The sequence below is a fragment of the Gallinula chloropus genome, assembly GCF_964237585.1.
Source record: "Gallinula chloropus genome assembly, chromosome: 28".
NCBI classification, from domain to species: domain Eukaryota; kingdom Metazoa; phylum Chordata; class Aves; order Gruiformes; family Rallidae; genus Gallinula; species Gallinula chloropus.
In genome coordinates, this window is record NC_140113.1 from 1007862 (window position 1) to 1129757 (window position 121896).

General features: G+C 52.3%; 7 protein-coding genes and 1 long non-coding RNA gene across 10 annotated transcripts; 4 read left to right on the forward strand and 4 right to left on the reverse strand.

Moving 5' to 3' along the window:
• Positions 1 to 1667: 1667 nt before the first annotated feature.
• On the reverse strand, positions 1668 to 2591 carry LOC311201702 (olfactory receptor 14A16-like; the record flags this gene model as incomplete). Its single annotated transcript, XM_084276130.1, has 1 exon — positions 1668 to 2591. The coding sequence occupies one exon, from the start codon at positions 2589 to 2591 to the stop codon at positions 1668 to 1670; it is 924 nt and encodes a 307-aa protein (XP_084132256.1).
• An 18702-nt stretch (positions 2592 to 21293) lies between these two features.
• Positions 21294 to 22097, forward strand: LOC311201703 (olfactory receptor 14J1-like; the record flags this gene model as incomplete). The annotated part of the gene is made up of 1 exon (XM_084276131.1): positions 21294 to 22097. The coding sequence occupies exon 1, from the start codon at positions 21342 to 21344 to the stop codon at positions 22095 to 22097; it is 756 nt and encodes a 251-aa protein (XP_084132257.1). The 5' UTR covers positions 21294 to 21341.
• Positions 22098 to 34941: 12844 nt separating this feature from the next.
• On the forward strand, positions 34942 to 35877 carry LOC311201704 (olfactory receptor 14A16-like; the record flags this gene model as incomplete). Its single annotated transcript, XM_084276132.1, has 1 exon — positions 34942 to 35877. The coding sequence occupies one exon, from the start codon at positions 34942 to 34944 to the stop codon at positions 35875 to 35877; it is 936 nt and encodes a 311-aa protein (XP_084132258.1).
• Positions 35878 to 46967: 11090 nt separating this feature from the next.
• LOC311201836 lies at positions 46968 to 56932 on the reverse strand. The gene is made up of 5 exons (XR_014617887.1): positions 56640 to 56932; positions 54809 to 54870; positions 54517 to 54648; positions 54189 to 54345; positions 46968 to 47266 (listed from the first exon to the last, which is right to left on the reverse strand). It is a non-coding gene; the product is annotated as an uncharacterized lncRNA (long non-coding RNA).
• A 159-nt stretch (positions 56933 to 57091) lies between these two features.
• Positions 57092 to 63788, forward strand: LOC311201795 (UBX domain-containing protein 6-like). Its single transcript, XM_084276243.1, has 11 exons — positions 57092 to 57207; positions 57513 to 57667; positions 57924 to 57985; positions 58146 to 58277; positions 59531 to 59628; positions 60586 to 60661; positions 60749 to 60833; positions 61019 to 61238; positions 61319 to 61449; positions 62552 to 62697; positions 63182 to 63788. Exons 1-11 carry the CDS (start codon positions 57125 to 57127, stop codon positions 63308 to 63310), a joined length of 1317 nt encoding a protein of 438 aa, XP_084132369.1. The 5' UTR covers positions 57092 to 57124; the 3' UTR covers positions 63311 to 63788.
• A 790-nt stretch (positions 63789 to 64578) lies between these two features.
• Positions 64579 to 81944, reverse strand: CHAF1A (chromatin assembly factor 1 subunit A). Its single transcript, XM_084276373.1, has 14 exons — positions 81866 to 81944; positions 80803 to 81626; positions 77622 to 77678; positions 74903 to 75144; positions 74293 to 74353; positions 73697 to 73765; positions 72840 to 73063; positions 72198 to 72369; positions 71939 to 72019; positions 71765 to 71854; positions 71284 to 71545; positions 70227 to 70714; positions 67434 to 67527; positions 64579 to 64919 (listed from the first exon to the last, which is right to left on the reverse strand). Exons 1-14 carry the CDS (start codon positions 81912 to 81914, stop codon positions 64822 to 64824), a joined length of 2811 nt encoding a protein of 936 aa, XP_084132499.1. The 5' UTR covers positions 81915 to 81944; the 3' UTR covers positions 64579 to 64821.
• A 1796-nt stretch (positions 81945 to 83740) lies between these two features.
• Positions 83741 to 115439, forward strand: SH3GL1 (SH3 domain containing GRB2 like 1, endophilin A2; the record flags this gene model as incomplete). 3 transcript variants are annotated; one of them, XM_084276454.1, is made up of 10 exons in its annotated part: positions 83741 to 83785; positions 107036 to 107104; positions 107214 to 107286; positions 107917 to 108060; positions 109175 to 109308; positions 110320 to 110478; positions 111035 to 111138; positions 112969 to 113093; positions 113557 to 113610; positions 115165 to 115439. In XM_084276454.1, 10 exons carry the CDS (start codon positions 83741 to 83743, stop codon positions 115359 to 115361), a joined length of 1104 nt encoding a protein of 367 aa, XP_084132580.1. In that variant the 3' UTR covers positions 115362 to 115439. The 3 variants fall into 3 exon arrangements, with proteins under 3 accessions (XP_084132580.1, XP_084132582.1, XP_084132581.1); XM_084276456.1 differs by having other exon boundaries at positions 107917 to 107969; positions 109276 to 109308; XM_084276455.1 differs by lacking the exon at positions 107917 to 108060.
• Positions 115440 to 117321: 1882 nt separating this feature from the next.
• On the reverse strand, positions 117322 to 121359 carry MPND (MPN domain containing). The gene is made up of 12 exons (XM_084276290.1): positions 121336 to 121359; positions 120028 to 120254; positions 119726 to 119956; positions 119298 to 119617; positions 119071 to 119167; positions 118862 to 118934; positions 118691 to 118767; positions 118440 to 118608; positions 118282 to 118352; positions 118099 to 118188; positions 117795 to 117887; positions 117322 to 117723 (listed from the first exon to the last, which is right to left on the reverse strand). The coding sequence occupies exons 1-12, from the start codon at positions 121340 to 121342 to the stop codon at positions 117637 to 117639; spliced, it is 1542 nt and encodes a 513-aa protein (XP_084132416.1). The 5' UTR covers positions 121343 to 121359; the 3' UTR covers positions 117322 to 117636.
• Between the last annotated feature and the right edge of the window lie 537 nt (positions 121360 to 121896).

Consider the following 121896-nt stretch of genomic DNA (forward strand, 5'->3'; position numbering starts at 1 on the left):
TCAGGTAGTTGTAGGTGGTGATAAGGTCTCCCCTCAGCCTCCTCTTCTCCATGCTAAACAGCCCCAGCTCCCTAAGCTGCTCCTCATATGATTTGCCCTCCAGCCCCTTCACCAGCCTGGTTGCCCTTCTCTGGACACGCTCCAGGACCTCAATGTCCTTCTTATGGTGAGGAGCCCAGAACTGGACACAGTACTTGAGATCATGATAAGGAAATGTCATTCTGAAGGTAGTGCTGTGGTGCAAAACACCACTCAGAGGAAGTGTGGATGGGCTTTGTTTCTGGGAACAGCCGGTGAGGAGGAAGAGACAGCAGAAGAGAGAGGAAAATCCTGGGGTGAGAATAAGGTGGGGAAGAGGACTGGGTGCCTGCAGGGAAATGGGCACAGGCGTGGGGCATTGTGGGATGGACTGTGGTGCAGACGTCAAAGGCTGTGGCCAGGCTAAAAAGGCCTGATAGAAATGAGGTCTTTGACCCCTTGGCTACAGCTGATATCCCTGACAAAGGGGCTTCAGAGGACACTCATGGCCATGGAGCATCATTGGCTCCTTGCACCCACCCCAGGGGACATCACCATGTGGCCTAACCCTGTCCTTTCCTTGGTGTCATACTCCCCAACTCCCATGGAAGAGCCTTGGGGCACACGTGAGGGTCAGGATCTCCCTGCCAAGGGGCTGCGGGGCAGCGCTTGGCATTTCTGCTTCATCAGACCAAGCCAGGGTGTCCTCAGCATCAGAGCTGCCTACACTGTGCCTGTGTATGTCCTCATGGCCTCCAGTTGTCTGCTCTAAGCAGCCCATGGGGGGGCTTTGTCAGTAATGGCTCCCAGTGGGGTCTGGTAATGCTTCAAGGTACTTTGGCCATTACTCCTGACTTGGACTTCTTCAGAGGTTTCTTGATATCTGGTATCTGAGGTCTCTGGACTCAGAAGAAAACACACCATGGGGCTCATTACTCAAACAGAAAGCCCTAACAAGCATGGCTCTTCCAGTCAATTTATTTAAGAAAAAAAAAAAAAGACTTGTATAACTAATTAGAGTGATGGAAATTTCAAAGGACTTTCACAATGGAGGATTTTTTCAAAGGAAAAAATGTTTCTGTCATATCTCAGATCATGGAAGAAAGTTCAGCAGCATGCTGCAATGAGTGCTGGTCCAGAGGTCTCCTAAGGAGATCTGGACAGGCAGGAAAAGCAGTCTCTTGAGATCCAACCCTGCATGGAGAACCTTGCTCTTCCCCAAGACCAGCAGGTCCCTCACTGGCCTCCTGGGACTCACAAGACTTTTCCTGGCATCATCTGTGCTCACAGGCACAGACAGATTTCTCTGACAACAAACAGCAGTTAAACATGACACAGTTTAATAACCATGAAATCTCTCTCCTCAGCTGCCTGCTATGGTCAAGCAGCGTGTGAAGGGGGTCAGCTCTCAGAGGAGATTCTCTCCCAGAACAGTTTTAATCAGATACATAGAAAGGTCACTTATCAACACACTGAACCTGTGACAGAACAGTTCATTAGACTGCTGAAAGATGGCACGTTTCCAACTCTGAATCTCAAAGGAGAAACCAGAGGGCTGAGCAGCATCTGAATGACCAAAGACCAAGTGGAGGTGGGAACCTGTGATCAAAACAAAAGCCAGTGGTATGCAGAAGATGAGCAGTTGCTACTTAGGAACATCCAGTCATCAGTTTCAACATGGAATCCTTGAGCTCCTGATTCCTCATGCTGTAGATGAGGGGGTTCACTGCTGGTGGAACCACTGAGTAAAGACATGCCACTACCGGGTCCAGAAAAAGTGAGGAGATGGAGGGGGGCTTCAGGTTGGAGAACACACCAGTGCTGAGAAATAGGGAGACCACGGCCAGGTGAGGGAGGCAGGTGGCAAAGGCTTTGTGTCGTCCCTGCTGCGAGGGGATCCTCAGCACAGCCCTGAAGATCTGCACATAGGACACCACAATGAACACAAAACAGCCAAAAGCTAAACAGACACTGACCATGATGACTCCAGTTTCCCTGAGGTAGGCATCTGAGCAGGAGAGCTTGAGGATCTGGGGGATTTCACAGAAGAACTGGTCAACAGCATTGCCCTTGCACAGGGGGAGTGAAAATGTACTGGTTGTGTGAAGCACAGCATTGAGAAACCCACAGCCCCAGGCAGCTGCTGCCATGTGGACACAAGCTCTGCTGCCCAGGAGGGTCCCGTAGTGCAGGGGGTGGCAGATGGCAACGTAGCGGTCATAGGCCATGACAGTGAGAACACAGAGCTCTGTGGAGATCAAAAACAGAAAGAAAAAGAGTTGAGCCACACATCCTGTATAGGAAATGGCCCTGGTGTCCCACAAGGAATTGGCCATGGATTTGGGAACAGTGATAGATATGCAGCCAATGTCAGTAACAGAGAGGTTGAGGAGGAAGAAGTACATGGGGGTGTGGAGGTGGTGGTCACAGGCTATGGTGATGATGATGAGGACATTGCCCAAGAGAGCAGCCAGGTAGATGCCCAAGAAGAGGCAGAAGTGCAGGAGCTGCAGCTCCCGTGTGTCTGCAAAGGACAGGAGGAGGAACTCAGTGATGGAGCTACTGTTGGACATCTGCTGCCATTAAGTGTGGAGACCTGTTCAAGGAGGAAAATGCAGTGAGCAGTTAGGGAACTCATCTTTCAGGAAAACCTCTTCCAATTAACATTGACTCTCTGTATTCAGTACTTTCGGCAGGTCCCTTTGGGGAGCTCTGCTTTGTGCTGGCTTGAGTGTGCCACTGCTGGGAGGAGGGTCAGCTGTGGGCTCTCAAGAGCTTGGTCCTGCCTGGCAGCAGTAAGTAAATAGAAGGATGGTGTGATCTCAGACTAAATCCCCGTGGGTAGGAATGAGCTTTGCAGCACTGTCACTCCAGTTTCACTTGAGGGCAGAGATGATCTTTGAAACTACAGAAGTGAGGGTCAGCTCAGTGCCAGCCCCACCACTGGATATGCCCAGAGCCCCAGGCAACAGTGGGACAAAGGCAGCAAGAACATGAGGGGAAACAGCGAGAAATGCTCCTGCCAAGGCTGGAAGGAGAGGGACAGACAGACAGGCACTCAGGAGTTTCTCCTCACTGGGTGTTAGGCTGCCAAGGACAAGACTCAGCTTAAAATCATGGAACTCTATGTGCAGAGTCTGAGCCAGATGGCAGAAACCTGGGGATCACTGTGGTAAACTGTCTGCACTTCAGGGAATGTCAGGGAGGTACCAAATCCCCACTGCCAGGGCATTTCAGGGAATAGCTCCTTCTCCTTCCCTGACAATGTCCCTGCTGACTGGAGCTGTCCCTGCAGCTGCTTCTCTTTGCCCATGTCACCTCCTGCTCTGTTCTCGCAGACCTCATCCCACCTGCCCTGTGCTCAGCTCTGCTCTGCAGACCTCTCCTGGCATCAGGGCACTGCCCCAGGGAACCTCTGTGTGTGCAGGGCTCAGGTGAAGCTCCTATGGCTTAATGCGAATCGGGTTTTCACTGGATATTCTTGTGAGGAGAAGTTCTCATCCACCACAGTCAGCACAGCCCACAGCAGAGGAAAGGTCAAGGCAGAGACTCTACCTACAGGAAAATGTTTCCTTGATGTTGTTCTTCAAAGTCCCTTTGGAATTTGTCAGGGATCAGCTGGAGCTGGGAGAAGACAAGACCCATGCAGCACATCATTACTGCAGAACGACCTTATGCTCCTTCCCTGGGTCACTCCTTGAACCCACAGCTGCTGTCGCTGTCCCTGTGGAAAGCTCACCAGGCAGGCTGAGTGCTGACCCTGGCAGCAGCAGAGTCCCTGCCCCAGTACACAGGGACCTTGCTCACAAGGTCAGCCCTGGGCACCCCTGGGTACACACGCTGCTTCACACCTCTGCAGCCATGCCCAGGAGAAGACAGCTGTCCTGCCCTGTCCCTCTGATTCGGCAGAAGGCCATTTCTTTCCATGCAGCACCTTCTGGTCCTATAGAGAACCTGTCCTCCTGACAGACCCCACATACAGTCCCAAGTCCCAGCTTTAGGAGATCCCTCCAGGAACAGAACCTGCATTGCCCTGCACCCACAGACATACCAGGCAGGGTGCTGTGGAGATTTCTCCTCCAGTGAGCTCTCAGCATCCATCAGCTCTCTCAGCCTCACAGGTCTCCCCTTGGTGCCTACAGGCAGTGTCCCCAGCCCTGTGTTCTGTCTCTCTGCAGTGCTGCAGTGTTTTATGAGCTCCCACTGTCCCAGGAGCCCAGCTCAGCTCATAGTAGAGGAGCACATGAAGGCTTCATGTGCTCCATCCTCTCTGGGCTCCTTCAAGGTGTCCCTGGAGCTCCAAGGAACTAACTTGGAAAGATAATGAAGTCCTATCTGACGTTCCCTCCCTTGTCTGGGGAGAAATCCTTCTGTCCACCATAGTCCTTTCTCCTGCTCAAACAAGAACTGTTAAGAAGAGTTAACTTTCCTTGTCTTCCCATGAAACAGGACCCCCAGGCAGGGACAGGGAGAGGTCTCTTTCTCCCTGTGAAAGGAAGAGAGTCAGACACATCACTCCAGACCCCTCCTCCTTGCACTCCAGCCCTGGGGATTGAAGGGGATGAAGCTCTGGCCTCCATCTGTCTCAAACCCACCGATGCTGGTCTCTTACTCCAGTCCTGGTGGGCACAAATAGACACCTTCTGTCTGGGAGCTGCTCTTGCCAGCTTCCATGGGAAATTACTGGGGGTTTAGAAAAGTTTGTAAGATCCCCTTCTCCATGAGAGTAGACTTCATCTGACTGAAAATGTATGTCACCCCCATTTGAGCATAACCAAATCTGAAGACCAGGAATGACTCTTTGGGAGCCCATGAGAAGGACTTCTCATAAACACTTTGGAGTTTGTGAGACAAAACAAGCATTTTCATTTTCCTTGTCATAAATCTCTCCTCACTCCTGTCTTTTACTTCTGAAAACACTTTTCCATACCCAGAGGCAGCAGATGTCCAATAGCAGCTCCATCAACCAGTTCCTTCTCCTGCCCTTTGCAGACACATGGGAGCTGCAGTTCTTGCACTTCTGGATCTTCCTGGGCACACCCCCCTGGAACTTCTTCCCCATTTCCTCCAAACAGGGAGGATCCAGAGACAGACACACATGCCTACATGAGGGCACAGCAGGGCTGAGTCCAGGGAAATGAGTACTGAAGTTCTCCGCATAGGCACCTCCTTCCTAATGCAGCCCTATGTGCAGCTGGCCTTCTTCATGGTGAGAAGGCACCATTGGTGTGCCATATGGTGTCTTGTCTAGTGTCTGGACCCTTCTTGTGACATATGGAAGACACAGACTCTGGTGGGTGCAAGCATAGAATCAGCTTTATTTCATACACCACTGCTGCTGAAATAGCTTCCTCTAAAGGGAGGCTCCATTCATTCCCCAATGGTCACTCGAGTCTCTAAACAGCACAAAGCCAAACCCTTCTCTTTTCCCAGGCCAGTGTTCAACTGTCTCCTCCAGCTCTCATTCACTCCTGGATTCATGCATATCTTGCTGTTCCAGATTCTTCCTCAACACACACTCCCAGGTTCTTTGTTTACCCCTCGCTTCTGCTCCTTGGCACATCACCTGGACCAGTCTTATCAAATATGTTTCCATTCTCCACACCTTCTCATCCACAGTCAGTGGGACACCAGCCTGAACTGACTGATGTATGGGATATTCTTCCCTGCAAGGCAGGACTAGAAATGTTTCCTTGAAAACTTCAAGGGGATTCTATTTGGGTGAAATGTTGGAGGAAAGGGATGCTATCCAGAGGGACCTTGACAAGCTGGAAAGGTAAGCCCACGGGAACTACTCAAAGATCCACATGGCCAAAGGAAAGTTCCTGCACATGGGTTAGTACATTCTCAAGAACAAACACAGGCTGAAAGGACAATGGATTGAGAGCAACTGTTTGCACATGGACTTGGGGGCATTGATTTAATAAAACTCAACATGAGCTGGCAATGAGTGCTTGCCAAAAAGCCAACTGTGTCCTGGGCTGCATCAAGCCAGCATGGTCAGCAGGTGGAGGGAGGTGATTCTGTCTCTCTGCTCTGCTCTGGAGAGACCCCATCTGGAGAACTCTCTCCAACTGTGGGGTCCCCAGTACAATAAAGATACCGAGCTGCTGCAGTGAGTCCAGAGGAGTGCCACAAAGGTGATCAGAGGGCTGGAGCACCTCTTCTAAGAAGACAGGTTGTCACAGTGGCTCTTGTTCCTCCTATAGAAGAGAAGCTTCTGAAGAGATATTATTGCAGACTTCCAGTACCTAAAGGGGCCTACAGGAAATCTGGAGAGGGCTGTTCACCAGGAAGTGAGATATTTGCTTCAAACTAAAAGATGGGAGATTTAGATTAGACATTAAGAGAAAAATTCTTGACTGTGTGTGTCGTGAGGCACATGTTTCTCAGAGGAGTTGTGGATCCCTGTCCCTGGAGGTGTTCAATGCCAGGGTTGATGATGCTTTGGGCAACCTAGTCTAGTGGAGGGTGTCACTGCCTATGGCAGTAGGGTAGGAACTAGATGATCTTTGTGTTCCCCAGGGCTTGGTGTTGGGTCCAGTCCTGTTTAATATCTTCATTGATGACCTTGATGAGGGAATAGCATCCACCCTCAGCAAGTACCCTATGATACAGAGCTGAGAGGAGTGACTGACATGCAGGACACTGCGCTGCCATCCAGAGACACCTGGACAGGCTGGAGAGCTGGGCAGGGAGAAACCAGAGGAGATTCAACAAAAGCAAGTGTAGAGTCTTGCACCTGGGAAGGAATCAATACAAGCTGGGGGATGACCTGCTGGAGAAGAAAGAGCTCTGTGGAGAAGGACCTGGGGGTCCTGGTAGATGACAGGTTGGCCATGAGCCAGCAGTGTGCCTTGGTGGCTAAGAGAGCCAATGGGATCCTGGGGGGTATCAGGAGAAGTGTGGCCAGCAGGTCACAGGAGGTGATCCTCCCCCTCTCCTCTGCCCTGATCAGGCCCCACCTGGAGTATTGTGCCCAGTTTTAGGCTCCTCAGGACAAAAAAGACAGGGATCTCCTGGAGAGAGTCCAGTGGAGGCTATGAAGGTGATTAAAGGCCTGGAGTATCTGTGCTACAAGGATAGGCAGAGCGAGCTGGGACTATTCAACCTTGAGAAAAGAAGGTTTATATTGTTTATAAATATCTTAAGCATGGGGGGGGGGAAATGGCCATTCTCTTCTCAGTGGTCTGTGGGGACAGGATAAGGAGCAATGGCTGCAAGTTGGAGCACAGGAAGTGCTGCACCAACATGTGGAGTGGGGGTGGACTCGATGATCTCTCGAGGTCCCTTCCATTCCCTATGATTCTGTGATTCTGTGATTAGGGATTGATTAAACTTCAGGCATCTGGGGAGTGTTTCAGCTTTGACATTGGCATTTAAAGTAAGGTGGTAGATGAGAGCTCACGGTCAGACATTAGTCTTGGGGCACAGGAAAAGGTCAAGGGTTAGCTGGGCAGTACTAGGTTGGAGGGGACAGGGTGTGTAGGCACTCTGCGAGCTTCCACCTCCGTGGTGACCAGAGAGTAACTTCAGTTGGTGATGACCAAAAGCCTCCCCATTTCACTGTGATGGGTATTAGCACTGGGACCTGTGGCACGACAGGGCACATCTAAGTGGCTCCATGACACAGGATCTCTGAATCTTTTCTCTTTGTAATCTTGAAATTGCTCCCTCTGATTCCCTGCTCTAATCAGCGTTCAGGGAAGCACACATCAATGTTCTGAAGGAGTTTCATCACCCACATCCCTTAGCAGCTTCTACTAAACCTCCAGGAATCTTCATTCCTCCCATGGCCCTCCACACTCAGGGACTTTCAGCTGAGAGCTTGTTAGTGTGCAGCCACTATAATCAGTTTATTCTTGCCTCTCAACTCCTGGACAGTCTTATATTATTCTTTTCAAAATGAGGCAGAATTCTGTTCCTCTTTACAGCCAGTCCTCAGAGTAAACAGGGTGGGAATTGCAGCAAAGAGGCTGTAACATTCAGCTGCAGGCTCAGTGCAGAAGCCTGATGGAGGAAAAGAGTGCAACTCCCAAGCAATCCCTGGAGACATGGTGGAGCTGGGGAGATGTAGAGGAAGGTTGTGTAGGTAGTGTGGGAACTCATGGACACAGCTGTTGTGACTTTTCCACACCTCCTTAGGAGATCCTCTGGTTCAGTATCAATTGGAGAGAGAAAGCTCCTGTCGCTTCTGTAAATTGAAAACTTAAAAACTCTGAAAATATTACAATCTCTATTTTTTTTTTTTTTTAATTAAGTGCTCCTTGAAATCTGCCACTTTATGTAGAGTCCTGAAACCTCTCCAATTAACTGTACAAGTCCTGGCACCCTGAAGAAAATGATGGGAAGACACAAAGCTCGTTAGGGCTTTTTCAACTTTAATGAGCCCCATGGTGTATTTGGTGCTGATTCCATGAACTGCAGATACTGTGAGGAGATTGAAGCATCTCTCAAAGAGTTATGGTCAGAAGCTCAAGTGCCTTAGAGTGTTAATTGGCCCCACTGTGGCCCATTACTGACAAAGTCTGCTCATGGATGGGTTAGAGCAGAAAATTGGAGGCTGTGATTAAAGGTGGACTGAGGCACTGTGCAGGTGGATCTGATGCTGAGTAAAGCCTTGATGTATTTTATCCAGCAGAACAGCCAGACCCACAGAAGTGGGATTCTGCCCCCTGCACTGCCCCAGGGTTCTTCCTGGGCCAGTGTCACATGAGGTGTGTGATGCAGGGTGTGGTACAGGGGTACCACAGCTCCCAGTATCCTGAGGGAGTGCAAGGAAGCAATGAGGCCCCAGTTCCATGAGATGAGTATGTCTCCTTTCAGGCTTTGGGGGCAGAGACAACTGCCATAGCCAAGTGTGGTGGGTTGACCCTGGCTGGAGCAGATGCCCACCAAAGCCACTCTGCCAGCCCCCTTCTTCAGCTTGACAGGAGACACAAAATCTAACCAGAGGCTCATGGGGCAAGGTAAGGGCAGGGAGAGATCATTCAGCAATTATCATCACAGGCAAAAGAGACTCAATGAGGAATAAAATTCATCTCATTTATTACCCCGTCAAGAAAGAGGAGGATGAGAAATAAAACCAAATGTTAAAACCCTTCCCCCAACCCATTCCTTCTTCCCTGGCCCAACTTTATTTCCAATTTCTCTTCCTCCTGCCCTGGACCGACACAGGGGTACATGGAATGGGGGTTGTGGTCCATTAATCAGATGTTGTCTCTGCTGCTCCTTCTTCCTCAAGGGGAGGAGCCCTCACACTCTTCCCCTGCTCCAGTGTGGGATCCCTCTTAAAAGAGACAGTCTTCTATGAACTTCTCCAATATGAGTTCCTCCATGAGCTACACTTCTTCACCAAATTCCCAAGCGTTGCAGTTTTGCATAGCTGGGTGCTGTTAGAGAATGGTGGCCTGCAAAGATGGCTGCTGCAAGAAGCAGCCTGAAGCTCTCTGCAGGCCTCAGAGAGTAAACACCAGCCAGCTCAAGGCCAGAGTCGCTGCTGACAAAGTCTGAGCCCATCAGTGATGGTCACAGCACCTCTGGGAATCACATTTAGGAGAAAAATAAAAATGCAGGCAGGCTCTTTTTGCCTCCAGAGAAGGGAGTGAGAAGGTGTAAGAAACTGTTCAGACACCAAGGCCAGGGAGGAAGGAGTGGGGGGGCTCCAGATGCCTAAGAGAGAGATTCCTCTGCAGCCCAAGGAGAAGACCATGGTGGAGCCTGTGTCCTCTCACAGCCCATGGATGAGGACAGGAAGCAAACACATCTACAGCCTGTGAAGAGATTGATCCAAGTCAGAGCAGGTTTGCCAGGGGACTTGTGACTCTGGGGGGGACCAGGCTGGAGCAGTCTGGGCCCAAAGGTCAGCACCCCATGGAAGGAGCTGCGCTGAGGGAATTGGTAAAGAGATGACACCCCAATAGAAAGAACTCATGTTGGAGAAGTTGTGAAGGACTGTCTGCCGTGGGTGGGACCCCATGGTGCTGCAGGGGAAGGATGTGAGGTATGCCCCCCCACAGCTAAGAAGGAAAACAGCTCATGAGGAACTGATCAAAGCCCCATTCCCACAGTGCCTCCCCCTACCCCTGCCACAATGTGAGGGGGAAGAAGGGAGCAAAATCATGTCCAAAGTGAAGCCTGCAAAGAGGGGAGGGATGGGGGGGAAGGTGCTTTAAGATCTGGTTGTGCTTCTCATTATCCAACTCTGGTGTCACTGTGTGTGCAGTGTAATAAATTAGAGAGTTTTCTTTCCTTCACTCTGTGCTGAGTCTGTTTTGCCCATGACACTGTGTCCTGGTTTTGGTCAGGATGGAGTTAACTTCATTTGTAACAGCAGATGAATGCTGTGTTTGAGAGTAAAATGGGAGTAGTGCTGATAACACATTGATGTTTCTAGTTGCTGTCAGACAGTCAAGGATTTTCTCAGCTCTTCATGAGAAAGGAGGGGCGAAGCCAGGACAGGTGGCCCAACTGACCAAAGAGAGTATTCCACGCCAGTTACGTCCTGCCCAGGATATCGGGGGCTGACGGGAGGAAGGCCTGGGGCGGCTCCAGGACGCGCGGTTCTTGGGGGATGGTCGGGTTCTGGGACGGCTCTGGGTGGCACGGCCTGAGTTGTGTGGTTTGGTGAGAAACTGCATTGTGTAGCAACAGCTTCATATATTTTTGGTCTAAAGTCCTGTTAGCAATGTTATATTGTATCTTTCTGTTATCTTAGTAAACTATCCTTATCCCAACCCATGGGCCTCTTAATTTCTTGGTTTTGCGGTTATTTGCCCCTTCCTTTTCCCTTCTTTACCTCTCGAACCCCCACTCCCCCCTTCGCTTTTCCCTGCTCTTTTCCTTTATGGAGCAGGCAGCTGCGTGGATCTTGGCCCTCAGCCGGGTGAAACCACGACAGTCTTTTTGGCGCCCAACGTGGAGCACGAAAGGTTGGGATAATGGTAGATTTGACCCTGACCCGATTGCAATTAAGTCAAAGTTGTGATAAGCACTTTGATTTAAGCAGTCTCTGGTCACGATGCTCTGGTATTTACTTACAAGGCTGTGCTCACAGCTGTGGCAGCAAAAGCACCGTCTGTTGTATGCAATTCTGGCAGGATTTTTTAACATCTTGGGGCTGCGGCTCCTGTTTTCGTTCCCTTACCTCATTTTGGTGTACTTTATGACAACAGTGATATCGATGATCATGAACTTGTGCTTGTATTTGTATGAGATTTTGCTGCCCTGTCCATTCTTTAGACAGGGAGGAGTTAATAACGGCAGCTGGTATGGTGGGAGTACAGAAAGAAATATCTACGCTGCTTTCTCTTCCTTTGGGCTCAATACAACAGCTCTGATAACAGTTTTTGAAAATTTCCAATATCCCTGGGATATTCAAACTAGCATTTTGCTGTTGGTAGGTTTGGTGAACATGGTTCAGTTTTCATTATATATTAAGCAAAGGTTTATGAATACCACTCAAGAGTTTTCTGCAAGGCCAGATAATCACGAGTGGCAGGGCATGTGGCAGAGTATGGGCAACTACCTAGGCACTTTCTCACGTCCGATGTTTTGGAGTTTCACTCCTGAACAGTTACAGGACCCTGATAAAGTGGCTGCATATCTGAAAAGAAATTGCCGTAAGTTTCCCAGAGATGCACAGCTTACTGCACTGTGCTGGGCCCTGGCCACTATTTACCAAACACTGCTTGATAGCAGGCAGCACTGTCAGTACTGTCAGCACTGTCAGAGGGAAAGGAAAGAAAACAGACCAGCAGAGACTGCAGCTGCTGCAACCCCTATGAATTGCACTGCAGCTACTGTAACCACTGTGACTAGCACTGAGGCCACTGTAACTTCTGTGACTAGCACTGTGGCTACTGCAACCTGCCCAACCGATGCTGCAGCTACTGCTGCCCCTACAGCAGATACTGCCGGTAAAACAAAAAATCAACCCACATCAGTGTCTGTTGCTCCCGTACGAAAGAGGAAATACAAAAAAAAAGTTGTTCCTGTAGTGAAGGAGGATGAGGATGAAGATGAGTCGGGGCCATCTGATGAATGTCAGGATAAAGCAGGGCCATCTCAACCATCTCAGGATAAGGCAAAGCCATCTCAACCATCTTGGGATAAGGCAGGGCCATCTCAACCATCTCAGGATGAGGTTGTTGTCACACGATCTCTGACCCTTAGTGAGCTGCGTGAGATTCGAAAAGATTTCAGCCGCCACCCAGGTGAGCACATCATCACTTGGCTGCTCCGATGCTGGGATCACGGGGCCAGTAGTCTGGAATTAGATGGCATGGAGGCCAAGCAGTTGGGATCCCTAGCTAGAGAAGGAGGCACTGATAAGGCAATTGGGGAAAAGCCTGAAATCCTCAGCCTCTGGAGACGACTACTGTCAAGTGTGAGGGAAAGGTATCCCATGAAGGAATACAGTACATGTCAATCACCCAAGTGTAACAACATTGAAGCAGTTATCCAGCACCTGAGAGAATTAGCTGTACGGGAGGTAATTTATTATGATCTGGACAACTCACAGCTTCCCTCTGATCCTGATGATGTCCTATGCACTCCAGATATGTGGCGTAAGGTTGTACGAAGTGCACCAGCAGGGCACACCAATTCATTGGCAACAATGGACTGGAGTGATGTATATCCACCAACCGTATCTGAGGTGTCTGGCCATCTCCGGAGATATCAGGACAATGTTTCTCTCTCTGTGATCGCAGCAGTAGAGAAACTGGTCAAGCGACTTGACGAAAATGTGTCCATCTCCCAACCCGTATGCAGCCATGTTGCAGCTATTGGGAGAAAGCGTCCATCGTCCCAGAAGGGAGGATACGGAAGGTACACACCGCGAGAGACGCTGTGGTTTTACCTGCGTGACCATGGTGAGGACATGAGGAAGTGGGGTATGCAGCCCACCTCAGCCCTTCAAGCACGAGTAAATGAGCTGCGAGGTAAAAGAATCGCACAATGAGATTCTGCCAGGAAGAACGCTGCGCCAGTGAACAGCCAATACAGTCAGCAACAATAGAGGTGCCCTGCCTCCAGCCAGGTGGAGGAGAGGGATAACCATGTTTATTGGACTGTGTGGATCCGATGGCCTGGCACGTCAGACCCACAAGAGTACAAGGCTCTGGTGGATACTGGTGCCCAGTGTACGATAATGCCATCGAATCATGTTGGGACTGAACCTGTCAGCATTTTTGGAGTGACAGGGGGATCCCAACAATTGACTGTGTTAGAGGCTGAAGTGAGCTTGACTGGGAGAAACACCCCATTGTGACTGGCCCAGAAGCTCCGTGCATTTTAGGTATGGATTATCTCCATAGAGGATATTTTAAAGACCCAAAAGGGTACCGATGGGCTTTTGGAATAGCTGCTTTGGAGACAGAAGAAATTGAACAATTGCATGCCTTGCCAGGACTCTCGGAGGATTCAAGACACACTGATTGCAGAATGATCTCTCCCTGTCCTTATCTCGACTCCTAAGCCTCCCAATATATATTTTCTCCCCTATCCCGCTGAAAAGGGGAGTGTGGGTCCTCCACAGCCCTGCCAGCAAACCTGCTCCAGCACAGGCTTCCTATGAGGTCACAGCCTCCTTCAGGTGTCTGCACCTGCTTGATCGTGGAGACATCTACAGGCTGCAGATAGAATCACTGTTCCACATCATCCAGCATGGGCTACGTGGGAAACAGCCTCATTCACCATGGTCTTCTCCACGGGCTGCAGGAGAATCTCCCCCTGCTTCACTGACCTTGTTGTCTGCAAAGTTCCTTACACTTTCTCACTCCTTTCTCTGACAGCAAAAAGCAGCAGTTAATTTTTATTTCCTTCTTAAATATATTGTCACGACCAATACATTTTCACTCCCCCTCTGCCATGGCAATGCTGCTGACCAGTTCTTCCATGAAATCTCCCGGATCCTCGAGCTCTCTCACTTATGGGCCTCACTCAGGGAAATAGTGGTCTGAGCTTGTTTAGTTTTTGGGTGTTTTGTGTTCATTGTGATGTCCTATGTGCAGATCTTCAGGGCCATGCTGAGGAGTAGGGATGGCACAGAGCCTTTTCCACATGCCTTCCTTACCTGGGAGTGGACTCCTTGTTTGCCAGCACTGTGATGTTTGCCTACCTGAAGCCCCTCTCAATCTCCTTCTTATTTACAGATTCACTGATTCACAGAAGTCTAGGGGTTGGAAGGGACCTCCAGAGATTATTGAGTCCAACACCCTTGCCAAAGCAGTTTCCCTAGGACAGATTGCACAGGTTAGTGTCCAGACAGGTCTTGGATATCTCCAGAGAAGGAGACTCCACAACCCTCCTTGAAGCCTGTCCCAGGGCTCTGTCATCCTCACTGTGAAAATTTCTTCTGCGTTTTGGTGAGCAACTTCCTGTGCTCCAACTTGAAGCCATTGCCCTTTGTCCTGTCCCCATAGACAACTTAACCTGGTAGAGGTATTTCTTTAATTGGTGGTTCCACCAGCAGTGAACCCTCTCATCTATAACATGAGGAGCCAGGAGCTCAAGGATGCTGTGTGGAAAATGATGACTGGATGTTTCTAAGTGACCAACTGATCATCTTCATTGTATTGCTGGCCCTGTTGCTTCAATGAAATGTAATCATGCTGAATAGATTGATGGAGATGTCGCTTAAGAGACAATTAATATAACTTTAATATAAGAATTTTCATGTTTTTAAGAATAGATTTGTTTTGGATTTTAGTAGATGTGGTTTTACCCCAGCTGAGAGCCGAGCACCATGCAGTCTCTTGTTCTTTAAAAGGGGAACAAGTTGGGAGGGAAGGGAGAGGGAAAGGAAAGGGAAAAAACCCCGAATCCAAGGAAACAAAATATTGCTGGTTGGGTAAGGATAGTTTACTAGAATAGCAGAAAGAGAGATATAACAATGATAACAGTACTTTATACCAAAATATATGAAACTGGTGATATACAATGTAGTTTCTCACTGAACCACACAACTCAGGCCATGCAGCCCAGAGCCATCCCGAAAACAGGACCATCCCCAAAACTGCCTGTCCTGGAGCTGCCTCCTTCTCCTCCCACCAGCCCCCATTTTGTGCTGAGCATGATGTAATTGGCATGGAATACCCCCTTTGGCCAGGTCAGGTCACCTGTCCTTGCTGCGTCCCCTCCCTTCTTATTAGTAGGGAAGTATGAACAACTGAAAAAGTCCTTGATTGCTTGGCAACAATTAGAAACATCGGGGTGCTATCAGCACTGCTCTCATCCCAACTCCCAAACATGGCATTCCATCCACTATTAGAAATTAACTCCATCCTAGCCAAAACCAGGACAGCCTCTTTAGCTTGGAAGAGACTGAGGAGTGACTTTATTCATGTTTATAAATATATAAAGGGTGAGAGTTGGGAGGATGGAGCCAGGCTCTTCTCAGTGATGGCCAGTGACAGGACAAGGGGAAATATGTGCAAGTTGGAGCATAGGAAGTTCCATGTAAATGAAAGGAGGAACTTTTTCACTGTGAGGCTGACGGAGCACTGGAACAAACTGCCCAGAGAGGCTGTGAAGTCTCCTTCTCCAGAGACACTCAATCACATTGGATGTGTGTAGGTAGTTACGGCCTGGCGGTCGGAAGATGTCGTGCTGTACGGAAAGGTAGGACCCCCTCCAGGTAGCCAATAGCATTAAGCCTATGATGTAAGTGGACGGAAGTGATGTCACAAATCTAAGCTATGTAATGCTGTTGCAGTCACCATTAAACGCCATTTGCCATCCACCACATTGGTGTCTGTGTGCTGATGGACTGAGCAGCCAGAGGGTGGCTGCCGTGCCGTTCCTGAACCAGGTCACCACGCCTTGAAAGACAACAGATGTGTTCCTGTGAGATTTATTCTAAGTGATCCTGCTCTGGCAGAGGAGGTTGAACTAGAAGATCTTTCATGGTCCCATCCAAGTCCTAACATTATGTGATTCTATGATCCTGTGATTCCTACCCAAGGGAACAATTCTAAAAGCTCCTGACATCAATTTCAGGAAGTACCAACATCCACCTTAGAAAATATAAATGTCCAGGTACAGCTCCAAAAGAAATGCTTATAGTGCTGAAAGATGTTCCTGGCCCAAAACCTTCCTAGCAGGCCACTAGCAGCCCCAGTAACCTTTGGGCTCAGGGTTTTCTTTGGCAGGGGAATGGTCCTAACAATGCCCAGTCCTTGGGGCTAACGGCTTTCCAAGACAAAAGAATGGTCCTAACAGTATCTGACCTCATTTTTGGGCTCATCCAGCATCCAGCTGCAAAATATCTAGCACTAAATCTGCCCCCAAGATATCAAAGGCTGAAGGATGTTCTTGCCCTGAAACCTCACTAGGTAGCCCACTAGCAGCTCTAGTAACTTTTGGACTAAGGTCTGTCCTTACCAAGATAAGATCTAAGAGTGGTTGCTGTGATTTTCAGGCTCTACCAGCATCCAACTTCTGAACTCCTAAATGTCCAGCAATATCTCCCAAACAAAAAGTGAGAGAGATGAAAAAAGTTCCTTGGAATGATACCTCCCCAGGTAGCCAACTAGCAGCTTCAGTAACCTTGAAGTCTCAGGGATTTGCTTGCTGGGAGAACAGTCCTAAGAGTGCCTGATGTCGTTTTCAGGCTCTGCCATTGTCCATCTTTGAAATTGCTAAAGCAATAGCTTTAAATTGAAAGGTTCGAAGGCTGAATGATGTTCCTGGCCTGAAATCTGCCTCCATAGCACACAGGCAGCCCAAGTAAGCTTGGGGCTCAGGGCTTTCCTTTCCTAGGGAGTGATCCTAATGGAGCCTCATATCATTTTCAGACCACCAGCATCCACCTTCAATCCTGCTCAACATCCATCAATAGCTCCCAAACAACAGTTGTGAGGGCCTAGTAAACTTCCTGGCCTGGAACCTGCCCAGGTAGCCCACTAGCAAACCCAGTAGCCTTGGGGCTCATGGCTTCCAAAATCAATGAAATGGTGCTAACAGTGCCTAATGTCATTTTCTAGCTCTACAGGCATCCAGCTTCGAAACTGCTAAACCTCCAGCAATAAATCCCCCTCAAAAAAACAAAAATATCTGAGCTCTGAAAGTAGTTTCTGCCATGAAAGCTCAGTACGTAGCCCACTAGCAGCCCCAGTACCCTTGGTGATCAGGGCTTTCCTTGCTCTGACATCATTTTCTTGCTCTAACAGAGTCCACCTTCAGAAATGCTGAACATCTAGCTATAGTTGCCAATCAAAAGGTAAAGGGCCTTAAGATATTCTTGGGCAGAAACCTCCCCAGGTAGCACAAAAGACCCAGTGACAATGGAATGCTCATAACAGTGCAAGACATCAGGCTTTAGCTCTACCAGCTTCTAGGTTTGAAACTTCTGAACATCCAGCAATGGCCCCAAAGTAAAGTTTCAAGGGCCCAGTAATCTTCCTGGCCTGAAACCTCCACAGGTAGCACACATATGAGGCCCAGCTCAGGGCTGTCGTAGACAATGAAATCATCCTAACAGTGCCTGACCTAATTTTCCGGCTCTACCAGAGACCACTTTTGACCTTGCTAAACGTACAGAAATATATCCCAAACAAAAGGTGGGAACGGTGAAAAAAGTTTGTGGCTTTAAACCTCTCCCCATAGCAGACCAATTAACTTGGGGGCAGGGCTTTCGTAGCCATGGGAGTGGATATATTTCTGCCTGATGTCATTTTCCAGCTTTAAGAGTGTCCAACTTTGAAACTGCTAAATATCCAGCAATATAACCCAAACAAAAGGTGTGAGGGCAGAAAAACATTCCCGGCCTGACACCTCTCCAGGAAGCACACTAGCAGCCCCAGTAACTTTGCCCCTCAGGGCTTTCCTTGACAAGGGTTGGCCCAAAAAGTACCTGACATCATATTTGGACTCTGCCAGCATCCAACTTCAAACATGCTAAATCTAGAGTAATAAAATGAAAACAAAAGTTGCAAAAGATGAAAGATGTTCCTGGACGGAAACCTCATGAGACAGTGGACAAGAAGACCCAGTAACCTTGGGGGTAAGGACTGTCCTTTCCAAAGGAACAGGCCTAAAATTGCCTGATATAATTCTCTGGCTCTACCAGCATCCACCTTTGAACATTCTTAACGTCCAGCAATATCCCCCAAACAAAAGATGTGAGGGCTGAAAGATGTTCCTGACCAGAAATTTAAGCAGGTAGCCCACTACCAGCCCAAATAACCTTGGGGCTCAAGTATTACAATGAAAGGGGATGGTCCTAACTGTGCCTGATGTCATTTTTGGGGTTACAAGCGTCCATCTTCAAAACTGATAAACGTCCTGTAATTACTCCCTAAAGACTGCTTAAAGAAGATGCTGGTCATAAACATCCACAGGTAGACCACTATCAGCCCTTGAAACCTTGGGATCAGGGCATTCCTAGTCACAGGAATGGTCCTAACAGTGCCTGGTGTCATCTTCGTGCTCTACCAGTGTCTTACTTCAAAACTCCAAAACATACAGCAATATCTCCCAAACAAAAGATGGAGAAATGAAAGATGTTCCTGGCCTGAATCCTCCTCCTGTAGACGACATCCAACAGGAATGTCCACCAATAGCTCCCAAACAAAAGGTGCGAGGGCCAAAGATGTTCCTGGCCTGAAACCTCCCCAGGTATCCCATAAAACACCCCAAAACTAAACAGGTACTGAATACAGGAAGACCAATCTCCCTGGGGTAGGCATCTGAGCAGGTGAGGCTGAGGATCTAGGGGATTGCAGAGAAGAACTGGTCAACAGCATTGCCCTTGCAGAGGGGTAGGGAACATGTACTGGCTGTGTGCAGCACAGCACTGGGAAACCCACTGCAGCTCCTGTGAGTCTGCAAAGGGCAGGAGGAGGAAGTGAGGAATGAAGCTGTCCTTGGACATTTTCTGCCTCTTTGCATGAAGCCCTGTGCAAGGAGAACAAGGCAGTGAGAACTTGGGGCACTCTTCACTGAGCAAAACGTTCTCATTGCAGACCCAAGGACTGCCTCTCCCTGTTCTATTAGATATTGGAAAGGTCCTTTTTGGGAGGTGCATTTCCTGCTGGCTGAGGGTGCCACTGGCTGTATGGGGCTCTGATGGGAGCTCTCCAGGTGTCAGTTTGTCCTGGCAGCAGCAGGTCTATTTTATTTTATATATAGGATCTTTTCTGTATTGTGGTTCCCACTTCCCCCATCTGCAGAGCAGAGCTTGGCAGATTTGTTTTTCCTGATTTTGTTCTTGGGAAACACCAAGAAATGCCCCAATGCTCACCAAAATCCCTTCCTTTCACAGGAGTAAAGTGAGCCCTCCCTGAGCCTGCCTGGGGGTCCTGTCTCATGCAGAGACAAGGAAAGGTGATTCTCCTGCCCAGCTCTGGTTTGATTAGGAGAAAGGACTCTGCTGGATGGAAGGATTTCTCCCCAGCTGAGGGAGAGAAAGTCAGAGATGAGATCATAGAGCGATCCCCATGAGGCCTGAGACACCAGGAGGGAGCTTACAAGAACTGGTCTTCTCCTGCTGAGCTGGGCCAGGCTTTTGAGATAGAGGGAGCTCATGGCAAACCAGCAGCGCTGCAGAGAAACAACTGTGCCCAGGAGCAGCCCCTCTGCCCAGCACACAGGGCTGGGGACACTGCCTGTGGGCACCAAGGGGAGACCTGTGAGGCTGAGAGAGCTGACAAGTTCTGAGAACTCACTGGAGGAGAAATCTCCACAGCCTCTCCCTGGTATGTCTGTGGGTGCAGGGCAATGCAGGTTCTGTTCCTGGAGGGATCTCCTAAAGCTGGGACTTGGGACTGTATGTGGGGTCTGTCAGGAGGACAGGTTCTCTATAGGACCAGAAGGTGCTGCATGGAAAGAAATGGCCTTCTGCCAAATCAGAGGGACAGGGCAGGACAGCTGTCTTCTCCTGGGCATGGCTGCAGAAGTGTGAAGCAGCGTGTGTACCCAGGGGTGCCCAGGGCTGTCCTTGTGAGCAAGGTCCCCGTGTACTGGGGCAGGGACTCTGCTGCTGCCAGGGTCAGCACTCAGCCTGCCTGGTGAGCTTTCCACAGAGATAGAGACAGCAGCTGTGGGTTCAAGGAGTGACCCAGGGAAGGACAGCGTAGGGTGCTTCTGCTGTCAAAGTGTGCTGTGTACAACACATTTGCTCCCAGCTCCAGCTGATCCCTGAGAATTTCCCAAGGACTTTTGAAGAACACAAAGGATGAATTTTACAGTCTAGGGAAAGAGACTTTGCTTTGAATTTTGTGCTCTTGTGGACTGGGTGGGAAGTGGGAGCTGAGCTTTTCTTGATAACTTTGCAGAAGGCAGTGCAAACTCATTGGTCATTAGGACTTGTCAGAGCATCTCGTGAGCCCTGCACACACAGAGAGGTTCCCTGGGGCAGTACCCTGATGCCAGGAGAGGTCTACAGTGCAGAGCTGAGCACAGGGCAGGTGGGATGAGGTCTGAGAGCACAAAGCAGGAGGTGACATGGGCAAAGAGAAGCAGCTGCAGGGACAGCTCCAGGCAGCAGAGACATTGGCAGGGAGTTAGAAGGAGCTGCTACCAGAAATGCCTTGGCAGTGGGGATTTGGCACCTCCCTGACATCCCCCTCAGTGCTGACACTTTCCAACAGTGACCCCCTGTTTTCTGACACCCAGCACAGAGGCTGACCCTAGAATTCCAGGGTTTCAGTCTGAGTCTTGTCCTTGGCATCCCAACCCCCAGTGGGGAGAAACCCCTGAGTTTCTTTCTGCATGCCCCTGTCCATCCAGCCTTGGCTGGAGCATTTTTTGCTGTTTCCCCTCCTGTCCTTGCTGCCTTTTTCCCACAATTTCCAAAGCTCCAAAGCCCTGCTCTGCCCTCAGATAAAATTGGAGTGACAGTGCTGAAATTTCATTCCTATCCACAGGGGATTTAGTCTCAGATCATGCCATCCTTCTGTTTACTTACTGCTTCCATGCAGGACTGAGTTCTCGAGAGCCCACAGCTGACAGTGCTCCTAGCAGTGGCACACTCAAGCCAGCTCAAAACAGACCACTCAAAAGGGACCTGCCAGAGTTTTCCTGAATCCAGACAGTCAATCTAAAGGCATTCAATAAGAAGAATGGAATTTTCTTTTTCCCTCAGAAAAGAATTCCCTAACTTCTCACTGCCTTTTCCTCCTCGGACAGGTCTCCACACTTGACAGCAGCAGATGTCCAACAGTAGCTCCATCACTGAGTTCCTCCTCCTGGCCTTTGCAGACACAGGGGAGCTGCAGCTCCTGCACTTCTGGCTCTTCTTGGGCATCTACCTGGCTGGTCTCCTGGGCAATGGCCTCATCATCATCACCATAGCCTGTGACCACCACCTCCACACCCCCATGTACTTCTTCCTCCTCAATCTCTCTGTTACTGACCTTGCCTACATATCCACCACTGTTCCCAAATCCATGGCCAATTCCTTGTGGGACACCAGGGCCATTTCCTACACAGGATGTGCGGCTCAAATCTTTTTCTTTGTATTTCTGTTCTCATCAGAGTACTCCCTTCTGACTGTCATGGCCTATGACCGCTATGTTGCCATCTGCCACCCCCTGCACTATGGGACCCTCCTGGGCAGCAGAGCTTGTGTCTACATGGCTGCAGCTGCCTGGGGCTGTGGGTTTCTCAATGCTGTGCTGCACACAGCCAGTACGTTTTCACTCCCCCTGTGCAAGGGCAATGTTGTTGACCAGTTCTTCTGTGAAATCCCCCAGATCCTTAAGCTCTCCTGCTCAGATGCCTACCTCAGGGAAACTGGAGCCATTGTGTTCAATGTGTATTTAATTTTTGGCTGTTTTGTGTTCATCGTGGTGTCCTATGTGCAGATCTTCAGGGCTGTGCTGAGGATCCCCTCACAGCAGGGACGGCACAAAGCCTTTTCCACCTGCCTCCCTCACCTGGCCGTGGTCTCACTGTTTGTCAGCACTGCAGTGTTTTCCTACCTGAAGCCCCCCTCCGTCTCCTCCCTATTTTTGGACCTGGTACTGGTATTTTTTTATTCAGTGGTTCCACCAGCAGTGAACCCCCTCATCTACAGCATGAGGAACCAGGAGCTCAAGGATGCTGTGTGGAAACTGATGACTTGTTGTTTCTAAGCAGCAATAAACCACTCATCTTTTTCTGCATATCACTGGCCATGTCACTCACAGTAGGACCAATCTGTATTTAAATGGTTTTTTAGTTGCTGGGGACACATTTAGCTTATTCCTAATCATGTATTGCCAGGTCTTACGTGACCCAGACAATGGGTAATGTGTCAGAATTTTTCACAACTTTTCCTTCTTTTTTTTGTTTCCCTTTACATTTATAAAAATTTTAGAAGCGCATTTTATTTAGCTGGATCACTGTACTATTTGTCTGAAATGGCAATGCTTTCCTACCAGGAAAGAATGGGAATTTCCAGGATTGGTACCCATGGCAGCAGCAGAAATATTCACTTTCCCCTGTACCTGCATCACCACTAGTCTGTCTCTGTCATCTCCCTCATCATTCAGGTGTTTCCACCTCTCCTGATGATACGGCCACGCCTAAGGACATCTTTTCAGAAGACTGGTGGGACATATGCACTTCACTGCTCACAGAAGTCCACCTTCACTTGCTCTTTGGTCATTCTGTTGCTGCTCATCCCAAGATATTTCTGCTTTGATCTTCAGAGAGCTGGAAAACATCCAATCGTTCAGAATTCTAATGAACTGTTCTGTCAGAAGGTCAGTGTGTTGATAAGTGACCTTTCTATGTATCTGATTAAAACTATTCTGGGAGAGAATCTCCTCTGAAAGCTGACCCCCTTCACATGCTGCTTGGCCATAGCAGGCAGCTGAGGAGAGAGATTTCATGGTTATTAAACTGCATCATGTTTAACTGCTGTTTGTTGTCAGAGAAATCTCTCCGTGCCTGTGAGCACAGATGATGCCAGGAAAAGTGTGGAACAAAGAGGGATTCCCTTGGCCTCCCGTTCCCAAGGATAAAGACCTTACAGCTCAGAGCTGTCCTGAAGCTGGACAGTCCCCAAAACCTTGCGTACCCCCCATATGTCACCAAAACACCACCCTAAAGACCTCCTATGCTTCCCTTTGGCAATCCTGGGTGCCCCCCTATGCCTTAACCCCCCCTACAGCCTACACTTAACCTTTCAAAGCAACCCTGGTGTTGCCCTACCCCCCCATATCACCCTTGAACCACCTTTACCCCACATACCCCCCCATTACTTCTATTGCTGCCCCCAGGGTCCCTCACACATGCATGGGTACACCCCCCTCCCTCCCCAGCCCTACCTTAATCTCCCAGCCCCCCTAGGTGTCCCCCAACACCCCCATACACTCCATGAAATGTGAATGCTAATATAGCTGGAAAGTACAGCACCATATTACACCCCTAAACCTCCCCTTTTCCCCATCAAATCCCCCCATATCCACCCCCAGTTCCCCCCTACAAAATCCCCACACACCTTCCCAACACCCATGGGTGCGCCCCTCAACCCCTCAAACCCTCCCCCAGCCCATTCCTAAACATCTCATCACCCCTGGCTGCCAGCCAACATTGCCCATAATGCCCACAGACCACCCCTTCCCCCCCAAAATCCTCCAATATGTTCCTCCAGCGCCCCCCTATGCCATCCAATGCCCCCTCCCCCAAATGCCAATGGATTCCCTCACAACCTCTTCAGCCCCCAAAGCCCAACCTTACCCACCCCATACCCTCTATACCCCCCATTTTACTCTCCCAAACCCATGCCTTTTCCCTTCCAAATACCAACATATCTCCCCAGAGCACACCCCTACACCCCCAGAGCTTCCCCCAGCAAGCGTAAGTGCCACCCTTCACTCCCCAGCCCCTTTGTAATCCCCCCAGCACATTTTATATCCCTCAAATAGCATATTACCCCTCCAAACACTTGCTGGGGGGGGGGGGGGGGGATGACACATAAGGTGATGTTGAGAGGGTATGCAAGTAAGTGCTTGGCAGCAAAAAGGTCTCTTTTATGCCAGTGCTGAGATTAGACATGTTTAATCTCGTATCAGCCATCTCGCTCTGCCTCATCCTGTTCATCTGCAGACAGTGAAAAGACTGGCATAAGATGTTTTTGGATGGAATTATGATGTTGGGGTGTGTAACAGGTAAACTAGGAGGGTTAAAGGGGGACTGGGGATGTTGGGCACCCATTGGTTCTGGGAAGAAGTGTGAGGGGGTGCTGGGGAGATTTGGAGAAGTTTAGTGGTGAAAAGGAGGGGTTGGGGGGCAATGGGGTGCTAAGGGGGTCAAGAGTGGGCTGGGATAGGGTTTAATTGGTGTGGGGGAACCCATGGGTGCTGGGAGAGGGGCACGGGAATGTTGTAAGGGGGTGGATATGGGTGGACATGGGCTGAAAAGTGGAGGTTTAGAGGACAAACAAGGTTCTATCAGCTATAGATAGAACCATGATACAGATTTCCAGCTATACCAGTATCCGCCTTCCAACCTGCTACACATCCAGCAGTGCGTCCCAAGCAAAAGGTGTGAGGCATGACAGATGTTCCTGGCCTGAAACCTCCACAGGTAGCACACTAGGAGCACTAGTAAGCTTCAGACTCAGGGCATTCCTAGCCATGAGAAAGGTCTTAGCAGTGCCTGATGTCATTTTCTGGGTTTTCCATAGTCCAGCATTGGACATGCTGAATGTCCAGCAATAGAGTTCCAGGTTCTTTAACACCTCTTGCTGTGAATTTGTTAGAGGCACCACAAGTTGGAGAGACATAGGCAAGCACATGTGAATGGTTAACAAGATGGAACTTCCCTTCAAACAGACCTTGAGAAGATTTGATGAACAGGAACATCAAGAATGTTTCCAACCAGAAGAGATCTTCTTCTCCTGACCTTATTTTGGTTGGGCTGGAATTAATTTTCATAGTGGTGTCCCCCATATTTTGTGGTTTGGATTTGTAAGCCAAAAAGTCTAAATAAATGTGTTTGTTCCTTGCTGAGCAGGGTTTGCACAGCATCAAGGGCTTTTGTCTAATTCTGCTCCAGCAATGAGTCAACTGGGAGTGCACAAGTGCCTGGAAGGGACAGAACAGGCCCAGCTGACCAAAACTTACCAACAGGATTATCCATACTGTATGACTACAGGAGTGAGCCCACTGTTCTCTTGCACTTCTGTCTACAAAGGTGACATAGTTTTGGTTAGGATAGAGTGAATTTTCTTTCTAGCAGCAGGTGGAATGCCATGTTTGGGAGTGAGGATGAGAGCAGTGCTGGTAACACAGGGATAGTTTAGCTGTTGCCAAGCAGTCAAGGATTTTTCAGTTGTTCATGCTGCCCTGCTAATGAGAAGACGGGGGGCACCCAGGGAGCTGGGAGGGGACACAGCCAGGACAGGTGGCCCAAACTGGCCAAAGAGCATATTCCATGCCAATTGCATCACGCTCAGCATAAAGGGAAGCTGATGGGGGGAAGATCATAGATCTCCTGGACATGCAGTTTTGGGGACTGTCCAGGTTCAGGACAGCTCTGAGCTGTAGGGTCTGGGCTGTGAGGTTCAGTAAGAACCTGCATTGTGCATCACCAATTTTGTATATTTTGCTACAAAGTCCTATTGTTGTTTCTCCCTCTCTGCTGTCCCAGTGAACTGTCCTTATCCCGACCCATGAGATTTGGGTTTCTTTGGTTTCCTTTTCCCTCCCTTCCCTCAGTCCCAAATTCCCCCCACATAACACCCACTTAGAGACAGAGCAGCTGCATGGTGCTCAGCTTTCAGCTGGAACATGACAATGGGTTCCAGCACAACACCCGCACATCAAGGCAGCTCAGATGTGACAGGTGGAGAACCATCTGCACAGAAAAGAATCTGGGCATTGCAGGGGATGCCGTAGCAGTCAGAGGTGCTGAACAGGAATCTGGCCATAAGCACGTTGGGCTGCACTGGGAGGAGTGTGGCCATACAGAAAAGAGCCCTTCTTGTCCATCTGGACTCAGCACTGGTGAGGCCACCTCTGGAGCAGTCAGTTCCAGTGTGGGGCTCCATAGTCTGAAGGAATGGAGAGGAACTGTCAAGTGGGAAGAGAAATTCTGCCAAAATACGATTAGGGTTCTTGTGTGGAGAGGCTGAGAGACCTGGGCTTCATTAGCCAGGGCAAGGGGAGGCTGAGGGCAGCCCTCTTTGTGCTACAGGGAAAAAACATAAGAAAGGAAGTCAATGTGAAACTGCAGCTTTGAAGGTCAGAGTGGACATGAGGATAATGATCTGTCATTCTGAGGGTAGTGGTTCAAAAAGTCACTCAGGGAAAGTGTAGATGAGCTGGTAAGTTTGTGTTTCCAGGAAGTGCTGGCGAGGTAGGAGAGACAGCAGTACAGGCAGAGACATCATGAGGTGAGAACAAGGGTGGGAAGAGTGTTGGGTGCCTGCAGGCTGTAGGGAAACAGGCACAGGCATGGGGCAGTGTAGGATGGGCTGTGGTGCAGATCACCAAGGGTGCTGGACAGGCTGAAAGGGCCTGATAGAAACAAGGTCTTTACCCCCTTGGCTATGGCTGATGTCCCTGCCACAGAGGCCTCAGAGGAGACACATTGTCCTGACAGCATTGTTGCCTCCTTGCACCCACCACAGAGGAGGCCACCATGTGTATTACCCCTGTTCTTCCAGGGTAATACACATTCCATGGAAGATCCCTGAGACACAGGTGAGGGTCAGGATGTCCCTTCTCAGGGACTGGGGGTCAGTGCTTGGCATTTCTGCTTCATCAGACCAAGCCAGGGTGTCCTTAGCATCAGAGCTGCCTGTGCTTTGCCTGTGTTTGTCTACAGTTGTTTACTCTAACAAGCCCATGGGGAGGCTCTGTCAGCAAGGGCTCCCAGCGGGGCCTCTTAATGCTTCAAGGTGCTTTGGGCATTACTCCTGACTTTAACTTCTGGAGATATTCCTTCACTCTCCTCTTGGTATCTGAGGTGTGTGGACTCAGAAAAAAAGACACCATGGGGCTCATTAATATCTAGAAAGCCCTTACAAGCATGGCTCTTCAAATCATTTTCATTCAAAAACTCAAGACTTCTACAACTACTTGGATTTCAGGTAGGTCCTTAGTGATGAAGATTCCAAAGGAATTTTCCAATGGAGGACCTTTTTTCAGCCTGTCCAGGTCTCTCTGCAGAACCTTCCTGCCTTCCAGCAGATCAACACTCACACAATTTGGTGTCATCTGCAAATTTACTAAGGGTCTGATTGATCCCTTCATCCAGATCATTAATAAAGGTATTAAATAGAACTGGCCCCAGCACTGAGCCCTGGGGAACACCAGTTATGACCTGCTGCCAGCTGGATTGAACTCCGCTCAGCACAACCCTTTGGGCCCAGCCTTCAGCACGTTTCTAACCCAGCAAAGAGTACACCTATCTATACACCTATACATGAGCAGCTAATTTCTCCAGCAGGATGGTGTGGGAAACAACGTTGAAGGTTTCGCTGAAGTCTAGGTAGACCACATCTACAGCCTTACCCACATCCACTAAGCAGCAGGTCACTTTTTCATAGACAGAATCACAAGGTTGGAAAAGACCTTTGAAGATCATCAAGTCCAACCATTCCTGTCCTATGCTAAACCATATCCCTAAGTACCTCAACTACCCTTTTTTTGAACACATCCAGGGATGGTGACTCAACCACCTCCCTGGGCAGCCTGTTAAAGGCCCCAACAACTCTTTCAGTAAAAAATTTTTTTCTAATATCCAATCTAACCCTGCCCTGGCCCAGCTTCATGTCATTTCCCCTTGTTCTATCTTCTGTCACCTGGCTGAAGAGACCATCGCCCACCTCTCTACAACCTCCCTTCAGGTAGTTGTAGGTGGTGATAAGGTCTCCCCTCGGCCTCCTCTTCTCCAAGCTAAACACCCCCAGCTCCCTCAGCTGCTCCTCAGAGGATTTGCCCTCCACCCCTTCCACAGCCTGGTTGCCCTTCTCTGCACTCGCTTGAGGACCTCAATGTCCTTCTCATGGTGGGGAGCCCAGAACTGGACACAGTACTCGAGGTGTGGCCTCACCAATGCAGATTACAGGGGAACAATCACTTCCCTAGACCTACTGGCCACCCTGGTTTTGATACAAGCCAGGATGCTGTTGGCCTTCCTGGCTGCCTGGGCACACTGCTGGCTCATATTCAGCCTGCAGTCAACCAACACCCACAGGTCCTGTTCTGCCTGGCAGCTCTCCAGCCAGTCTCCCCCAAGCCTGTAGGGCTGCATGGGGTTGTAATGTCCCATGTGCAGCACTCTACACTTGGCCATGTTAAACTTCATCCCGTTGGTCTCAGCCCATCGGTCCAGTCTGTTCAGATCTCTCTGAAGAGCCTCCCTACCCTCAGGCAGATCAACACTTCCTCCTCATTTAGTGTCCTCTGCAAACTTACTGAGGGAGCATCCAATCCCTTCGTCCAGGTCATTGATAAAGATGTTGAACAAGACTGGACCCAGGACTGAGCCCTGGGGGACGCCACTCGTGACCGGCCTCCAGCTGGATTTGGTTCCATTCACCACCACAATTTGGGCCTGGCCATCCAGCCAGTTTTGAACCCAGCTGAGGGTCCACCTGTCCAGGCCAGTGGCAGCCAGTTTCTCAGTCAGAATGCTGTGAGAAAACGTGCCAAAGGCTTTACTAAAGTCCAGATAGACACATCCACAGCCTTCCCCTTGTCCGTTAAGCGAGTCACCTTGTCATAGAAGGTGATCAGGTTAGTTTGACAGGATCTACCTTCTGTAAACTCATGTTGACTAGGCCTGATCCCCTGGGCATCACGCATGTGCTGCATGATAGCTCCCAAGATGACCCTCTCCATGATCTTCCCCGGGACTGAGGTCAGACTGACAGGCCTGTAGTTCCCTGGATCCTCCTTCCAGCCGTTCTTATATATGGGGGTAACATCTGCCAGCCTCCAGTCGAGTGGAAGTTCCCCAGTCTGCCATTCCTAAGCCCATGCTGACTGGGCCTGATCGTCTGAGCGTCCTGCAAGTGTTGCATGATGGAACTCAATATGATTTGTTCCAGCCCTTCCCCAGCACCGAGGTCAGGCTGACAGGCCTGTAGTTCCCTGGTTCCTCCTTCTGGCCCTTCTTGTAGATGAGTGTCAGATGTGCCAGCATCCAGTCAGGCGGAACCACCCCAGTTAGCTAACACTGCTGGTGAATAAGGGAAAGTGGCTTGGTGAACACTTCCACCAGCTCTCTCAGTGCCTCGGGTGTATCCCATCTGGACCCAGTGACTTGTGCACATCAAAGTGGCCGAGCAGGTCACTAACCAATTCCCCTGGGATTATGGCAGCTTTGGTCCATTTCATGTCTCCATCTTTCCTTTCAGTGCTCTGCGTATCAGGAGACAACTGGTCTTACTATTAAAGACTGAGGCAAAAAAGGCATTAAGTACATCAGCCTTTTCTTCATCCTCTGTCAAAATGGTTCCCCCAGGTCGAATAAAGGTGGGAGATTCTCCCTCCCCCTCCTTTTGTTATTACTATATTTATATAATTATTATTAATTATTAATAACATTTAACATTATTTTTTCTGTTAACATAATTAATATTTCTAAAACTAATATTAAAAGCAATAATATTGTTAGTACTGTATTTATAGAATTATTAATAAGAGGAGGGGTAGGGAGAGTCTACCGCCTTTATTGTAGGTCACAAAAAATATTTGCAAGGGCCAAAAAACTTTCTTAGCCAGAAACCTCCCCAGGTAGCCCACTAGCAGCCCCAGTAACCTTGGGGGTCAGTGCTTTCCTAGCCACAGGAATAGTCCTAAAATTCCCTGATGTCATTTTGGGGCTCTACTAGTGTCCTCCTTCCCAAATAAATCTATGAAGGATTAATAATATTCCTGGTCTGAAACCTTCTCGGATAATCTGTAAATAGCCCTGGTAATCTTGGGCCAAAGGGCATTCCTAGCAAAGGGAATGGTCCTATAATAACAGACATCCTTTTGGGGCTCTAGCAGCATTCACATTCAAAAATGCTAAATGTCCAGCAGTAGCTCCCAAACCAAAGGTTTGAGAGCTGAAATATCTTGGGAGCCTGAAACTTCCCCAGGCAGGGGGAGCAGCCCCAGTGACTTTGGGGCTCAGAGCTTTTGTAGCTGAATAAACAGTCCTAAGAATGCCTGACCTCATTTTTGAGTATACCAGCTTCCACCTTTGAAACTGTTAAATGTAGAACAACACCTCCCAAGCAAAAGGTGTGTGAGCTGAAAAAGGTTCGTGGCATTAAACCTCCCCAGGATGCGCACTAGAAGATCCAGTAACCTTGGGGCTCAAAGCTTTTGTATGCAAGGGAACGGTCCTAACACTGCCTGACATCATTTTCTTGCTCTATCAGCATCAAGTTTCAAAAATGCTAAATATCCAGCAATAGCACCCAAACAAAAGTTGTGAGAGATGAAGGATCTTACTGGCCAGAAACCTCCCCAGCTTGCACACCAGGAGCACCAGTAACCTTGGGGCTCAGGGCTTTCCTAGCCAAGGGAACAGTCGTAACTCTGCCTGATGTCATTTTCGAGCTCTAGCAGCGCCCACTTTCAGAAGCGATGAACGCCCAGTAATTGCTCCCAAACTAAAGATGAGAATGCTCAAAAATGTTCCTGACCTGAAACCTCCCAAAGTAGCACACTAGCAGGGCCAGTAACTTTGGGCTCAGGTGTTCCTTTTAAGGGAATGGTCTTAACAGTGCCTGACATCACTTTCTGCCTCTACCTGTGTTCACCTTACACCTTGCTAAATATACAGGAAGAGCTGCCAGACAAAAGGTGCGAGGGAGTAATGATATTCCTGGCCTGAAACCTCGCCAGGTAGTACACAGGCAGCCCCACTAGCCCTGGAGCACTGGGCTTTCAATGCCAAGGGAATGGTCCTAACAGTGCCTGATGTCACTTTCCAGCTCTACTAGCATCTACCTTCAAACATGCTAATTGTCCAGCAATATCTCCCAAACAAAAGATGCGAGGGCTGAAAGATGTTCCTGACCTGAAATTTAAGCAGGTAGCCCACTACCAGACAAAGTAACCTTGGGGTTCAAGGAGTTTAATGCAAAGGGAATGGTCCTAACAATGCCTGACGTCATTTTTGGGCTGTACCAGTGTCCATCTTCAGAACTGATAAATGTCCCATGATAACTCCCTAAAGAAAAATGCAGGAGCTGAAAGATGATCCAAGTCAGAAACATCCCAAGGTAGTCCACTATCAGCCCTTGAAACCTTGGGATCAGGGCATTTCTAGTAATGTCAGTGCCTGACCTAAGTTTTGGGCTCTACCAGCATCCAAATTTGAAACTCCAAATTGTACAGCCATAGCTCCCAAACAAAAAGTGGAGGGATGAAAGATATTCCTGACCTAAAACCTCCCCAGTAGCCCAGTAGCAGCACCAGTAACGTTGGGGATCAGGGATTTCCTTTCCAAAGGATCAGTCCTAGCACTGCCTGACATAATTTTCAGGTTACACCAACATCTGCCTTCAAAGGTGAAAACATTCAACAATAGTTCCAAACAAACTGTGTAAAGGTTTGAAATATGATATTGGCCTGAAAGCTCCCAGGGTAGCCCACTATCCCAGGTTGCCTTGGGCTCAGGGCATTGCTAGCCACAGGAATGGTCCTAAAATTGACTAACATCTAATTCTGTCTCTACCAGCATCAACCCTTGAAACTGCTAAATGTCCAGCAGTAGTTCCTCAAATAAAACCTTTTGAGGGCCTAAAGAGTTTCCTGGCCTGAAACCTCCCCATGTAGACTATGAACAGGACCACTGACCTTGGGACTCAGGGCTTCCCTTGCCGAGGGATCAGTCCTAACAGTGCATGACTTCATTTTCAGGCTCTACCAGCATCTGCATTTGAATATGCTAACCATCCACCAATTGCATTGAAACAAAAGGTGTGAGGATTGAAAAATGTTCCTGAAATGAAACCTCCATAGGGGTCAGATGAGAAGCACCAGTAACCTTGGGGCTCAGGGCGTTCCTTGCCAAGGGAACAGTCCTAATATTGCCTGATGCAATTTTCGGGCTCTACCAGCGTCCATCTAGGAAACTGCTAAATGCCCAGCTGTAGCTCCCAAGCAAAAGGTGCGAGGGCCAAAAGATGTTCCTGGCCTGAAACATCCACAGTTATCCCACAAAACACCCCAAAACTAAACAGATACTATATAAAAGAAGACCAGTATCACTGGGGTAGGCATCTGAGCATGCAAGGCTGAGGATCTGGGGGATTGCAGAGAAGAACTGGTCAACAGCATTGCCCTTGCAGAGGGGTAGGGAACATGTACTGGCTGTGTGCAGCACAGCACTGGGAAACCCACTGCAGCTCCTGTGAGTCTGCAAAGGGCAGGAGGAGGAAGTGAGGAATGAAGCTGCCCTTGGACATTTTCTGCCTCTTTGCATGAAGCCCTCTGCAAGGAGAACAAGGCAGTGAGAACTTGGGGCACTCTTCACTGAGCAAAACGTTCTCATTGCAGACCCAAGGACTGCCTCTCCCTGTTCTATTAGACATTGGAAAGGTCCTTTTTGGGAGGTGCATTTCCTGCTGGCTGAGGGTGCCACTGGCTGTATGGGGCTCTGATGTGAACTCTCCAGGTGTCAGTTTGTCCTGGCAGCAGCAGGTCTATCTTTTTTGATATCTAGGATCTTTTCTGTATTGTGGTTCCCATTTCCCCCAACTGCAGAGCAGATCTTTTTAGATTTGTTTTTCCTGATTTTGTCCTTGGGAAACACCAAGAAATGCCCCAATGCTCACCAAAATCCCTTCCTTTCACAGGAGTAAAGTGAGCCCTCCCTGAGCCTGCCTGGGGGTCCTGTCTCATGCGGAGACAAGGAAAGGTGATTCTCCTGTCCAGCTCTGGTTTGATTAGGAGAAAGGACTCTGCTGGACGGAAGGATTTCTCCCCAGCTGAGGGAGAGAAAGTCAGAGATGTGATCATAGAACAATCCCCATGAGGCCTGAGACACCAGGAGGGAGCTTACAAGAACTGGTCTTCTGCTGAGCAGGAAGAATGGACCTCATGGCAACCCAACAGCACTGCAGAGAGACAGCTCTGCCCAGAAGCAGCTCCTCTGCCAAGCGCACAGGGCTGGGGACACTGCCTGTGGGCACCAAGGGGAGACCTGTGAGGCTGAGAGAGCTGACAAATGCTGAGAGCTCACTGGAGGAGAAATCTCCACAGCCTCTGCCTGGTATGTCTGTGGGTGGAGGGCAGTACAGGTTCTGTTCCTGGAAGGATCTCCTAAAGGTGGGACATGGGACAGTATGTGGGGTCTGTCAGGAGGACAGGTTCTCTATAGGACCAGAAAGTGCTATATGGAAGGGATGCCCTTCTGCCGAATCAGAGGGACAGGGCAGGACAGCTGTCTTCTTCTGGGCATGGCTGCAGAAGTGTGAAGCAGCGTGTGCACCCAGCGGTGCCCAGGGCTGTCTGTGCAAGCAGGGTCCCTGCACCCCAGGGGGCTGTGAAGTGGGGCAGGGACTCTGCTGCTGCCAGGGTCAGCACTCAGCCTGCCTGGTGAGCTTTCCACAGGGATAGAGGCAGCAGCTGTGGGTTGAAAGAGGAAGGACAGCGTAGGGTGCTTCTGCTGTCGAAGTGTGCTGTGTACAACACATTTGCTCCCAGCTCCAGCTGATCCCTGAGAACTTCCCAGGGACTTTTGAAGAACACCAAGGATACATTTTACACTCCAGGGAAAGAGACTTTGCTTTGAATTTTGTGCTCTTGTGGTCTGGGTGGGAAGATGAGCTTTTCTTGATACATTTGCAGAAGGCAGTGCAAACTCATTGGTCATTAGGACTTGTCAGAGCATCTCGTGAGCCCTGCACACACAGAGAGGTTCCCTGGGGCAGTACCCTGATGCCAGGAGGGGTCTGCAGAGCAGAGCTGAGCACAGGGCAGGTGGGATGAGGTCTGAGAGCACAAAGCAGAAGGTGACATGGGCAAAGAGAAGCAGCTGCAAGGACAGCTCCAGGCAGCAGAGACATTGGCAGGGAGTTAGAAGGAGCTGCTCCCAGAAATGCCTTGGCAGTGGGGATTTGGTACCTCCCTGACATCCCCACAGTGCTGACACTTTCCCACAGTGACCCCCTGGTTTCTGCCACCCAGCACAGACTCTGAACCCAGAGTCAGAGTGTTTCAGTCTGAGTCTTCTCCTTGACTACCTAACCCTCACGAGGAGAAACCCCTGAGTGCCTGTCTATCTGTCCCTGTCCTTCCAGCCTTGGATGCAGCATTTCTCACTGTTTCGTCTCCTGTTCTTGCTGCCTTTGTCTCACCTTGACCTGGGGTCTAGGCACTGCAGTGAGCCCTGTGTGTCCCTGGCTGGGAGCGGGGAGCTGAGATCCTCCTTGGTTAGGATGAGACTGCAGGAGGGCTTTGGAGCTCTGCCCTGCGAGACTGGATTCCTCAGCAGGGTCCAGTTTCTTCTATGGGGAACAGCAGGGTGTGATCACAGAGCGTCCAGCACAGGACAGCTGAGCCCAGGGCTGACGGACAGAGCAACTCTCACTCTGCACTCAGGGGAAGATTTCACTGGCACTGCAGCAGCAATGTCAGGGAGTTCTGGCAGAAGAATCACTCCTCAGGTACAGGCAGGTGAAAGACCAAAGCTCCAAAGCTCTGCTCTGCCCTCGGGTGAAACTGGAATGACAGTGCTGAAAAGCTCATTCCTATCCAGAGGGGATTTAGATCACACCATCCTTCTATTTACTGACTGCTGCCAGGCAGGACTGAGTTCTCAAGAGCCCACAGCTGACCCTCCTCCCAGCAGTGGCACACTCAAGCCAGCACAAAACAGACCTCCTAAACGGGACCTGCCAAAAGTCCTCCGCAATACAGAGGGTCAATCTGAGTGTGTTCCCTAAGAACTGGAAGAGGTTTTCCTCAAAAAGAGTTCCCAATCTTCTCACTGCCTTTTCCTCCTTGGACAGATCTCTACACTTGACAGCAGCAGATGTCCAACAGCAGCTCCATCACTGAGTTCCTCCTCCTGGCCTTTGTAGACACAGGGGAGCTGCAGCTCCTGCACTTCTGGCTCTTCCTCAGCATCTACCTGGCTGCCCTCCTGGGCAATGGCCTCATCATCATCTCCATAGCCTGTGACCACCACCTCCACAGCCCCATGTACTTCTTCCTCCTCAACCTTTCATTGCTCGACATGGGATGCATGTCAACCACTCTACCAAAATCCATGGCCAATTCCTTGTTGGACACCAGGGCAATCTCATTCTTGGGATGTGCTGCACAGGTCTTCCTGGTTTTCTTCATGGCTAGTGCAGAGTTGTCTCTTCTGACTGTCATGGCCTATGACCGCTACGTTGCAATCTGCCACCCCCTGCACTACGGGACCCTCCTGGGCAGCAGAGCTTGTGTCCACATGGCTGCAGCTGCCTGGGCCAGTGGGTTTCTCAATTCTTTGCTGCACACAGCCAACACATTTTCACTCCCCCTGTGCCATGGCAATGCTGTTGACCAGTTCTTCTGTGAAATCCCCCAAATCCTCAAGCTCTCCTGCTCAGACACCTACCTCAGGGAAATTGGAGTCCTTGTGGTCAGTGCCTTTTTAGGTTTTGGCTGTTTTGTGTTCATTGTGGTGTCCTATGTGCAGATCTTCAGGGCCGTGCTGAGGATCCCCTCAGAGCAGGGACGACACAAAGCCTTTTCCACCTGCCTCCCTCACCTGGCTGTGGTCTCCCTGTTTGTCAGCACTGGTGTGTTTGCCAACCTGAAGCCCCCCTCCATCTCCTCCCTATATGTGGACCTTGTAGTAACATTTCTTTACTCAGTGGTCCCTCCAGTATTGAACCCCCTCATCTACAGCATGAGGAACCAGGAGCTCCAAGATGCACTGAAGAAAGTTCTACAATCGATGTATTATTGGAATTTATAAGCTTCCTGTATCATTTTTGTAAGTTGCAGTTTTAATTAATGGAATTTTCTTTTTCTAATTTAGCCTTTTTTTTTTTTTCCACAATAGTCCTCTTTTCTTTTGAGGGTCTGCATCTTCTGCACTTCTCCAATGTCTTGAATGCCTTTTGAATACAAAGCAAGTGATATATTTTAGGTATGTGTCGCACTACCCTCAGAATGACATTTCTTTATCCTTATAACCACTCTGACCTCCAAAGCTGTAGTTCTGGTGGATTTCCTTTCTTATGTTCTTTTGCTGTAGCACAAAGAGGGCTTCCCTCAGCCTCCCCTTCCCCAGGCTAAAGCAGCCTGGGTCTCAGCATCTCCACACAAGACCCCTCACCGATTCTTCACACTTTCTCTGCCCAGGTGACATTTCCTCCCTATTCTTCCAGTCCTAGGAGCCCCACACTGGGACTGACTGCTCCAGAGGTGGCCACATCAATGCTGACTCCAGATGGACCAGTAGGGCCCTTGTCTGTGTGGCTACCCTTCTCCCATTGCAGCCTAATGTGCTCATGGCCAGATTCCAGTTCAGCACCTCTGACTGCTACAGCATCCCCTGCAATGCCCAAATTCTTTCCAAGCAGCCTGTTCTCCACCCCTCATGTCTGAGCTGCCTTGATGTGTGGGTGTTGTGCTGGAACCTTTTGTTGTGGTTTCACCCCAGCCAAGAGCTGAGCACCATGCAGCCACTCTCAATAAGAGGGCATGGGGGTTAGGAAGGATGTGTGATTGAGGTGGGGAAAAGGGAGGGAAAAGAAAACTGGAAAAAAACCCAAAACCTCATGTGTTGGGCTAAGGACAGTTTACAGGGACATCAGAGAGAGAATAACAATAAAAGGACTTTATAGTAAAATATAAAAAAGTGGTGATGCCAATTCAGTTTCTCACTGAACAGCTCAGAGCTGTCCTGAAATGGGACCGTCCCCAAAACCATGTGTCCTGGAGTCGTGCACCCCTTCCCTCCACCAGCCCCACTTGATCCTGAGCAAGAGTTCATTGGCATGGAATAACCCTCTTTGGGCAGTTTGGGTCACCTGTCCTGGCTGTGTCCCCTCCCAGCTCCCTGAGTGCCCCCCATCTTCTCGTTAGCAGGGCAGCATGAACAACTGAAAAATCCTTGACTGCTTGGCAACAGCTAAACTATCCCTGTGTTACCAGCACTGCTCTCATCCCAACTCCCAAATATGGCATTCCACCAGTTGTTAGAAGGAAAATTAACTCTATCCTGGCAAAAACTAGCCCATTTTGTGGACAAAAAGTGCAACACAATGTTGGGCTCGCTCCTGTGGTCATACAGTATGGATAATCCCCTTGGTCAGTTACGGTCAGCTGGGCCTGTTCTGTCCCTTTCCAGGCACTTGTGCACTCAGAGGTGACTCATTTCTGGAGCAGAATCAGACAAAAGCCCTTGATGCTGTGCAAACCCTGCTCAGCAAGGAACACACACGTGTAGTTAGACTTTTTTGCTTACAAATCCAAACCACAGAACTATGGGGGCTGCCAACATGAAAATTAATTCCAGCCCTGCCAAAATAAGATCAGGAGGAGAAGAACTCTTGTGGTTGGAAATCTTCTTGATGTTCCTGTTCAAAAAATCCCAGAGTTTCTAAAGGTCCGTTTGAAGGGAAACTCCATTTTGTTAACAGTTCATGCGTGCAGATGGCTCTCCAACTTGTGGTGCCTCTAAGAAAATGATAGCAATAGGAGTTAAAGAAGGTAAGAAATAAGAAATAAAACCAAGAGGCAACTGGAAGGAGCCTCATTTCCTCACAGCCTGCTCCTTCCACATCTTGGAACAGAACCACTGTTGTAGCTGTCTGAGGGTCAATATAGGAGGGTTCAACCACTCCAGAAGGCTTCTTGAGGACAGTGATGATATTAATAGAATCACACAGTCATGGATTGCAAGGTTGGAACTGAAGAATCATTTGGTCCAACCATTTTTGGCAAGTTTTCGGTCTCAAGAAAAGCACCACATAGACCAGGTGGCCCTGTACCCCATCCCGCTGAATCTTATAACCATCTGATACTGGGAAATCCATCACTTCTCATGGAAGATGATGCCAATGGCTACTTGTTCTCAGGGTCAAAGATTTTCCCTGTGCCCTGTGGGAATCTCTCCAGGAGGAACTTGCATGTGACTCCTTCTAAAAACAGGAGTCTCTCCCTCCATAGAATCATAGAATCACACACTGGTCTAGGTTGGAAGGAACCCCAAGGATCACACAGCTCTAAACCCCCTGCCACAGACAGGGTCCCCAACTCCAGGCCTGGATTTACCCAAGGTTGCCCAGGGCCCCATCCAACCTGGCCTTGAACACCTCCAGGGATGGGGCATCCAGACCCTCTCCGGGCAGCCCATTCCAGCCCCTCTCTGGGCAACAACTTTCTCTGGGCAACAGTCTTTTCTGGGTAACAACCTTCTCTTGGCAAAAACCTTCTCTTGGCAAAAATCTTCTCTGGGGCAATCTTCTCTGGGCAGCAACCTTCTCTGGACAACAACCTTCTCTGGGCAAGCCTCTCTGGGCAACCTTCTTCCTGGTACTGGAAGCTGCAATAGGTTTCCCCAGAGTCTTCTCTTCTGCAAGCTGAACAAGCCCCATTCTCTCAGCCTGTCCTTGCAGTAGAGGTTCTTCAGCCCTCAGATCATCTTTGTGGCCTTCCTCAGGACTCAATCCCACAGCTCCATGTCCTTCTTCTGTTGTGGCTCCAGATGTCAATCCATTAGATGACAATTAAATCAAATTAATTTTCATTTAGACCCCTGGAATTCAGATGGATGGGGGCTGAAGAAGTGGCCTTGACCTGCTTGCTCCTTCTTCTTCCCATCACTTGGTCAGGTTTGAGAGGAGACCAAAGCCAAGGGGATGTTCTTTTTGGGATCCTCTCTCTGAAGGCTTGAATCTGGAGCTGAGAACCTGCATTTAAGCTGGTAAATTGAGATTCCACCAATTCTCAAGGCTTTGCTTTGATTCTCTTGGCACACAAAACTCCTGAGTGGCTCAGGAGAACATGCCATGACAGAGGAAGAAGAGCCATGCTTCTCCAAACCTTGGGTGAACCTTGGGTGATGCTTAGGGCAGTTCACTTTCTCCTCCTTTCTCATTCTTTTCCATCTTCTTGATGAGCATGACATTGTGTGGTACAGGATATCCCTTGGATCAGATGTCTTGGCTGTGTCCCCCTCCCTACCTCTTGCCCACCACCAGGTCTCACTGGTGGAGCAGAGTGAGAAACAGAAAGAACTATCCCAATGGAAACCAGTGCTGGTCCAAATGGTGAGGTCTTCCAAGTGGTGAGGTCTTCCCAGTGCTTGTCTTCTAGAGCTGAGACCTGGAAACCTCCCTGGATGGGCATCACAGAGACCAGCTGCCGTGACCTCTGATTCCCAGCAGTACTCCTACTCATGCGATCCCTCCTGAAGGTTCCCACACACTACCCTGTCCCTTACAATGGCTCCATTACATCTCTCAGTCACCTGCATGTGCCTTTGACCACTTGTGTACCTCAAAGGTCACCAGGTGTTTCACCTAAAAGACCAGCTCCTGGCCTCCATCTCCTTTCACTAGAATGGCAGCTGAGCCAAAGAGCTCTGGGACTGTCAGAATTGAAGGAGCATCTGGAAAGTGCTCTTAGTCCTATGATTTAGTTTTAGGTAGCCCTGCAGAGAGCCAGGAGTTGGACTCTATGATCCTTGTGAGTCCCTTCCAACTTGAGATCTTCTGAGATGTTCTCTGATTTTGTGCATGCTGAGATGAGGCAAGAGGAATCCCACCTCCTGTGGGTCTGTGGGGTGCACTGGAGAAGCTCAATCCCCCTACAGCCTCAGGGTCACAAATGAGAGCCAAGATGCCTGCACAGCTGTCTGCCTGACAGCTGGACAGGCATAGAAGTTTCCTGAGGGAAGCACTGAAACCTCGCATAGACGCTGAAAGAGGGACTTTCAGGGGAGACTTCAGCAGGCTTCAGATCATTTTCCCCATACGGAACCCTGCTGCCTTTTCAGATTTGTCAGCCTTGGAGAGCCAGGGACATCTCCAGGGAGTGGTGGGTGCAGAGAAAGGGCTGCCCTGGGCTCTGTCCTGGTTTCAGTCAGGATGGAGTTAACTTCCTTTGTATCAGCGGATGGAATGCTGTGTCTGAGAGTTAAAATGAAAGCAGTGCTGATAACACCCTGATGTTTTTAGTTGCTGTCAGACAGTCAAGGACTTTCTCAGCTCTTCATATTTCTCTATTCATGAGAAAGGAGGGGCGAAGCCAGGACAGGTGACCCAAACTGGCCAAAGAGAGTATACCATGCCAATTACATCCTGCCCAGTACAACAGGGGGGGGCTGATGGGAGGAAGAGCAGGGACGGCTCTGGGACACGCAGTTTTTGGGGGACAGTCGGGTTCCGGTACGGCTCTGGGTGGCACGGCCTGAGTTGTGTGGTTCAGTGAGAAACTGCATTGTGTATCAACAGCTTCATATATTTTTGTTCTAAAGTCCTGTTAGCATTGTTATATTTTATCTTTCTGTTATCTTAGTAAACTATCCTTATCCCAACCAACGGGCCTTTTAGTTTCTTGAGTTTGGGGTTGTTATTTGCCCCTTCCTTTTCCCTTCCCTTGCCTCTCACCACCCCACCAACCCCCCCCTTCCCTCTTCCCCTGCTCTTTTCCTTTAAGGAGCAGGCAGCTGTGTGGATCTCGGCTCTCAGCTGGGGTAAAACCACGACAGTCTATTTTTGGTGCCCAACGTGGAGTACGAAAGGTTGGGATAACAGTAGATCTGACCCTGACCCGATTATAATTAAGACAAAGTTGTGATAAGCACTGTTGTTTAAGCAGTCTCTGGTCACGATGCTGGGATATTTATTCAGAAGGCTGTGGTCATACCTGTGGCAGCAAAACCACTGCATGCTGTATGCAATCCTGGCAGGATTTTTTACCATCTCGGGGCTGCGGCTCCTGTTTTGTTCCCATACTTCATTTTAGTGTATTTTATGATATCAGTCTGTGATACAGTAATATCGATGACCATGAGCTTGTGCTGGTACTTGTATGAGATTTTGCTGCCCTGTCTATTCTTTGGACAGGAAGGGGTTAATAACAGCAGCTGGTATGGTGGGGGTACAGAAGGAAATAACTACACTGCTTTCTTTTCCTTTGGGCTAAATACAACAGGTCTTATAACAGTTTTTGAAAATCTTCAATATCCCTGGGATATTCAAACTAGCATTTTGCTGTTGGTAGGTTTGGTGAACATGGTTCAGTTTTCATTATATATTAAGCAAAGGTTTATGAATACCACTCAAGAGCTTTCTCCAAGGCTGGATAATCACGAGTGGCAGGGCATGTGGCAGAGTATGGGCAAGTACGTAGGCACTTTCTCACGCCCGATGGTTTGGAGTCTGACTCCTGAACAGCTACAGGACCCTGATAAAGTGACTGCATATCTGAAAGGAAATTGCTGTAGGTTTCCCAGAGATGCACACCTTACTGCACTGTGCTGGGCCCTGGCCACTATTTACCAAACACTGCTTGATAGCAGGCAGCACTGTCAGTACTGGCAGCACTGTCAGAGGGAAAGGAAAGAAAACAGTCCAGCAGAGACTGCTGCTGCTGCAACCCCTATGACTGGCACTGCGGCTACTGCAACAACTGCGACTAGCACTGAGGCTACTGCAATTCCTGTGACTGGAAATGTGGCTATTGCAACCTGTCCAACTGATGCTGCAGCTACTGCAATCCCTACAGCAGATACTGCCAATGATCCAAAAAACTGACCCACACCAGTGTCTGTTGCTCCTGTACAGAAGAGGAAACACACAAAGAAATCAGTTTGCATAGTGAAGGATGATGACGACGATGATGAATCGGAGCCATTTGAACCATCTCAGGATGAGGCAGGGCCATCTCGAGCATCTCAGGATGACGCAGTACCAGAGGTTGTTGTCACACGATCCCTGACCCTGAGAGAGCTGCGTGAGGTTCAAAAAGATTTCAGCCGCCACCCAAGTGAGCACATCATCACTTGGTTCTCCGATGCTGGGATCACGGGGACAGTAGTCTGGAATTAGATGGCAGGGAGGCCAAGCAGTTGGGATCCCTAGCTATGGAAGGAGGCATTGACAAGGCAATTGGGAAGAAGGCGGAAATCCTCAGCCTCTGGAGGCGACTACTGTCAAGTGTGAAGGAAAGGTATCCCATAAAGGAATACATTACATGTCAAACACCCAAGTGTAACAGCATAGAGGCAGTTATCCAGCACCTGAGAGAATGAGCTGTATGGGAGGTAGTTTGTTATGATCTGGACAACTCACAGCTTCCCTCTGATCCTGATGAGGTCCTATGCACCCCAGATATGTGGTGTAAGGTTGTACGAAGTGCACCAGCAGGGCACACCAATTCACTGGCAGCAATGGACTGGAATGATACAGATCCACCAACCGTATATGACGTGTCCTGCCGACTCCGGAAATATCAAGACAAGACAATGTTTCCCTCTCTGTCACCACAGCAGTAGAGAAACTGGTCAAATGACTTGACAACGTGTCCAACTCCCAACCTGTATGAGGCAATGTTGCAGCTACTGGGAGAAAGCGTCCATCGTCCCAGAAGGGAGGATACGGAAGGTACACACCGCGAGAGACGCTGTGGTTTTACCTGCGTGACCATGGTGAGGACATGAGTAAGTGGGGTATGCAGCCCACCTCAGCCCTTCAAGCACGAGTAAATGAGCTGTGAGGTAAAAGAATCGCACAATGAGATTCTGCCAGGAAGAAAGCTGCACCAGTGAACAGTCAACACAGTCAGGAACAATAGAGGTGCCCTGCCTCCAGCCAGGTGGAGGAGAGGGATAACCGTGTTTATTGGACTGTGTGGATCCGATGGCCTGGCACGTCAGACCCACAAGAGTACAAGGCTCTGGTGGATACTGGTGCCCAGTGTACACTAATGCCATCAAATCATGTAGGGGCAGAACCTGTTTGTATTTCCGGAGTGACAGGGGGATCCCAACAATTGACTGTGTTAGAGGCTGAGGTGAATCTAACTGGGAAGGACTGGGAGAAACACCTCATTGTGACTGGCCCAGAACCTCCGTGCATTTTAGGTATAGATTATCTCCATAGAGGATATTTTAAAGACCCAAAAGGGTACCGGTGGGCTTTTGGAATAGCTGCTTTGGAGACAGAAGAAATTGAACAACTGTGTGCCTTGCCTGGACTACAGTCTCATTGTGAGCCCACTTTACCACATGACTCAGAAGGAGAATGATTTCTAATGGGGCCCTGAGCAGCAACAAGCCTTTGAGCAGATCAAACGCGAGATAGTCCATGCAGTGGCCCTTGGGCCTTTCCAGACAGGGACAGATGTTAAAAATGTGCTTTACACTGCAGCCAGGGAGAATGGCCCTACCTGGAGTCTCTGGCAGAAAGCACAAGGGGAGACTTGATGTCGACCGCTGGGGTTTTGGAGTCGGGCCTACAAAGGCTCTGAGGCCAATTACACTCCAACAGAAAAGGAAATACTGGCCGCCTATGAAGGGGTTCGAGCCGCTTCAGAAGTGATTGGAACTGAAGCCCAGCTCCTCCTGGCACCCCGACTGCCGGTGCTGGGCTGGATGTTCAAAGGGAAGGTCCCTTCTACACACCATGCCACTGATGCTACGTGGAGCAAGTGGGTTGCACTAATTACTCAGTGGGCTCGAATAGGAAACCCTAATCACCCAGGAATCGTGGAAGTGATCACAGACTGGCCAGAAGGCAAAGATTTTGGGATGTCACCGGAGGATGAGGAGGTAACACGGGTGAAGAAGCCCCACCTTACAACAAACTGCCAGAGAATGAGAAGCAATATGCCCTTTTCACTGATGGGACCTGTCAGCTTATGGGAATGCATTGAAGATGGAAAGCTGCTGTATGGAGTCCTACAAGATGAGTAGCAGAAGCCACTGAACGAAAAGGTGAATCAAGCCAGTTCGCTGTGGTGAAGGCCATCCAGTTAGCCCTGGACATTGCTGAGAGAGAAAAGTGGCCAATGCTCTACCTTTATACTGATTCATGGATGGTGGCTGATGCCCTGTGGGGGTGGTTGCAGCATTAGAAAAAGAACTACTGGCAGCGTAGAGGCAAACCCATATGGGCTGCTCACTTATGGCAAGATATTGCTGCCCGGTTAGAGAAGCTCGTTGTAAAGGTACGTCATGTCGACGCCCATGTACCTAACAGTCAGGCCATGGAGGAACATCAAAACAACCATCAGGTAGATAAGGCTGCTAGAATTGAAGTGGCTCAGGTAGAATTAGACTGGCAACATAAGGGTGAATTATTCATAGCACGATGGCCTCATGATTCCTCAGGTCATCAAGGGAGAGATGCAACATATAGATGGGCTTGCGATCAAGGGGTGGACTTAACCATGGATGCTATTGCACAAGTTATCCATGAATGTGAGATGTGTGCTGCAATCAAGCAAGTGAAGCGGTTGTAGCCCCTTTGGTATGGAGGACGGTGGATGAAATACAAATATGGGGAGGCCTGACAGATTGATTACATCACCCTCCCACGAACCCGCCATGGCAAATGTTATGTGTTTACAATGGTGGAGGCAACCACCAGCTGGCTAGAGACATATCCTGTACCCCATGCCACTGCCCGGAATACAATCCTGGGCCTTGAAAGTCAAGTCCCATGGTGACACGGCACCCCAGAAAGAATCGAGTCAGACAACGGGACTCATTTCAGAAACGCTCTCATAGACACCTGGGCCAAAGAGCATGGCATTGAGTGGGTGTAGCACATTCCTTATCATGCACCAGCCTCTGGGAAAATTGAACGATATAATGGGCTCTTCATATTTCTCTATTCATGGAGGCACATGGGGCTACCTGGGGGTAGGGGGGTACTGTGGGATGAGGGCTGTGTGTAAGTGTTTGGCCTATGAACAGCTTTCAGAACTGGGAGCTTCCTAGGAAGTTTGGGCTTTTATTTTTTCTTAGGACTTTTTAAAGTGGGGCCTGGGAAAAGGCTTGTACTCAGTTAGGCCTCTACTCAGCCGGCTCTGCCGCTGCGGCAGAAAAGGCCTCTGCACCCCAAAAGTGCACCGGAGCAGCTCATGTCAATACCTGGAAGTGGTGGTCTTGTGTCGGGGGAGGGCCTCTGTGTGTGTGTGTTCGGCCTACTGATCAGCTTTCAGCCCCAGGAGCTTAATAGGAAGTTTGGGGTTTTTTTTTCCTTTGTCGTAAGAATTTTTAAACTGGGGCCTGGGAAAGGCTCCTACTCCGTTAGGCCTCTGCTCAGCCAGCTCTGCTCCTGCAGCTGAAAAGGCCTCTGCATCCCAAAAGTGCACCGCAGTAGCTCGTGGGGCAGCCTGGGAGTGGGGGGGGGGTGTGTTTGTTGGGGGGCTGTGTGTGCCTGTTCGGCCTACAAACAGATTTCAGCCCCGGGAGTTTACTAGGAAGTTTGGGGTTTTTTTTTTTTCTTCAGGACTTTTTAAACTGGGGCCTGGGAAAGGCTTCTACTCAGTTAGGCCTCTGCTCAGCCAGCTCTGCTCCTGCAGCTGAAAAGGCCTCTGCACCCCAAAAATGCACCAGAGCAGCTCGTGTGGATAGCTGGGAGTGGGAGTCTTCTGTGTGGGGAGGGCCTGTGTGTGTGTGTGTTCAGCCTACGTGCAGCTTTCAGCCCTGGGATCTTACTAGGAATTTTGGGGTGTTTTATTCTTTGTCGTAAAACTTTTTATACTGGGGCCCGGGGAAGGCAGCTACTATGTTAGGCCTGTGCTCAGCCAGCTCTGCTCCTGCAGCTGAAAAGGCCTCTGCACCCCAAAAGTGCTCCGGAGCAGCTAGTGTGGATACCTGGGAGTGGAGGTCTTGTGTGGGGGGAGGGCCTGTGTGTGTGTGTTCAGCCTACGAACAGCTTTCAGCCCCGGGAGTTTACTAGGAAGTTTGGGGCTTTTTTTTTTTTTCTTCAGGACTTTTTAAACTGGGGCCTGGGAAAGGCTTCTACTCAGTTAGGCCTCTGGTGAGCCTGCTCTGCTCCTGTGGCTGAAAAGGACTCTGCACTCCAAAATTGCACCAGAGCAGCTCGTGTGGATAGCTGGGGGGGGGGGGTCTTGTGTGGGGGGAGGGCATGTGTGTGTGTGTGTGTGTGTGTGTGTGTGTGTCTGTGTGTGTCTGTGTGTGTCTGTGTGTCTGTGTGTGTCTGTGTCTGTGTCTGTGTGTGTGTGTGTGTGTCTCTGTGTGTGTGTGTCTCTGTGTGTGTGTGTGTGTGTCTGTGTGTGTGTGTGTGTGTCTGTGTGTGTGTCTGTGTGTGTCTGTGTGTCTGTGTGTGTCTGTGTCTGTGTCTGTGTGTGTGTGTGTGTGTGTCTCTGTGTGTGTGTGTCTCTGTGTGTGTGTGTGTGTCTGTGTGTCTGTGTGTGTCTGTGTCTGTGTGTCTCTGTGTGTGTGTGTCTGTGTGTGTGTGTGTGTGTGTCTGTGTCTGTGTGTGTGTGTGTCTGTGTGTGTGTGTGTGTGTCTGTGTGTGTGTGTGTGTGTGTGTGTGTGTGTGTGTGTGTGTGTGGCCTACCGACCAGCTTTCAGCCCCAGGAGCTTACTAGGAAGTTTGGGCTTTCTTTTTTCTTAGGACTTTTTCTACTGGGGCCTGGGAAAAGGCTTCTACTCAATTAGGCCTCTGCTCAGCCGGCTCTGCTCCTGCGGCTGAAAAGGCCTCTGCATCCCAAAAGTGCACTGCAGTAGCTCGTGGGGCTGCCTGGGAATGGGGGGTGTGGTGTGGTGGTTGGGCCTGTGTGTGTGTGTTTGGCTCACGAACAGCTTTCTTCCCAAGGAAAACATGCAGCAATAGCTCCCAAACCCAAGTATCCAGGACTGACAGACATACCTGGCCTGAAACCTCCCCAGGCTTCCCACAAGCAGCCCCTGTGTCATGGTTTCACTCCAGCTGAGGACCGAGATCCATGCAGCTGCCTGCTCATTAATGGAAAAGAGGAGGGGGAGAGGTGTGGGGGGCATGAGGGAAGGGAAGGGAAAAGGAAGGGGCAAATAACAACCCCAAAACCAAGAAACCAAAAGCCCATGGGTTGGGATAAGGATAGTTTACTAAAATAGCAGAAAGATAAAATATAACATTGCTAACAGGACTTCAGAGCAAAAAATATATGAAACTGTTGATACACAATGCAGTTTCTCACTGAACACACAACTCAGGCTGTGCCACCCAGAGCCAGCCCGGAACCCGACCGTCTTCCACAAACTACGCGTCCTGTAGCCTCTCGCTCCCATCAGCTCCCCTTTATACTGAGCATGAGATAATTGGCATGGAATACTCTCTTTGGCCAGTTTGGGTCACCTGTCCTGGCTTCGTCTCCTCCTTTCTCATGAATTGCTGAAAAATATGAAAAATATGAAGAGCTGAATAAAGTCCTTGACTGCTTGACCACAACTAGAAACATCAGGCTCCATTCATCGTAACAGTCTCTCATGGTGTCAGTATGCACCATTGGATCGTTGCATGCTGCATCTCGGGCTCTCGACCGATACACTTGACATGGTCCATGCTCATAGTCTGTGAATGAAAGGTGTTCATTTTCAAAGGGAAAGAGGAAAAAAAAGTTCTTGGGATGCCAGGTTTTGGTCCCATCATCGTGGCACTCATCCTTCATTAACTTGTAATTTCATTGGAACAACATACAACAACATACAGCAATTATAGCAATAATGAATATACAGTAATGGGTTATTTAGCTATTATTATAATACAATTTCTACTTTATTAATTATATTGGCTATTCTCACCTAAAATCAAATCCCTCTGAGGTACACATCGAACTTCTCCATCCCTCTGCATTAACCACCAAGTACAGCCAGGTCCTTCAGCAAAAACAATCCCAGACTTGGGTTTGCCTTTGCCTGAAGCAGGGATGACCCAAACTATCTTTCCTAATATACTCTTCATATGCACCACTGGGACTCTGTCTCCTTCTACAGTACGTGGAAATTTTGACTGGGCAGGGCCAGCCCAATTGGTAGATCCCATAGAGTTAACTAACCACGTGGCTTTGGGTAAATGTGTATCCCAGTGTTTGAATGTTCCACCACCCATCGCTTTCAGGGTAGTCTTTAAGAGCCCATTATATCGTTCAATTTTCCCAGAGGCTGGTGCATGATAAGGAATGTGGTACACCCACTCAATGCCATGCTCTTTGGCCCAGGTGTCTATGAGAGCGTTTCGGAAATGAGTCCCGTTGTCTGACTCGATTCTTTCTGGGGTGCCGTGTTGCCATAGGACTTGCCTTTCCAGACCCAGGATTGTATTCCGGGCAGTGGCATGGGGTACGGGATATGTCTCTAGCCAGCCGGTGGTCGCCTCCACCATTGTAATCACGTAACGTTTGCCATGGCGGGTTCGTGGGAGGGTGATGTAATCAATCTGCCAGGCCTCCCCATATTTATATTTCATCCACCGTCCTCCATACCAAAGGGGCTACAACCGCTTCGCTTGATTGCAGCACACGTCTCACATTCATGGATAACTTGTGCAATAGCATCCATGATTAAGTCCACCCCTTGATCCCAAGCCCATCTATATGTTGCATCTCTCCCTTGATGACCTGAGGAATCATGAGCCCATCGAGCTAGGAATAATTCTCCCTTACGTTGCCAGTCTAGATCTACCTGAGCCACTTCAATCCCGGCAGCCTTATCTACCTGATGGTTGTTTTGATGTTCCTCCATGGCCCCACTCGGGTACATGGGCGTCGACATGCCGTACCTTTACAAAGAGCTTCTCTAACTGGGCAGTGATATCTTGCCATAAGTTAGCAGCCCATATGGGTTTGGCTCAATGCTGCCAGTTGTTCTTTTTCCACTGCTGCAACCACCCCCACAGGGCATCAGCCACCATCCATGAATCAGTATAAAGGTAGAGCATTGGCCACTTTCCTCTCTCAGCAATGTCTAGGGCTAACTGGATGGCCTTCACCTCAGCGAACTGGCTTGATTCACCTTTTCCTTCAGTGGCTTCTGCTACTCATCATGTAGGACTCCATATGGAACCCAACCGTCCCCCAAAAACCGCATGTCCTGGAGCCGCCCCGCTCCTCCTCCCATCAGCTCCCCTTTATACTGAGCATGAGGTAATTGGCATGGAATACTCTCTTTGGCCAGTTTGGGTCACCTGTCCTGGCTTCGTCCCCTCATTTCTCATGAATAGAGAAATATGAAGAACTGAGAAAGTCCTTGATTGTCTGACAGCAACTAAAAACATCAGGGTGTTATCAGCACTGCTTTCATTTTAACTCTCAGACACAGCATTCCATCCGCTGCTACAAAAGAAGTTAACTCCATCCTGACTGAAACCAGGACACCCTGGCATCCTGGCTCTGAGGGCTTTCATTTTCTTGGAAACACTCCAACTACCTGCCTAGGTGCTTTTCTCGGCCACAGCAGCATGTTGCAGAATGGCTTGAGAAGCAAGGCCATGAGAAGCAAGGCCATGAGCCTATGGAGCAGTTGTCCAAGCAGTCGCCTGTGTAGTTTAGTAAGACCAGGCCCCACACCGTCTTGGTGAGAACAGAAGGGTCAACAGTCGGTCAGTGTATTTTTGTGTATCATACAGCATGGTCACAAAATGTGGGAGTAGGAGGTGTGATAAGGATTCAGTGTTCCTGGGACTGAGAAGAAGACATGATTCCCAGGCTGCAAGATGGGTGGAGTATGTAAATGTAACTTTTAGTTAAGAGCCAATTAGAATACAACAAGTATAACACGTGGTAGGAATAGTATAAAAGGAAGTGTGTGCTTGCAATGAAGTTGAAGTGCTTTATCAATCACATTGATTGGCAGCATTCTTCCCTCTCGTTGCAGCAAGTGGCGCCCGAACGGGTCTGTCCCCTACAAAGGACAGGAACCCGGAGTGCATACGGACCTGTCCCCCGGAGTGGACACGGATCCGGAGTGGCGAGAGTTTGGGAAGGCACCGGGAGCAGCGACCGGGGAGCAGATCAGTGAATGCCAGACATGTGCATCTGATCAAATGCTTGGGACCATCCTGAAAACGGGGGCTCATCATGAGCTGGCCTGATAGCAGGGTCCCACCGTCCAGGGCTACAAACGTGGAATGAGCTGCACGAGGTGGAGCTGCCAGGAGTCAGCACCACGAGCTGCCAAGAGTCGGCAGCGCGACAGAATCTCCATGAGTGTGAGGTAGCTTTTAATTTATTCTTATGCTTTTTAGAAAAGCGGCAAGTAAAGGACATTATCCTTAAAAAAGCACTTAGAAGGTTTGGTAGCGTTTGGAAAGGCAGGAGTCAGGGAGGAAAGGCGAGGCGGTAGTGAAACTCCTTCACGATACGCTCTCTAAGAGACTGATTAAAAATTATGAAAAGTCTTTAAAACCCCTCCTTTTTGTGGAGCGAAGAAAGAAAACTGATAGCAAGCCTTGACAGCGCTTTTGATTTGCCTACTTGGGAAGCTATTGGAGCTCAAAGCTAAGTTGTTACTAACTCTCTGGAAATTAAGTAAAAGGACTTTAGCGGAAAGCGTTGCTGCTACTACAGCCTTTGCAGCTTTAGCACCAGTTCTGGGTTCTACAGAACCGATTTAAAAAATGAAAAAATCTACTATGGAGAATGTGGTTTTGTTTCTGGGTGCTCTTTCACCTACCCCAGTTACTACACTAAGTAATAATGCCGTGTTATCAGAGCAAAGTGATAAATCTGTAGGAACTGACCGGGCAGGGGAGCGAGCAGTGTGCGTAAATCTGCCACCATGGCCTGCACACCCCCCTCCCCCGCCCCCCACTACTATACCTTTGGAAGGAAAAATGTGGAAACAAACGTACAACCGACTGCCTTTAACTTTTACTGAGCCTAAAACACCCCATGACGCAGTCAAAAATGGCATCAACAACTCCAGCCTGTCTTTGAAAAGCTGGAAAAAAGCAGAGCGGGCAACGGCATGCCGTGCTGTGAAAGGGTTTGCAGAACTGCCCACCCAACCACCTGAAAACCTACTGAGAAAGAAACTACCTATGTGAAGAATCACCAACTAAGGCACAGAGCAATGTTGCCCCCATGGACAAGGAACCTGAAAGACATACCTGGCCTGAAACCTCCCCAGGCAGCCCACAAGCAGCCCCTGGCATTCAGGCTCTGATGGATTTTGTTTCCCAGGAAACATGGAACACTCCAACTAGCTCCCTAGGTGCTTTTCTCGGCCGCAGCAGCACTCGCTTCAAAACATGCCAACGACCTCTCAAACCAAAGGAGCCAGGGACTAGCTCCCTAGGTGCTTTTCTCAGCCACAGCAGCACTCACTGCAAAACATGCCAAACATCCAGCAATAGCTCCCAAACCAAAGGAGCCAGGACTGAAAGACATACCTGGCCTGAAACCTCCCCAGGCAGCCCATAAGGTGCGCCTGGCATTTGGGCTCTGAGGGCTTTCATTTGCCAGGAAGTAGTCCAACTAGCTCCCTAGGTGCTTTTCTCTGCTGGAGCAGTGTTGGAGGGCTGGCAATCGAGGCCTTGCTTTGTCCACATCTACTCAGGGCTGGCAGGAGAGGCCTTGCTTGTTCCACATCTACTCTTGGCCCCTGGGGAAGAGCCTGGAGCTGTCAAACCCCAATGCCACCCCCAGTATCTCCATTCCCGCACCTCTGCACTTACAGTGATTCAACAACCCACAGTGTTCTTACCCCATGGTCTTTTCCAGAATGGAGGACACTACCTGTGTGTCGGCTTGCTAGCCATGCAGAGCCTGAACTGCATGACCAGTGCTGGGATGATGATGATGATGACATCCTCACACAGGTCTCAGGGGAGCCTCTGCTCTCTGTGGCATCTCCTGCGGTGTGGGCATGGGGGTCCTGGTAGCTGGTGGGGCCATGGCTTGGTGCGTAGTGCCAATGTTGGTCAGCGCTGTTGCGGTGGCCAAGGCGCCAGGTCCTGCACCAGCGCGGCACCGTTGGCCAAGCTGCTGATGCGGTGAGCACACGGGGCCCTGGTCCTGTTAATGGCCCATGCTCAGCCCAAGGAGGGGACGAGGTGGCATCCTCAGTGGCCGCCCTGTGTGTTGCTGTGAGGTGGACAAGCTGTGCTGTGGGGATGAACCTCAACCATATAATTATAGACCGATTCATAGAACTCGGGCTACTAAGGGAGTGTGAATCGGAATTCAATACACCTATCCTCCCAGTTAGAAAACCCGATGGGTCCTATAGAATAGTCCAAGATTTAAGAGCCATCAACAAAATAACTGAAGACCTATACCCGGTGGTAGCTAATCCTTATACCCTACTAACCACATTAACCCCAGATTTAGCCTGGTTCACAGTCTTGGATTTGAAGGATGCTTTCTTTTGCCTCCCTATACATGAAGCCAGCCAGAAAATTTTCGCATTTGAGTGGGAAAATCCTAAAAGTGGTCGAAAGCCCCAGCTTACATGGACGGTGTTGCCACAGGGGTTCAAAAACAGCCCCACACTTTTCGGGAATCAGCTAGCCAAGGACCTGGAGTCATGGGAACCACCATCGGAGGAAGGGAAAGTTCTACAGTACGTAGATGATCTTCTCATCGCCACTAAAACTGAAGAATCCTGTGTCATCTGGACTGTGAATCTGTTAAATTTCTTGGGATTGCAGGGGTACCGAGTTTCTAAGAAAAAGGCACAAGTTGTGTTACAACAGGTCACGTACCTAGGGTATGAGATCAGCGCTGGGCAGCGGGTCCTAGGACAAGCTCGGAAAGAGGCCATATGCCAAACCCCCCGACCACAAACTGTAAAGGAACTAAGGACATTCTTAGGCATGACGGGGTGGTGTCGACTCTGGATATGTGACTATGGTCTGCTTGTTAAGCCATTAAATTCTTTAATGACAGCCAACCAAAAGGATCTCCAGTGGGATGATGAGTTGGATCCAGCTTTTCACCAGCTAAAGACAGCCTTGATGTCAGCACCGGCTCTGGGACTTCCTGATGTAAGCAAGCCATTTTTCTTATTCTCCCATGAAAAACAGGGGATAGCATTAGGAGTATTGGCACAGGAGTTGGGACCATACATACAGGCAGTAGCATACTTCTCCAAGCAACTGGACACTGCGGCAAAAGGATGGCCCAGTTGTTTGAGAGCAGTAGCAGCCGTTATTCTAAACATTCAAGAAGCACAAAAATTCACCCTTGGCCAGAGAATGACTGTCCTAGTATCCCACACAGTATCCGCAGCCCTTGAGGCGAAAGGGGGACATTGGCTCTCACCACAGAGATTCCTGAAATATCCAGCTATAATGGTTGAGCAAGATGATGTCGAGATTGTAACTACAAGCATCATCAACCCAGCTTCATTCCTAGAAGGGAACACTGGAGAACCAGTGAGTCACGATTGTTTGGAAACAATTGAGGCCACATACTCTAGCCGCATGGATCTTAAAGATATTCCCATCAAAGGAGCCAGACACTGGTTCACTGATGGAAGCAGCTACGTGCTAAATGGAAAACGTTATTCTGGATATGCTGTCACCACCTCCGAAAAGGTAATAGAATCTGGACCACTACCAGCTGATGTCTCAGCCCAGAAGGCCAAGATTATAGCTCTTACCAGAGCACTGGAAATAGCTCAAGGAAAAGTTATAAACATCTGGGCTGACTCTAAATATGCCTTTGGGGTGGTGCATGCTCATGGGGCAATCTGGAAAGAAAGAGGATTGTTAAGTTCACAGGGAAAATCCATTAAGCATGCAGAAGAAATCTTGAAGCTCTTGAACGCAGTCCTACTCCCTGGAAGGGTGGCAATTATGCACATCAAGGCACACCAGAAGGTGGGCACAGAATTGGAAAAAGGGAATGAGCTGGCAGACAGGGAGGCAAAACAAGCAGCCAAAGAAATTGGTACAGTAGAGGGTGTGTTAATACCTGATGGGCAAGTGTCTTTAGAAGGAAAACCAGAGTATATGAAAGAAGATCGTAAGCTTATTAATGACATGGGGGGATCATATAATGAGGAAGGGTGGGCTATCACTTCTCGCGGGAGGATGGTGATTCCTTCCTGCATGATATGGTCAGTAGATCGTGAAGAACATAGGAAAAGGCACTGGGGGGCAGAGGCTTTATATAAAGACCTCATTAAAAACATAATAGCATGAAACATACACTATGGTCAAACAGGTAACTCAACAATGAGATCTTTGCCTCCAGACTAATCCCAAAATTGTGAAAGGGTTGAAATTGGGAAAAATTGGAAGAGGGAATGGCCCAGGACAGCATTGGCAAATCGATTTCAGAGAATTCCCTAGAAAAGGGGGGTATAGATACCTGTTGGTGCTAACGGATACCTTCTCAGGCTGGCCTGAGACCTTCCCATGCAGAACTGCTGAAGCCCGGGAGGTGACCAAAGTATTGCTCCAAGAGATAATACCCAGGTTTGGAGTTCCTGCAATAATATCTTCAGATAGGGGACCACATTTTGTATCTAAAATAATAAAACAGGCTAGTCACCATCTAGGAATAGATTGGCAATCGCATACCCCATACCGACCACAATCAAGCAGCCAGGTGGAAAAAATGAATCATTTAATCAAACAACAAATTGTTAAATTAGGAGTTAGGAGGGGGAGGAAAGCTGTGTGGCTGTGGCACTTACTGACTGGATGGCTTCTCTGAGGTGCTTTTCCTTCTGGTCTCTTCTTACAACTGTGCCAGTCAAGGGGCAGATGAAATAGACTCCTGAAACAGAGGGGGCAGCTGCCCCTCCCTTGTCAGGGGAGGTGAGGTCCTGAAGGAGACAAGCACAGGTGCTGAACTGATCACAGGAAGGGTGGGGTTTTTCTTTTTGGGGGGTGCTGGGGTGGTTTTAAAGGCCCCAGTGCATCCCTTCAGGACAGGAACAGCAGCATGGCAGGGCATGGATCAGGGAAGGGCAGCATCTCTCATACCTTGTCCTCCTCAGACAGCCCCTTCTCACTGGCAGCTGCCTCAGCCATCAGCTCCTTCCTCACTAGGAGAGACAAACACGGGTCACGGTGGCAATGGGGGCAGAGATTCAGCCCATCTCAGAGGGCTCCAGACCACAAACACCTCCCAGGGAGAGGAGATTCCAGGGGTGACCGTGACCCCTGTTCCTCACACTCACACAACCCGGCTGCACCCCATAACCAGATTTAGCCTGGCCACAGTCGTTGTCACTCGCCCTTATCCGAATACGAACCAGACCCAGAGCAAGAGAAGGGCTTAGTCCCTTTGAAATTTTGTATGGATGATCCCTATGTGGTGCAAAAGGGAATGTCTTCACAAATTGGTGAAGAAACAATGACTTCCTATATGGTGGCACTGAACAAACAACTAAAGAAAATTGAAAAGCATGTAATGGGGACACATAGTAGAGGTCTGGATGGGCCTGTCCATAACATACAACCAGGAGACTATGTATATGTTAAGTCTTTTACAGAAAGATCCTTGGAACCACAGTGGACTGGACCTTATCAAGTCCTTCTAACAACTTACACGGCGGTCAAGGTTGTGGGACTGAGCTCCTGGATTCACCACACCCAGGTCAAAAGGACCCCAGCAACTCCATGGAAAGTGACTTCAGATAACGAGGGACTGAAACTTAAACTCATTCAGGCAAATAAGTGCAGAAACAACGTGGGTAACAAGTAAGTGAACCAGAGGTTGGGGTTTGAGCTACCAAAGAAAGTTTAGGTTAGTAACTGATATGAAAAAGGGATAAGAAGGATTTTAAAGAAAGTAGAACAAGATGGAAAATGTAACTGGTGGGATACTCTATTTGGCTGGTCACCTTCTGCAATGGGAATCCTTAATACCATGGTACACCCCATTATGGTGCTATTAGCTAGCTTAGGAATCTTATTTATATTGACCATTGTATTGTACTTATGGGTTTGGAGAGTGTTTAAAAGACTAACATGCATGTATGATGCCTTATATCACTCAGGGAAATCATTTTAATAAAATTTACTAACTTTAGAAAAGGGAATTGAGATAGGGTTTACTAACAAGACAATCTCTAATAAAGAGATGCTTACAAAGGATTAAAGGGTGCTTACTAACAAGATGATTTGAAGTGCCATAGTGAGTGATTAGTATTCTTGTAGCTTAAGTAAAAGAACTTACTTAGTATAATAGAAAAAGGGGGGATTGATATTGGGGGGGGCATATAGAAATAGAAAGAATAGCTCACAAGATTTAAATCACATAATTGTGTAGCTTAAAGAAACAGATAAGGAGTCCCCCAGGAACTGGCTTGTAGGGAGGTAGATTTTGCAGGGAACAGCTGTAGGAATTTAGGATTCAGGAAACAGAATGGGAACAGGATAACATCCATCACAGAGGTGTCAATTATCTCTTCGTTAATGAAGGAACAGATGGCTGGAATACATCCATAGGTCTCCCTATACGGACATAAATTAGTCCAAACGGATAAGAATACTGCAAGTTGGCAAGATTCTTGCGTTCCAGGCAAGAAAGTTGAAAAGTCCATCGTGAGGAAGACTCGGGGCCTTCATCCCATGGACCACCAGAGACCCAGGCAGGCCCAACATTTTTTTGAAGGATCTGTGCAAGCGCGAAAGATGATAAAGTAATCAGCATACGAGGCGAGGGTAGGCGGGCACAGGTAATTAATATGTATAGGTGTAAATGAATATTCATTATTAGATTGTATAAATACACGAACGGCTTGCTGTGTGGGGTGTGCACGTTTGTGGTGGAGAGATGCCCCGTGCACCCAGCGCTGAATAAACTTACCTGCTTTATAACTTTCGAGTTATAGAGTCTATTTTCCGCACGTCACAGGTTCCCTCAGGCCGGGGGGGAGTTCACGGTGGTGTTTGGAGCTGTTTTGGTTGTGCTGAGGCTGCCGCTTCATCCCGGGGAGCTGCTGGGCTGGGAGTAACCACGGGGGGGGGGCTGTGGGAGTCCGTGGGGACCGAGCTGGGGGAGGGGAACTGGGGCCGGGGGCTGCGGGTGTGGGCCGGGGAGCCTGTGGGTGCGGGGCTGGGGCCGGGGCCGTGGATACAGGCCCGGGAGCCCCGGGGGTCTATACCCCACCCCATCCCCGGAGGACCGCGCAGGCCATAGAGCAGCAGAGGCCTAGAGCAGCACCGGGCGCTGGGCCTGGACACGCCCGTTCCGGGGGCGGTGACGGGGGCGGGGCGGAAGCGCGGGAGGGGTTTGACGGTCCCGATCCGGGTCCCCGTCCCCGTCCCCGTCCCCATCCCGGTCCCGCCACCATGCGCAAGTTCTTCCAGGAGATCAAAGCCGACCTCAAGTTTAAGACGGCGGGGCCCGGACAGAAGCTCTCGGAGCCGGCCCGGTACGGGGCTCGGCCGGTAACGGGGCGGTGGGGGGGGGGCGGGGGCTGAGCACCCCGGAGCCGGCCCGGTACGGGGCTCGGCCGGTAACGGGGCGGGGGGGGCGGGGGCTGAGCACCCCGGAGCCGGCCCCGCTGTGCCCAGCGCTGCCGGTGCCCCGGTTGCCTCCCCCGGGGAGGAGCCGTGGCGGTTGTGGGGCTGTTGTCTCCGGCCGCGGCAGCACGGGCACCGGTGATGGGGGGTCCTGGAGCCTTCATCCTCCTGACCTCTCTCTGCCTCTCCCCCCCCCCCCCGCCCCCCTACCCAGGGTCCCCAAGGAGAAGCCGAAAGCTGAAGTGGCACCGAAGCCTCGTCAGGCACCGACGGATGAAGCGCAGATGGCGGCGGCCGCGGCGCTGGCACGGATGGAGCTGAAGCCCAAGGCCAAGCTGCCTTCATCCCAGGAGGCCATCAAGAACCAGGGTAGGAGCTCACCGGGGGGCCACAGTGGTGGGCGTAGCTCCCAGCTGAGCCCAGAGAGGGAGATCCTGGGTGGGTGGGTGGGTGTGACTCTTGAGGAGGTTACGGGGCGCAGCCGGGTTCTGTGAGCGTGAGGAACAGGGGTCACGGTCACCCCTGGAACCTCCTCTCCCTGGGAGGTGTTTGTGGTCTGGAGCCCTCTGAGATGGGCTGAATCTCTGCCCCCACTGCCGCCGTGACCCATGTTTGTCTCTCCTAGTGAGGAAGGAGCTGATGGCTGAGGCAGCTGCCAGTGAGAAGGGGCTGTCTGAGGAGGACAAGGTATGAGAGATGCTGCCCTTCCCTGATCCATGCCCTGCCATGCTGCTGTCCCTGTCCTGAAGGGATGCACTGGGGCCTTTAAAACCACCCCAGCACCCCCCCAAAAGCAAAACCCCACCCTTCCTGTGATCAGTTCAGCACCTGTGCTTGTCTCCTTCAGGACCTCACCTCCCCTGACAAGGGAGGGGCAGCTGCCCCCTCTGTTTCAGGAGTCTATTTCATCTGCCCCTTGACTGGCACAGTTGTAAGAAGAGACCAGAAGGAAAAGCACCTCAGAGAAGCCATCCAGTCAGTAAGTGCCACAGCCACACAGCTTTCCTCCCCCTCCTAACTCAGTTTGGGGTGTGGGTCCCCTCGAGCAGTGACCTCACCACACCCCATATAAACCTTCCCCCTCCCCTGTCCCCAACGGGCATCTTTGTTCCTCTGTAATCCTACAAACACCTCTCTGAGCACCCTCCCCTCTGCTTGCTGGAAACCCTGCAACTGGGAACTCAGGCCCTGTACTGGTTTTGGTTGGGACAGAGTGAATTGCCTTCGTAGCAGCTGGTGATGACAACAGTGTTGGTCACACACTGGGAACAACTAAACTGGGAAGCAGTGAATAAATCCCTGTGCTTACAAGCACAGCTTTAGCTCTAACCATTAAATTTTACCTAATTTTTACTTAATAAATCACTTTTAGCCCCTCCCCCACATTTTTACCCTTCCCATTCTCTTCCCCCGTCCCACTGTGGGGAAAAGGAGCGTGGTGCTGAGCTGCTGGGGCTGTTCAGCCTGGAGAAGAGAAGCCTGAGAGGGGATCTGGTCAATGGGTATCAATAGCTGAAGGGTGGGACACAGAGGACATGGGCAGCCTCTGCTCAGTGGCTGTGGGGACAGGACAAGGGGCAATGGCCTCAAGTTGGAGCACAGGGAGTTCCACACCAATCTGGGGCAGAACTTTTCCCCAGTGAGGGTGAGGGAGCCCTGGGACAGGCTGCCCAGGGGGTGTGGAGTCTCCTTCTCTGGAGAGATTCCAGCCCCGTCTGGACACCGACCTGTGTGACCTGTCCTAGGGAGCTGCTTTGGCAGGGGGTTGGACCCCATGGGCTCTGGAGGTCCCTTCCCACCCCTGTGATTCTGTGATTCTCCAGTTGTGGCTCTATTGAATGTCAAACTGTCATCTGATAGTGGATCTTTCCACTTGTGCCAAATGCAATTTTTTATTTCCTTTAAAGGGAGATTTCTCCCAGTTGAGCCCAGTGCAGCCATCCTAAAGTAACTGGTGATACATTTTTGCCAATCTGCAAATTCTTTAATCAAATTATAATCTTTTTTTTTTTTAGTTTTCCCTGCTTTTGAGATCTGATTTGTGTTTATTTCCTTATCTGAGCTTGTTCACCTACTTCTACTTACCAACCATTCAAGTTACAGGTTTGTATCTGAGTCCTGTTTGTTCCCTGAGCTTCGTTCGACGATGGTTTTATTTCATTAGGGTGACTGTAACCCCTTTGTGCAGAGCAGCATCACCTTTCCTCCTGATCCCTCTTCTTTCTCCCTCAGTATTTCTCTGTAGACCCAGTGGCTGCTTCCATCATGGAGATTCACACCTTGAATAAGGACCGGGAGAAAGTACGAGTGGGTGTGGAGACCGTGGCCAAGTAAGTGGGGTGTGGGAAGGGCTGAGACCATGGGGAGCTCATCCCTTCCCTGCAAGGCCAACAGGAGGGTGGGTTTTCTTCCTGTGCTCCAGGCAAAGTCTAAAGCAAACCCAGTTCCAACGTTTGAACAGCCTTAAGTGTTAATTAAGAAAGAAGGTCAGTGGCTCTGAGGTTTGTAATGAGTTGGTCCACTACTCAAAGAGGTTGGGATCAGCCATCCCCACCCTCTGTCTGTTTGAGCATGAAACACTGACGTGCATCAGGAGGAGTGTGGCCAGCAGGTCACAGGAGGGGATCCTCCCCCTCTGCTCTGCCCTGGTCAGACCCCACCTGGAGTGTTGTGTCCAGTTCTGGGCTCCCTGGGATAAAAAAGACAGGGATCTCCTGGAGAGAGTCCAGAGGAGGCTACAGAGATGATGAAGGGCCTGGAGCATCTCCCCTGTGAGGAAAGGCTGAGTGAGCTGGGACTGTTCAGCCTGGAGAGAAGAAGACTAAGGGGGGACCTTATTAATGTTTATTAATATCTCTAGTATGGGATGCAGGGGGAATGGGCAGCCCCTTTTCAGTGTCTGTGGGGACAGGACAAGGGGTGATGGCTGCAAGTTGGAGCACAGGGAGTTCCACACCAATCTGGGGAAGAACTTTTCCCCAGTGAGGGTGAGGGAGCCCTGGGACAGGCTGCCCAGGGGGTGTGGAGTCTCCTTCTCTGGAGAGATTCCAGCCCCGTTTGGACACCGACCTGTGTGACCTGTCCCAGGAGCTGCTTTGGCAGGGGGTTGGACCCCATGGGCTCTGGAGGTCTCTTCCCACCCGTGATTCTGTAATTCTGTGTTATTACTTTCCTCAGTTTTTCAGCCCTTTTATCCATGAGAAACACTCTGTCTCTCCTCACACCTCAGGGTTAGTGTGTCCTGAAGAGCTTCCTTTAATCCAGGCAGCCTATTTCTCTTGCTGTAGGTACTTGGATAACATTTACCTCCATCCAGAAGAAGAGAAGTACCGGAAAATCAAACTGCAGAACAAAGTGTTTCAGGTGAGATCAAGGCTCTTTGTAGGTGCTCTGCCTAGGAAAGGCCCCACCTGGAGCAGCCTAGCTTTAAATTCTTCCCTGTTCTTCCAGGAAAGGATAAGCTGCCTGGAAGGGATACATAGATTTTTCCAGTCTATTGGATTTGAGACAAAAACACTGCCTGTTCCAGGACAGGGTAAGAAATCAAAGCGTGTGGAACTGGGGGGTTGGGTGGTGGGGGAGGCCCTGGTGGGTGCTGGAACAGGAACAGCCTCTCACCCTGTAGTTTCCCTGTTAAGATGTTACATTTTTGGGAGATCTTTGCTCTTGTACTTCCAACACAAGGAGCAAGAGCCTCAAATCCCCTCCCTTTGGCTGTAGAGACCACGGAGGAGTACTACGTGCTGAAGGAAGAGATGCTGACCAAGCTGGAAGACCTCAAGGACTACAAAGAGCAGCTGTTAAGTGCTGAGCCTGTGCGAGCCCAGCTGGACAGGCAGCTCTGTGTGTTCAAACCATCCCCTGAAGCTGCTCACTTTGAGCTGCCCAACGACTTCTACAACCTCACAGCAGAGGAGATCAAACGAGAGCAGCGGCTGCGGTGAGGGGGGTGGTTCAGAGAGCCCTGAGCACCCAGAGAAGGGGGCTTGTACCTCTCCTTCACTTGCTTTCTCTCTACAGGACAGAAGCAGTGGAGAAGGCTTCCATGCTGAGGACAAAAGCCATGAGAGAGAAAGAAGAACAAAGGGAGATGAGGAAGTACAACTACACCCTGGTGCGAGTGCGATTTCCCGACGGGTACATCCTGCAAGGTAAAAAGGCTCCTTACCCTGTCTGTACACCCCCCAAAAGCTTCTGAGGACACTTGTGGTGTTAATACCTGGAATAATAAGCAGGCTTGAGGTGTGCTGAGCGTGGCTGGTAGAATAAAGCAACAAAAAGCAGAGCAGGGGTGATATTTTTCTATAGAATCCCAGCCTGGGCTGGGTTGGAAGGGACCCCAAGGATCACAGAGCTCCAACCCCCTGCCACAGGCAGGGACACCAACCTCCAGGCCTGGAGCTACACAAGGTTGCCCAGGGCCCCAGCCAACCTGGCCTTGAACACCCACAGGGATGGGGTACCCACCCCCTCTCTGGGCAGCCTGTTCCAGCCCCTCACCACTCTCTCTGGAAAGAACTTCCCCCTAAGATCTAATCTAACCCTCCCCTCCTTCACCTTTAATCCATCCCCCTTGTCCTGCCATTATCTCCCCTTTGAACAAGCTGATTCCCCTCCTGTTTCTCTGCTCCCTCCAGGGACTGGGAGGCTGCAATGAGGTCCCCCCACAGCCTTCTCCTCTCCAGGCTGACCCAGTCCAGCTCCCTCAGCCTCTCTCCATAGGGGAGCTGCTCCAGCCCTCTGATCTTTCAATCTCTGAGCCCTCCACCTCCTTCAGGGCTCCAGGGTTGGGACCAGCAGCCAGGTTTGAGCAGAGAGGGAAGCATCTTAAGACACTGTTAATTAAATCCTGCTCTTCCCAGGCTATTACCAACGAGCTGGACTCATTAGATCCATTTTGTTACAGGAAGCAGCATGAGGCTGCCTGTGTGGCATCAGGCTCTATAGCTGCAGAAACCCTCTTCAGATAGAAAACCTCTTCAGTAGAACTCTGGAAATCATTTCAGGCTTTCCCAATTCTTTGTTACAGGCTGGTCAGGGCTTGGGACAACTAAAGTATGATTTTATTAACTTATTTTCTTCTTTGGGGATTCTGCTTTTATACTTCTCAGTTGAATCAGGCTGGTTCTGTGCCACTGAAGTAGTTCCTAAGTTGGTGTCAGTACATGAGCCCCATGCAACCCAGCACAAAAGGTTAGATGGGGAAGTGCAGGAGGAACTCTGGCTCCCTCTCACCTTGTTTGCTCCTGGCAGGGACATTTTATGCACGGGAATCGGTATCTGCACTCTACAGCTTTGTGAGAGAAGCACTCAGAGATGACTGGCTGCCCTTTGAGCTGCTGGGACCTGGAGGCAGCAAACTGGCTGATGAGAACCTGCCCTTCAATGAATGTGGGCTGGTGAGTACAAAGAGAGGGCTGGTGCCTTCTATAGGAGGGTCTTCAGGTTGTCACAGACTCAGCTGCTGCTCATGACCTTAGGAGAAGGTTGTGTTTTTTTTCAGCAGCATAAGCTGTGCTCTGGCCCCTTCTTTTTAAGCTTAAGCAACTAAGTAACTGCTTAGAAGCTTCTGGCTGGGAGGCCAGGCTGGAAGGAACTGCAAACACTGGCTGGGGGAGCTGCCAGCAGCTCTGTCAGGCTGAGCATCCCCAGTGCAAAAAGAGGGAAGGCAGCAGCTGTGCAGCAAGTGCAGCTCTAGCCCAAGGCCAACCCAGAAAGCCCCAAGGATCCTCCCCTAAGGAGCTTCTTGCAGAAAGCCACCCTTGTCCTTTTTAGCTCAAGTGCTCTCACCCAGTCTTTCCAGGTCTGTTTGCACCCCCAGCACGTTACAAGGTGAAAGGAGAACATTGCCCTGGCCTAACACCAGAGTCTTTTCTGTTCCAGGTGCCCTCAGCCCTCCTGACTCTTGCCTGGGATGCAGCAGTCATGGCAGACATTGAGGCAGCAGGAGAGGAGCAGCCACCCAGCCCCTTGAAACCAGAACTTCTCTCCAGAGTCCAGACCCTCTCATGAAATAAAGGGGAGTGGCTTCAGTCCTGGCTGGTAGAGACTCTGCCCTTGTTTCCTGACACAGACTGTTGGGGCTTCCAGCTGTGGGACCTCAGAAAGGACTTTTTGGTTTAGCTCTGCAGAGTGTCTCTGTTCTGCCCTGTCCCAGCTCCCTGCAGTCACCTCCACAGCTCCAGCACACTACAGCACACTACACACTACAGCAGCCTGGCCCAGGGAGGTGCTACAGGACTGCTCTGGCTGGCTTTAAAGCCCAGGTCCTCACAGTGACTGCTCAAGGTGTTCCTGAGGCTGCCAGCAAGCACCACACTCCTTCTGAAGAGGGGTGAGGTGCTGGCATCAGGCTGGATTCCCACCTGATGAAGCCTGGAGAACAGTCTGGGCTTAACTCAGCTTTCCCTTTTGCTTCTGTGTGCACTGCAACTCCTATTGGAGAGAGTTTATTTAGGTAAAGTTCTATTTAGTCTGATTAAATGGAGTATTTAAAGACTCAGTTTGAGTTCATTGACTTGTAGCACTTGTAATGCAGAGGAGCTCCAGTCAGTGCTGGGGCTGGCACTGGTGTTACTGGTAGAGCTGTGGCATCACCCACCTTTTCACTTCACAGCACCCAGAGCCAGACTCAGGGACAGAGCAGGAGACTGGTAACAGCTCCTTGTGCTGCCCACTGGTGAGAGATCAGACCTCAAACTACACCCAGGGGTTGAGGGATCTAATTTATCAACTCCAGAAGCCACAGAGAGTTCAGAGCCCCAGTGAGGAGCCCCTTAGGGTTGGGGTAGGGGGGCCCTTGCTGAGGCTTTGAACTCTCCAGGGCTTCTGTAGTTGAGTCCAATGCTCACTCAGTCCTTTATCAACCTTGAAGATGTCCTGTGGGATGGAGAGCAGCTTTTACATCTAGAGCTTCCCATACAGTGAGATGCAGAGGAGGCCAATCACTTACCAGCAGCCTGATGTGTAATTCATGTGTAATTCATGTGTAATTCATGTGTAATTAATACCATTCTATCCCCCAAACCAGTAGAAACATAGTGCATTTCTCTTTTTCCAAAAGTAAAGCCCCTCTGCTGTTCCTGGGAGCAAGTAAGACCACAAACAGGATGATATAAAAGATATTAAAATATAATTATACATCATTTATACCCAAGGCCATGCTATACATTATGAACAGAGCAATTCCCACCCCCCCAAGCCCCATGGCATCACAATAAGCTTATTTCAACCCCCCTCCACTCATTCTAGAGATAACTTAGATACCTTCCATTGCAAAGGAGTATCAAAATTTCAATAATGCTTTATTAAGGACAGATTAATATGCAGTATTTTTAAAGCTAAAAAAAACTAGGCACTAAAAACATTTAAGCTTCCATCTGTTCTGCTTCAGACCAAAGTGCTGTCTTCTCTTTACAAGAAATATGGAATACTTTCAAGTACCTTGTTCAAAAGATACACAAGGTTTAAAATTTACTAATTCATTCTACATACATACAGAGAAGTTAGTAGGCATTTAAGTCTCAAACTGCATTAAATGGGCCAACCGTGCTGGAGCCCTGGAGAGTGGCTCTTGTGTCACTGGATTCTGAAGCTGTTCCAGAAACTGCCAACATAGAATCTGAAATCAAGAAGAAAAGGGGTTGGTTTGGGGGTTCTTTGGGTTTTTTTAGTCTAGAAGAATTTGACTGCTCTGTGCTTTATCTGTCTGAGCCTGTCTGGCTGTATCTGATACAGGTCTCCTGTTCAATGCTATTTAAAAGCCACCCCCTCTCTGAGGAGACTGTTCCAGCCCCTCACCACTCTCTCTGGAAAGAAATTCCCCTTAATATCCAATTTAAACCTCCCTCCTTCAGCTTCACTCCATCCCCCTTGTCCTGCCATTATCTCCCCTTTGAACAAGCTGATTCCCCTCCTGTTCCTCTGCTCCCTCCAGGGACTGGGAGGCTGCAATGAGGTCCCCCCACAGCCTTCTCTTCTCCAGGCTGAACCAGCCCAGCTCCCTCAGCCTCTCTCCACAGGGGAGCTGCTCCAGCCCTCTGAGCATCCCCGTGGCTCCTCTGACCCCTCTCCAACAGTCCCACATCTTTCTTGTGTTGGGCCCCAGCTCTGGACACAGGACTCCAGCTGGGGCCTCAGGAGGGCAGAGCAGAGAGGGACAATCCCCTCCCTGTCCCTGCTGCCACCCCTCTGCTGATGGAGCCCAGGATCCCATCGCCCTTCCAAGCTCCAAGAGCCACTGCTGCTCATGGGAAGTTCCTCATCCACAACCCAGAATAAAATCATCAACCATAAAAAGGATCTTGATCATTTTCTTCAGCTTGAGACTCAGCCAGACTTAGACAGACAGAGCCACACGTGTGTCAGCAAAGCATGAGGAAGGCAAAGCTCCTCTCTGGCCTACCTCTGTCCTCAAACAGGAGCTTACAAACCCAAAGCAAGGCTCTCCTCTCCCTGCAGTCTTGTAATAAGCAAAAGCAGCTTAAGATTAAACACAAAGCTTCTTGTCAGCTCTTACAGAAGGCAAGAGGAGGAATGTAGCAGCAGCTGAGGTAGAAAGGAGAACACAGATCCATCTAGAACAGGTCTATAGAATTGAAGGCTCTGGGAATAGGCACAAGTCTCTATATCAATTAGAGGAGCTGCCTAAAACCCTCACTTAATTCAGGTTGTGGCAGTAGCCTTGTGGAAGAGCTCTACTGTAAAGAGCAGTGAGAGTGCTCAAAGGTTCTGAAAGGGGTTTAGAGGAGCTGAATGCACATCATGTGGTTGCTGGTAAGTCATTGATCTGTATGATCAAGTAGGGTACAGTTAAAACCTGGCTGAGATGAGAGGAGCTGTTCCACATCCTCAGCCCTCTGGTTCTGAATCTGTAGCCTGAAAGGGTAACTCTGTAGCAGCAGAGCTTTAAAAGCCATTTTCCAAAGGATAACTGGGACACAAATATAAGCAACTGCTTAGATCCTGGAGCAAAGCTGCACTGTGTTGATCAGAGCTCTCAGCTGTCAAATATCTGAGAACTTGCTCTTTACCTGATGTTATTTTCCCTCAGACAACTCAGCCTGTAAGAAAGCAGCAGAGGGGGAGTTATGCTCCAGCCCTTGTCAGTCCTAGAAGGGCTCTGAACAGGACACGTGCCCCAGAGCCAGCCCTGCTCACTGGATCTGCTGATACTGACTCAAACACTCACTTTTCTTACCAGAAAATACAGAGTAAGTGGTAACACTGACAGTGAAATGCCAGTCACGAGCACTTCATGCTATTTCTGCCTGGAAGGAGGAGGCAAGGAAGGGCAAGAGCATGTTAGAGAACTGTAAATAGCAAAGAAATGCCTAGATTGAAACAGAAAGAGCAGAGCAGTGCCTGGAATCAAACCTCTACAGGAAACAGCACAAGGCTTGGCAGAACAAGTGGCAGAAAAGCTACACCAGGTTTAGCCACGCTCTGTTGTAATCTTCCTTGTGGGACCATCTGCCAAGAATCACAGAATCCCAGCCTGGTCTGGGTTGGAAGGGACCCCAAGGGTCACAGAGCTCCAACCCCCTGCCACAGGCAGGGCCACCAACCTCCAGGCCTGGAGCTACACAAGGTTGCCCAGGGCCCCAGCCAACCTGGCCTTGAACACCCCCAGGGATGGGGCACCCACCCCCTCTCTGGGCAGCCTGTTCCAGCCCCTCACCACTCTCTCTATAAAAAACTTCCCCCAAATATCTAATTTAAACCTCCCCTCCTCCAACTTCACTCCATCCCCCTTGTCCTGCCATTATCTCCCCTTTGAACAAGCTGATTCCCCTCCTGTTTCTCTGCTCCCTCCAGGGACTGGGAGGCTGCAATGAGGTCCCCCCACAGCCTTCTCTTCTGTTTACATCCTCTCATGCTATTTCCAGAGGTTTGTAAAATATCACCTAATGGACAAAAGAGCTTTGGGACACTCTCCCCATCCCAGTTCCCAAATGTCCCAGGGCAGGTGCTCCATAAAAATATATACATATATAAAAAATTAATCTGCAACAGAGTTTAAAGTTACATTCACACAACACAAATATACCAGCAGCTCAAAACCACCCAAGATTCCATCCTTCAGCTATCAGAGGTAAAGGAAGGTTCAAAAGGGCCATAATTCAGGTGTCAGCACCTTTGCCTGACTGTACATCCACAATCATGCAGTCTTCATCGTCCTCATCTTCCTCGGTGTCTGCCTGAAACCCATCCATCTCTGCAGCTTCAGCCTTCAGGGGAAGAAAGAAAGAGGAGTCAGGTTTGTGCCTGAGGGTGCTGTGTGGGGCCACAGGGGGTGCCCCTCACCATGAGGGCTCCCCGCAGTCAGGCATGTCCATAGGGCAGGATGTGAACAGCAACCCCTGGCTCCAGCAGACACTGGCTGTGGAGAAACGGCCTCGCCCGCAGCAGCACGTACAGCAGGACACAGGCCAAGCTCCTGCCCCAAGATGTTTTGCTGTTACACAATGTGATGAGCAGCCTACACACTGAGAGAGTCAGCTCCAGCTTTAATTGAAAGCTGACTCAGTGGTGGTGTTTATATGGAAGGGAAAACTCAATCCCTCCCTCCCCCCCCCCATCCACTGATTATTTTGGATGCTTTCTTCCTTCTGAAGGTGCCAAGTGACTTCTGTTTGTCAGGTTTGAAACATGTTCTCCCCCCAGAATCCTCCTCATTTTTGCCAATTAGCTTTTACTCAGAGAGGGGGGTGACAGTTCTTCTCTCAGTGACCTTATTTGCTGCCATGGCAGCAGCACTACCTGCTCATTTCTCATTTGAGGAAACAAACCCCAGCAGCAATACAAACTGAAGCTGCCCAGGATTGAACAGGTATGAATGTTTTTGGGTTCCTTTCCCCACACTCCCCCACCCCTCCCAGTCGATCTGTCACACAAAAATCTCAGCCCTAGAACCTTCTCCCCACCCCCACCCAGGGAAGGAGTTTTAAATTTACACCTTTCATTAAAGTCACAGTTCTCCCCTCCTACATGTGTTCAGGTACTGCCCACTTCAAGGCTGAGTTCCTCCTCTCTCTGCAGCTTATTTAAGAGCTCCTGTACCTACTCAAGCCTTGGCCTGAGCACCACATGCTGGGGTGAAGAACCTGGCAGCCTTGACCTATCAACCCTTCCTACATTCTCCTTGAGCTCCAGCCTCACTCAACAGGAAGGACAGGACCTCAATACCTGAGCAGTGCTGATTTAGACACCTGGCATGAAAGGCTTTGAGGACTCTGACATCTTTGCTCTGAGCCACACACCCACCACACCTCCCCAAAGGCAGCTCTAAGATGCTTTCAAGAGCTTTGAAGAATTCAGGCTGGTGATGTAACTCTGCAAAAGGCCTTTGTCTGGCTGTTTCTGCTCAAGTAGCTGATAATAAACAGAATTTCCAGTGGGTGCCAAGCAGAGATTTTTATCTGTGCCTCTGTTTAGTGTATAAAAAACAACCCAAACCCAAGCAGATGGAGTCTGGGGGCTGAACAGCTTCTCACAAGTCCCTGATCCCCATCAATACTGGAGCTTTTTCAGTAGAGAAGCCAAAAATAAAGCAGGAAGGAACAACATGAAAAGCTCTCTTTCCTCACCCCCTTATCATCTCACCCCCTTATCACAGAATCCCTTGTCCACAGGGAATGAGGTATAAATCCACTGACAGCACAAACCCTGCCCTACCTGTAGGTTTGGGGGCAAAGAGCTGATAATACCAAGCTTAAGGACCCAAAGCCTCACTGTGCTAACACAGGACAGAGCATCACACAGCTAAAACACTAATCACATAATTTCCAGGCATCCTTTTAGATGATTAAGCTCTTAATACTACTTCTGGTTACCCTGAAAAGCAGAAGCAAACAACAGGAAGAACACAACAAAGCTTAGAGCAGGAGTAGCAACTACTCCAAATCCATCTCATTTTGTTCCTATGAATTATCCTCATCATCTTTCAAACCAGCTCTTGAAATTCAGCTTTAGGTCTGACAGGATAAGCTGGAGACTTCCCAGGCTATTAGAGTTTGAGTTGCAGCACTTTCAAACCACGTACAGTCAGCAGATGTGCCACTGATGTAAGTCACCAGCTCAGTTATGCATCTGGCAGCCACACACACACACACACATAAAAACCTGTGTGTAAATTATCTACAGCTGTAAAACTGAGGGCAAGCAGCCACTCCAACTATTCCCAGCTTGGATGCAATCTCTGCCAAACAGCAGAAAATGGAAGAACAGCAGGAGAGCAACGTTTCAAGTGGAACAGACAGTCCAAACTGGAGAAACACAAAAGAAACTCATCTCTTCAGAGTCACAGAATTTCACTCCTTTCCCCACAAAAAGGGGTTTGGTTTTTTTTCTTGTATGAAGATCTGTAGCTTAGTATTTTGACTGCTTGTGGCAGATCTAGGGTGATCCAGGAGGCATGCCAGGACACATGGCTAGTGATTATTAATTATTTTTCTTGATAAGCAGGTAGAAAAAGGCAGGCAAGACCTGCCAGACTGTGAGCTCTGAGCCCCTGCTACTTCATGGAATCACAGACTGGCCTGGGTTGGAAGAGACCCCAAGGATCACAGAGCTCCAACCCCCTGCCACAGGCAGGGACACCAACCTCCAGGCCTGGAGCTACACAAGGTTGCCCAGGGCCCCAGCCAACCTGGCCTTGAACACCCCCAGGGATGGGGCACCCACCCCCTCTCTGGGCAGCCCCTTCCAGCCCCTCACCACTCTCTCCAGAAAGAACTTCCCCCTAATATCCCATCTCACCCTCCCCTCCTCCAGCTTTAATCCATCCCCCTTGTCCTGCCATTATCTCCCCTTTGAACAAGCTGATTCCCCTCCTGTTTCTCTGCTCCCTCCAGGGACTGGGAGGCTGCAGTGAGGGTCCTCCCCCATCACTCCTTCCTGGGGAAACACACCACAAAAAGCAACTCACCTGCTCACCACCCCGAGGCCTTTTCATGAATTTAGTGATGGACATGCTCCCAGTGCACTTCCTCTTCACTGAGGTTGGAATGGTCTGCAGGACTGCCACACCAGGCACACTGCCACCCTCCTCCTTCCCTGAGGAAGGGACTTGTGTGACGTAGTTCCACTGACAAGGGACAGGGAGATGCTCTTGATGGAAACTCTTCAGCACCTCGGAGTGAACGTACCAGCACATCCTATACTCAGGTCTCTTCTCATACACAGAGTTCTCAGAGATGATTCTCTTTAGCCTGGCTTTGGAAGGGACACCAATGTCCTCCCCAACAGGTGTCTGAGGCCGGGAGGTGTGGGGGCTCACAGGGCTCGTGTCGCTACCGTCGGCGGCTGCGGTCACCTCACTGAACAGTCCTTGCCGGCAGCACTCCTGGAACTCCTGGATGATCACTTTGCTCCCGTTGACGTTGCCATGCAGCAGAGGCAGAAGCTGGCCAAGGACTGCAGAGAAGAAAGGATGCACAAAGGTTGTGGGGAAGGAGTGGTTAAAGGCTGAGCTTAAACCAGCCTGGCTTTTTCTATCAGCTTCAGGAAGAAGATGAACAGGTTGAAGTTTAGGTAGAGGATTGGAACAGGAGCTAAATGGGATGAGGAAAAGCATCCCCCAGTAACAGCCCACTGAGGTGAAAGGTTCAGCCTCTGGTCTCCCCTTCCCATCCCTGGGTTAACCCCACACAAGATACTCAGTACTGTCCTGAAACCTCCCCCCTAAACTAAACCCTCTCCCCCAAACAACAAACAGGGTGATGGGCTTGAGCGCTTCCAGCACTGTCCTGACTCTCAGCCCACCCACATCTCAGTAGCTTCACTTCCTAGATTACCTAGAGCAAGAGTTTTTGGAGAGCATAGCTAAGGCCATACTGGACACAACGCTGGAAAACTCCTTCCCAAGAATCTCATAGAGATTCCTCAGATTTCAGGGCTTGTCATAAATCAGTAGAAGAACCCCCTGTCTCCAAAGCAGAGTACAACAGTGTGTAAGTACAACTAGGTAGCTCTCCAGGTCTTACTTTGCTGATCTTTTGCTCTTTTTTTACTACATTTCTGTATTTGCTGTTCTTCCTCTGCCACAGGTAAATCCAGGATACAGGCTGTGAACTGCTGGAGAACCTTTAGGTCTGTGTTTGTGCTGCTCTCAGTTTCTGCCCTTTCCCAGACGCAGCCAATTTTGATGGGTTGGAGAACATGGAACCTCTTCCCCTTGGCCATCAGTTCATCCCACTCCTTTGCTTTCAGCTTTTGACGAACCTTCAGATTCTCTGGATCGCACTCCTAAAGCCACAGGCAAGAAAGAATTTGATAGATCTGTTCCAGGAAAAACAAAGAGCTTTTTAAATGCAGCTTTTTATCAGGTTCCCTGAGCTGCAGAACCCTGCTCCTGAACCGCGCAGAGGAGTTACGCCGCTGCCAAGGCGACACCCTTTCTTCCCCTGCCAATGTTTGTTACAGGATTCATTGGAAACAAGGAGATGGAAACCTCAGTTCACTCACTTCTGTCACTCCTTCATCTTCAGATAGGTACCCATGGGGTACAAAAAACCCATCGTCGTCATCTTCATCCTCTCCCTCCTCTTCATCATCCTGAGAATAAACACCGCTGATCAGGAATGACACCGACAAGCACAACTGGTTCAGAAGCTCTTTCTCAGCAGGTGAAATTCTTACCCCTTCACTGTGGGAAAGGCTTTCTCCAGGTTCTTCCTCTTCCCATTCTTCATCACTATCTACTTCGTAGTCCAGTAGTTTCTAGAAGAGATGCCAACATGCCAAACCTGTAAATAATCTGGAAGGACAACACCAGACCCCACCAAGGGTTTCAAAACTCAGTAGCAAGAGGGAACAAGTGAGCTCTGCCAACCACACATGCAGTTCAGGAGTGCAAAGGAAGAAAAGAATCCAACTACACTGCCCACAGGGTGCTTACACTGTCCTTTGACCAAGGGTTCCTGGGACGGATCAGGGTGGTTTCCTTGTTCCACGTGCCCCAGTACGCAGGCCGGTGATTCTCACAGAACTGCAGCAGTTTCATTCTCCCAAATTTCCCCCTTTCAGGAACAGCATCTGTTTTGCAGTTATCCACCACCACCACCACATCGCTGTGGAGACAAGAGACCACCTTCAGTACTTCTAGAAGGTTCCCCTGCTGCTCAGGGAAAGCTTTTCAGCCACATCTCCAACCCAAAAGCTGGAGTTCTTTACAACAGGCACTCCCAATGTGTTTGCAAGAACATCAGCTCTGGACCAGCCACCTCCCTCCTCAACTACCCCAGCTCTGTTTAGCTGCCTGGAGCTCGAGCTACACCACTGAAGAGTGGTAGTGTCTGGTGGTGCAGGTGGCTGCCTGAAGCACCAGATCTCCTGTGGGAAAGGATTTGAGAAGCTTTATATGGAATGAAGCCTACACCATCACTCCCTGTGGAAACAGGTCTCATACAAAGCAGGTATTCAGTAAAAGCTCCTGTCTTCCCATCATCTCCAGCATTAGACTCAGACTACCTCAAAGCCATTCTGCAGGTAGTTATATTTAAAACCAAAGGGAAACACCACCCCCCAACCAGAGACTGACCTGTTTACTATGTCAGCACTGTTACTGACAAAAGTAGGTCCAGCTTTACGTGGTTTACGGCACTTCAGATCCCTCAAGAAAGAAGCATCACTACTCTGTGCACGCAGGAGCTGATCCAGCTGCTCCAAGTAGTCTGGATCCAGGGCAATCCGGCAGAGGGGAGCTAAGACCATGTTCTCCTTGATTTCAAAAGGAGCAAACTTCCCACAAGAGCCAGCAAGGATCTGAAATGGGAAGTGAGGGTCCTTAGGGTCTGAACTCCTGAGCAACTGCAGGTCCAGCACGTTCAAGACACATGACAAACCAACATGAAGTGCTGACAAATGAGTGAAGATTTAGGTTCACAGAATCCCAGATTGGTTTGGGTGGGCAGGGCCCTCCAACCTCCCCAGTGCCCCCTGCCACAGGCAGGGACACCCCCACCAGCCCAGGCTGCTCCAAGCCCCATCCAACCTGGTCTCAAATCCTGCCAGGGATCCCAGGGCAGCCCCAGCTTCTCTGGGTACCCTGTGCCAGGGCCTCCCCATAGAGATTTGCTTAGTAATATCTCATCTAAACCTGCCCTCCTTTGGTGTAAACCCTCATCCTGTTGCTCCACACCCTTGTAAATAGTCCTGACACTCCAACAGATCTTCTCAAGAGCATCTAGGTCTCCACAGCTCAGCAGAAGACTGAGCTGGGATTTTTCCTACAGCAACTACAAACTTTTGTCACTTCTGTTCTGTTCAAGCTTTTCTTTAATAAGTCTTTTACGCTTTTGAAATGACAAAGTGAGAAATACTAATGCTTCATCCACCTGAGGAGCTCTAGAGGACAGACTGAAAGACCAACACCACATAGAAACAGCAATTCCTCACCTTTGGGGCTTGTGGAGTCTTTGGTTTCTGGAAGAACCTTGTGATTTCTGCTTTCTGTGCATTAATACGCTACAATTAAAATGCAAATTATTAATGTTAAGGTAGGACAGGGCCTTGTAATTCAAGGTGAGCTCAGGCATGACCCCCCCCCCTCCAAATTTAGCAAGGTATAAAGCAAAGGTCAGTCATTTCCCAGCTCCTGTAGCTCAACAAAAAACTAGTTGTCATCTAACACAGCTAAGTGGATGCCAATGTCATTGCCAAGGCAGAGAGTTTCCTCATGGGTATTGAAAAACCTAATTCAGAAAAGACTTTTAATAGGTAAAAGCAAAGACACCAACACCTCTGTGAGTAACAGGTGAGAAACCTGCACCATGTAACGTGTGGAGCAGCCCCACTGGATCACAGGGTACAGGCTGCACCCCAAACAGACACGCTTGCTCCCAAGTGGCACCCCAGCAGGGTACAGGGCCTGGAGAACCACAGCAGCCCCGTTGCTGATAGCTGCTGAGCTGTTCACAAATTGCCAGGGAGCCCATGAACATCATTTTGCTGTAGCAGAAGAACTTAAGAGAGAAGCTAGAGAAAGCATTTACCTTTTCCTCCTCTCTCAACCGTTTCTCCTCTTCTTTCTTTCTCTTCTCCTCAAGTTTTGCCCTTTAATATAAAGTTAATTTTTATTGTCACAAATCATCAAGTGTTTATTCACAGTGAGGATGAGGTGAGAAGCCCCAGAGCTTGACTAAGTCCCTATCACACAACATTGGCAGGTAAACCTATTCATTCAGTCAAGGACCATACTTGGTTAAGCCGACTCTCTTAATGCTTCCTGGAGCAAATATTGACCTATTCAATATTTGACCTATTCAATACTGGCTGCTTCAAGTTTCCCTCATTACCAGGAAGAGTATTTATGTTATTATCAAGTTACAAAAGTAATAAGCAAGGCTGGTCAAGAAGGGAACACTCAGCAGAGCATGACAGCTCTTTGAATTGTGTCGGATCAGGTGGCCAGGTCAGCCTACCAGAGAAGTACTGCTGATGTGCAGCACACACAGCCTTTCAAGCCTTTAAAATACATCCCATGACAGAGGTGCACCAGTTTGACCAGTACAGCCTCTAGAAGGGATGGTTAAGGTGGGTATGGAGAGGTGTTTGCATCCTTACATGTTACTCCCCAGGACCTGGGGACACTGAGCCACTTACTCCAGCGCTTCCTGCCTCTCCTTGCGTTTCTCCTCCTTCACTCTCAGCTTCTCAGCTTTTTCCTTTTCTTCTTTCTCTTTCTTTTCCCTCCTTTCTTTCTCTTTCAGCTCCTTCTCCTCTTCTTTCTTCTTCTTTGCCTCCTCCTTGGCTCTCTCCTTGGCAGCTTTTGCTTCTTCTTTCAGCCTTCCCTTTTCTTCCCTTTCTGCTTGCAGCTTCTGCAGCTTGTCCGCCCGCTCCTGATCCTGGTTCAGAAACAAGCCCTTAAGCAAGTCCTAAGCAGCAGCTCAACTGGATTAAAACACTTCTTCAGTTCAGACACACTCAATTCTCACATCCACCTAACACCCTGACCTTGCAGCATCATTTCCAGCCATCACAGGGCAGGAGGTTGTTAATCACAGCCAGTGAGCTGCTCGTACCAGCATTAATTGTGCATTGCCTAAACACTGAGGAAAGGTTGGTGTTCTACTTGCTTGATATTTGACTCCCCTTCATTACCAATCTAGCATCATGTGGGATTTGGTTTACATTGTTTTGAAGTTGTATTTGAGACTTCAGATTGTTTCCAAAATACTTTCTTTGGCAATACAGACCTTTCACACTCTTACACCAACATAAGGCCAGTGTGGGGTATTTCTAAAGTGACTTTGATCTGATTTTTGCCTGATAAACCCCTAAAGATTTCCTGACAATGCTTTTCCACTACCTCAGGCAGCAATGTGAGCCTCCAAACTCCAGACTGTGCAGCTACTTTCACAGAATCACAGGGTTGGAAAAGATCCTTAGGATCATCAAGCCCAACCATTCCCATCCTGTGCTAAACCAGATCCCTGAGCACCTCATCTCCCCTTTTTTAAACACCCCCAGGGAAGGTGACTCAGCCCCTCCCTGGGCAGCCTGTTCCAGCCCTGACAACTCTGCCAGGGAAGAACTTTTCCCTCCCATCTGCTCTGACCCTGCCCTGGGGCAGCTTGAGCCCATTGCCCCTTGTCCCATCTCCTGTCCCCTGGCTGAAGAGACCATCGCCCACCTCTCTGCACCCTCCTGGCAGGGCAGGGGAGGTGGGGAGAAGGTCTCCCCTCAGCCTCCTCTTCTCCAGGCTCAACACCCCCAGCTCCCTCAGCTGCTCCTCAGAGGATTTGCCCTCCAGCCCCTTCCCCAGCCTGGTTGCCCTTCTCTGGACTCACTCCAGGACCTCAATGTCCTTCTGATGGTGAGGAGCCCAGAACTGGACCCAGCCCTCGAGGTGCAGCCTCCCCAGTGCCCAGTCCAGGGGCACAATCCCCTCCCTAGACCTACTGGCTACTTTAAGACCTGGAGCTCACAAACACACAAGAATTGTCACTTGTGTCACTCCACCTTAGATAACCAGCCAAGACCAGGCACTCTGAGCTTCTTTAAGGGGCACTACAAGAACAATGGGGGAAGATCCCACTGGAAGTGTTGCTGATCACAGCATTTCCTCTCTGAAATTCTCATTTTGGGTCTACCAACATGTAAAGGAGACCACAAACCCTTACCAGAAACTGAAGATAGCTTCCCTACATTGGAGGCATCAGCAAAACCAGGCTAGAACTGTGCTCAGGCACACAAATATCCTCACTGTGTATTTTCAGTTTCCTTGTATTTATCTCACATCTCTTCTTGGCAACGTCAAGAAGAGCGTCACAAGGTGCAGCAGGAAACCAACATAAAAGTGGTGCCAGTGGTAAAAAACAAACCCCTCAATGCTGCCAGAACCAAATCATGAGCATCACTGAAAACCTACTGGGTAGTTTGGTGTGAAGTTAACAGCAGGACTGGTGGGTCTATTTAATTTTTAGTGTAATAAAGCTGCTATTCTCATCTCTCCTGCACATTCCTGCTATTTTTGCTGTATGTGTAGAATGGAAGAAGATCACAGAATGGACCCCTGTACAGGGTGCTGTAAACACTGAGCATCTTGGAAGCAGGATCAGCCACACACAGACTATATGAACCCCAGACTGGTCTGGGCTGGAAGGGAGCCCAAGGGTCACAGAGCTCCAACCCCCCTGCCACAGGCAGGGACACCAACCTCCAGGCCTGGAGCTACACAAGGTTGCCCAGGGCCCCAGCCAACCTGGCCTTGAACACCCCCAGGGATGGGGCACCCACCCCCTCTCTGGGCAGCCTGTTCCAGCCCCTCACCACTCTCTCTGGAAAGAACTTCCCCCTAAGATCTAATTTAAACCTCCCCTCCTCCAGCTTTAATCCATCCCCCTTGTCCTGCCAGTCTCTGCCCTCTGAACAAGCTGATTCCCCTCCTGTTGCTCTGCTCCCTCCAGGCACTGGAAGGCTGCAGTGAGGTCCCCTCACAGGCAGCAATCCTAAACAGAAGTCTCTCAAAGATTTCACTTGGATCTGTCCACTTTGCAGGCTGCACCTACCCTCTCTCTCAGGAAAGGGTTGAAAAAAATCCTTGAAGGTCTCTTGACAAGCAGTCTGCAACATTTATAGTGTCTTAATACCTTACTGAAGCACAGCTCAGGCCACCCACACTTCATTAGGTATGCATTAAGCTTTGGAATGAGCCAAGTACTTTAACTGCATGCATTAGGATGCTTTCATATTCATCAGTGAGGAAAACCAGGAAGAGAGATGTTTTAAGCAGGCTTAAGATGCAATGCAAAGGGCTTTGCTTACTATTCAAGGCAAAAGCACAGCAGGTTAAGTTTCTATGTCAGGGAAAATGCCTTACTCTTTGCAATCTCAGCTTCTCCTTCTCTGCCGAGCTTTTGGGGAATTTCTGAGATACCTGGAATCACAAAAGGCAAGTTTTAGAGACCCACATCATTCCCTTTCCCTGAGAACCCTTCCCAAAAGAACAGCAGGCTGACACTGTTCTCACAGACTAGGATATTTGGCAGCTTCTCCTGCCCTCAGTATAGGATGCAAGAACCCACTCCAAGCACATCCAATCTCACTGATTGAGGTTTAAGCCTGAATATATCTAAATCCTTGTGTTTGCATTAAACCCTCACATCAGTTTTACAGAAACAAATCCCTCAGAGTTCACAAGCATCATTTGCAAGGGAATATCACGTGCAGGGAACCAAACAGAAGCTAGAGCAGCTCCACATCACAACAGGACGTTTCATTATAGCAAAGTCACCCCCTTTGAGTTAAACTCAGTTTGTTGTTGGGTCTTTTGGGGGTTCCCCCCCTCCCCACACACATCCTACCACTCACTCTTGCTATATTTAGTTAGAACTTCCTGAATCCAAGGCCTGTTATCCATAGATTAACACTGCTGCTTCTTGGAATCATAGCTCTCTTGCTCTTCCACCAGCATCAACCCTACATTCCCCACAGGTGACACTTCTTGTTTCTCTTAAAGCTCTTCAATGAAGAGGGAAAACACCCCAAACAAACAGTATTTCACCTTTAACAGCATTGTTCATACACCAGGCAAAAGCTTTGTCACTCATTCAGCACACACTGGCTTGGATCCCCCTGCCATTCCCAGTATAAGGTACCACGTTCATCCCATTAATTAACAGCCTAATCAGACCAACTACTTCAATTTCTCTGCATGGATATTTAAGTTTACACAGCACAAAGCTGCATCAGGAGTATTGAGTCTTTATCAGACACAAACCAAGAGTTCTTTCAACTGGGAGCTTTAGTTTCTCAATGCTGTTTCCACCTGGGAAAGCAAATCCACCAGGACAGACAGACAGAGGTGCAGCATTCCCAGTTGCCAAGCAGCACATGAGCTGTTCCTACCTTACTTCACACCACAGGAAACCAGTAACTTGTTTGCACTATAGTATTACAACAGGAGTCAGCTACTTTTTGTTTGTTTGCTCTGCTGGAAGCACTTCATGCCAGCTTGAGTTTATGTATTTATTTTAGGGATGAAGGATCAAGGGTTTTACCAATGTAAGAATTTATTATTTTTCTTGATAAGTAGGTAGAAAAAGGCAGGCAAGACCTGCCAGACTGTGAGCTCTGAGCCCCTGCTACCTCATAGAATCACAGACTGGTCTGGGTTGGAAGGGACTCAAGGGTCACAGAGCTCCAATCCCCTGCCACAGGCAGGGACACCAACCTCCAGGCCTGGAGCTACACAAGGTTGCCCAGGGCCCCAGCCAACCTGGCCTTGAACACCCCCAGGGATGGGGCACCCACCCCCTCTCTGGGCAGCCCCTTCCAGCCCCTCACCACTCTCTCTGCAAAGAACTTCCCCCTAAAATCTAATCTAAACCTCCCCTCCTTCAGCTTTAATCCATCCCCTTGTCCTGCCATTATCTCCCCTTTGAACAAGCTGATTCCCCTCCTGTTTCTCTGCTCCCTCCAGGGACTGGGAGGCTGCAATGAGGTCCCCCCACAGCCTTCTCTTCTCCAGGCTGACCCAGCCCAGCTCCCTCAGCCTCTCTCCATAGGGGAGCTGCTCCAGCCCTCTGAGCATCCTTGGGGCTCCTCTGAACTCTCTCATCCATAGCTCCTCCAGGCCAGTGAGGTTTTTCCTCACCTGGAGGACAGTCTCTCCTTAAATCCTGGGGGAAGGGGGGATAGGTGGTGAAAAAAATCCTTCTTAAAAGGCTCCAGATGGCACAAGCAGGAAGGTCAGGATCTGCTCCAACCCCATTTCCCTGAGCCACAAGCTCAACCCTCCACCTCTAGCAGCACAACCTCAACCTGTTTTCCTTATTTCCCTCCTCCCAATAATATAGTTGAGCAAAATAAAAAGCACTGGACAGATAGTCCAGTCTAACTATAGGCTAGGCTTAGCCACAGTGCTCTGCTTCACCATGGGCAACTCTACCCTCAGGAGGAACCTCTGCTTCACACCTCCCCTCATCTCTTCCCCAAAATGCCCATTCACTTCTCAATTATTCCAGCCACATGAATGTTTCAGCTGCCTCCACAGACACCACTGCCACCCTCTAGCACAGCACCAAAAATCACAGTGGCTTAGGGCTCATTGCTGGAGCAGAGGTACTAAACCAGCTCACACAGAGCTAACTGAGATGTTTCCCTCCTGTGTTCCAGCCTTCACCACCCAGCAGTGTTCACATGTCCCCAGGAGCGCTGTACATGTGGTGACTCTTGCCTGAAGTGCCTCTTGATAGTGTGTCCATGGCTGAGAGGCAGAGTAACATAGAATCCCAGCCTGGGCTGGGTTGGAAGGGACCCCAAGGGTCACAGAGCTCCAACCCCCCTGCCACAGGCAGGGACACCAACCTCCAGGCCTGGAGCTACACAAGGCTGCCCAGGGCCACATCCAACCTGGCCTTGAACATCCCCAGGGATGGGGCACCCACCCCCTCTCTGGGCAGCCCCTTCCAGCCCCCCACCACTCTCTCTGTAAAAAAGCTTCCCCCTAAGATCTAATCTAACCCTCCCCTCCTTCAGCTTTAATCCATCCCCCCTGTCCTGCCATTATCTCCCCTTTGAACAAGCTGATTCCCCTCCTGTTTCTCTGCTCCCTCCAGGGACTGGGAGGCTGCAATGAGGTCCCCCCACAGCCTTCTCTTCTATTTCCAGAGGTTTGTAAAATACCACCTAATGGACAAAAGAGCTTTGGGACACTCTCCCCATCCCAGTTCCCAAATGTCCCAGGGCAGGTGCTCTATAAAAATATATATATATATAAAAAATTAATCTGCAACAGAGTTTAAAGTTACATTCACACAACACAAATATACCAGCAGCTCAAAACCAGCCAAGATTCCACCCTTTTGCTATCAGAGGTAAAGGAAAGTTCAAAAAGGCCATAATTCAGTTGTCAGCAGTAAATCAACACCACCACTCATATGCTTCTCACACCTTTTGGGAAGATCCTATTTATCCTCCTCTCTACAAGCCCAGGAAATCACACCACCTCTCCACAGCACAAGAGCTCTTAAAAATAATACCCAAGGAAAGAAACCAACCTTCCTAATGGGTGTTGAGGCAGCTAAAGGACTGGTATTTCTCTTTGTTTCTGCAGCAGGCTGAGCCTCAGGTGAGCTCCCAGAGCGAGAGCTTAGCGAGGAGTTGGTAAGTCCAGAGTCTCCTTCGTGAGACGATTCCATGGTCTCGTTTCCTGACGTGATGCTTCCATCCAGAGAAGCAACTTGGGGAGATTTTGTGGTCATAATATCCTCCAGAAGCACTACAGGCATCTTCCCCTCAAAGATGACATCCTTCAGTTCGCTCTGGTTTACGTTTGCGTTCTCCAGGCTGTCCCTGTGCTCTGTTAACCCCGAAGACGGTGGGATTCCATCTCCCAAACCTTCCCCCTTACTCACTACGGCTTCACACCGTGCATCAGTCTCCATGGAATCATCCATTTGGCTACTCTGGGCAGAACTCAGGCAACTCAACTGGTTTACCTCCTTTCCTAACGTGCCATTAGTTACAGCTAAGGATGAAGATGCTTTTGAATCAAAATTCACGTGGTCTACGTCATCACTTAGTCTCTGGCTAGAGCTCTCTGTCAAGTCAATAACAATCACAGGTTCATTTGTGGGGGGTTTTGTGTTTCTCTGTATAAAATGGTCTAACGGACCCTTTCCGTTCAGATTCGCAGCAAAATTCACATCTGAACCCAACTGGCAGTCGTTCTCCACGTTGTCCAGGGACGTGTTTGATGTGTCTAGGGAGGAATCCTTGCTTGAACTGAACCCACTCTGCGTGCTCTTCACCTTTTTGACTTCTGAATCAGCATCATACTTGTCCTTGGGGACAGGATTCAAGCGCTTGAACGGCAACCGAGCTGGAACAACAACGTTTTATCACTTCAGTCACATCATACAAGACACTGGAGCAGGGGGAAAGGCAAAGGGGGGGGGAGTTTTAAGCTGGTTTATCCATTTTTAAGCTTAAGAATTGAAAGAGATCAGCGTTTAGGGGTGGTTTGTTACTAGAAAGCCAATATGGTTCATAAAACCAGGTCTGACACCTGCCCAGCACGCTAAGGATGCGCCAGGGGACGCGATCGCGCTGCAGCTTTACCTTGTACGAGCCTCCGCGGGGGAACGGCCGCTTTGTCTCTGCACTCCATGGCTACGAGACAAAAACACCACAGGACAGACACAAAAAAGCCACCAGCCAACCCCCCCCTCAGGAATCAACCCCCGCCACACGTCCCCGGTGAGCGACCTGCTTCTCCTGCCACCACCCAGCCGCGGCGGCTCCCGCCGGCTCTCCCTGAGGCCTCAGCGCGGGCACGGTGAGGCCGCACAAAGGGGCCGGGGCGAACCCCCGCCGGCTCCCCCACCCCCTCCCTCAGGCTGAGGGGAGTTCCGCACCCGCTGGGCCGCGGGATACCGGAGGCCCCCTCACATCCCCCCCCCACCCGCCTCAACTCCTGCGTCCCCTCAGGGCCGCGTTGCGGGCGTAGGACAGAAAGGAGGCGGCGGGCTGGGCCTGGGCCTGGTCCCGGGCGGCGGCGGCAGCTACCGGGCCTTCTTTGTTACCCGGGAAGGCCCAACCGCCGCCGGAAACGCGCCTCACACCGGCCCCGCCACATCCCCAGGAGGCCCCTACCTGCCATGGCGGAGCGCCGCGGCTCCCGCCGCTCCTCAGGCGGCGGCACAACCCGGCCCGGCCCGGCCCGGCCCGTCCGGTCCCGCCCCGGCGGCTCCCGCTCGTATTTGGCGGGAGCCGGGGCGACCCCGCTCTTCGCCGCGCTGATAGGCGGAGCGCGCCCCACGTGACCCAGCCTTCCGCCCGCTCCTCCTCGGCCCGCCCGCCCGCGGAGAGTGGGCGGGAAGCTCGGCGCTGCCTCCCGATTGGCTAGTGAGGAGGCCGTCGCTGAGTGGCGGCGGCGGCTGTCAGTCTGACGCACGGAGAGCTCTGATTGGCTAGCTGGGTGAGGGCCGGCGGGGTGCCGCTTGGGTCCTTACGCCTGCCCGCTTAGCCGGGCGGGAAACCAGCGCTGCGGCGGTGACGGCCCCGGGGCCGGCTCCGGAGGCGATCGGGGCAACCTGTCCCAAGCAGCGGGCGGAGGGGTGGAGCCGCTCAGCGTGAGGCGCCACCGAGGGGCCTGAGCCAGGGCGCGAAATGGCGGCGGGGCCGGTGGCCAATGAGCGGCCGCTGCTGCGCCGCGCAGGCGCAGTGGGGGGAAGAGAGGACGGGTCGCTGCCGCAGGGAATTCTGGGAGTTGTAGTTCGGCGGCGGGAGGCGCAGCGCCGCCATTCCCTCCCCGGCCCGTTCCCCCGCGTCCCGCCCGCCCTCCCCTCCTTCCAGCCGGCCTCGGGCGGTGCTGCGGGCCCTCAGCTCCGCCGCCTCGCTGCCCAGCACGGAGCCCCCTCAGGCTTAGAGCTTTAACCCCCCGCGCGGGTGAGCCCGTAGCCGGCAGCGAAGTCACCGGGCACCGCGGAGCTGCCCGCGGTGTTTCTCCCCAGCCCGCCTGGCGCGGAGCCGGCTCCGCACCGCGCCGTGACACCGGGCCCTCTGCGGGGCCGGGGGCGGAGGCGGGACGCGGCAGCCCTGAGGGCCCCGCTCCCCGAGCCAGCCCCTCCGGCCTCCAGCGCGCCGAGGCGGGCCCCAGGCGGGACCCGGCCGTCCCCGTCCCGCGCCTCCAGCCGCTCGGTGAGGAGGCGTCATCCCCGCCGGCAGGCGGCGCGGCGGCACCACGTGGCGGGCGAGGCGGCGCTCCGGCCGGCGGGAACGAGCTTCTCGCTGGTGCCGGTAGCGGCGCCTCCGCCGGGCCGGCAGAGGGCGGGACGGGCGTTTCCTGGCGGCGGAAGCGGCGGCGGCGGCGGCAGCAGCAACGGCCGGGCCGAGCTGAGCTGGGCTGAGCTGGGCTGGGCTGGGCTGGGCTGGGGTCCCCTCCTGAGCGCCCAGGCGTCCCGCCGCCCCCAGGCGTCCCGCGGCGGCGGCAGCATGTCGGTGGCGGGGCTGAAGAAGCAGTTCTACAAGGCGAGCCAGGTGAGGCACCGGCCGGGCCCCTCCCGCCCTTCCCCCGTCCCCTTCCCCTCGCAGTTTCCCCCTCCCCATCCTCCCGCTGCCGCCTCCCTCGGGCCGGTTCGGTGGCGCCCCCGGTACCCGCCGTTATCCCGGGGCCAGTGCTTCCCCCCCCCTCCCCGGTCCGTGTTCGCCGGGTACATCCCTCGCCGGTGGCCGGTGTTACAGCTCGGTACCCCCCCGCCCCGGTATCCTCCTCTCCTGCCTTCCCGCCGCCGCCCGGATCCCCGGGTTCCCCCGTTGCTTTCCTCTCCCGGTGGCTCCCGGCCATCCCGGGGCTCGGTGTGTCGTCCCGTCCCGGAGCAGGGTACCCCAGCCCTGTGACCCCCTCGGATGCTTCCCAAACCCTCTGAGGGGGGGTGAGGGGGGCTGTTGAAGGGTCCCGGGGCCGGTCCTGTACCACCCCCACCGCCCCGGGGGGGAGCCCAGCAGAGAAACGCATCCGCTGTGGGCTGGAGGGTCCCTGGTTTTGGGGTGAGGGGTGAGGGGGTCCTTCCCCCCCTCTCTGTGCCCTCATTGGCCAAGATGCTCTTTTGGAGCAGCATTTTAAGGAGAAAAACCCCAGAAAGCAGCAACCTTACAGAGTGTGAGGTGGTAACTGGGGGAAGGGGGGGGGGGGTGTCACCGGCCCTGAGTGTCACCGGCCCCGTTAACCTCAGGCAGCTGCATCCCGACCTCGGGAAGCTCCTGCTTCCCAGAGAACAGCTGGCTCAGGAGTTTGGGGGTTGGCAGGAGACCCTGAGCCCCATCCTGCACGGAAACAGCCCAGGGGAGAGCGGAAAAAACTTGTCAGATGGGTGATTTTCAGCCAAGAGGAAACTGATCCCGTAATCGATCGGTCCAGCCATCAACTGGAGTTTGTCGTGGCTCCTCACAGCACAGGGAAAAGGGGGGGTGGGATGGGGGCAGCAGCTCCCTACACCCCCAAATATAAAACCCTGCTTCTAATGGGGTTTACAAACACCCCATCCCTCACCCTGGGTGTGAGGGGTGGCTGTTCCCAACCCCCCCAAACAGAGTTACCCCTCCTCCAGCCTACAACCACCGCTGACATCAGCAGTCTGGGTTAGTTTATATATATTTTAAATTCACTTTTAGACCCATTCAGGAGTGGCAAACGTTCCTCTGCTTCCCCCAGTCGCTGCTATTCTCCCCCTGTTTTCAAACAGAGATAAATTTTGCTCAAACCACCCGTGTTTTTCCCTAGTTTAAACCCCTTTAAGCTCAGCCTCAGCCTGTCCCCTCCTTTCTTGGCTGCCTTTACCCCCAAACCCCATTTTGCTTCAACAGCAAAGCAAAATAACAAATCCCTTAAGTCATTTCCCACCCCTCCACCCCCTTTCTCACGAGCCCCTGCATCGTGGCGTTGGGTTTTGGGGGGGTTTTGGGGTTTTTTTTTAAGGACTTGGACAGGGGAAGGTTGTGCTGAGAACTCAGTGTAGGAGGATTTTGTTGGCGTGGATGTGCCGTGGTGGTGTCGTAGGCAATTAGAGGTGAAAGCTCATGGATGAGTCAGGAGTAGCTGTGTTTCTAAAGGCTAAAACCAGCGTTTTAAAACACCCAAGGGAGCCTTTCTTGGGAGGGGGAATTGGTGTGAAATGAAATCATAATGTGGAACCTTGAAATCATCCATGGTCTCTGGTGGTGTGGGTTGGGGGGTTTTCTTAAAAGATGTCTCTTTTTTTTTGGTCTTTTTAGTCTTTTTTTGGTCTTTTTTTTGTCTTAGAATGAGCCATTTGGGTTACTTGGGGAACAATTAAACCCGATGCAGCTGTCCAAGGAGAAGTTAATTGCCTGACAGGCTGACTTGGTGGCCCCTTCGCCTCTCAGACTTGGCTTGAGCGCTTCAGGCTGTGCTTGGGGGTGTGTACCAGTGGGAGATAAGGTGTAGTTGCAGTTGTGGTGTGTGGGTTTGTGGCTGCATGGTGAGGTCTTTCCCAGCTCTCATTGTCACGGGGCTTTGGGAGCTGGTTAATCTGAAGGAGGTGGGTTTTTCGGGGGGGGGGAGGTTTTCCCACCACGGATCAGCGAAGCGATTCGCTTTGCAGGGATGAGAAGGATGGAGTCCTCTTGCAGAGGTGCTGCCACCCCCTTTTGCAGTGCCCTGATGACTTGGGATGTGGGTATCAACACTATTGAGATGCTTAAACTGGGAACTGAGAGCGACTGGTTCTAGTGTGGCCGTTTCTCAGTCTTCTCGTAGTCTCCCTTCCCTTTCCACCCTCCTTCCCTTTCAAAGAATCATGGAATCCCAGACTGGTCTGGGTTGGAAGGGACCCCAAGGATCACAGAGCTCCAACCCCCCTGCCACAGGCAGGGACACCAACCTCCAGGCCTGGAGCTACACAAGGTTGCCCAGGGCCCCAGCCAACCTGGCCTGGAACACCCCCAGGGACGGAGCACCCACCTTCCTTTTCCACCCTCCTTCCCTCTCCCTCCACCAGTCCCACTCCTCAGCCACCCCTTGGCTGGAGGAGAGGAGGATTAGTTATTTTTTGGCTCCCTTAAGCCCATCAGATGCTGCCAAACCCAAACATGTGGAAGATCTTTCCTAAAACGCCGTGTTTCCTTCCACGTCTGTTGTTAATTGAAGGAAAACTGAGCCAGGCCTGAGGTCCACGAGGACCTCAGCACCGCTGGAGCAGCGGGTTTGGGATCCTCCCTGCATGATGAGGGGGGGAATCTTTTCACCCTCCTCAGTAGCCACAGGGAGCAGGGCTTGGTTTGTGGGTCCACTGCTTCCCTGGGTGCCCACACATCAGAGAGAGCAGAGATAACACCCTGCCAAAACAATAAATAACCAGCTAAAGGCAAGAATAAAACCTCCTGCTGCAGATGGTGAGTGCTGCTGCCTGTGCATCCAGAACAGGTTTTGCTAGATCACAGCAAAATGTTCTTTTTAAAAGGCAAAAAAAAAAAAAAGAAAGAAGAACAAACCAGCAGTAGAAAATGTTCTTGCAAAAGGAAAGAGGAGAAGCAGCAGCAGCGTTGAGCTCCAGTGTGGTGAGCAAGGGTGGGAAGTGCTGCCCTGCCCCAGCCCTTGCTTGCAGGTATGAGACAGGTTGATCCCACTTAGGAATTTGCAGGAGGTTTGTGGTGGAGAAACAGCTTTTTTTTTTGCACTGTTTTGCTTCTCAGACAGCCTGGCATGGGACCTCAGAGCCTGCAAACCCCCCCAACCTCTGGATAGGGTGAGTGGCACAGAGCAAGGTGCCTGCCTTGAGTGAACCTGGCTCTTGCTGAGTGTAAGTGGGTTTGTCACTGCACAGAGCAGCAGCCTGGCACTGGCACCAGCAGGTTTATCAGCCACTGGTTTGACAGGACAAGCCCTGGGGTGGAGGCTGATAAAGGTGTCCCCTCCCTCTGTGACAGCAGGATTGTCCCACCTGGCATTGTGTGCAGAGGCAGGAGAAGCAGCACAGCCCAGCCTGCTCACTGGGGACTGCTCTGATCCAGGGAGTGGCTGGCAGTGTCCCCATCCATACCCCATGCTGGGGTGGGGTCACCAGGGCTCCTGCTCTGGCTGCTGTGCCCTGGATGTGGGGAGCTGGTGCTGGGAGCATCCCTCTCTGCTGGGCAGGAGTCACCCAGCAGGTGACTGAGGGATGGTTGCCCAAACACTGTGATTTCAAGCCTGGTGTGGGGCCCTTTTGGGGACATAACATGTGTTTTAGTGTGTGTCAGTGCTTCAGCTCAGCAGGCTCAGCCTGAGCAGAGGCAGACAGCGTTGCTGTTACAAACCAGACTGGCCTTCAGCCCTGGGCACCCCCATCACCCCAGGCAGGATCAACGTGCTCCCGAAGCCTGCGTGGTTCCAGCCTGAACCCTGCCAGGCCTGCTTGGCTTTAGGAGATAGGGGGAGTGAGTGGCAGCTGCTGCACCCCAGAAGTCCTGGCCTGAGACCAGGAGCAGCACCCTCCTCCCCACACAAGGTACAAAAGCCCTTTGCCAAGCAGGGTGAGGGGGCAGAGAGGCCAGTGCTAATGAAAGCCAACAAGCCCTTGATGTGCACGCTCTTTGCTGGGTTTGATGATTGCCTTCAAGGCTTCTGAAGGGATTTTTTTGGACCATGAGTAGCTGCTGCTTGCTTTCTGCCTGTTTCTGAGAGCCTGGGATGTGCTCTGGAGCCTCCAACAGCCCTTTCAGCCCAGAAGGACCGAGCGCTTCCCACTTCCCGGCCGGTTGGGAAGGAGCCCTGGGAGTTTCCTTCCCCCCAGCCTGGTGCTGAGGCACTGCCATGTGATGACATCTGCTCAGAAGGCTGAGCCAGAGGAATCCTCTCCTGGATGTGCTGCACAGGGACCTTTTGGTGCCAGGGGACACAAGCAGGGATGACATTCCTCCTCCTTCTATTGTTCTGGCCTTCATGGTCCTTTGCTCTTGCCCACGCTGGATTGGGCTTTGTTTTCTTTCTCTTTGGGCAGGGCTCTCTCTGTGGTGGCTTTGTGCTTTCAAATGTGGGGTTCTTTCCTCCCTTTCCTGAGTGATAACTTTTTAACAGCTAACCTTTGAGGGGGTTTGGGGATAAAAAAGCCAGGGATCTCCTTGAGAGAGTCCAGAGGAGGCTACGGAGATGATTAAAGGTCTGGAGCATCTTCCCTATCATAGAATCCCAGCCTGGGCTGGGTTGGAAGGGACCCCAAGGGTCACAGAGCTTCAACCCCCCTGCCACAGGCAGGGACACCAATTTCCAGGCCTGGAGCTACACAAGGTTGCCCAGGGCCCCAGCCAACCTGGCCTTGGACAGCTCACTTTCTATGAGGAGAGGCTGAAAGAACTGGGGCTGTTCAGCCTGGAGAGAAGAAGCCTGAGAGGGGATCTGATCAATGGTTATCAATATCTGAAGGGTGGGACACAGGGGGACATGGGCAGCCTCTTCTCAGTGTCTGTGGAGACAGGACAAGGGACAATGGCTGCAAGTTGGAGCACAGGGAGTTCCACACCAACATGGGGAAGAACTTTTCCCCAGTGAGGGTGAGGGAGCCCTGGGACAGGCTGCCCAGGGGGTGTGGAGTCTTCTTCTCTGGAGAGATTCCAGCCCCGTCTGGACACCGACCTGTGTGACCTGTCCTGGGGAGCTGCTTTGGCAGGGGGCTGGACCCCATGGGCTCTGGAGGTCCCTTCCCACCCCTACAACTCTGTGAGTCCATTTTAAGGGTCAGTCCTTCAAGTGTTTGGCTCTCTGGCCCTTTCTCCTGTAGACATAAGATGCTTTTCCACTTCCCGCCCTGGCTCTGTGTGCAGCTGGGTGGGGGGTTTCTTGGGCCATGACAGATGAACCATGCACTCCAGATCTGCTGCTGGAAGAGAAACAGGAAGCACAGAATGCAGGATAACCTTCCACATGGAAAACCAAACCCAGGAGGCCCTTTTCCCTGGCCAGAGCTTGTCTGTCAGTGCCTCATCTTGCTGCAGATGCTTTTGAGTGGGGCTGCCCTCCAGCTCTAACTCGCTCCAGCTCTGGCACAGGCTGATGCACCCCGAGTTCACCTGCAGGTTTTTGCTCCAGCTCATCACTGCTGGAGTTTAAACTCTGGATGGTGTCATGGTGGAGAGGAGCTATGGAGCAGAGGGTCCTGCTCCCTCTGCCCACCCTGCTGCAGGGAGGTTATCGCAGTGGCAAGGACATCAGAGAAGCAACAGGCTGCTTTGGGTTGGAAGGGACCTTTCCCATCACCTCATCCAAGCTCCTGCCATGGAGTTTTCAACTTCCATCAGGTCACTCAGGGCTCTGTCCAACCCTGACTGTGAACATCTCCAGGGATGGGGCATCTCCCACCTCTCTGGACAAGCTCCTCCCATGTTCCACTACCCTCAGAGTAACAGATCTTTTCCTTACATCCCAGATCTTGTAGGTCTGTTAGACCTTTGCCTGCAGCTGCTTGGCTCCTCCAGCAGTTAGTAAAGCCAAGAGTGGACTGGAAATGCTCTGTGTGGTGGCTTTTTCCTTTCCCAGGAAGCCAAGCTGAAGGCAGGAGGGTGTGTGGGCAGCAGTTGGGCAGGGCTGCCTGCTCTGATGGGCATCACATCCAGGGAAAGCCCTTGCTGGTCCCTTAGACCAAGGCTTCAACCCACAGGAGAGCACCCAGAGCTGCAAATGGAGGAACCAGGCACCTGAGGGGCAGTTGAGGTGCTATTTTTGGGCTTACATGTTCTTTTTGAGCTTTTTCTGGTGAATTTTGCAAGTGCCTGAGCCCGTCCCTCTACGGCAAGGTCTGGGGAGCAGCAGGAGGTCCTGGAGCTCCTTGTTTCTGCCATGGCACTGGAAGTGCTTTGATGCCAAAGGTGGAATGAGGACTGGGTGCTGCTCCAGGTCATTCCTGGAGGAGGCAGCTGGCAGTGTCGGGCTCTGTGTTCCTTATCTGGAGATGGGAATTTGGACTGGGGAGTCCAGGGATTTTTGCTGATTCCTGCCAGCCTGACCTTCCCTCCCCCAGCACCTGGGCTTTGTGTGATTAATATTAACCTGAGCTGGGTTCCCCTGCAGCTTCCCTGGTTTATTTTTCAGTATTAACCTGCTCCTGAGGCTGGAGGGAACATCCCACGGGTTCAGCTTCCCGGTCGGGGTCCATCCAGCCTGGAGATCCTTTGCCTCACACCCTGAGATCACCCCCCCAGCAGTTTTCTGGTTAACAGACCGTAGCCAAAGGGTGGTGGTCAATGGGTCTGTGTCCAGGTGGAGGCTGGTGGCAAGTGGGGTCCCCCAGGGGTCTGTCTTGGGACCGGTTCTCTTTAACATCTTTATCAATGACATGGATGATGGAATTGAGTGCACCCTCAGCAAGTTTGGGGATGACACCAAGCTGAGTGGGGTGGGTGACACACCAGGAGGAAAGGAGCCATCCAGAGGGATCTTGACAGGCTGGAAAGGTGGGCCTGGGGGAACCTGATGAGGTTCAACACTGCCAAGTGTCAGGTGTTGCACTTGGGACGGAAGAATCCCAGACACAGATACAGACTGGGAGAAGAGCTCCTGGAGAGCAGCCCTGCTGAGAAGGACTTGGGGATTGTGGTGGATGAGAAGCTTGACATGAGCCAGCAGTGGCTCTTGCAGCTCGTAGGGCCAATGGGATCCTGGGCTCCATCAGCAGAGGGGTGGCAGCAGGGACAGGGAGGGGATTGTCCCTCTCTGCTCTGCCCTCCTGAGGCTCCAGCTGGAGTCCTGTGCCCAGAGCTGGGGCCCTCAATACAAGAAGGATGTGGGACTGTTGGAGAGGGGTCAGAGGAGCCACAAGGATGATTAGAGGGCTGGAGCAGCTCCCCTATGGAGAGAGGCTGAGGGAGCTGGGCTGGGTCAGCCTGGAGAAGAGAAGGCTGTGGGGGGACCTCATTGCAGCCTCCCAGTCCCTGGAGGGAGCAGAGGAACAGGAGGGGAATCAGCTTGTTCAAAGGGGAGATAATGGCAGGACAAGGGGGATGGAGTGAAGCTGGAGGAGGGGAGGGTTAGATTAGATATTAGGGGGAAGTTCTTTCCAGAGAGAGTGGTGAGGGGCTGGAAGGGGCTGCCCAGAGAGGGGGTGGGTGCCCCATCCCTGGGGGTGTTCAAGGCCAGGTTGGCTGGGGCCCTGGGCAACCTTGTGTAGCTCCAGGCCTGGAGGTTGGTGTCCCTGCCTGTGGCAGGGGGTTGGAGCTCTGTGACCCTTGGGGTCCCTTCCAACCCAGCCCAGGCTAGGATTCTAGGATTCTATGATTTTCTGTCACTGAAGATGGGTGTTTCTGTCCTGGATCCACACGTGGCAGCTGAATCCATAGGGGCTGGGAGATGATGTGCTGGAGAGCAGCCCCTGCAGAGAAGGATTTGGGGGTGCTGGTGGACGAGAGGGGTGATGTGAGCCACCAGTGTGTGCTCACAGCCCAGAAGACCAACCACATCCTGGGCTGTGTCAAAAGGAGTGTGGCCAGCAGGTTTTTGGGGGCGGAATTCTGCCCCTCTGCTCTGCCCTGGTGAGACCTCACTTGGAGTGCTGGAGTCCTCAGCATAAAAAGGACGTGGACCTGTTGGAATGAGTCCAGAGGAGGCCACAGAGGTGGTCAGAGGGCTGGAGCAGCTCTCCTGTGAAGCCAGGCTGAGAGAGTTGGGCTTGTGCAACCTGGAGAAGAGAAGGCTCAGGAAGATCTTAGAGCACCTTCCAGTCCCTGAAGGGGCTACAAGGAAGCTGGGAAAGGACTTCTTAGAAGGGCCTGGAGTGATGGGGTGAGGGAGAATGGTTTTAAATTGGGAGGGGGAGATTTCAGTTGGATATTAGGAAGAGATTCTTCCCTCTGAGGGTGGGGAGTCCCTGGCACAGGGGGCCCAGGGGAGTGGTGGCTGCCCCCTCCCTGGAGGTGTTCAGGGTTGGGTTGGATGGGGCCTTGAGCAGCCTTGAGAGGTGTCCCTGCCCATGGTGGTGGGGGGGTGCAACTTGATCTCCAAGGTTCCCTCCAGCCCCAGCTGTCATGTGGTCCATGGGCAGGCGAAGGAGGACGCACGTCCTCTGCTTCCAGCAGAGCAAAGGGCGACTCAGCTTCACCACGTGCTGCTTCTAGTGCAGGTGATGATGGTGACCAGCTACTTCACCAAATCCCAGTGGATTTGGGATGCCTGCCACCACATCTAGCTCAAATGACTGTGTGCAGGGGGGTCTCCAGGTTAACTCCAGCTCCTGGTTTGTCTTCCATGTATCGCCTGGCGCAGGGGCAGCTTTCAGCTGGTTAATCATTGCTGAGCTCAGCTCCCTGATGGAGCACTTTTCATCTCCTCTCAGCATTGTTCAGCCCATCAGGAGTCCCAGGCTGGGGATGCCTCATGTCTCTGGGCTGGTTACCTTAACGTGGCTTTTTTGTTCCCTTTTCAAATTGTTTTCACAGCTCTTGGGCTGTAACAGTAACAAGAGCTCAGATTCTTGGAAGGCAAAGGCAGAGAGCAGAGGTGGAAAACTCCAGCTCTCTGCACCCTGCTCCCTTTGCTTCCCTTCCTGGTTTCTAATGGGGAGCAGGGAAAGTGTTATCCCACAGCTGGGGGAATGTGGGATGCGGGAAGGATACGTGACTCAGGGCTTTGGGGGGGGGGGGATTGTGTGGCTTTGGGAGCACAGATTCCTCATCCTCATCTCTCTGTGCATAGCAGTGCTTGTGTGTCTGCCTCAGGGCTCTCAGCCTGGAGTTATCTATTTATCTAATTAACTGTTTTCACAGGTTATGGGGGAACCATTGAAAAGGGGACGGCGCCAAGGGGGATGGTTTGTGGATGAGGTGGAAGGAAATCCTTCCTCCCCCTTCTCCCTGCCAATACTTTCCTCCTGGGAAAGAGCAAACTAGGGATGAGATGAGCCAGGCTGGCTTGTTAAAGCTGATTCATTTCTTTAGCACATGATTTTTTTTTCCCCTTCTTTCTCTTCCCCCATCCCTACGTATGCCAGCGCCTTCTGCCAGGGCTCACAGCCCCATCCAAGCCCTGGGTGGTAAAACCAGAAGCTGGGCAGTTCCTTCTGCCCAAAGCTGCAGAAATACCATTGTAGAAGTTAAAATTATGGGCTGCCTCAGTAGGTTTGGTGCCCCTCAGAGAGGGAATTTGTGTGCAGTGGGGTGTGTGTGGGGGGGGGTTAATACAAGACCTGCAGCTTGCATCCATGTCAGTGTCCCTTCTGGAGAAGGCTGCTGGTTTGCATCACTCTCAATTCAGGATGCTGAATTGCTGAAAAGACCTAAAATGAAATAAATCCATCATCCAGAAGGTCTGTGATGCCAGCTGAGCTCCCTCACGTGGGGGCTTGGTGATGCATCTCCACGTCGATGCTGTTCCGTGAGACTCCTCGCGGTGCAGAGGGCTGAGCTCCTGGCCCATCTTTTTCATTGCACTGATCAAATCATCAGCCTGAGCTGGAGCTCCTGTCATGGGGGTCACTTTCTGTCCCAAACTGTGTGGTTTGTTTCCCCCCCCACCCCTCCTTGGTGAGCAGGTTAGTCCCTGCAGAGCCAAAGCTGATGGGGAAGGATCCAGACTGGGAAATCCCCACAGCATCGTGTAGCTTCTCCTCTCATAAAGTGCTGTGTGACATGTCTTAGTGCAGGACTCAACCCCTCTTGGCCTCTCCCTGTGATTATAAAAGCAATAATTAATTTTTTTATTGCTTTTTTTGTGAAGGTTTCCTCTTCCCCTTGGCCCCTTCCAGCCCGTGGCTTTCAGGAACAGGTTCCTGTTGACAGGAAAGAGCCACGTTTGGCTCGAGCTGGATAAACAAGTCACTGGTGGGATCTTCTCCAGCAGCCACGGGGTTTCACTGCAGGATGTGGGTTTGCCCATAACCCCTGTCCCAGGGGGACACACACAGTCCCCTGAGTTCCTGGCCCTGCCTTGCTCCTCCCCTGGCAGCTGATGGAGAGACCATCAAGAGAGAGTCTGGGCTGCTCTTGCTTTTGCCTTCTGGTGGGTGGAATTAGCTCTGTTGCTGATACCTCATGGAAAGGACCAGGCTTTGTGTCCTTTAAAAGCTGCTGGGAATTTTAGAATCTCCCTATCCCACATTAACTGGTTATTAATAAAGTTCATGATACTGTCACTAATTAGATTTTCTTTATTATTATTTTTGGAGCAGGAAAGCACAGTTAATCGTGTCTCCCTGGTGAAATTCTCTCTTTCAGACAGAAGATAAAATTTGCATGATTAAAGCCTTAAAGAGCTGTTTCTAATGGAGAAAAAGCTTCAGAATTCAGCCTAGAGCTGGAAAACCAGCCTGTATTTTTTTGTCTGCCCAGACTTTATTCATCAGTGATCATTCATTAACCACTTTCTTGAGCAAATTCAGTTTGGCTTTCCAGGACTGGCTATATTTAACTTCAATCCTGCCACCTTTCAGAGAATCCCAGCCTGGGCTGGGTTGGAAGGGACCCCAAGGGTCACAGAGCTCCAACCCCCTGCCACAGGCAGGGACACCAACCTCCAGGCCTGGAGCTACACAAGGTTGCCCAGGGCCCCAGCCAACCTGGCCTTGAACACCCCCAGGGATGGGGCACCCACCCCTCTCTGGGCAGCCTGTTCCAGCCCCTCACCACTCTCTCTGGAAAGAACTTCCCCCTAATATCTAATCTAAACCTCCCCTCCTTCAGCTTCACTCCATCCCCCTTGTCCTGCCATTATCCACCCTTTGAACAAGCTGATTCCCCTCCTGTTCCTCTGCTCCCTCCAGGGACTGGGAGGCTGCAATGAGGTCCCCCCACAGCCTTCTCTTCTCCAGGCTGAACCAGCCCAGCTCCCTCAGCCTCTCTCCACAGGGGAGCTGCTCCAGCCCTCTGAGCATCCTTGTGGCTCCTCTGACCCCTCTCCAACAGCCCCACATCTTTCTTGTATTGGTGGCCCCAGCTCTGGACACAGGACTCCAGCTGGGGCCTCAGGAGGGCAGAGCAGAGAGGGACAATCCCCTCCCTGTCCCTGCTGCCACCCCTCTGCTGATGGAGCCCAGGATCCCATCACCCTTCTGAGCTGCAGGAGCCACTGCTGCTCCTGGGAAGCTCCTCATCCCTCCTGTTCTCCTTCACTCTGGTGTGGAAAACACTCTGGTTGCTGCTGACGTGTGGCCGTGCAGATGCTTCTGGGGGCGACTTAAGGGGACACAGAAATCCACAGCACCAGATGTCTGTGCAGCTATTCTCATTGGATCAGATCCTCCTAATTGTGCTGGATGTATTTTAAGGACTGAGGGAGGCTGCACTTAGCAGGGATAACATGATCCAAGTGGTATCTACACCGGGGTGGAACGGCGATAGCGATGCAGTGCTAATGGCATCTGTGGAGTAAAAGTCAAACTGGGGAGTGCTGGGAGGGGGTTTCTCATGTTTAAACCATTCTGAAATGAGTGTTGGCATTAGTTAATGAGGTGCAGCAAGAAAGCAAAGTAATCAAGGGGGTTGGCATTGGCTGGAAGCATGGCAGGAGTACCTGGGTGTGGGGAAGGTGCCATATGGAGCTCTCAGGGGGGCTGATGCAGGAGCAGGGGTTTGGTCTGGTCCAGCACATCATTGCTGGGTCTCTCCCAGGAGTTCCAGGGATGCCTGTACCCTTGCTCCCACTCCCTTTTTCCTTAGGATGCTGTGCTCTGGCCTGATAGCCCCTAAGCTTTTCCTAGTATTCAAATTACCAAGGAAAATGCTTATTTATAGTGTTCTCAATTATTTCTCTCCCTCTTTGATGTTTGTGTACACTGGGATATCGCTGGGTCCATCCTGGAGTCTTTACTCCTGGAAAACGTGCTCTGCATGGGGCTGGCTTTCCCTTTGATGGAGCTGAGCTCCTGCCTGAGCTCAGCATCCCTGGGTTTGATCTCTCTCTCTCTCTCTCTCCTGTCTGGGGAACTCACCTTGGCTCTTCCCTGAACTCATTACCACTGTCTGCCACCCAAAGCTGAAACATGGCCATGACTCAGCTTGGTAGGCAGTCGCTCTACATGTCCTGCCAGCCTGGTTTGGTCTCATCCAGAGGTTCTTCTTCCCTGGGGAGGTGCTTTTTCATCTGGCTCAGTTCACACAGGGAGCAGAAATCCCTTCTGCTGCTTTCTTACAAGCTGTCCTACAGCCTCCATGGGTCCCCCAGGGACACAGAGGTGTTGTAAACCCTCCTGTTAATTCCCCCACCCTTTTTTTTTGGTGTGAAATCCTTCAGAGCAACATGCAGATGGTCAGGACTGATCCTCTCCACGTGCTGACCAAAGGACAGGACTGCTGGGTGTCTCACCTCAGTTTGTCATTGCAGCTTTGCAGAAGAGGAACCAGAGGCTCACAGTTACTCAGAGGCACTTCTCTCCTAGTGCTTTGTACTTTGAGATCACATCTCCAGCACGTGGAGCTGCTCGTCCTTTGTTTCCCCTCCTGGGTTGGCAGAGGTGGGGTGGAGCTGCAGAGGAATGATGGCTCAGCAGCTCTGCAGAAGGCAGGCTGTGATTCACTAAAACTCTGCTGAGAGAGGACGTAGGGAGGTTGGGGCAGGAAATCTGGATGTCAGGCAAATATTCCACGTTTCCTCTTGGTTTAGGGGACTTCCTCTGACTTGCTGGAGTCACTGTGAGTGGGTGATGAGAAGGGCATTGCTGGCAGAGAGCTGCTGCTTTTCCCTGAACGTGTTTTATTTCCCCTGTTAACTTCACCCAATTCATTATTACTTCTTTTAATGACTAGTGTTTCCCCCCAGCTGGACAGAAATCCTGCCTCCTTCAGTACAGAGCATGTGAGAAGTAACTTAAGAGTAGGAGAAAATGTTCACCAAGCAAATGGCTGTTGCTGGCTGGTGGGAGGTGCCTCCTCAAGAACATTTCAAGCAGCTCCCCATGGTGAGAGCTGGGTATGGAAACCTTTCTGCTCTGGGCTGAGGCTGGCTGGGTGTTAGCTGACCAGTGAGGTAACTGAGCTGTCAGCTTCTGCTCCTGGAGGGATGGAGGCACCATTTTTGTCACAGAATCACTAGGTTGGAAAAGACCTTTAAGATCATCAAGTCCAACCATTCCCATCCTGTGCTAAACCAGATCCCTGAGCACCTCATCTCCCCTTTTTTAAACACCCCCAGGGAAGGTGACTCAGCCCCTCCCTGGGCAGCCTGTTCCAGCCCTGACAACTCTGCCAGGGAAGAACTTTTCCCTCCCATCTGCTCTGACCCTGCCCTGGGGCAGCTTGAGCCCATTGCCCCTTGTCCCATCTCCTGTCCCCTGGCTGAAGAGACCATCGCCCACCTCTCTGCACCCTCCTGGCAGGGCAGGGGAGGTGGGGAGAAGGTCTCCCCTCAGCCTCCTCTTCTCCAGGCTGAACACCCCCAGCTCCCTCAGCTGCTCCTCAGAGGATTTGCCCTCCAGCCCCTTCCCCAGCCTGGTTGCCCTTCTCTGGACTCGCTCCAGGACCTCAATGTCCTTCTGATGGTGAGGAGCCCAGAACTGGACCCAGCACTCGAGGTGCAGCCTCCCCAGTGCCCAGTCCAGGGGCACAATCCCCTCCCCAGCCCTACTGGCCACACTATTCCTGACACAAGCCAGGATGCCATTGGCTTTCCTGGGCACACTGCTGGCTCATATTCAGCCTGCAGTCACCCAACACCCCCAAGTCCTTCTGCTGGAGCAGTTAGCTTGGAGGGCACCAGGATGGGCAGAGAGAGTTGGAAACAGGGATCACAACCAGGATTTTAACCACTGTCTCTCTCCAGATGAGCAAGGACCTGGCAGCAGTGTGTTCCTGTGCCCTTCTCTGCCCCAAGCTCTGAGTGTGACCTGCTGGCTGCTGCTGAAGTTGGCTTTTTTCATTTAATTCATGTTGTCCTCATTCCTCTGAGCCCATCTGCTGGATGGAGCTGAGTCACTCGGTGGTGCTTTGAGTAGGTGATTTGACAGGTGGCTCCCTAGAAAGCTGTCTCTGCGTGCTGCAGCTCTCTCCTTGTGCTTTCTACATGGTAACATTACAGCCTGAGGTCACTTTGAAGGCTTTTTGCCTTGTCAGGAGGGAAGGGAAGGAACTCTTCAAGCTCTTCATTGTTCTAGGCTGACCTTCCTGCTCCAAATCAAGGCAATTCCTTTGGAGTTGGGTGGAGAGTGGCTGGATGATCCCCATCTCAGATGGGGAGTGGGTGGAAAAGCTGGGTTTGTTTCTAGAACATGTTTTTCCCAGTGCACATGTCTGGAGGCAGTGGAGCACCTCTCCAATGCCTGTGCATGAGCACATGGCTGGTACTCCAGTGGTGAGTCTGAGATCACAGAATCATAGAGCCCTGTGATTCTGTGGGACCTCCAGAGCCCATGGGGTCTAACCCCCTGCTAAAGCAGCTCCCTAGGACAGGTCACACAGGTCAGTGTCCAGAGAAGGAGACTCCACACCCCCTGGGCAGCCTGTCCCAGGGCTCCCTCACCCTCACTGGGGAAAAGTTCTTCCCCATGGGACCATCCCTCCTTGTGAAAGATGCAAACAGGGAAAAATCAAGGCAGGAAGAAAGTTCAGAGGAGAAGATTGAGGGCTGGATAAGCATCAGAATGCTCTGGTGAGGTGTTTGGTGGCTTGACCAGGTGGGTACAGCAGCCAGGTCCATGTGCCCAGGGACAGGTTAGGTCCATGGCAGGAGCCAGTGGCAGCACCTTGCTGGGAGGGGCAGGAGGGTGAGAACTTCAGCTGCTGTTCCTCTTCCTCTGGTTTGCCCAACAGGGATGTCCAAAATGATGAGCCTGGTGTCTGCTGGGTGACCTTCTGAGGTTCTCTTCCCTCTTCCAACACTTGTCAGGCCGAATTCTCCCCTTGGACTTACAGCTTTGGGACCAAGAAGGTCCCAGCAGTGCTCAGCCTGGAGAGGACCACAGAGCTGCTGGGTGTCTCCAGTGCCCCAGCTATTCCAGAACGTGTGCTCCTCTTCATTACAAGGCCACTAGTAATTGTTCTGCACAACAAACACTCAGATCTGTTTTCTTCTCCTTAAAGTAGGTCAGGAGTTGCTCAGCTCAGCAAGTGCTTTGCTGTGGGCGTGCCGCTCTCTCCTTAAATTGGGGTGTCTGCTGCCTCTCAGCAGCGTCCTTCCTTAGGAAGGGTTGCCTTCCAGTTTTAATTACAGGTTAAAAAAAAGCTTTAAAGCCTCAAAGGAGGAGGAATACAGTCAGATCTACCAAGCTAACAGTGTGCAGAGGCAGAGCTGCAGGCTGGCTGGGGAGAAAAGGGCTGTTTGCAGCCTGGGAGCTCTGGTGGGTTTGTATCGATGCTGCTGCTCCATGGGAACCACCCAGTTGCCTTCCCAGTTCCCAGCCCAGTTTGCTCACTGCCTTTGTGGCTGAGAACTGGAGACATCCCTGAAATGATGAGGCCTTGACATGATGGTGTGCTCTAGATTCCAACTAGTGTCTGCCAAGGGAGCAGCACCTTCCAGTCCTACCTCCTTCCTAAGGACTGAGCCAGGAAGGTGACAATTAACTTAATGAGACCCTTTGTGTTGGTGCTGATGGGTGGCTCCTCAGAGCTGAGCCATCTCCATTGGCCTCCAGACACCTCCCAGTCCAAGCTGGTTCTGCCAGGAGCCTCAGTGGTGACAGAGCTGTGGGGGGTGCTCGGGGTGAACCCCTGGGTGGTTTTGGGGCACCACAGCTGAGCCAACACCACTGGGCTCCAGCCTCTCCAGGACGCGCTGTTGGAGATGGAGCATGTTTTGGGGAGGTGGCTTTGGGGCTCTGTGGCCCTGCCATTGCCAAGCCCCACTGACTGTGGCCAAGTGACCAAACCCATTTACATACCCATCTGCTTTAAAGTTTAAATATACAGCAGCAGCAGAGTAAATTGGCAGCTCCCTGGAGCTCCAGCCACCCAGCTGCCTCTTAACTCTGCGATGATAAAGCCACCGCTGAAGATGACCAAGAAATTACACCTCATGCCAGGGTGGTGACAATGGCTTTATTTAGGGTTTGCAGAGCAACCCATAGATCTGTGCCAGCAGGCAGGACTGAAACTGGGCACCAGTCATCCCAGTTAGCTCTGGTTTTCCTAATCTGCTGCTTCTGTGTGTCTCTTCCAGGCTGTTGGGCAGAGAATTGTAGGGGTTGGAAGGGACCTCAAGAGATTATGGAGTCCAAACCCCCAAATCTCTCTTCATCAGGGGTTCAAAACATTTTACAGCATCTTTTAAAATGATTTTATGGGCTGGTTTTTCCCACTGGGCTTGGTCTTGCCCAACAAAGGGAGCTGGGGTAGAGCTGCTTGTCTGTTTGCTCATCCCTGGGGCGGGCTGGTTCTTCTATATCTCAAAGGGAACTTTCTGTTGAGGGTGGCAGGGAGGAAGAGGAAGGCTTTGACCTGCCAAATCTGCAAGAGGGATAAGGTTTTCATTCTGCTATGGGCAGCTGTTTGAGGGGTTATAAATAGGGCTGAGTGTTTGCTGTGGAAAAAGAAAGCAGGTTTTTAAAAACCCCAACCCGTTGGTTTCACGTCTCTGTCGGGGTTTTGCCTGTTTGAAGCAGGAGGCAGTTGGGGATAATTTGCCTTTTTAAAGAATTTAGAGGCTGAAGAGTGGAATGTCAGACCCAAGTATGTCAAACCTCAAAGGAAAGCTGATTATTAGTGGAAAATAACTTGACTTTCACCTCCTGTATCCACGGGCTGGGCAGCCAAGGACCTGCTGCAGACCTGTGCATGGGGTTTGAGGTGGCTTGCAGGCATTTTTCAGCTGGGGGGGCTTTAACCTCTGCTTGCCATGATTTTTGTTGATGATTCTGTACAAAAATCTCCTTTTCCTCTTCTTTTCTTCCCTGCCTTGAGCCACTGGCAGCCCCAGGGAGCCATGCAGCAAGGCCACGGTGCAGAACAGCCCGTGCCATTGCTCTGTGCTGGAACTGCTTGTGTCCTTTTGGAGAGTGACCTCTCCTACTGCTTACAGAACCTCTCCTGATCTTCTGGTATCTCCAGAAGATCATCCTGGCTGAACACATGAGCAGCATGGAGAAACTGGCAGAGCCTTGAGCTCCTGGCAGGAATCTGGCTGGGGTGATGCTGCAGGCAGCAAGGAGGGAAGCGTGGCTTTGGGGTGGGAGTGAGTGTTCCAGGGTCCTTCTCTAGGATCTGTGTAGGGGTCAGAGATGGCATGAGTGGTACTGACTTGACATCTGTCTGTCTGCTCTGTTGGGTGTGTGTAAGGATGCCCAGTGCTGTATGGCAAAGGATGGACTGAAGAGGGTTCAGAAGAGCCATGAGTGGTGGGATCCTGAGCTCCATCAGCAGAGGGGTGGCAGCAGGGACAGGGAGGGGATTGTCCCTCTCTGCTCTGCCCTCCTGAGGCCCCAGCTGGAGTCCTGTGTCCAGAACTGGGGTCCCAGTACAGGAAAGATGTGGGGCTGTTGGGGAGGGGTCAGAGGAGCCACAAAGATGCTCAGAGGGCTGGACCAGCTCCCCTATGGAGAGAGGCTGAGGGAGCTGGGCTTGTTCAGCCTGGAGAAGAGAAGGCTGTGGGGGGACCTCATTGCAGCCTCCCAGTCCCTGGAGGGAGCAGAGGAACAGGAGGGGAATCAGCTTGTTCAGAGGGGAGATAATGGCAGGACAAGGGGGATGGAGTGAAGCTGGAGGAGGGGAGGTTTAAATTAGATATTAGGGGGAAGTTTTTTCCAGAGAGAGTGGTGAGGGGCTGGAACAGGCTGCCCAGAGAGGGGGTGGGTGCCCCATCCCTGGGGGTGTTCAAGGCCAGGTTGGCTGGGGCCCTGGGCAACCTTGTGTAGCTCCAGGCCTGGAGGTTGGTGTCCCTGCCTGTGGCAGGGGGGTTGGAGCTCTGTGACCCTTGGGGTCCCTTCCAACCCAGCCCAGGCTGGGATTCCATGATTCTGTGGCCACTCAGATTTCCTTGTTGGCTGCAAGTTGCTCTGGAGCTGAGCAGATGACAGGAAGGAGAGGTGGGTTTTGAGGAGGGGTGTGTGGATTTGGTGTCCCAGGCTGCAGTGCAGCCCTGCCTCTCCCTGGGTTACACTTCTCCCCCTCTCCCAGCTGTAAAAGAGAAGCCCTCTTCATCAGCCTTTCTTCCCCCTCTGTGTACACATACCATTCCTGCCTCTCCCCGTAGCCAACCTCCTGCCACAGTAGTTAGCTTAAACAATAGGTCTTTCATTTCCAAACATCTTCCACCGTGTGCAGCCCTTCAGTGGGGTTTGGACAGCCAGGGGAAGTGGGGATTGTTCGTGTTCCCACGCCCCTGCAAAGGAAAACTGCTGGAAACCCCCACGAGCTGTTGCTCTTTACCAATGAAGTGTGCTTGGGGGCAGCCCATCCCTGGCAAGGAGTGTCTGAACCCCCTCACAGACTCACAGAACAGAAGGAGTTGGAAGGGACCTCGAAAGATCATCCAGTCCAAACCCCCTGTGCCAGAGCAGCATCACCAAGACTAAACAGGAACTCATCCAGGTGGGGTTTGAATGTCTCCAGAGAAGGAGACTCTCCAACCTCTCTGGGCAGCCTGTCCCAGGGCTCCCTCACCCTCACAGTGAGAAAGTTCCTCCTTATATTCACACAGAACTTCCTCTGCTTCAGATGCACTTGCTGCCCCTTGTCCTATCGCTGCCATCCTTGAGCAGAGCCTGACTCCATCCCTGAGCAGAGCCTGACTCCATCCCTGAGCAGAGCCTGGCTCCATCCCTGAGCAGAGCCTGACTCCAGCCCTGAGCAGAGCCTGGCTCCATCCCTGAGCAGAGCCTGACTCCATCCCTGAGCAGAGCCTGACTCCATCCCTGAGCAGAGCCTGGCTCCAGCCCTGAGCAGAGCCTGGCTCCAGCCCTGAGCAGAGCCTGACTCCAGCCCTGAGCAGAGCCTGGCTCCAGCCCTGAGCAGAGCCTGGCTCCAGCCCTGAGCAGAGCCTGGCTCCAGCCCTGAGCAGAGCCTGGCTCCATCCCTGAGCAGAGCCTGGCTCCAGCCCTGAGCAGAGCCTGGCTGCAGCCCTGAGCAGAGCCTGGCTCCAGCCCTGAGCAGAGCCTGGCTCCAGCCCTGAGCAGAGCCTGGCTCCAGCCCTGAGCACAGCCTGGCTCCAGCCCTGAGCAGAGCCTGGCTCCAGCCCTGAGCAGAGCTCCAGCCCTGAGCAGAGCCTGACTCCATCCTCCTGTCCCTCTCTCTTTACATATTTATAAACATTAATTAGGTCACCTCCAGAGCAGCTGAAACAGGCTGGCTGCTGATGCACCTTGGCAGGTCCCAGGAGCCCCACACCTTGAGTTAGACACACCTTCCCACTCCCTGATCTCAGGTTGGAGCTATCTAGGGCATATGGGAACTGCTGGTATCCTGTTAATTAAACATGGATGGGGAGTGAGTGGGTTGGTCCCTGGCTTCTCTGGTGGGAGTTGGGGTGCACCACGTGCTCCCCCCGTCCTGTGGCACCGTTTGCTTGGGGTGCTGGGTAACCAGCCATCCCCTTTGAAACAGTTTTTCCCTCCCTGCCCAGCAATACCACCCTGTGCTAATATTTGCTCTAAGGAGCATTTGGCTTTGGCAGCAGCAGCAGTGTGTCTGAGGGCTCCTGCTGCACTGCTTCACCCTGCCCCTCTCTCTGAGCTGCACCAGCATTTGGCTCAGGTTTAACCCTTTAGCACCTGTCCCATCCTGGCAGGGCTGGGAGATCAAAGAAACCAGAGAGTATAGGCTCCTTCTCATCCTTCACCCCAAGCCAGGTGATGTACCTCAGTGTAAGCCTGCAAGAGAGTATTTGGGCTGCTGAATTTGGTTAAGGATTTGCATGCCTTGCCTTGTCCCATCCCCTCCCCTGGCTTCCCATCCCTCTAGTTGCAGCATTCACAAGAGGTTAGGTACCCAGCCAGGGGAAGACAGACATGTCCCAAGTCTTCCCTTGCCTTCTCCAGCAATAAAAGTACACAAGAATTGTCACCTCACCCTCCAAATGAACCCCTGAACTGCTCCCTGGGATGCACACCAGCACCCTTTCACCCACCTTACAGTTCACTTAACCCAAGCTGGGTGCCACCACCAAGGGGGTGGGTGCTTCTTTTCTCTCCCATCCTGCAAGAAGCTTCCCAATGAACTTCATGCTCCCCTGAGACAGGCAACCACCTGCTTCCCAGCACTTGCAGGCTCTTTGCAGGCAGTGGGATGAGCTGCACGATGTGGCACTTGGAAACTTGGCTCCCAGTTGTGTTGTGAAGCTCTAGGTTAAACAAGGAGCTGGCCAGGGCTTCTCCTGGCTGGTGTCTTGGCTGGCACTGTGGGGGGGATCTGTGTGAGTTCCTCTCCCTGCCTTGACAGATTTGGGAGTGTGGGGATAGGGATGGAGCTGCTGTGGGTGGTACACAGTCCCTCCTCCTCTCCTCTCCTCTCCTGATGAAGCCTCCCAGTTTAATTAGAGCCAGCAGGGAGAGAACCTCAGTCTTACAATTCCTTCACAGCAGGGCACCAGCAGCATGGCTTGGACATCAAAAGGAGGGTTAAATTAGTCTGTAAGCAAGGGGTTTGGGGTTTGGGGGGGGGTTCCCTCCTTCCCATCTCTCTGGAAGGGTGTTAAGCCTCCAAACTCAGGACACCAGGAGCTCCCTGCCAGCGGGGTTATTTGCAGCTCTCGAGCTGCAAATCCGTGGGTGGGGAGGTGGAGAGAAGTGGGAATGGAATTGTTTGGGATAATTGTACCCTTCCCAGGTGTATTAACAAATCAAGGAGGTTTCCAGAGGTGCCACCTTTGTGAAAAGGATCCCTGCTGGGGTGTGTGGCAAGCCCTTTCTGAGGGATTTTTTGCAGGGTGATGGCAGCTGGGAGCGAGTTTTGCTCTGCAGAGCTTGCCCTGGCAGGCAGCACCACTGCTGCAGGGGCTTTTTCTAGACTCTGTATGTCTAGGAGGAACATGTCACATCCCATCACTCCCCCCAGCTTGGAGCTGGCTTGCTGGGGTGTGTGCTGGCACCCCAAGCATGGAGCAGGCTCCAAAATAAAACCAGCCAGAAATCCAGCTCGGATGGGTTGCCCATAGAGGCAGCTCTCAGGGTGATGATATCTCTTCTGGCCTCTTCCATGTGCTCATCAGACATGGGGTGGAGAGGAGCAGGGCTGGACCATCCTCTTGCTGGGTCTCACAGACCTGTGAAGACCTTATGTGAGGGTTAAGCAGGAGAATTGAGTCCACAGCTGAGCTGGGTGATGCAGGAGAGAAGCACCCCTTTCCTTGTCAAGGAGGAACCACAGCAGCCCCTCTTGACATCTCAGACCCTCTGCTCAACTGGGCTTCCTCCAAAAGAGAGGGAGGAGAAAAATTAAGCCTTCCCTTGGTGTGGCAAGAGGTTTTTGCCTGGTTTATCAGCCTCATCAAACTAGGCTGTGAGGTGGTTGATGGGGCTTTGTTGCTTAGATGAGCTCTCCAAGCTCTCCAGCCCTCTTCTGAGCACCAGAGCTGGGTGCTCGGCATACTGAACAGCTGAATAGGTGCAGTCAGGGGTGTTTTCCTCCTTATTTTGGGATCTGGAAACAGGATTTGGCTGAAATGCTGAAGAGCTCCTTCTTTGTAATTAAAAGAACCCCATTTCTTCTGTGTGTCCTGCTCAGTAAATTGATTTGAAGGGGGCTGAGCATGGCACAGTACGAGCACTCAGGGTGGTGTCTCCAGTGGCTTCAGAAACTGGATGATGATGATGATGATGATGATGATGATGATGATGATGATGATGATGATGATGATGACCTAAAGGCTTTTCCCCCTCCCTCTTCCTCAAAATAAGAAACCACTTTGAATCCCCCTGGGAGCAGGAAGGTTCCAGAGGAGCCTGAGAGGGGGGGGAGGGGAAGAGTTATTAAAATCAAGTATTTGATGTTGAAGTAAACAAACTCCTATTGTTCATCCCCAACTGGAACTACAAACACCAGAAGTCCTGGCACCAGCCTGGGACAGGCATTGAGCAGCATTGCCTGCTTCCTAGACAGCTTTTGATGTCTCCACAGATCATTTTCTGCCTGTTTGGACCAATTTAGGGCCAGACAATCACTAATTTGGGCTGAGCTGTATGTCCTGCATCCCTGGGCGCTGTCACTTGCCATGTCCCACCAACGTGGGGCTGGGAGGGAGATGTTCTTCTCCTTTTGGGCTGCAGAAAAGGATGGGTTTAGGTGGATTTAATAAGGTGCTGCTTATCTTTCTGCTCAGGGAGTTGAATGGTGAGGTTTAGGGAGCAGGAGTCTTTTCTTAGACCATAGAAGAAAGCTGCTCAGCCCCCCAAAAGCAGCTCTGGCTTTGCAGCTTGAGATGCAAACATCTCACCTTCCTGCTGGTTTTAAAACAGGCATCAGAGCTGCTTTGGTAAATGGATTTGAAAACTTAACTGTAGCTTCTGCAGGTCTGATTATCCAGCATTTCCCCCAGGAGTGATGGTTTAGGGCTTTGGGAGGTCTCTGCTCTCCCCAGGTCCCACTCTGTGCTGGCTGCTGGGCTCACAGCACCTTCATTCCCTGGTTCCTCATGTTTTGCCATGTGTGAAACTGGAACTTTGGCTCAAAATGGAGCTGAGAGACAATTTTGCTGCTTGTTTTTTTCCAGCAAGCGTTGGAGTTGGAGCTGTGTGGTGGGATCTCAGGAGCTGTGAAGCTTCTGTTGGGTGAGGAATACCCTGGCTGAAGGAAGGAGATGCTGGGATTATTACTTGGGGCAGTGTTAGCAGAGCCTTTGTCTGGACTGTCCCTCTTTCCCTTTGCATCCCAGGGACTCACTGCATGAGGTAGGAGGGGATTTAAGCAGTGAGTGCCATGCCTGAGTCCTCCTCCCTTGTTCTTCTTCTGCAGCTGGTCAGTGAGAAGGTTGGAGGGGCTGAAGGGACCAAGCTAGACGATGACTTCAAGGAAATGGAAAAGGTGAGTAGGGAACAAGAAGAATCTCTGAAATCACCTGTATAACTCCTCTGCGACCTTGCTGGGGGCCTGAGCTGGTCTTCACTGCTCTTGGGTCATCTCTTCCCTCCAGAAAGTGGACCTGACCAGCAAGGCAGTCACAGAAGTCCTGACCAGAACAATAGAGTACCTCCAACCAAACCCAGGTGAGTGCCTGGACCACTCCTGTCCCCTTCCCTCTGCCCCACCCCAGTTTTCCAGGGAAAGGAGACATTAGAGAGGTTCTTTTTGACCCTGAGATATTGATCACCAGCCATGTGAGTGATCAGACAGCTCTGATGAGGATCTAGGTATCCCTCTTGCCCTGTGTGGTGTTCCTGGGCTGTATGATGCTGCTGTTTCCATCAAACACATCTTTACCTTGGACCTAGAAAGGCCCCAGAGGTGATCTGTATTTTTGGGGGGGGGATATCCAGAAAAAGTAGCATCTCTGGGCTGTGAAGAGGCATCTGGCTTTGTAGGCATCACCTCTGGAGCCTGCTGGCCTGTGTGCTTCCAGGCAGCTCATTCAGAGAGCGCTCCAGGGACGGTGGGAGTGGTGGGGAAACTCCTTTGGCCTTCACTGATGAGCTTTGGGGAACTATTTTTGTTCTCTGTCTTGGAAAAGACACTTCTCTTCTCGTAGCAGATGATATTTCTGGTAGATGAAGACAATAGGGCTGCTTGGCTCTGGGTGTAGCTTCACAAAAGGGAAAAAAACCAGAGTTGGCAGTGACCAGCAGCTCCTGGCAACGTTCAAGTAATTGCAAACCCTGCTGTGGCTCTTTCTCTGCCAGCTTCCAGAGCCAAGCTAACCATGCTCAACACAATGTCCAAGATCCGTGGGCAGGTGAAGAACCCTGGCTACCCACAGTCAGAAGGGCTGCTGGGAGAGAGCATGATCCGATACGGCAAGGAGCTGGGAGAGGACTCCAACTTCGGTGAGTGCACCCCTGGGGACACCTTGGGGAGATGGTGAAGGCTGCTGTCTCATTTCCAAGCTGGTTTTTGAAGTTTTGGAAGGGCTGTGTGACCCTTTGTATCATCCTAACACCACCCAGGGAGAAGGTGAGGGGAGTCCAAGTGGTCTGGATCCTGATCCATGGTATTATCTGGAAGGGTGGGACACAGGGGGACATGGGCAGCCTCTTCTCAGTGGCTGTGGGGACAGGACAAGGGGTGATGACCTCAAGTTGGAGCACAGGGAGTTCCACACCACTCTGGGGAAGAACTTTTCCCCAGTGAGGGTGAGGGAGCCCTGGGACAGGCTGCCCAGGGGGTGTGGAGTCTCCTTCTCTGGAGAGATTCCAGCCCTGTCTGGATGCTGCCCTGTGTGACCTGTCCTAGGGAGCTGCTTTGGCAGGGGGGTTGGACCCCATGGGCTCTGGAGGTCCCTTCCAACCCCTGTGATATTGTGATTCTGTGATACAGCTGCTTTGCTGCAGCTCAGGTGTCATTGTGGGAGCCTTGGAAAAGCCTGAAACGCAGCAGGTTTCAATAAGCAGCCCCGAGCTCTGTGATTCAGAGCTGAGGGGAAGGGATGAGCTTGGCAGGGGAGAGGTTAGCTCTGAGATGAATTAAAAGGCTGCAGGTTTGCTGCTGGCATCTGGGGAAACTTGAAAAGTTGGTCAGAGCTCTCGGGGCTTAAAATCATCCTCTGAACAGAAGGATGATCAGGCTGGATCTGACCGAACGCGCCTCTGCCCTGGGCTTCTCTTGCAGGCAGCAGCCAAGGAGCAGAGCAAGGTTAAAAGTGTTGTGTGGCTGCTGAGCAGCTCAGCAACTCCCTGAGCTCACAGGGGGGTTAAAACCACTGCTTTTAAAAAGAGAGTAGAGATTGTTCCTGGTTTTCAGGGGAGGGGGAGGAAGATGAAGCATTAGTGAAGCATCTGGTGCGGTGTCACATTGCTCAGGGGTTTGCTCCAGGTAGAAACACGTGGGGGGTGTTGGATGGGGGGACAGGGCTCTGCATGCAGCTTCCACAGCCTTCAGCTCTGGTTTAACTGGCCAGGCCCTTCTCCCTTTCTCTTCTCCCCCTCCTTTTCCTGCTGGAAGGCGACGCGCTGCTGGACGCCGGTGAGTCGATGAAGCGGTTGGCTGAGGTGAAGGACTCGCTGGATATCGAAGTCAAACAGAATTTTATCGACCCCCTTCAGAACCTGTGTGACAAAGACCTGAAAGAGATCCAGGTAAACACCAGGATGTTTCTCCTGCCTCTGGTTTCTGGTCTCCTGAGCAGCTCAGAGGGCTGAGTGTAGGTTCAAATGGTTCCTCTGTTGCCATGTTTTATGCTCTGGAAGGACATCCCAACATTTGGGGCTTGCTGAATTTGGTTCTTGGTGCTGTGAGCTCCCAGCCACCTTCTGTTGGGGCTGTCTGGCACTAAACTTCACCATGGTCTTCACAGCTATTGGCTTTATCCTGTTAGTAGCCTGGATCCTACAACGTACTTCCAAGCTCTGAGCAAGCTTTCCTCAAGGTCTCTTCCTCCAGAAAGCCCTTCCAGAGCTTGGTAGCTCCCATGTGCTATGGCAGAGACAAGTCTACATGAAGCATGGCCAGGCTTTGTAATGGGATCCATCCCAACCTATAACTCACCAGGCAGCTCTCCCCAGTGAATTTGCACTTATGGTGGTGTCCCAGATAAAACAACCTCCAACTACTGTTGCAGTACTTACCTGAACTCCAATCCACAGGCTGCCATAGAGCTAATTGCAACAGGCCTGCTCTAAGCTGGAGCAGAACCTGCATCCCAATTATCTCCAGAGATATCTGGATTATCTCCCCATCCTTCCTGGGGAGCTGGAAGTAGCAGGCCAGCTCTTCACCTTCCCAAAAGACCCACGTGGGGAACAGAACCAGACTGATCCCTGCAGTGTTTCCCTCCAGCTCTCAGCTGGAAGGGGGTGAAATTGTGCTGTCATGCCAGCTTCCTGAGGGTTGTTTCTTAGTAAAATGCCCCAGCAGCCCCCAACCCCCTTGCCAAACCAAGCTGGGACAGTCCACTGCTCCCCATCACCTCACAGCAATGCTCCCTCACAGCTCCAGCTCATCCCAGAGCCTGAACAAAGGTGGGAGCCACAGAAACGTGTGGTCCAAGATCAGGTTTCTGAAATGAACTCAGCCTGTAACTAGAGCTGCCTTCCCATGAGGAGAACTTGGCTCCTTTCCCTTTGCTCTTCATAACCATCCTCTTCCAGCACCATCTCAAGAAGCTGGAAGGCAGACGCCTGGACTTTGACTACAAGAAGAAACGACAGGGCAAAATCCCTGATGAGGAGCTTCGACAGGCCATGGAGAAGTTTGAGGAGTCCAAGGAAGTAGCAGAGACCAGTATGCACAACCTCCTAGAAACTGATGTGAGTTCATGGGGGGAGCACCAGCTCCTCCACCCTGGGTTATGTGTTTCTGAGCGCACAAGGGTGGGATCTCTTGAGGGACACAGCAGTTACACACTCATTTCCACTCTTGTTTTTGCAAGTGGGGTTTTGCTCTCTGAAAGCCCAGATCTGAGTGCCAGGCACGTGGCTCTGGGACCTCTCACCCTTTCTGTAGCCTGTCTTCCCCCAGCCCTTGACCAGAGGAGCAGCTGTGCCTTGTACCAAAGCAGGGCTCCTCTCAGTGTGCTGGTGGGAGTGTGGACAGGCAACACAGCTTGCCTAGGAAGGTAGCAAGCAAAGTCCAGTGAGTGGTAGGAGGTGTCCTCTGTCCTTCTGAGTCTTGGCCAGTGCCTGACTCCTTGGGGTATCTCAATTCCCAAACCTTCTCCTCATCTCCCAGGAGAAGCTGCCCTTCCTACACGTTCCCCAGTATGGTCCCCCAGATTTGTAGCAAGGCTGCTCCTCTAGTTAGCAAGCAGCTAGCACCTGCTGTCTGGGGAGAGCTTCTCATCCCACCTTGGTCTGATTCTCCCAGATCGAGCAGGTGAGCCAGCTCTCAGCCTTGGTGGACGCCCAGCTGGACTATCACCGGCAGGCAGTGCAGATCCTGGACGAGCTGGCGGAAAAACTCAAGCGCAGGTGAGTCCCAAGGTGCTGCAGGCACTCAGTTTCCACAGCCACAACCTCTCACAGAACCACAGAATCACAGAATCACAGGGTTGGAAAAGACCTTTAAGATCATCGAGTCCAACCATTCCCATCCTGTGCTAAACCAGATCCCTGAGCACCTCATCTCCCCTTTTTTAAACACCACCAGGGAAGGTGACTCAGCCCCTCCCTGGGCAGCCTGTTCCAGCCCTGACAACTCTTCCAGGGAAGAGCTTTCCCCTCCCATCTGCTCTGACCCTGCCCTGGGGCAGCTTGAGCCCATTGCCCCTTGTCCCATCTCCTGTCCCCTGGCTGAAGAGACCATCGCCCACCTCTCTGCACCCTCCTGGCAGGGCAGGGGAGGTGGGGAGAAGGTCTCCCCTCAGCCTCCTCTTCTCCAGGCTCAACACCCCCAGCTCCCTCAGCTGCTCCTCAGAGGATTTGCCCTCCAGCCCCTTCCCCAGCCTGGTTGCCCTTCTCTGGACTCGCTCCAGGACCTCAATGTCCTTCTGATGGTGAGGAGCCCAGAACTGGACCCAGCACTCGAGGTGCAGCCTCCCCAGTGCCCAGTCCAGGGGCACAATCCCCTCCCCAGCCCTACTGGCCACACTATTCCTGACACAAGCCAGGATGCCATTGGCTTTCAGGCCCTGTGAGAGGTAAAAGGTGTCTGGCACGCTGGAGCAGGGAGAGCCACGGAGCTGCCTGGACTTGCTGCTCTCCCAGCTCCTTCTCCAGTGCCTGACCTCTGCAGCAGCTCCGGGGAACGTGCGGCTGCCTCCGAGGTGCCAAGAAACACAGAGGTCCTGTTGAAACACCCAGTGAGCTGGTTTGTGTGGCTGCTGTGACTTGTGCAGGCATCATTCTTCCTGCTGCTCTGTCTCCCCTGAGCAAGCAGCTCCCCAGACCCAAGGAAGGAGAAGTGGCTTCACATTGCAGCCTCCCAGTCCCTGGAGGGAGCAGAGAAACAGGAGGGGAATCAGCTTGTTCAAAGGGGAGATAATGGCAGGACAAGGGGTTGGAGTGAAGCTGAAGGAGGGGAGGGTTAGATGAGATATTAGGGGGAAGTTCTTTCCAGAGAGAGTGGTGAGGGGCTGGAACAGGCTGCCCAGAGAGGGGGTGGGTGCCCCATCCCTGGGGGTGTTCAAGGCCAGGTTGGCTGGGGCCCTGGGCAACCTTGTGTAGCTCCAGGCCTGGAGGTTGGTGGCCCTGCCTGTGGCAGGGGGGTTGGAGCTCTGTGATCCTTGGGGTCTCTTCCAACCCAGCCCAGGCTGGGATTCTATGATTCTGTGATCTGGGACTTCCCTGTGGAATCAGGCATGTGCCTTCCTCAGCCTGGTCTCTTGGGCAGAGCCAGAGCAGTGTCTCTGCTTCTCAGGGTGGTTTGGTGACGCTGCCCTGCTGCTCTTCCCTCACGGAAGAAACTGGAGTGGATCCTGTGTCTGGTATGAATTAAGAAGAGCTGGGAGGATCCTCCCAAGCGTCAGCTTCTGAGCTGCAGCACGAGTGTCCTCTGCTGGCCTGAACTGCCTGAGTCTCCCCCGAGGCAAAGCCTGAGGCATGCTGCCCTCCCTCCTGGCAAAGTCCCAAACCCAGGCACAACGTCCCAAACCCCAGGCAAGATCCCAAACCCTGGGACAACATCCCAAACCCCGGGCAAGATCACCCTCTGAACCCCCCCAGCATGGAGCATCTGTGTGGATTCATGTCTAGGAACCAATCTGCTCCCCTGAATAGCTACTGGGGAGAACAGATACTACCTTGGTCTCATTAGATTCTGGTTTTTACTCAATTTTTCCATGTTTCTTTTCCTTCCTGCAGGATGAGGGAGGCCTCCTCACGTCCCAAACGGGAATACAAGCCCAAACCCAGGGAGACATATGACTTTGGAGAGACTGACCAATCTAACGGGGGCTTCTCTTGCAATCCTACCCCCAAAGTCTCAGGTAAAGTTGTCCCATGTGTGGGGAGTTGTACCTCTGGAGCAGCCTCCTGGGGATGGAAGGGAACTCCTCTGACTGGAGCTGATGTTTCTGGTGTGCTGGATGTGCCTGTGTGAGCTGGTGACTCTGAAAAATGCCAGAAATACCTCAAGACTTGGGCTGGTGTCTCTTAGGGCCCAACAGCCTCTGTTGTATTGGTTTTGGGGGGGTCTCCAGCCCAAGCCACTCTCCTGCAGTGCCTAATCAGTGTCAGCAGTGGCAGACAGGAGACATGAAGCATCTCTCACTCCTTCCCCATCTTCCCCCACGCTGCATTCCTCTCTCCCTGGTCCTGGCGAGGCAGAATGGGTTTCTAACACAGCATGTGGGGCCACCCTGTTTCTCCTAACAGCTCCTTTTTGAGCCCTGCCTTTCCCTCTCTCCAGTTCCTGTTGGTTTAAGCATGTCTCTTTTTGTTTGGAAGCAGCTTCCTCCTCTTTCCGATCCGACAAGCCGTCCCGGGCCTCCGTCAGGAGTATCCGTGAGTTTCCTCCCTCCGCACTGCATGTTGTGTGACCATCTCTCCCCAGCCTTCCTCACTCCTCCTCCCTTGTCACTGCTGCTTGGGAGCCACCCAGACCTCCGTGCTGAGCCTGACCAGCTAAGCTAAGCTTAGCTAAGCCCCACTTTAAACCAGCTGTGCTCTATTGGTATATACCACCCCAAACCTGGTTTGCTCACCTGGAGGAGCTGTGATGATGCAGGCATGTCCTGGGTGAGGCCACAGGGATCAGATCCTCTGCCACAAGGTACCAGGCATCTCAAGGGTTACCCCATTCTCCTTACAAGCACCCAGCCTGGATCTCTGCACTACCCCCTGTACCCCACTGCTGAAGGCTTGGGGAGCAGGGGGAGCAGCCAGAGCTGGAGCCACAGCTGAGCCTTGAGTGGGTTGGGACTGTGGGGTCTGGGGGTTCCTGCTGAAGGAGGGTCTGGAGGTTCCTGCTGAAGGGTCCTTGAGGGGGGTGTCCTGTTGGAATCCAGAGGCCAGGCTGGGAAAGCTGGTGGTGGTGGGGCAGGGAGCAGAAGGGTGTGAGGAGCTCGGTGCAGGGGAGATGCTGTGGTGGTGCTGGGGCCAGCCTGGTGTTTTGGGAAGTGGTCTCAAAACCCTGACTCCGCTTTGGCTGCTGCTTTGGGTGTTCTCTGAGTTGCCTTCTACTGCTTGATGCGTTCCTGCTGTGGATGTTGGGGGTGCTGGCTGCTGTTTGTGCCATTCCCCAGGCCCTGGTTTTGGAAGGGCTCTCACAGGGCAGCATGGAGGGGAAGGGTGGCCCTGTGGACCCTCGTGGTCCCTGTGAGCTCTGTCCCTTCTCAGCAGGATCCCTACAGCTGCACATCTGAGTGCCCACCCATCCCAAAACAGCATGTAGCAGAGCAAGCAGCAGCTTTCCCTGCCACAGAACTTCCCCTCTGCTTAAATCAGAGCTGGGATGGGGCAAAGAAGCTTTGGGTTTCTCCCCATTTTGGCAGGGGGGACACCTTGCACCTAACACCGAGCTGCTAATAAATCCAAAGCTCAGGGAGGCAGTTGTGGTCCTCTCCCATCACCCCCCCAGGCTCAGGGTGACAACTAAAGGGACCCTGAGGTCCTCTACCACCACATACTGATGCCTAACCCTGTTAATTAACTAAATGAGGGTCTGTATGGCAGCAGCACTCCTCCCCAGAGGAGTAGGGGGGCTTTTCTCATCCAGATTAGGTTGAACTCAGAGCTGGGGAAGTCCAGGCAGGAGCAGGCAGCACGGGGTGCCAGAGGTGGGGGTCTGCTTTGGGAGCAGAATTTAAACTGGTTTAATGCTTTACTGTTGGGGGGGCAAAGCAAAGGGGCAGCTTGTTTGGGGCAGGGTGAAGGGGCAGAGCCTGGTTGTTCAAGCCCCCAACTCCCAGCAGAGCCGACGACCCCGCACGGCATCCGGATCCAGCCTCTGCCAGCGCGAGCAGCAGGAATCCCCGGTGCCAACAGAGCTGGGGGGTTGAGGAAGTAGGTTTGAGGGGGGTCCAGCTCACCTCTCCTCCCCCCTGCCTCTCCCCACAGCTCCCCTGGACCAGCCCTGCTGCAAGGCTCTCTACGACTTCGAACCCGAAAACGACGGCGAGCTGGGCTTCAAGGAAGGAGACATCATCACCCTGACTAACCAGATCGATGAAAACTGGTACGAGGGCATGATCAACGGCCAGTCAGGCTTCTTCCCCCTCAACTACGTGGAAGTGCTGGTTCCATTACCTCAGTGAGACCCCCCCCATGGCTCCTGACCCCTCCATTCCATCTCCATCCCGCCGCCGGCTCTCTCCGCGGCGGGCCGGGTTACCTCCACGTCACCTCGGGGTGAGGTTGTCACCAGGGAACAAGCCAGAAGTGTGGAACAGCCCTCTCACCCCCCCCTCATGAATTTGGTTATTTTAAGGGGTTTTTTGGGGTTTTTTTTGGTTCTTCTGGTGCTTGGACTTAGGTACTTTGTGCACCCTGCCAGGTGTGTCCCCCCCTCCCCAACTGTCCGATTGCCATGGGCCCCTCTCCCTGTCCAGCTCTTGTCTTCCCTTTGGGGTCAAGCACCTGGATGAGCCAGGTGGGAGAGGTGGGATGCATCCTTCGTGTGGGGAGAGACACACAGCTTCTGGTGGGAGGCACAAAGCAGCCCCTGATCTCACTGAGAACAAAGCCCCCCCTTTGCCCCCCCCACCCCCTTTGAACACTACCCCTCTCCCCAATGGGTGCCCAGCCTCTCCCTACCCAGCACCAACGCAGGACCCCAGCTCTCCCCATTCCTGGGGGGCTCAGGGGAGGGATGTTGTGGCACAGCAACACTACGCCACCCATCAAACACTAAGCCAGCCCCCACCACGTGGGTGCTGAGCCCTGCTTGGGGTGCTGAGCCCTGCCTGGGGGGGTCTGTGCCATCCCTCCCCACCCTGGAAGGTCAGAGCAGGGATGCTCTCAGCCCCCCTCCCCACAGAGCTCCACTGCAAAGGGGGCAGCTGGTCCCTTTTCCCTTGATTTTAAGTATTTTAAGCCAGGTTTCCTACTACAAACCCAACCAAGTCTGACAGAGCTGGGGGATCATTTGGGGGAATTGGGGGGACACACATGGAATTGGACCATAGCTGGGGTGACCCACAGCAGGGCAGGGCAGGGCATGGCTCCTCTCCCCACCCAGGGCTCTGGACTAAGCCCCTGGGGAGCCATGGGCACCCCATGGTGCAGGATGGGGGCTGGGGGCCGCGGGGCTGAAGCTGGCTTGATCCTCACGTGCCTTTCCTGCGCCCCAAACTCTGCCCCCCCACCTCCACTCTCCTTGGGAGGGGGGTGGAGGGGAACAATGTGTCCCTCTGCCACTGGGTTCAGTGGGAGAAGGCGGCTCCTGCCACCCCTCAGCCTCCCCAAACACTCCTCATGACGGGGTCAGATCGGGGCCCGGCGCTGCTCCCCCCCATCTCTCTTGACTCCCTGGGTTCCCGTGCTTTAACGTCATCTCTTCCCTGTCTCCCTGCGCCTTGGCCGGGCTCTGGCATCTCTCCCCTTCACCTGCCACCATCCCCACTGGGCCAGGGCCATGCCCCAACCCTGTGCTGGGTGGGGTTTTGCTCCAGCCCTCCCCTCTCCCATCCCTGCTGCTCCCCTTCCAGCTCCGCAGCCCCTTTTAACCCATTGATACCCTGCATGTGGCCGTGTGTCTGATCCCCTGCAGCGCTGTGCTCCGGCCAGGCTCACCCCCAGTCCCAAACACGGGGAGAAGGGGGCACAGCACAGCCCCACCTCGCTCCCAGCAGCGCAGGGAGCCCAAGGGACCCACGTCCTCGGGGCCATCACCTCTGTCCCCTCCCCAGCAGGGACCTGGGTCCCACCTGAGTGGGTTGAAACATGTTTTGTCAGCTGGGACAACTTGCTAGATTCTTAATATTTTTTGTTTTCTAATGGTTTCTCCTGGTTTTTAGGGGAAAAAAAGACCCACAAACCTTGACTTGTATCTCTGAACGAAAGTATTAAATGTCTTCTTCTTTCTAATGGCCACGTCCTCTCTCTTGAGTACAAGACTGGGCTCTGGGGAGGGATGGTGGAGCAGCCCCAGATGAACATGGCCCTGATTCAGCCCCACAACCCTCAAGGCCACTGCTAACTGTCCCTTGCCACGGTGCCAGCGGGATGCCCCCAATGTCCCCAAGCCAGCAGAGCCACACGCTGGCCACGTCTCAGGAACTGCTCTTTAATCAACTACCACATCCACAAACAACTCAACAGCCGGGGCTACCGCCACCTCCACCCTCCCCTCTGCTGCTGCCACGGGGCCGGCACGGCCACGGGACACCCGGGAGACCGCTCCGGGCAGGGTGGGATCTGGTGGGGTCCCGGGACCCTTCGGACGAGCTCCCTGGAGCAGTGGGCGATGCCCCGCGCCGGGTCTGGAGGAGCCCTTGGGCTGGGGGTGCTGCTGAGCCGAGCTGAGCCGAGCTGCAGCTGCTGGGAAGGCGCCTGGTCCGAGTCAAAGCGGGTGCTCCCCGTCCCCCCCCCTCAGCTGCTGAGCTTGAGGAGGCTGTAGATCTGCTCCAGGATGGGGGTGAAGCTCTGGTCTTTGGGGGTGCGGGAAGCCAGGGAGCCCTACGGCAGGGACACAGCCCAGTTAATGAGAAGGGTGGGGTTGAGGGCCCTGGTTGAAGCCCCCTCCTCACCTTCAGCTTGTCCAGGTAGGTCTGATCCTGACTCCACAGCTCCTGAAACTTCACCAGGTCAGGGGCTCCCTTGTAGAACTCCACCAGCAGCGTCTGGGGTGGGGAGCAAGAGAGAGGGGCTGCAGGCACCTGGTGCCTGTGGCACTGAGCCCTCAGCAACATGGCAGCGTTGGAGAGGACACTGTCATTGTCACCAGGGCTAAAGGATGGGGACGGGTGACAGAGGACAAGCCAGTCCCCGGTGCGCCCAGTGTCTTCACCCTGCGGGGACGTGGGGTTTTCAGGGCCCCCACCCCACGCTCACCATCTCCTGCAGGACATCATTGGTAAGGAACCCATCCTGGATGTAGGCCACCTCCACATCCATGGGGATACCGTAGTCGTTGGGCCGTTGCTGGAGGACAGGGGAGCGGGGGTCACCCCACAGCACTGGGGCCATCCCAAATCCACACTCCCCCAGCACCCCGTGGAGCCGGCAGCCACCCACCTCCGGCGGCGGCATCACCCAGAACGGGGCAATTCTGGACTCCACACCGGGGTTGCCGTGATAGTAGGGTCCTGGGGGGAAGAGATGGGACTGTCACAGGGTGGAGGGGGCTGATGGCAACCCCAGCACCCTGGGAACAGGGTGAACAGGGTTCTTACCACAAATGAGGGCCAGGCAGGGCTGGAAGCCGTTGCCGCTGCCCTGCAGCTTGAGCTGGTAATCCATCTGCGCATCGATGTCGTGCAGGGAGGGCAGCGCGGGGCTGAAGGGGTGGCTGTGGTACCAACCCACCAGCGACAGCCCCCGCAGGAACAGGCTCTGGCAGATCTGGGATGGGCAGATCTATGGGGTTGGGGGTCCCCAGGACCTCCCCAGGCACACCCACACCCCATCTCCAGCGCTGATTTACCTCCTCCTCCACGGCACCGGCGGCCTCAGCATCGCCCAGGCGGGTCCGGCACGGGAAGGCTCGTAGGACCGTCAGCACTGAGGAAAAGGGGGAGGAAGGCACAGGGGTGGCTGAGGACTCCACTATGGGCTGGGGGGGATGAGGGGGGCACCCACCTGCCCTGCTACCTACACTGCGTGTTGGTGTCCCACCGCCCACCCAGGTAACCCACCACTTCGCTCCGCGTCAGGTGGCTGTGGAAATCCTGAAGGAAAAGGTTAAAATCGACAGTTCAACTCAAAAATGACAGTGGAGAGGGGGACACACACCCCCCCCCACCTCCAGGTGTCCCTCCCCAGCACCATTAGAGATGTCCTGACCCCCCCGGGGAGGGGACGCACCAGGAGCAGGAGGACGTTGCTGGAAATGGCCACGTTGAAGGGCTGGAACTTGTTGATGGCGGCGAAGGACGTCACCTCCACCAGCGTCTGGGGGTTCCTGGAAGAGCCACAGCCCCGCTGCCAGCCACAGCCACCCCCACATCCCCCCCACCCGCCCCCAACCCACATCCACGGGGCTGGCGGTGGCACCCATGGGGGCTCAGGTCCCCGTCCCCATCGCACCCTACCTGGCCAAGTCGCGGGTGCCCAGGGTGCAGTAGCGGACGGGCACCCGGGGTTTGCTCTCCGCCCTTTTCCCCGGGGGGCCATGATCTGTGGAGCACAGCACCCCATCGCCGCTGCCGCGCTGCCCAGGGTCCCCCAGGGCCCCTCGTGCCACCTTACCCGTTCCCACCGGCTCCACCAGGCTCTTGCACTGCTGCTTCTTGCTCCTCTCCTCTGGTTTTTTGGTAGCCACAGGCTCTGGGATGGGTGCCCGACCCTCCCTCGTTGCCTCCTCCTCTTCCTCCTCAGCCATCTCCTCCTCCTCACCCTCGCTAGCCAGGCTCTGCGGGCAGCGCAGGGCTGGCACCCATCCCACCCCCCCACCCCAAGGCCCCACCCGAGGGTCCCAGGGCATTTTTAGGGGAGGGGGTTGTGTGGGCACCCAACCCACCTCCTCGGTGGGTGGTGCGTTGGGCTGGTGCTTGCGCAGCCAGGCGGCTTTGTACTGGTCCAGTTTCTGGCCCTTGTAGCGGACGGACGCCCAACCGCACCCCGACTTCTTGGCGGGGTTCACCAGGCGCTTGCAGTGGGTGGCCCAGGCGCTGGGCGAGTTGAAGACCTGCCCCGTCTCCTGCCAGGTGATGGTCCCGTCCGCCCCCAGGTCCCCCACGAACTTCTTGCCCTGGGGAGTAATGGGGTGAGCCAGAAGGCACCTGCTGCATCCCCTGGTCCCCTGGTCCCCACCGGGCTCACCAGGTAGTAGATGGAGAGGACGCCGCGGGCCGGCTCGAGGAGCCCGTCGCGGAGCAGGACGCGGAGGGTGATGCTGCGGCGGGTGAGCACGGCCCCCCGGCTGCCCCCCGATGCTTTCGCCCCGCTCCCAGCCTCTGGCTCGGCCTCCGCCTCGTCCAGCCCAGGCTCCAGCTCGTCCTCATCCTCCTCCAGGCACTCGTCCCCGCTGGGGGAGGGGGCCGCCAGCGCTGTGGGGTGGGACATGGCGTGGGGGGGTCATCCCCAGGGTGCAGCACCCATGGGTGTCCCCCCCAAGAGCAGCTTTACATCCCCCCATCCTGTCTACCTGCGGCATGGGATTGGTGTACAGGGACCCGGGGACAGGACGATGGGGACGCAGGGAAGGGGGGACACGAGGACAGAGGGACACAGGGACAGGGCACGGGGGAGAGGGGACCTGGGGCCAGGAGGATGAGGACACTGATGGCGGGCGGGAGAGACGCGGGGCGTGGGGACACGGGGATGGGACGATAGAGAACTTGGGGACACGGGGGCGTGGCTGGGGGATGCGGGAGAGAGGGGACGCAGAGCCGCGGGGACAGGGGGACAGGGGGGGACATGGGGACAGAGACACGGGGGGACACGGGGACAGGGGGACAGGGGGACAGATGGGGACAGAGACACAGGCGGGGACACGGGGACAGGGGGACACAGGGACAGGGGGACAGGAGGACACGGGGACAGGGGGACAGGGGGACACATGGGGACAGAGACACGGGGGACACATGGGGACAGGGGGACAGGGACACACATGGGGACAGAGACACGGGGGGACACGGGGACAGGGGGACACAGGGACACACTGGGGACAGAGACACGGGGGGACACGGGGACAGGGGGACAGGGACAGGGGGACACGGGGACAGGGGGACACGGGGACACCCGGGCCGAGGCTCCCCAAGCCAGCGGGTCCCGGAAGGCGCCGGGAAGGAGCGGGGGTGGGGGGGGGTGGTAACGAGCCCCCAGGGCCGCGTGCCCCGCTCTCCTCCCCTCCCCCCCCGCCCACCCCCCCGCCCTGCGCGTGCCCGGCCGCGTGCCCCGCCCCGCGAGGGGCCCGCGCGCCCGCGCCCCGCGCGTGAGCATGCGCGCGCGGCGGGGGGGGGGGGGGGGGCTACACGCAGGTGCATGTGTGTGTGTGCGCGCGCGCCGGGCGGGGGCGTGTGCGGAGGGGTGTGCGCGCGCGGGGGGGGGGGTGGGGGCCGCGCGTGCCCGGGCGGTGCGCGTGCCCGCTCGGCGCGCGTGCGAGCGGCGCGCGCGCCCGCCCGGTACCTGCCATGTTCCGGCTCCCGCCGCCGCTCCCGCCGCTCCCGCCTCCCCCGGTGCGCGCGGCGGCGGCGCCACGTGACGGGGCGGCCCCGCGCGCCCCGCCCCGCCCGGGCAGTAGCGGCGGGGGGGGGGGAGGGATGGGGTGGGGGGAGGACACCGGTACCGGGGGGACGGACACAATCACGACCCCGCACCTGCCGTACCAGGGGGCTCCGCACCGGGGCCTTGGCGCGTTTCCACCCCCGCCCCGCCGCACCGGGTCCGCTCCCCGGCCGGACACACGGACAGCCGGACACACGGACACACCCGCCCCCGCCGCCCTTCGCCCCGGGGCGGGGCTGTCCGGTGCCCGCAGCCCCGGAGGGACCGGCCTGGCCCGGCGGCACCTGCGGCGGGGGCGGGTGGAGATGGCCCGGCCGGTGCTGCTGCTGCTGCCCCGGCGGGACCGGTCCCGACCCCCGCCCCCCCCCAGCTCCGTGGAGAAGCGGCGGCCTCGGGACCAGGTGGCCCGGCACCCCCGGACCGACCCCCGGGCACCCCCCAGCACCGAGTCCCCCCCGTCTC

Bases quoted from the DNA above. Each gene is read 5' to 3' on its own strand.
- MPND (XM_084276290.1), bottom strand. The intron at 118,768-118,861 runs GTAGGTAGCAGG...CCTTTTCCTCAG, and splicing joins GTGGGACACCAACACGCAGT to TGCTGACGGTCCTACGAGCC. The intron at 118,353-118,439 runs GTAAGAACCCTG...TCTTCCCCCCAG, and splicing joins CTGCCTGGCCCTCATTTGTG to GACCCTACTATCACGGCAAC.
- CHAF1A (XM_084276373.1), bottom strand. From the start codon at position 81,914: ATGGAGTGCAGAGACAAAGCGGCCGTTCCCCCGCGGAGGCTCGTACAA. The intron at 70,715-71,283 runs GTAAGACCTGGA...TCTTCTCTGCAG, and splicing joins AAGAGCAAAAGATCAGCAAA to TCCTTGGCCAGCTTCTGCCT. The intron at 67,528-70,226 runs GTGAGTTGCTTT...CTTCCCCTGAAG, and splicing joins GGCCTCGGGGTGGTGAGCAG to GCTGAAGCTGCAGAGATGGA.
- LOC311201795 (XM_084276243.1), top strand. From the start codon at position 57,125: ATGCGCAAGTTCTTCCAGGAGATCAAAGCCGACCTCAAGTTTAAGACG. The intron at 57,208-57,512 runs GTACGGGGCTCG...CCCCCTACCCAG, and splicing joins AAGCTCTCGGAGCCGGCCCG to GGTCCCCAAGGAGAAGCCGA. The intron at 59,629-60,585 runs GTAAGTGGGGTG...CTCTTGCTGTAG, and splicing joins GGTGTGGAGACCGTGGCCAA to GTACTTGGATAACATTTACC.